The 131,675-nt window shown below is 39.5% G+C and overlaps 5 protein-coding genes across 8 annotated transcripts; 4 read left to right on the forward strand and 1 right to left on the reverse strand.

The window, feature by feature from the left end:
- The first annotated feature begins 5,271 nt into the window (after positions 1-5,271).
- On the forward strand, positions 5,272-22,924 carry CCNC (cyclin C). 2 transcript variants are annotated; one of them, XM_021544920.2, is made up of 12 exons: positions 5,272-5,384; positions 6,288-6,394; positions 9,890-9,974; positions 10,220-10,289; positions 11,733-11,784; positions 14,380-14,435; positions 15,710-15,745; positions 17,166-17,257; positions 17,976-18,043; positions 18,320-18,399; positions 20,475-20,593; positions 21,245-22,924. In XM_021544920.2, exons 1-12 carry the CDS (start codon positions 5,353-5,355, stop codon positions 21,297-21,299), a joined length of 852 nt encoding a protein of 283 aa, XP_021400595.1. In that variant the 5' UTR covers positions 5,272-5,352; the 3' UTR covers positions 21,300-22,924. The 2 variants fall into 2 exon arrangements, with proteins under 2 accessions (XP_021400595.1, XP_021400602.1); XM_021544927.3 differs by lacking the exons at positions 5,272-5,384; positions 9,890-9,974 and having other exon boundaries at positions 6,307-6,394.
- A 1,550-nt stretch (positions 22,925-24,474) lies between these two features.
- Positions 24,475-26,979, reverse strand: TSTD1 (thiosulfate sulfurtransferase like domain containing 1). Its single transcript, XM_021546304.2, has 4 exons — positions 26,901-26,979; positions 26,581-26,736; positions 26,207-26,366; positions 24,475-24,879 (listed from the first exon to the last, which is right to left on the reverse strand). Exons 1-4 carry the CDS (start codon positions 26,977-26,979, stop codon positions 24,816-24,818), a joined length of 459 nt encoding a protein of 152 aa, XP_021401979.1. The 3' UTR covers positions 24,475-24,815.
- Positions 26,980-29,189: 2,210 nt separating this feature from the next.
- Positions 29,190-78,041, forward strand: USP45 (ubiquitin specific peptidase 45). Its single transcript, XM_021544938.2, has 18 exons — positions 29,190-29,260; positions 37,213-37,322; positions 39,409-39,578; positions 41,110-41,213; positions 41,603-41,703; positions 50,386-50,531; positions 51,779-51,874; positions 53,965-54,095; positions 62,672-62,759; positions 66,082-66,163; positions 67,122-67,213; positions 69,186-69,242; positions 70,621-70,764; positions 72,034-72,703; positions 74,343-74,440; positions 74,806-74,892; positions 75,338-75,491; positions 76,871-78,041. Exons 2-18 carry the CDS (start codon positions 37,223-37,225, stop codon positions 77,002-77,004), a joined length of 2,454 nt encoding a protein of 817 aa, XP_021400613.2. The 5' UTR covers positions 29,190-29,260; positions 37,213-37,222; the 3' UTR covers positions 77,005-78,041.
- A 5,880-nt stretch (positions 78,042-83,921) lies between these two features.
- Positions 83,922-112,511, forward strand: PNISR (PNN interacting serine and arginine rich protein). 2 transcript variants are annotated; one of them, XM_021544946.2, is made up of 12 exons: positions 83,922-84,046; positions 96,380-96,498; positions 97,726-97,911; positions 99,690-99,913; positions 101,578-101,764; positions 102,026-102,216; positions 102,834-102,971; positions 103,964-104,063; positions 104,768-104,821; positions 106,096-106,266; positions 107,786-108,887; positions 109,130-112,511. In XM_021544946.2, exons 2-12 carry the CDS (start codon positions 96,411-96,413, stop codon positions 109,158-109,160), a joined length of 2,472 nt encoding a protein of 823 aa, XP_021400621.1. In that variant the 5' UTR covers positions 83,922-84,046; positions 96,380-96,410; the 3' UTR covers positions 109,161-112,511. The 2 variants fall into 2 exon arrangements, with proteins under 2 accessions (XP_021400621.1, XP_077638411.1); XM_077782285.1 differs by lacking the exon at positions 96,380-96,498 and having other exon boundaries at positions 83,964-84,046.
- Positions 112,512-113,119: 608 nt separating this feature from the next.
- COQ3 (coenzyme Q3, methyltransferase) lies at positions 113,120-121,959 on the forward strand. 2 transcript variants are annotated; one of them, XM_021544973.3, is made up of 7 exons: positions 113,120-113,204; positions 114,045-114,168; positions 114,542-114,694; positions 114,859-114,958; positions 116,503-116,745; positions 117,979-118,138; positions 119,549-121,959. In XM_021544973.3, exons 1-7 carry the CDS (start codon positions 113,120-113,122, stop codon positions 119,773-119,775), a joined length of 1,092 nt encoding a protein of 363 aa, XP_021400648.2. In that variant the 3' UTR covers positions 119,776-121,959. The 2 variants fall into 2 exon arrangements, with proteins under 2 accessions (XP_021400648.2, XP_021400657.2); XM_021544982.3 differs by lacking the exon at positions 113,120-113,204 and adding an exon at positions 113,301-113,406.
- Positions 121,960-131,675: the final 9,716 nt, after the last annotated feature.

Genomic DNA, 131,675 nt, shown 5'->3' on the forward strand with positions numbered 1-131,675 from the left:
CATTGGAACAGTCTGCCGAGGGAAGTGGTGGAGTCATATTCTCTGTAACTGTTCAAAAAACAACTGGATGTGGCAGTTTGCGCTACAGTTTTGTTGACATGGTGGTGCTCAGTCAAAGGTTGGACTCAATGATCTTGGAGGTCTTTTCCAATCTTAATGATTCTATGATTCTGTGAAAAGTTGTTTAGGGTGCAGAGAGGCACCCAGGGATGTGAGTAGGATAGAGAGGTCTCCTGTCCTGGCTGGGCAGCAGCTGTGGTCAGCTTCCTGACTTCTCAGGAACCCTTTCATTATCCATACCTGCTTAATGCTTGTTTAACTGAACATTTAGGAAGAGGTGAGAGAGAGGCAAACTCTCCCTGTGAGGTGCAGGCTACCTAAGAGACCCTTAGTCCACTGTTCATGTCCCAGCACAGGTCCCCGGTGGAGTGACCCTGGCAACTTGGTCTTTGCTGGAGGCAAAACCCTTCCTGATGGGACACATGCCCCATGTGAATGGGTAGCTGACCTGCAGTTTGATCCATGTGACTCACAGGGTTTGAAGGACAGCCTGAATAACCATCTCAGCCTGGGCAGGGTGAGCTGCTCAGGATCCAAACCCACAGGCTACTCCCTGCATGGAAAGCCCAAACCATTGAAGCGGAGACTAGAGGAGGAAAAAAATCAAAACAACAAAACATTGATATGATACTCCATCCTGCGTATGCTCCTGCTGCATGTTTTACTGAGAGGAGGTGGGGTTAAATGCCAGAGTGTCTGTGACCCAAGAAGGAAAACCCTTTGAAATAACAGGCTACTATGTGGGAATGCTGATTTTAAAAAAATATTTTAAGCAAAGGTCAGCAGGAGGTGGCTGAACCATCTATCCTCATCAAGAGGTTCTCACAACAGAGCTGATGGTTTTAATAACACCTCTGTCCCTTGTTATTTATTTTCATGTTGTAAAACAAACCCTCATTATTCTAAGGTCTTTCCCTCATCTAATGAAATGATCCTGAATGTCTCTGATATAAAATATTAAATGGTTGCTTTTGCAGGAGTCTGCTTTTGGTGTGGAAGTGTCTTTGATGGTGCTTCAAATAAAAACTTCACTCACATAAATCCTTTTCCCTGACATTGTCATTCAAAATAACAGGATCCTTATGTTCAGATACCTGCATTACTGAGCAGCTGAACTTTTGTTTCATATGTATAAATATTATTTGTGGCTACTTGCTGCTGGTTTGACACATGGAGTCAAATCCAGGATTACCACTCCTCCAATCCACCTCGCTTGTTGCAAAATATAGCCTAAAAGATCACTATTATTGGGAAAAATATCGGACAACTGTCACATTACCTAACTTAGTGAAATCATAACAAAGGCTTTCATTAGAAGTGACATAACATAAGCTGGAAGGGGTTTTCAATTCCACTTACACTTCTTTTCCCTGTTCCTTCCCTGAAATGTCTCACATTCTCAGCATGTTTTGTGGAAGCTTGATTAAAGTCAGTAAATCTGGTTTTGTACCACTCATTCATTTCCTGAGGGGATATTAAACAGCGGAGGGCAAACAAGAATGCTTATTGTCAGATCTGTGAAAAGATATGTACTGTTTTCAGTTATTAGATGAATATGTAAACATGTGAAAAACCTGAGACTATCTGCAAATACTGTTTTTGTGTGCATTCAAGGGAAAGAGATAAAGAAAATATTGTATTTCCAATTGTGGGGGAGAACCCATGAACAAAAAACTGATCATGTATCATCCTATTTATAAGATGTGGATTGGAAGAAGCATTTTTATGGGGAAAAAAATTTATCCAACTATCCTGCATATATTTATATCTAGCAATGGACTACTAAGTATATTCAATATGTTTGTGATGGTTTTTATTAGGGGGGCAGAGGGGGAAGAGATCAGCAAGAGCTGACAGATAATTTCATCTCACAAATATGACAAAGTATAATTTTACCTGCAGGTTCTTGGCTGCGATTTTTTCATCCTATATCTGGATGTCCCTCAGAGCAGCAGCCAGGTCTGAGGCTGAGCAAGGAGACATCTGCACACACAGCAGCACAGAACATCTGTTTCATGAGATCTTTGTTTGCTTGTTTTGACACACAGACACAGAGGACATGGTAAATAAAGCGATCCTCCACACAGCTCCTGGAAAGGAAAGGTTCAAAAGCAATGTCAAGGGGAAAAAGCTCTGTCCTGTCTTCCCCCTGACATGCCCCTGCCCAAGGAAGCATCTCCCAGCTGGGCCTCCAGGGAGATGGAGTCATAGGGGCATCCACACATGGCCATCAGCACCCCTGCAATTTGGGCCCACACCAGCTGCAGGCCTTGTGGCCTGGCAATTGGCATTCCCAGCATGGCTCAGTCTAGAGGACCCTTTGCCTTTTTGCTCAAGGGATGCTGCAGGGCTGACAATGACCCCCCGCCCCAAGCACTGGGAGCCCCCTGGGCGCCATTCTGCAGGGAGGATCTCCAGCATAGCAGGGTGTCCCCTTGTAGGGCACTGGAGGAACTCCAGCATGGCAGAGTGTCCCACTGCAGAGCAATGTGTACCCCAAGGAGTCTTTGTTTCTCTCTGGTTTTGGGTCTGTGGAGCAGGGAGAGTTTCCCTCTCCATAGCTCTGGTACTGGTGTGGTCTGCTGCAGTGCTGTGAAATGGGGTCATGCAATGTGAGGTCTGTCCTGCTGGGAAAGAGGCAGTCTGGGAGTGGATCTGGCATGAATCTGTGGTGCCAAGTACTCCCATTCCAGCAGTATTAGACAGCCCCTGTGGTGCCAGATGCAGGGCAAGCAGAGCTGTTTCCCACACCTAGTGTGCAGTGCAGCAATGGCATTTATCATAGCTATGGTAAATATCCTGCCCAGTCCCTACTAATATTCTGCCATACTGAAGTGTAAAATCATAGAATTGTTGAAATTGGAAAAGACCTTTCAGATCATCAAGTTAACCCAGCACTGCCAAGTCCACTATTAAACCATGTCCCCAAGTGCCACATCCCCATATCTTTTAAGCACCTTGATGGGTAGTAAGTCCACCACTTCCCTGAGAAGCCTGTTCCAACAATTGACAACCCTTTTGGTAAAGAAAGTTTATCTACAACTTCCCCAGTGCAACTTGAGACCATTTCTTCTTGTTCTATCTCTTGTTGCTGGGAGAAGAAACTGACATCACCTTTCTACAACCTCCTTTCAGGGAAGTTGTAGAGTGATAAGGTCTTCCCTAAGCCTCCTTTTGTCCTGGCTAAACAACCCCAGTTCCCTCAGCTGTTCCTCATAAGATCTGTGCTCTAGACCCTTCACCAGCTCTGTTGCTCTTCTTTGGATAAATTGCAGCACCTCAGGGTCCCAGAACTTGGCACAGTACTTGGGGCACACCCTCTCCAGTGCTGAGTACAAGGGGATCATCACTGCCCTGGTCCTGCTGGTCACGCTGTTTCTGATGTAGGCCAGGATGCCATTGGCCTTCTTGGCCACCTGGGCACACAGCTGTCTCATATTCATCCAGCTGTTGACTGTGCAGAAGCCCAGATCACCACCCAGGGAACAAAACACAGGTACTAAATCAGAGCAAGAAAAAGGCCAGGGTCAGGTAGAGAAAGATGGTGAAAAAAAAAAGAGATGCTCACTTGATGTGATAACCAGAAGCATGAGGTTTGCTGTTATTTTAGTTGCTCTTGTATGTTCAGCGAGGCAATGACAAGCTCCTGTGTTATACAGCAGCCTCTGTCTCTCTCTCTGCTAATTCCTTGGTGCTTGTGCTGTGGGTGGCTGTAATCCAGGGCATTTGCTGGCAATTTGGTTCACCTCTTTGTGACATTGACACAGCAGAGTAAGTTCCTTTTCCCATACCTTGCAAAGTCCGGATATTTTTTGGAGAAAGGTGTCAGGTCAGAGAGCCCCCACAGAATCCCCACAAACCCAGCCTGTGTTTTCAGTCACGTCTCCTTGCACTGAGAAAGGAAAGCTAAAGGGTATGCAAAATGTTTTTTCTCTACCTCCCTCCTCCACATTCCTATGTATAAACAGGGTCTCAAACCTAGAGTCTGTCTGGTGGGTCAGAACAGTGTCTCATTCTGCCAGCAAAGGCATTTAGAAACACCACTGGCTCCATCTGTCCTGCTTCCAGGCAGGACAGGTTTAATTTCTGCTGCAGCCACGAGGGCCAGGGCCAGTACCTAGAGGTTATTCTATTCCACCTCGTGTCATTTTCCAAGGACAGAGCGGGAAAAAGACTCACTTGCAGGCTGGGATAGCACTGCAGAGGGAGCAGCTGGGCATTGATGGGGGTTTCCATAGGGTGAGCGACAACTTTTTGTTTTCTTGTAATTAGTGTTGTTGCTGTTACTGTTAATTTATCTCATTGCTGTTTCCAGTAAGTTGTTCTTCTTTCAGTCCATGATTTTTACCTTTTATGCCTCCAGCTCTGCTCTCCAGCCACCCACAGCTGGGGGGGGGCAAGAGGACAGGGAAGTCATGGCAGGTCTGGAGTAGCTTCAGTGTGAACTCAACATTTGAGAATATAATTTCTAAACCATGACACCAATTTACTCTGTGCATCTTCCCTCTCTGCTTCATAGTTCCTGAATAGAACCTAAATTTCCCTTTAACTTATCCGTTCCCAAGTTTTCAAGTGCATGGCATTGATACATCTCAGATCCCACTAAGAAGCTGAGAGCCACGACAGGAAAGAGCATGGAAGGAAAGCAGGCCCATGCACTTCCTGTTTGCAGTTTAAATTTAGAATTATTAAGTAAATACCTCTAGAGGCTCTCTCCGATGAGGAAAATTCCAGCATGGAGCAAGCTGAGCCGTGAAGGTAAGTAGAAGGGAAATTTAGGTGAGGTGGAGATAGCACAAGACAAGTAAGCTTTGGATCTTCCTGGCTGCTTACAGCAGAGAGAGAGAAGCAGCCAGCTTTGCACGGACAGAGGTTTGAAATGGATATAGGGATACAATTCTTTCCATGGGAAGGTGGTGAGGCACTGAACAGGTTGCCCAGAGCAGCTGCGGCTGCCCCATCCCTGGCAGTGCTGAAGGCCGTGTCGGACGGTGCGCCAAGCAACCTGTCCCAGCGGAAGGCGTCCGTGCACACGGCGGGGGCTGGCCCGGGTTTGGATGGGCCCCCTTCCCGGCCCATCCCGCTCCGTGTCCCGGTGCCAGGAGCGGGGCGGCGGGGCCGGCGGGGCGGGCGGAACCCGCGCGCGGGGGAACGGTTCCCGGAGCCGCGCGTTGCCGGCCGGCGGCGGCGCCGCCTCCTCCTTCCTGCTGCCGGCGCGGGGGCGGCGGCGCTGTGGCGGCGGGGCCGGGGCATCGCGGGCCCGGGCGCCTCCTCCCCGCTCCGCTCCTTCCCATGGCCGGCAACTTCTGGCAGAGCTCTCACTAGTGGGTGCCGCGGCCGCGGGGCGCGGGACACGGGTGCTGCGAGCCGCCGCCGCGCTCTGTCCATTCATTGCCGGGCCGGGCGGCGGGCACGGCGCCGAGGGGAGGCCCGGGAGCGCCGGGCGGGCGGCGGGGCCTGCTCGCCGCGGGACTCGGGCGGGAGCCGGGCTGGGGGCGGGAGCGGCCCCGCTCCGCCGCCGCTCGGGCAGCGCTGGGGCACTCCGGGACAGGGGCCGCGTCCCGGGGTGAGTGCCCGCGCCGCCCCGGGCTCCAGCGGCGGATCGCGGGAGATTGGGTTCCCGGCGCTGGGCAGCCGGGCCTCGGCTGGGGCTGGGCGTTAGGAAGCGTGATTGATAGTGGAACGGGCTGCCCGGGGAGACGGTGGAGTCACCGTCCCTGGAGGTGTTTAAGGAAAGACTGGACGTGGCACTCTATCCCGTGGTGTAGTTGACAGGGTGGTGTTCTGTCATGGGTTGGACTCGATCTCGGAGGTCTTTTCCAACCTGATTGATTCTGTGATTCTGCCCTAAAACACCTCGTGCTGAGCGCGTCAAGGTTTGAATGGTGCCCATAATGAAATGGCTGCAGCATAAACCTTGTTAATGACTGTCAGAGTCTAAAGTCTGTACAGCCAGCTCAGTTTGCTACTGGTAGAGGCTAATTACTCAGCCCCTGGTATTTCATGTTTTGTTGTTTGGGGTTTTTTTTGTTTGTTTGTTTGTTTGTTGTTGGGGTTTTTTTTTCAGTTGTCTTTCGAAAACCCTGACTAGCAGTTGCTTGGGAAGATTGTTTGTGGCTTTGTTAAAGGCCACAAGCCCTTTATCCCTGAGCCTTGATCTGTTTGTATAGGAGACACTTGGTATGATGTTGATAAAGAATTGCTGAAATTATTTTCCATCCCTCTAGCTTACAATGGATTTTGGATAAACAAGATTTATTGAAAGAACGCCAGAAAGACTTGAAATTTCTGACTGAAGAAGAATATTGGAAGCTACAGATATTTTTTACTAATGGTAAAGCTTTTTTTATTTCTGCCATAAAATCTGTGCAATGTGTGCCATGTCTAAATGGAGGTTTGAATTGCTTAGAGAATGTAATGTTTTCATTGTTGTATTGCATATACTTCCACAGCCTATTTTAACAGAGACGTGGAATATAAATAATATCTTAGTTATACTTACATAATTCGAGGAGACCTTGCAGGCTAATTAGCTGCATATATAACATTTTAACCTGTGATAGGACGAAATGGTAAAATTTCTTATTTTCAAGAGGTTCTTATCAAAATATAAAATGAGGAGAGGCAAGCAGAAACTGCTAAGCTAGTGTATTAAAGGCTCAATGTCAAGCATTAGGACTCACTCGGGGCTTTTGGTGGGTTCTTAGGGTAGGGTAAGTATTTTAGGTGATCTGTGCTGTCCTGTTAAACAGCAGAGTTTGGAAACTTGTTAGTTGTGTTCACTTAGATTCTCTGGAACCTGCAACACAGCTTGTATTTTGTCTTCTGACTGATTTCCCAGTACCAGGTGGCTCTCAAATTGTCAGCAAGTTTCTGAGAGCTGTTGCCAGGCAGCCTGTTCTCCCAAAGAATTTGGGACTTGTGTGTGAAGTTGTCTAAGATTTACTTGATCTTGCAAAGCATTTAGCTATCCATATGAATGGCCACACCTGAGTATGTCAGATTACAAAGGCACTTAAAATTTTCTCTGTGGAATTGTTCGATATTTTAAAAAATCTCCTTATGCAAAGGATATTGCTAACTAGTAATTTGTTTGCAAACAGCTCTTCATTGATTTTTGTAGGAGTCCTTTAAAGTACAGAATGCTTATTTTTTTCAGTTGTCTGGCCAGACTTGAGACAGAGAAGTGAAGTGACTTTCCCAGAGCCACTGGAAGATCTTATGTCAGTGGTGGAATGGTATCTGTGAAAGATACCATTGCTTCCCTCTTAGCTTAGTTATTTTTGTAACAATTGCATATGCTATAAACATGATCACTATGGATACCTCTGTGTTACTGCTTACAGGGCATCAGGAAATCAAGCTAGCAATGATTTACCCATTTGATCCATTCCTGAAATATCTTGAGGTTAAAACTAAGTGTCATAATAACTTCATAATGGAGGGTTATGGATATTTCTAAAACTGTATTTCTATGCTGATTTTCGCTAGTATTAATTTGAACTGTGAAATATGCTTTTTAAATGTTTCACTTCATTGTTTTTATTGAATGAACAAAGCTTTACAAAGTAAACAAGTTAGTTTGTTAGTTTTGTTTTGTGGTTCCCAGGGTCTTTTTCCTTGGCACTCCGTGCCTCCCCTGAAGGTAGGTGAGTGACTGGGGGTAGCTGGAGAGCAGCTTTGCCAGCATCTCCCCTGTGCCTGTACAGACACAGCCTACTCTGCAGGAGTGAGTGGTGCTGGGCTTTCTCCCATTCTCTAGCAAAGAAGGCAGGACAGTGCAGGACAGAGGGCAGGGGTGCTCTGTGCTTGGCCAGAGCTCGAAGTGTTCAAGCCCTCAGCATGCTGTATCCTCGACTGCCTCTGAATAGAGACCCTGCTTTGGGTCCCCCCTTGTCTCCCATCTGCACTACCTGAGAGCAGATGAGGCTCAGCCCCAGCATGTCACATTTAGTGTATGTCAGCCCAAGAGATGGTTGTGCCCTAAAGCAATTTAAAATCTGCATGGAGAGGGGCAATTTCCTGCTGCTTCCTCATTGGAAAACAAGTGCAGTAGATCACTGACTGATTATATGGCTCCCTGCAGCTATGAAGAGAAGGAAAAATATCATCTTCTAAAGTAGTTTGAAAAAAAACCCTGATGTTGATTTCTGTGTTTGGATCACCAAGCCTTAACTGATTTTGGTTGAGAAGTGTATTAGTTGTTTTCCCTTTTTGGTTTTGGGCAGAAGCAGTAATGTTTGTGTTAAAGGCTACTGAAAATACTCAGATTTAAAACAAGCTTTATTAAAAAACCCCAGACTACTGAAACTGCTTACTTTCTAAATGTACAGGAATAAATTATCTTATAGTTTCTTTTCAAATATTAAAATAATTACAAGCATTGGACTTTTCTCAGCATATACAAGCTTCCATTTCATTAAGTCTCTCTAGGCTCTTGTCCATTTTTTTTCTTCTAAACCACACTTGATTTTTCTCTGACAGCAGATGGCCTAACCATTCCTAAAATCCCATGGGAGTATGAGACATATTTGGAGAATTCTGTTTAGCCTAATACTTGAATTTTTCTGATGCCCTAGTAGTAGGACAGCTTTTTAGCCCCATGGTTAAATTAAAGACAAAAATACTTTCCAGCCTCCCAAGATGTGCTGATCAAATGTTTAATATTTGTACAGACATTACATACTGTGTTTAACACCCTTGTCAGAAGTATTGCTTTTCCTGCTGTCACTGTCAAAACTAGTCCAAATTTGGTATTCTTCTCTAGAAAAAGAATGATATGAGACAGACAGGAATTTAGTGTTGCTTTGACTTTGCCAGTAGATGACAGATGTGTACCCTGGCTGTCTCAGGGGATACGTGATAAGAGCATGGGCAAAAAACTCTCTACTTCAGGTGTTTAAATAGAGACTAAGAATTTATTGATGACTGGCAACAGAATTGTTTGCTTTTCCCACCAATGGTCACTGTCTTGGTCCTGCTGTACATATTTTAAATATCTTCTTAAGTGTATTTTAAAATATTGTTTTTGACATTTCTCATGAGGGAGGAAAAAAAGAAGAGGGAGTCTGCACAGAGCCGAGCAGTGCTCAGAATAATGGCGGCGCAGAATTATGGGAAAAATAACAAGTAACAACCTTATGTTTCACTGTGCCATTCTTTACATCCAACCCCTGCTCTTAATCCCAGCTTGATGCATCTAATTTGCTTGGCACCTTTCCTTTGCCTGGGAGGCCAAACAAGAGCTACCTGCACAGATGACACCAGGGTTGTGTCTTGGCCAACTGGCAGAGGACCACCGTGATGGAGCAGCTGACTACATCCTCTGGTCTCCCACCCCCTCTCCCTAGACTAAATATGTCATTTTTTTAACACCTGCTGCCTCTGCCAAATTTAATGACCGTGTTTGTGTTGGCAGCTTTACTTGTTTGAAAAAACCCATCCATTTTGTGTGGCACTGAAGAGCTGAGGTTTTATATTTCCTGTGTCTGAATTGGTTGTACTCTAAAATGGAGTACCTGAGCTTTACTCTTCTGAGATTTGTGTTGTCATCTTCTTAAAGGTCATACTCGCTTTGTACACAATGGACTCAAAGTTCCTTTTCCTTTTTGAAGGTGTCCCCAAGCTTCAGGAGGCAGTGGTTCTTCACCTGCAGGTCCGTAGGTTTTCAGCAGCGTGTTGTCTCTCTAGAGCAGCAGAGGGAGAAGGCTGTGGTGCTGCTCCTTAGAATCCCCAGCACTAGCGCTAGCGGTGTTTTGAGACCCTTTGCTATTTGGTGTCAAATTGTTTCAAAAAACTCAACTCAAGCTTTTGTTCATTTTTTTTTAAGTTATCCAGGCTTTAGGTGAACATCTTAAATTAAGACAACAAGTTATTGCAACTGCTACAGTCTACTTCAAGAGATTCTATGCCAGGTAGGACTGTTTACTATGATGGTACAAGAATAAAGCATTTGCTAGGCACATTTTGGTAGCCCTTTAAAAATGCAGTTCTGTATTAAAAACAGTGCCACTTTTGTTTTTTGGATGGTGTAAAGCTTTTATGCTTTAATAAAGTTAACTTAAGCTTTGCTTTTTCAAAAGGAAGTGTGGTGCTCTTAATAGATTAATCGTTCTACATGTATGAAACAACATATTATAATTTTGTTGTAACATTTCAGATATTCCCTAAAAAGTATAGATCCAGTATTAATGGCTCCTACGTGTGTGTTTTTGGCATCCAAAGTAGAGGTATGAAGTATTACAATTTTTTAATGTAACATTATGTGATGTATGAGAGAAAGAAAACGTTTAGGACTCTCAATTTTTTTGTCTTTCTTCATGCTTTGGGGGTTGAAACCTTCTCTTTTTTGCATAGATTTCTACAGCATTTAAGAAAAGGAGACAGAGAAGGCCTTCAAAACTTGTTTGAATTACTAACCCTGAAGTGTCTCTGAAAATTGAAAAAAATATTTTAAATGGCTGTTTCACTGTCACACAGTGTTTAAATACACTGTATCTTAAATTGTGTATATCTTAAGCAGTGTCTCCTTTCTGGTGTGTTTCTCCTTATTTATGTTTACTCAAACTTTAAAACATAATTGGAATTTTTTTTCCTAATTTTCTTGTTCTATTTCATATAGCAAGGGATCCTCAGAGTTTACCACACTTTCATTACTTGGATTAAAAGCATGTTGTAGCTCATGCTCTGTCCTTTAGAAATTATCATAAGGAATTGACCCATTAGGGATCATGGTGAGAGGGCTCCATGCCTCCACCATCAGTGCTCCCCTTTGAATGTGGCCAAGAGTGAGCATAAGCTGAGTGCTGCTGTTAGTCCTTGCAATGCAGCAAGTTTGCAGCTGTTTGAGAAGTGTCTGTGTAATGGAAAAAAGTCAAATTGGCCACTTTATGATATGTCAGCACTAAGGAGTTTTACAGACGGAGCTCAAATACTTAGTGGATGGTAGAAACAGTCCTACTGAACTAGTGGTGACATGTGATACTGTTGTCTGTACAAGTACTGTGACACTCATCAGTGTTTGGAAGACATTAAGGAAAATAGCAAGAGTGTTGGAGAGAGTGGTTTTTTATCAACCTGTTAAATGAACCTTTAAGCAGGCACAGACATAGAGTGTGTATATACATAGATGTACCTTAAATTAGAAGTCTGTGTAGCCTTCCTTCCTGTGTAGCCTTCCTAAAGCTTCTGCAGCTTTAGAGGACAGCACTGTTGATTCAGCTATGGACTTCTCTGAAAGAACACTGTATACAGAAAATTTTCAGAGAGCTGTCTCAGCACAGGAGCTAAGACTTAACGAAAACATAATCAAAAAAGTTAGTTAATGGCAGGTTTCTAAAGACAGTTTTCTTTCCAAATGCAATAAGGAAAAAATAACCTCCTTGAAGCCCTCTTCTCTATTTTATAAAAAGAATGTTAGCCAGCTGAGCTTTTGGTGTTTTTAGTACCTTTCATGAATCTTTACTGTTCCTCACAAACAATCAAGAAACAAATCAATGAAATAACTTAGGTTTACCTTAAGGAAAAAAAAAAAGGGGTGGGGGAAAAAAACAAATACCACAATACTGCAAAAAGAAGCCCAGTTTAGTAAGAAGCCATTATTTTAATTTGATAACAGTGTGAGTGTATGGTGTTTCAGGTGGTTCACCTCATTTACCATTCTTTTTCTTCAGGAATTTGGTGTTGTTTCAAATACAAGGTTGATTTCTGCTGCTACTTCTGTATGTAAGTATCAGTCATTTTCATTATGCTCTAATTAGGTATCTCTGTAGGGAAATCAGTTGGTTTCTTTGCTTTTTTTTAAAGGTAGCTTTTTATCAAATCATGGAGGACTATAAGAGCCATTTAGAATAAAGAGCTTCTTTTGCCAAAAACAGACAGAATGATCCTTTCTGTATTAGTTTTGGTTGATTATGGTTGGAACTTATGCCAGGAATAAGTGAAAACAAAGTCATAAAACTATTGAAATTTATAAACAAGCTTGAGTAGTAAATTGAATTCTGAACTACTTGAAGATAGAATTGGAGATTTATGGCTTTGTCTGTTTACTAAAAGGTATGGCTCTGTGGAAGTACCTGTTTTAAGAATTTTTGGTAGGCTGCATACCTTCAAATTTGCTTTAATCCTTTTTCCCCCGTGATAAAATTAGTCTCTGTACATGATATTTATGTCTAAAAACACATTTTATAACCAATTGTTCACAATAAATTCAATAAAAATACACTGTAGTTACTTAATTCTCTATCTTTCCCACTTGCCTTTGTATTTCCCAGTTCATGTAACTTACATATCATCCATCAAACTTTTGAAGTGATGTCTTCCTTAGCTGAATGCTGTTGTCTGACCCACAAGGTCCAGCTGCTCTCAACGGGCAATTCCTGGCTGTGCTCTTCCAAATGTAGGTCAGCGCTTTCAGAATCCCATGTAGCCGTTGAGGGGACAGGTGACTGGCTGCATCTGCAGCCTCCCGATGCAGGGTGTGTATCAGTCCATGGGGCTGGCCGTGTGACAGTTCCGCCACCAGGAACTGAAACACATCTTCGGTGCCAGCATGGCCAAGACCAGTACTGGATTTAGCACTGAGAGTTGCTATTTTTACATCAGAAGCACCATTTTGTGGAAGTTTTGATGCATAAATGAGAAGGTTAGATAGATTTCAGTAAATACACTGATTATTTGGACATCTATTTCTTAGCTGTGCTGTTTCTCAAAATTCCAGTCTCATGACCTTATAGAAGATTTTCCCCACAGTTCTTCCTTCAGACCTAGAAGTCCTGTCAGGCTTTCTCCAGCATTTCTTCTTTTATTCTACCTGGTCTTCCTTTACCGGAGTTTCTTCAGTAGCACACAGCAGTTTTTGTGAGGTCTTAATACCAAAGGCAAAAAAAGATGAGGCAAGACAAGTAAAAGCAAAAAGAAGCTAACAAAAGGGGTGGCTAATGTAATAGTGGCTGGTTTAAGAGGTTTGATTGCTTTTAGCTCAGTAGCAACATGAAGTTAATAACACTTGCTTCCTTTGTAAGGAAAGATGATCTTAACCTGATTTTCAACAACCTCTTCAAAAGGTTTTTCTTCTGTTAACACATCTCACTAAAACAACAGCTCCATGTTATGGTTGTGTTTGCAGTTTGCTTTTGGGAAAAATGCTTTTTCTCCCTATCTTCTTTCTCAAATTGGTATTTTTTTTACCATGTACACCTTCAGTTTGCATACATCTTGAGAAAATATTTTATTAATTTCTCTCTTTCTTGAAATAATTAAAATTTCCAACAAGTAGGCCAGTCTTGGTGTCCTACAACAAATTTTCTAGCGAAGTTCACCGTAGGTCTAAATGGTGAATTCTTTGGTCCAGAGGACTGATGCTTTTTTTTCTTTGAAGTGAATGTCATACTGATTTTCCGGAAGTAATATTGATAATATCATTTAATAATATACTGTCTGTCATTAATATATGGAATATTGTCCACTTCCAGGGTGTTAATGTTACTTGTTTTCCTTGGATGACAAGGACTTAAAATAGCTTTTTAAATGTTTTATGTGTACAAAATGTTTTACGTTTAAATGTTTTATGTGTCAAATCCACATCTTCAAGTGTTCTTGTTTTTCTTTGTTCAGCATTCTAACATGAAATCACTCTGATTTTGCATATTGGCATGCTTATTACCAGTGCACTAACCGTACTCATTCTCCTTGTAAAATACACTAATATTAATTAAATATTTCAATTGGAGATAGTAATGAACCTGCAAGAAGTCTGGCTGAGCTCCCTTACCCTGTGTTTGGGCTTGCTTTTCTAAGACTTCATTAGTTCTTTTAAAATCTTGCATGTTGAAGGATCAAACCTATATAAAAAATTCCCCATGAAAATTCCATTTGGATTTAGTGCTGGATCTGAGATCCTGAACATCAGTAGCTGGAGAGCTCTGTGAGTGATAACTTGTGGGAAATAAGCTGAGCTAGTTTAGGTGGTTAACCAGAAGACTTAATAGTATCCAAAGCAGCAGTCAAATGTCTGACTGAGTATCTATGCAAATCTGGGCTTCAGGTGTATTTCTCTTTCCTTTTTAGGATCTTAAATCTTGTAGCTTATCCCTTTGATAAGTTATCAAAGTTATTTCTTTGATAAGTTATTTTTAGGATCTTAAATATTTGTAACTTATCTCTCTTTGAAATACAAGCCCTTTGAACTGAAAGCCACAAACTGAAAGTTGTGCTGCCAGGTAGATTTGAAGTGCTATATACAGATAAATGAATAGAAAGGGAAAGAAGTAAAAGTATTAATTACATTATTTTTAACATACTTTTTTCTGTTTACTGTAGTGAAAACTAGGTTTTCTTATGCCTTTCCAAAGGAGTTTCCTTATAGGATGAACCATGTAAGTATGCTATTTGAAATATAACTTGATCAAATAAATTAGTAATTGTTGGCAGTAAATTCTTTCTTTTAAATACTAAAAAATATTTTCATACTCATATGTCAGGTTTGTTCATTATTAGTTTAGTATAGAATATTCTGAAAGTTACCTTTAAAAGTAATAAAAATCTTACGTAACCTCCTTTCCTTAAATTGTTGACAGGAAAGACAAGTGATGTGATAGGGTGACTGAAAAGTTAGTTTTTCTATAGCGTGATGAGAAAAGAGATTTAGGTTTTTTTGAATATTCTTGTTTACAAATACATTGCTCCAGGGGAAGTAAATGGCCTTTGCACCTGGAATGCTTCCAAGCTTGCACACATGAGCAGTTGGCTTATAGAAAGCAGTTTTATTTTTGCCTGTAAAATTTAATGGCTCTGGAAAGATAGTTTTTAATTAATACTTAAAATTTAAATTTACTAGTGGTTTTCAAGATATTCTCAGTCACAATACTGTGAAGTTTTGTAGTTTTTCTTAAAACCAATTTTGACCTCTGCTGTAGAATTTTGAAAGCTAAACATTTAAATAGTTTTAGATTGCCTGTAACAGATACTACTTTTTTGTTGGTTTGCTTTTTACCCAAACTAAAAAGCCAAATGACACGTCAGAATATAAAATACCTAAGACCTTATAATAAAACTGCACTGCTGTTTTATAGGTAAAGGCAAATGGAAATACATTTTGGAGTACAGATTTCATATAGCCAAAGTAGTCCAGTCTTTTCCTTCATGTCACCAATACATCACCTTCTGTATTGAGGGTGAGAGCTGATATAATTGCTACAATTGGACAGAATATTTCATATGAAATTAAATCTGAAAATGTTTTGAAAGGCTATTTGACAAGTTAGTGGGCTGAAGAAGATGCTTTAACTCTACAAAAGAACTTCTCTATTGCTGTGAAGTTTTTATGCGCTGGGAACAATTTGCTGCTACCAGGTGTTGAAACAAATCAGGCAGGTGCTGCCAGTGAAGCAGTCTTTCACAGCAAACGTGATGCAAAATATTTAAATTGTTTGTTATTATGACTGCAGTTGACTTATAATAGTGATAAGGCAATAGCCAATAGTAGTTTTATTTTTGTTTGGTTTTGTAGTTTCAGATAAAATGCATTTAGGACTGTTAGAAGTAGTTGTTGAGAATTCCTATGCATTTGTGATGTTAAACTTTGTGTCAGTTAATTTTTTCTGATGCCTGAAACATACTGCTGATTAACTGTGGTTTTGCTTCTTTGCAGATACTAGAATGTGAATTCTATCTCTTAGAATTAATGGTAGGTTGGGTTTTTTGGTGGAACTGCTTCTTTTTTTGTGAGAGAGGTAACTGTACCTAAGTTCTGATGCAGAGACTGGGATGTCAGTGTCCTTTTTTCTCTAGATGGAATGGCCACTTATGACCATGGAGAGTTGTATTCTTTCCATGCCCTCTCCTTCTTGCCTGGAAGAATCTGGGGCTACATACACTTAAATGTTCTAGCAGAAGGTGTGGGTACAATCCCGTTCAAGCTAGTCTATAGCAACCTAATAATTAGAGTAATCTTCTAGGAAGTGAGATGGGGGTTTGAATCCTATGAGGAAGAAACAGAATTCAGGCCTCCCATTTTCTGAGATGGTGCTATAACTGTTAGGCTGTTGGATGAAAGGAACACAGTGGGACATTTTTTTCCAGACCCTTTGGAAGAAAGGAGCCATACCTATTTTTGTAAGAGTAACTATCCCATTGCTGTGTTTGCTCAGGTAGCTGAAAGGAGACAACCCAGGCTTTTTAGAGGGCTTGGGTAAAGTAGTACTTAATTTCTGCATATGGCTTGGACTTGGATGGGTTAGGCAGTGAATTCTAGTACTACTGTACTAGAGTAGTTCTGCTCAAGTGCAGAGAAAAGGAGTGAGAAATCAGGGAGCAGCTTAGTGAGTTAGCAGATAAGAGAATATGTTTTGGAAACTGAACACATAGGAGATCAGGTCAAAATTTTTGTTTGTACCTACAAGTTATTTTAATACAGTTTTTAGATTCCTGTTTAGATTTAGTCCTTGATACCTCTGCTATACGTGACAGTAACTCTTGAGTTTTGTATACATAAATTTTAGCATAAGCAGTTGCATTTACAAGAAGTTATATTTTGGGGATTCACTTATTTTTCCAGTATGCTATGCAATGTATAGTGTGTGTAGTGATGGTGTTTCACAAAAGTGTTCAGCACATGTAACTTAATGTGACTCTTCCCTGTAGTATCCACACATTTGGCTGCTTTTAGCAAGAGGTTTATTCTTTCTTGTTTACCTGGACCTGAAATGAGGGGATTTGAGAGCAGTGGAATTTTTCTTTTCTTTCTTTCCAAACCAGCATAAATTATTTTGGCATGCTCTCCATGTATGGTATTTAGTAGCAGACTGTTTTCTGGCAGCGTTTTGTATTTCCAAGTGGGAATTACGGGTTTGTAAGCAAATGTGGTTTCAGTGTGCTGCAGATGTGACTTTCTGTGTCTCTTAGGGGAAGGACATTGACAGACTGGCAACTGTGCTGTGTAATGGTATTCTAGAGAGAGCATTGCCCTCATTGGAGCATGGCTAGGTGTTAGAATGCTACTTAAAAAAATCATCAGTAATTTACTTGTAAACCAAATGTTTTAATATGAACTGACAACATGCTCTGCATTGAAATCTTAACTTCTGTCCCGATGACATTTTTCCTAGGACTGCTGTTTGATAGTATATCATCCTTATAGACCTTTGCTCCAATATGTGCAAGATATGGGCCAAGAAGACATGCTGCTACCTCTCGCATGGTAATAAAGACAATGGAAATAGTTCCTCTTTTCGTTAAGAATGCAAGTGTTTAACAGTTATGCTTCAAAGGTGGCTAAGCCTTTGCTGAACCAAGCAGGCTTAGCTATATTTGAATATAAAGGGTGCCCTAGTTAACCTGTGCCGGTATGTGTCCCTGACTTATTCTGTCTTTAACCCTGTAGTGATTTTACTTTGCAGTGGTCTAATTTTTATTCTTTAGACTATCTCAAATAGCACAGTTTTAACATTACTGAATGGTGACTGAGTAAAGGAAATTTCTTTTTGTCAACATTGTCTTTTTGTTGTAGCATGTCATAGGAGGTAGAAGCAATATATAGTGTTGTTTAGCAGAACTCTTATTCTTCAACTGTTTCAAGTACAGAAAGACAGTAGAAGTACTACTTTTATGTTAGCCTTTATTTATCTGTGAAATGGATAATTATTTGATGGTATACATACACATCCATTGCAGAAAGACATTTATGTACTAAAAGAATGTTTCTAAATAAACTTCTACTGTGACTACAAGGGAAAAAAAGAAAGGCTTTAAGAGACTTTTACAAGAGAAAAGATCTCTTTCCTTGATAATTTGCCCTGCAGCCTCATTGCTTCGACCATCTAGAAAACTGACAAAATATTTGTAATCCAGCAGCAGTTTTTGAAGGAATATAGTCTAAAAGTGAATAGGAAGATACTTACAAGTTCTTTTTTGCACAGGAGGATAGTGAATGACACATATAGAACTGATCTTTGTCTGCTGTACCCTCCTTTCATGATAGCTCTAGGTAAGTAACAATTACGTCTCTTGTCATGTTTACGTGGATGTATTCTGTGCACTGTGCCATCACAAGCATTCCTCAGTGCCCTTATAAGGTGCTTCAGGTTGTGTCTCATACAGCATTGACACTGTAGCCTTGCAACTTAAAAAGCCTTAAAGAAAAGTCAGATAATTAATCCTGAGTTTCCTCTGTTGAACTGTATAGGGTTTATAAAAAATTGAATGTTTCTAATGTATTGAGAGTGTATCTTTAGTCAATATCCATGTCACCTGATCTTTGCAGCTTGCCTACATGTGGCCTGTGTTGTCCAGCAGAAGGATGCAAGGCAATGGTTTGCTGAGCTGTCTGTTGATATGGAAAAGGTACTCTGTTTTTTATTCCCAGCACTTGTTATGGACTGATCAGAAAGGGTATTCATGCTTGTCTTTCACATCCACAGTACTGATTTGAACTTAAAATTCACTGCTCTTGTTAGATGCTGTTGCAGTTAGGCAGATCTCTTTGGAAAGGAGACAATGTCATGTTATTTGGTTATCACCCTGCTCTGAAAGTTAAGACAAAACCATTGCATAACAGAAGAGCATTGCTGGTATTGCCGTTTTCCAGTCAGAAATATAAACCCAATATCTTTTACATTGTTTGCCAGAAAAAGAATTCACAGCATTTTTCTGTCACACAAGATTGTCAGTAGGAGTTTTACTTTTAAGTTCAAGTGCATGTGATTTTCTGATTCACTTTTCAGCATCATGCCAGCACACCACTCTCATTTTCTCCCTGTACATGTGCAGAGTATAGCGTAGTGTAGAACATTTTTGACACTTTCAGGATGCCCAGCACTGTGACTTCAGTCAGTGCTAAGCAGGGAGACACCAAGATCATTCAGTTGAGTTCCCTGCTAATGCAAATTCTGTGTCAAATTTATTAGGTTAATAATTATTAATTAATTGTCTTTTTGTTGTAGCATGTCATAGGAGGTAGAAGCAATATATAGGGGTGTTTAGCTGTGCTAGCAGAACTCTTCAACCGTTTCAAATACAGAAAGACAGTAGAAGTACTACTTTTATGCTAGCCTTAATTTATTAGGTTAATTCCCTTCATTAATTTATTAGGTTTCAGGGTGCAGTTGTTCTTATACTAACAATGTTCTTCATCCTCACTAGTTTATTTTACTTTTTAGGTTGGCTTCTTTAACCTTTATTTAGCTCCAGTAAGCAAATTGAAGTAGTACTCGTATTCCTCATCACACTGTTTCACTTAGCACATATTTTTTTCAATCTTTTTTTGAAACTGAGTGTCTAGAATTAAGTAGCCTGTTATGACTGAGAAGTACCATTTCCCTCTGTGCCCTTGCTATTTCCCTTTATCCCACTGATGTTACAGCATTGTGCTTGTATTCCAGGATTTGTCTTGAAATGTAAACACAATGCGGATGCTATGCTGCATGGAGAGCTCTGTGAATTATGCTGTCATACATTTAAAGGCAGGGTGATAATAAACTGGCAGCAAAGGAGGACCAACATATATTTAATAGCTAAAATTACCATAAGCTTGATACTGAATATCTTTGAATGTTTACTTGTCTTGGTTCTTATGTCAGTGATAAAGCCTAAGCTTGATTTTTTCGCATGTACACCGCAGACATGGTGAAGTACCAACTATGACTTTCGTTTCAAGGATGGAATGTATTACTCTGCACTTAATCAAAAATCATGTATTAAAAAGAAGAAAGAAGTCTACTTTATTAATTTAGAGATTGATGAGTCATGTTACGAATGAAATGTTTTCTAGCTTTTATATAGAATATTGCATTAGAAATTTAAGAGGAAATTAAGGTAGATAGAAAGTCCAAACCAATATGGAATTCTTATGCTTCCAGAAGCAGAATATGAAGTCTCAACAGTTCTTATACATATATAAGAATGTAAGAAGTATTTAAGAACTCCTTGGCTCTGTTTCTTGGAAAGAAAGAGTTTAGATTAATGTTTTGTGGGTTTGGTTTTTGTTGTCCCACCCTGTTCCCCTGATACGCATAGAACATTGATAGTCATCAATTACTGTACTGATAATGCATGGTCATATAGCTGTAGTCATGTGCCCAAGTCTGTATTTTCCCAGGAGCTTAGTTATAAGCTGTGACAGTAATTGCAAATAAATAAATAAATAAATAAAAAGGTATTAAGTTTGCAGGGGAAGAGAAGCAGTAAATACAGTTGAAAGGGAACGTATTCTGTTCAGGCTTTGATTCACAATTAATCAAAAAACTAATTAAATTTTTTTTTGTGACCAGATTAAATGTGAGACACCTCTGTTGATAATACAAAAATTTTGTTGCTTAGTTTCTGTTTGGGGCCTGCTTAGTTAATTGCACCCTTAAACAGGCTATGACAAAAGAAAAATCACTATCATGTCTGACCTTAGGCTTTTATTTTTATTATAGATTTTAGAAATAATCAGGGTTATTCTGAAGCTGTATGAGCAGTGGAAGAACTTTGATGAGAGAAAAGAGATGGCTACTATTCTTAGTAAAATGCCTAAACCAAAACCACCTCCAAACAGGTACGGTACTTCCTTATTGCACCTTTCCTATGGAAAAACTAGACTCTGATCTTAAGAATGTGTAAATGTTTAATTCAAGGTGTAGGATATGTTTTTACAGTGCAGATGTTTCTGATACAAAACCAGCCTGATTGTTCAGGAGCTAGCGGGAAGCATAACATTCACTGTCTTACAGAGAGTGTTAATGTGATTAGAACGTGATCAGTACAGCTCAGCAAATGTAAGGAACCCCAGTGTGAGGCTCCATGGCTGGGCCGGATTCAATGGAACTGGGCCTGCTTAATATCGTATTTAATTACTGTAATTAAATATCACTGCTGGGATCTGCACATACAAATTCCTGTGCGCGTGCTTATGTAATGTGAACTTTACAATGTTGACTTCAGAAGTAGATTTAGCAGGCAGCTTCATGGATGTATATTGAAATTATTATTCACATAAATATGGTGAAGTTATTTATGCATGCTGAAAAAAGCCTTTGCATTTTTTAAATGAAAATGAGCAGAATATTTTGACCTATTTATGTATATGTTGAAGTATTTTCTTTCCAAAGATTTTTAATACTCTCTTGTATTTTTTAATTTAAAAAAAGGATAAAAATGTAATATGATGCTTCTTATTGAAGAGACATGTTTTTGTTTTCTTCAACAGTGAAGGAGAACAGGGTCCAAATGGTAGCCAGAACTCTAGTTATAGCCAATCTTAAGGCATTCCAAAGAATTTCTTTATGGACCACTTTGACTCAAGACATCCTGGGATATTTCCTGTGTTCATGAAATGGACAGAAGGTTTCAGTAACATCTTTGACAAAGAACTCGAAGAATAAATAGCTTGTTTGTGTCAAGCATTTTGAAAGCTTTTTCTCTAAAACAATATCATTTTTTCTGAAGCTGGAGCAAATGTGCTAAGATTTTTCAGTGTAAGGAATCAAACTTTAAACCAAGCTGCAAAAGATTGATGTTTTTCACTCAAAACAAATAGTTCCTTATTGGTTTTATTTGTGTTGAAGTGAACTATTTTTAGAGCGACAGTAACCTGAAGCCTAAGTGTACTGTATTAATGACTTGTGTTGTCTTCATTTTGTTTGTGACTGAAGGAAGATAGTGCACTCTGTGTCGAATCTATTACCTTCAGTTTTGTTGATTAAAATAAAATAAATACAGATTCTGCAACAAGTAACACACAGTCCTTCAGAAACAAATGCCTAGAAAAGCCTGTAAAGAATATTGTTACATTTTTAATGAAAACTGCAGGAAAGAAAGTCAGTTTCTATTTTTGGGTTTAAAAAAAGCTGTATTCCTCAGTAGATCTACTTGGTTGTTTTTGCCACAATACAGTAGCCCAGCTTGCCAGAGAAGTGCAATATGTATAGTGATTCTGCAGTTTTCTGAAACATTTCAAGTGTTAGAAATTAAGACAACCCAACATACTAGGATTTTTTTTTTTTTTCAAATAAATGTACTGTATGGTACAATCAGAATATTTCACAATCAAGTACAAATCTGGATATTGCTATTTTTTATGGTGGATTTTATTGTAGCAAAGATATACACTGTTAGTCTGCCTTCACTGTTAGTGTGAATTTGTGTGGTTCATTAGAGAGTTTATTTAAGAGGATCAAGTGTTTGGTGAGCTTCATACTGGCAAATTTTAATTGGGATGTTAGGAGCAACTCTAGAATAACTGAAATGGGATTCCTTGGTTACCTTTGTGCTGGAGAAAATGAGATTTCTTCAAACAGAAGGCCATATCCTGCGTTCCTTACTCAGGCAGATATCCCACTGAAGACAGGAATTGGCCTTAATTGATTACTTGATTTTTTAGATAACTTTGTTTCTAACTAAGTTCTGTACAACTTTATTTTGAATGATAATGCCAACTTGCCCAAGTATAAAAGCTGTATGATATAGTTCAGTAACATTGTTCCTTTTATTTTGTTTGGGGTTTTTTTTTGTTTTTTTTGTTTATTTTCCTGAAACAACACATTTCACTGCTCTGAAATCCTGGAGGGAGATTGAAAATATGTGCTCCGTGATGTGTCTTTGTTCAAAAAACTGAAGTGGTTTTATATGTAGCCTGTTAGGCTAGTAGCATTTATTTCTGTTCAGGTTATTTTCATAAACCATTATGTGAACCCGCCCCAGACACTTTGGTGAGGTGGAAAAAATACCCATTTTGGTCTTTGCTACTTGGTTGCCATTTGATCCATACCTTTTATAGACACTTGATTGATTAAGTGGAATTTGGCTATTTTGCTTTCATTTCTTGAAGTCTAAAATGTGCGATTTGTAATGTGGACTTGGGGAATATAAATAAATCAAAGCAACTTGGCCTCTGTTGTCTGGAGTAATTAAACAAGAACTATTATTTAGGTAAGTAGCAGTCTCCTCACATATACCACATAATCTGCCAGGAAAGTTAATGTTTTGGAATTGGGGAATTAATGAAGAATTCTGGCTAGAGTGATGAAATTTTTTCTTAAGAAAAGATTAATCACTGCTGTCTTTACAGACTTTACTTCACATGTAAAGCACAATGAGTCCTAAATCTCGGAGCTAAAATGTCAGGCACTTCTTGATGATACCCAGAAATTTCTTAAGGCATTTCTCTACTGGGAAAATGTGGTTAATTTTACTAGCTTTGATTCCAGTAAAAACAGTGAAAGGCAATAAAGTGCAGTCAAAAGAGCTGGATTCAGTGAAGACAGTTTTAAAAAGATGTAATTTTGAACAACGGGACATGGAACATAATGTCAATGCAACAGTCTTGTTACTAAGCATGCAGAAAAAAAAATCACCTTTCTTTTGCTTTATGTCAAAGGAGAGGTGCATAAAAATGTGCTATCTCAGTGAAAGACAGGCAGATGAAACTCTTCACAGATTATATTGCAACTGGTGACTCTGAAGTGTCAAAGCAAACACAAGCCATCTACGCCAAAAATACTTAAAAGAAAAATCCCAAAGGAAACAAACTGGATCCGACAAGTTATTCAACTCAAACCCCATCATTTGGAAGGCAAATTAGAAAGGTAAGTTTGGTAATCTAATTCGGTAAATTACAAATAGTTTGAGCAAAAATCTTAAAAAAACCTACCATGATAATGAAAAAAAGAAAATAAAAGAGGTATACAGTAATTTTCCCATTATAAAAATAACCAACCCACAGCTTCTCAGTTCAGAAAAGACAGTAGGTCTAGAAAAATCACAGGTGGTGTGAAGACTGATAGGTGACAACTGCTCACTTCTGACAGAAGCCAGAGCAGCTGATGAATATACGGCAAGTTGGGAAGCAACAAAAGGAAAGATTTTTCACCACTGCTGTGTCTGATAGGAGTTTCTGTTGAAAATTTACAAATACCCAAATACAGTAAGACATGCAAAGCCTGAAGCACTCTGAGTTGTAAATGAGAAGAATCTGGAGATTTTACCACTACATACTAATCTTGTTTTATGCTCTTCCTCAGATGTTTCTGCCAATCAGAAAATAATGGGCTAGATAGATCTGGTATAACATAGAATAACTTGTTCTTTTGTGGTTATGTAGTTTCAGGTGTTCCCAAGAAACGTTAATTGAGCTACAAAAGGAAGCATTGGCTGCTCATGACTAAGTACTGACTTAGTTGATGACAGTGCCTTACTTTGTTCATTTGTATGCTGATGTTTGGTGGCTTGATCAATACAGCTAAGCATGACAAATTATATGTTTAACTAAATCCTGAAATCCTCTATACAATCTGACCTTGACAATCTTCAGAAGGCATTGTTAGTCCTGGTGAGGCCTGGTACAACACAGCCAGCAGTGGGTTTCTGTTGTCCCCTCAACCCCTTGATACTAAAATATCTGCAGTTTGACTACTCTAAACAAACAACCCAACATAGGTATTTGAGAAATAATAATTTTATTTGTCCTATCATCATTAGTTTAAACAGTCATAAACTACATCATACAAAAAAGTAAACATAATCTGCACTTAGGTTCTCTTCACCATAACCATAATCCAAAGTAAAGGTTGAAAGGTTGAGCAAATTTAATGTGTTCTGTTTGTGTCATAGTCTTTGGGTATAATTTAAATCAAGCAGTTGATATGCATGGGTGTTTGAAGGTGAATGTCTGTTTACACAAGAAGCCAGTAGTGAGCTTTATTATGGAAGTGGAATGCATGCTGTTTGCTAAAACCTACAAACCATCCTGAAGCCTTGATAGGGGAAGGGAGCTGTCATCTTCATTTCTTTTCTGGAGGTTCATGTTTTACCCAGTCGTCAAAGCCACCAGCATACTGCTGAACTCTGAAAATATGCAAAAGATAGAAGAGTTCTTAATATTGTCTCAAGAGGAATCAGAAAAAAACCCAAAAAAACCCAAAAAACAAAAAACAGAAAAACCAAAAGTAAAAAATAAACACCCAAAACCCCACAAACAAAAAAAAAAAACTACAAGAAACAGATTAAAATAAAGAGAAAACAGAAGTTCTCTGCAACCATATACACTTGAACCTAGCTTCAATGAGCCAGATGGACATTCCTTTTGCTCTATTACTGCCTGCTTCCATGCAGAGTTCTGTCTTTTCTTCCAAATGATGTGTTGGAACTCCAACATCAAGCAAGAAATAGTGGCTGGGTCAATGAAACAGTTGCCAGTTCTTTTTTAAAAGAGTGAGAAGAGACTCACAGCAGTGGGAGATTTACATGTCTACTTATTATGTCTAAACTGTCACCAAATAAACCCTGCACACTGATCTTTACTTCCTTGCAAACCTGTATGCTCTATAAGTCTGGTATCAACCTGTCCAAAACTAAACTCTGTAAAACAAAAATCCACTATGCAAAACAATACTGACACTTTCAATTGGGTATCAGGTAATGGAGGATATTTTTAACTCTGAAACAAGAACATGTTTCCACACTTTTGACTAGAATTAATATGAATGTTCCAGTTTCTGAACTGCAGTTCAGTGAAAACATGAGCAAATAATCCATGTCTTAGATTTTATCTGCAGTCTTCCAGGCAGCAAGGCACCTTCCAAAGTTAAGTTTAATTCTGCAAAACAAATGCTGCATTTCAGTCTATCATCATCTCATTGCTTTGTCAGCTATTGCCTTCACTACTTTACTCCTGGCAAATAATCCAAAGCTTTACAGGAAGTGAAGGCATCCTTTGTTAACAGTGAACTGTAAAGGCAGAACTGCAATTCAACAAAGGGTGTGGTTTCTTAAACTATTTAAGACTGTACTACTACCAAAGCAAGCAGTTCTCCACCTTTACACTCTTCCTGCATCTCAGGACTAATGCTTACGGAGCTCTTTAAGGAAGAAGTATCTCAGCAAGGGAGCCCTAAGAGGCAGGAACCTTCAGTGGCAGCGTGGTCTTGCAACAGTTTGTGTCATCCACAGCACATGTGCAGAGCTGCTAAAGGGGTGGTAACACCTCACTTTGCTCCAACACCCAGTGGCATCCTTCAAGGTTCAGGGGAGACAAGAAGAGTGTCTAACTCAAACACCAATTGTTTTGTTCATGTTCCACATGTAAATTTTTACCCTTGCACACAAGGTGAATACGTGTTCTGCTTCATGGGGGGAAGCAGCATTAATCCCATCCTTACACACAAAGTCATACCTGCTGAAACCCAAGGATGTGGCAAAACCAAGTGCTTGTTTACTTCTTGTTCCTGCCAAACAGGAGAAAACCACAGGGTCTGACTTGGATGGCATTTTTTGATTATACTGCTCCTTGAACTCTGTTGGGTCCATTTGTAGAGCTTCCATTAATTCACCCACTGGGAAATACAGAAAACAAGCTATTGTATATTCTCCATCCAAAGACAGGTTCACATTTCAAGACTTCTTACTAACTCTTCTGGAGGAAACGTTCAGCCTCATTACATGACAGAAGCATTTTAGCAGCGTTCCTCTTTGCTCAGTCACCACCACTTGACCATTCCAGCCAGGAGAAACAGCCAACGCCTGCAAATAGTGGCGTTGACAACTTACGGGGTATGTTGATGGACTCCGGGATCTTTCCAAACCTGTCGATCTCCCACCTCTCCCGCACGTCAATGTGAAGGACGTTGGCCTTCTTCAAGTCTTTGAGCTCCTGGTAGGAGAGGTCGGGCGGCGCGGCGGCGCAGAGGCTGCGGCGGGTGGGGCCTGGCGGGAGGCGCGGCCGGTCAGCGCGGCCGCGGGACCCGCTCGGGGCGCGGCAGCGCCGCCGGACGCGGCCACACCGGGCTGTCCCGAGCCGCCGAGCCGGACCAAACCATCCCCGCCCGCCCCCGCCCCGGACGGCCCCGGCCCCGCTCGGCCCCGCTCACCAGGCGCTGCCGCCCGGCTGCAGCCGCCGCCCGCCGCCCGCAGGGCCCGCGCCGCCCGCCACCAGCCCCCGAGCGCCATCCCGGCTCCCCGGCGATGGCGGCCGCCCAGCCGGGCCCGGCCCGCCCCAGCCCGGCCCCGCCGGCGGGGCGGGGACACCGCCTTCCCCGCAGCGGAGGAGGCCCGCGGCCTCGGCCGCCGCCGGCCCGCGCAGGGCAGCGGGGAGCGCCGCCGGGCTGGCCACGCTGGCACCTGCCAGCTCACACAGACACCGCCTCCGGCTGCGGTACATCCACATTTACCCTGCGCTGCCTGGGCAGGGTAAATTCTACCAGCAACCCAAACTGTGGAGACGCCTGCAGATGAAAGAGAGATGAAGATTTTTGAAGCCAAATAAAATTTTAAAAATCCCAGCCTGTGAGTATTTTGCCGAGGAGAAGAGGTGATTTTAGCACTGGCCTGCACTGCTTTCACCACTGTCACTGTCCCCTTACAGCCACAGGAGATGTGGTCCAGACACAGATTTCCTTTCTGGTGACCAATGAGCAGATGCAAGGGAATGGCATGAAGCTGCATCACAGAAGGCTTAGGTTAGATATTAGGAAAACCTTCACCCAAAAGGTAGTCAGGCACTAGAACAGCATCCTCAAGAAAGTGTTCATGGCTCCAGACCCACCAGACTTCAAGAAGTGTTTGGACAATACTCTGAGGCACCTGGTGTGTAATTCTTATGGCTGTACTGTGCACAGACAGGGGTTGGACTTGAACTTTGTATGTCCCCTCCAGCTCAGGATATTCTATGAGTTGATGATCCCTGTTTTCAGTTTTGAATATTCTGGTTTTGAACCAAAACCCTAGCTTTGGTTTTGAAAGCTGTCAGCCTTCTAGCCACAAGGACTAATGGCTAAGACGTATGTGAGTGGACAAATGAGGGTCCTTCTGTTCCACACATTTTAAATCAGTATTCTGTATTTAATGCATACCTTTGTAGATATGTTACATATCATCAATTCTAGTCTGTAAAAGCAGGCATGCTGGATCTTTTAATAAAAAGATGCACTTTGAGGAATAGGTCGTTGAATCTTTACTAATTAGAGTTTTCCTTCTTGAAACGAGAAAAAAATATTTCTTGCTACTGTAAAGTGTGACAAATTGAACTTGGCACATATAACTGGTTCACTAGCTGCCCTTCTGCCAGCCTCTCCATATGGCCTCCTTGACAGGCATTTGCAAATTGTCTGTCTGAAGCAGTATATCTATATATGAATTGAAGTTTAATGCATTTTCCATTCCCCACAAGGTAAGGACAGAATACACTACTTCTAAAAATGATCTTTTGAAGTGTATTGCATATTTTATCTGTAATATACTTATTGCATGTAATATACTCATTGCATGTATAAGGACGATAAAGCGTTCCATGAGAAGCACCTGAACACTTGTCATATGAAATGCATTTTATTCCCGGGAAGAAACATTTTCATAGTTTTGATTTGACCCTGGATAATACTATGTACAAAAAGAGAGAACTCACTAGCTTGTTTGCTGAAATAGGAAGCATTCACTAGCCATCTTGTGAAAGACCAAGAGAATTTGAGGTCAGAACAGATCAAGCTTAGCAAACTCCCGCAGCTTGGTGAAAAGGTGGGAAGCAGCACATCCAATTCCCCTTTTGTCTTCATGGCTGCACTCGGTCAACTCCTCCTCAGCAGCTTCCTTAATTTCACCTCTCGGGACTCTCTCTCCATTTCACCTCTTCTTTACTTGTCTTTCCAGTTCTGTACAACCTCCCACACTCAAACCCGGCGGCACCCAACCCAGTTTCCAGTAGCTCCTCCCTCGCGTGCTGGACATCCTTTACTCCGCCTGTCCTCGGTGGGGATAGGCACATTTGATGCTGTTCTCCTTCCAGTCCCTCCCACGGTGGCTGCCTCGAAAATCCACGCAGGGTCCGGACCCTGCTGCATAACCTCTGGGCACGACTTTCCACAGCCGTACACGCTGCCAAACCTCCTCAGCGCGCTGCTCACGGGTACAAACCCAGCGCAGCATGTCCAGCTCTTCCAGCAAAATTCAGAAGTGAAGGTCACCCTATCCTTTGCCCTGAGCTTCCAGGGTGCCCCGCAGCCAGCCCCGTCGCTGCCTGTTGCATCTCAGTGGGCCCCGGTGCGCTCCCGGGCGGCCCCGCTTCCCCAGCGCCCTTCCCACCCGGGAGACGCTTTGTGCCCCGGAACCAGCCCCGACCCCGCGGCCGCTCGGAGCCGCCCGGGCTGCGGCTGGGGCGGGGAGCGGCGCGGCCGGGGGCGGAGCGGAGCTTCCTCCGCCGCTTCCTGCCGCCGCCGCCCGCCGCCGCCGCCGCTCCGTGAGTGCGGGGCGCGGGGAGGGGGCGGGCGGCACAGCGCGGGGGCGCCGGGGCCGTGCCGCGCAGCCGGGGGGGTCGCGGAGCCTCCGCCGCGGCCCGAGGGTCGGGCCGGGCCGATCGGCCCCGCCACGGCGGCGGCCGGGCCCGCGGCCTGCGGAGCCGCGTCCGGGGGGCCGGGCGGGCGCGGGTGCGGGCCGGGGGCGGTGGAAGGGGCTCTGCCCCGCCGTGGCCCCGGCCGGGCGGGCCGCCCCTCCGCGCTGTCCGGCGCTTCTCCCGCCGGGCTGCTGGCCAAGTGCGGCTCGTGTTGGGTCGCCGGCCGCGAGCTGCTGGTGGCGGCCGCCCGCTGTCGGTGTGGAGCGGGTTAACCCTGCCGAGGCATGAGAAGGGCAGCGCCGGGCCGCCTCCGTGAGCCGCAGCGCGTCTCTCGGTGTGTTAGGTTGGGAGCAGTGGGTGGCAGCGCCCGTGGCCGGGCTGGGCGTGCGGCCCGGTGACCGGGCGCGGGGCTGCGGGGGCGCCGGCTCCGCGCTGCGTGTGCCGGCCCGCAGCCGCCGCCGCGGCCTCCAGTGCCGTGTTCGGCGGGACGGAGCGCTCCGCGCCCGCGGAGTAAATGACAGCCCGGCGCCGGTCCTCGCGGTTGGCCCGAGACGTGGTATTCTAGACCCAAAGCTGCGACTTTCCACGTTTTATTTATTATTGGGATTATCTAATTTGATTCCTAGATTTTTTTTTTTCTTTCTTTCTCTGCTGTCATGTCCTTACTTTAGGACTTTGTCCTGCCCTTGCTATAGCTGTGTTGCTACTGGCACTATTAAAAAGGATATGCACAACAGTGTATTAAACATAGGTGCAGTAGAATGAAGACATCAAGAACACAGGAGCAGATGGCAATAGCTGCAGGTGTAGCACTGTATTCTAGTTGCATGTAATCTTTAACTACAAGTATTTCCCAATTCCATTAAATAATCCTCTCCTACAAGAACATACTTGTATTTAAAGGGTTCTTTCTGCTCTTGTTTTCTAGCTTTTAAAACAGAAATAGGAATGGCACAAGCATGTGCAACCTTGAAGCAGATTATACCTTTGTGAAATTGTTCTCATGATTACTACATTTGTAAATATTTTGCCTGTATTCTTCATGAAATATTGAAGATCTGGTGCTCTGTAGCTTTATTTCTGTGAGATTCACAGAATTACAGCTGGTGTCTCAGGGGTTCTGTTTTGAGCATCAGTTGTAGATCGAGGACAAGTTGTTCCGCTTCAGACGTGCCATCAAAGCAAAGTGGGGCAGTCTGTGTGGAGGAAGAAAATGGAATTACATTTTTTGTTCTTAATGGCAAGACTTGGACTTTCAAAGAGCTCAAACTAGTAGTAACTTACTGTATTATCTGTTCTGCTGATTAACCAACTCCCACAACCCCCTTCCAGAATAGATAGGCAGCCATTTATGTTCTCCAACTCGGCTGTTTAGGCAGAGGTACAGCAGGAGCCTTAGCCTAAAGTATTGTCTTGTGTGGGTTTCAGCCTTCTGTCTCACACATGCTTCAACCACAGTTCCTTTTTTATTTCTTGGAGTTCACAGAATGAGCATTTCTCCAAAAATCCTTTGCTCATATTGCCCTTTATTTTCTGTTATGACAACTTGGACTGCTTTTTCCCCAGTTTTTGGTCACATGGTTATCCTGGCAAGGTACCGTGAGTTCAGTGTTTACTTTCCAGCTGTTTCAGTTCTTATGCTCTCAGATTTTCTATGGTGATGGTACAGTAATGTTGGTGTTTATATCATGGGAGTGCACTGTCTGTCATCTGTCTTTTCATATACAAAGTTTTACTTTGCAAGCTAACATCATTAGTTATAAGCCATGGCTCTTTTTATTGTACTTAGGTGGTTTTTTTTGAAGGATCAATTTTCTAGAAAGACCTATGTTGGAACAGTCATGCATCTTCGCAGATGTTTTTCCTTTTTGGTATGTTACAAAAAACCCCCAAACATTTAATGTGGGATAGAGAACATAAACAAAAGTTGCAGTTTGCTTTATGGGGCTGGATGTTGCCAGGTATATCTGAAATTTTCCATAAAACTTTGCTGTAAGATACTAGCAAAAATATGTTGTCAAAATGCTACTCTTTTTACCCACTTAGAGCTTTAATATACTCTAGTCATAAACTCAATTACAGAGTCTTTTCAGTTTTGTTTCTGGACATATCTGGCTTCTGTTCATTCCTTAGAGGTAATTTTTCTGTGGCAGGTGGTTTTAGAAGGATATCCGAGGGGGATTTTGGAGGATACAAACATGAAAGTTGATAGAACATGCTTAGCATGGGCAGCTGGCTGAAGTGGATTACTGAAAGTGAGAGAGGCTATGAGATTTTTACTGTCACTTGGAAAGTTGTATCTAGTGGTCCAAAGCCTCCATCTCACTCCTTGCTCCAAAACAACATCAGTGTCTCACCCTTTTTTAGGACTGCAATACAATGTTAGGATTGGCGTTTGAGCTCCAGTGACAGTGTAGGATGTGTGATGTGCCTTTGGGCTAGGAAATCTCGGAGATGACGCTTTCAGAATTTCAGATGACATTTTCCGGGGGAAGAAGCTTTGCTGCCACTACCAGTCAGCAGTTCTGGTCCTTTTACTGCTCTCGCAGGCAGCGGGGGCTTGTTTTCCGCAAAGGTTTCGGTGGCTGTCAGAGCGCTGAGCCTCCTGGCCTGCTGATGGGTGACACTGCCCAGCTGCTGACCATGATGGATGTGCTGCCTTTTTTGATTGGGTGACACTTGGTCTAGTGGTGAGCAAGGCAAAACGCCACAGGTAATGCTTGGAAGAAATTGTCTGAAATGTATCAACTTGCGGCTTACATCAAAACATGTAGCAGTTCTCTGGAGGATATGGTATTACTGATCCATACAGGGACCTTTCACAGATGTGTTTCAAAGCATCTTTGGACTTAATCTGCACATCTGTGCTGTTCCTTTGCCCTTTTGGTGCCAGGCTGCTGTTTACAGCTGGACAGTTCTGTTAAGACATATGAAAATGCTAATTTTTCCTAGTATTCAGTGTGTGCTCTGCCCTTTCAGTGTGACACAGGTTTTTCTTTGCAATGTAAAATGATACAATTTTAACTTGAAAGTTTGACAACAAGTAGTGAGACAGCTGGAATTTAGGCTACCTCAGATGAATTGAGGGGTTGAAGTAAATGTATTTGCCCCAGCTTCTTTGCATTCAGGTGCTCCTTGATGAAATAATTAACAATACTGGTTTCACAGCTAATGGACAGTCCTGTAGGGAGAGTATTGACCATATCCAAAATAATACCTGGAGATATTCTGTAGACTCACTTAGCTACATTTCACAGGGTCAATATGGTGAGTTTTGCATAATTTTTATCTTGTTTGCATTCTAGTAATGCAGCTTTAATCCTCCTAGTTAATCAAGAATCAGTAAATATTGTAATAAGTATTACACAGATAAGAACAAAAATATGGCTCTTGTCTAAAAGAGCTCAGACCCTAATTATAAGAGGAGGGGAAAAGTGGATCTAGGCAGATGGAAGAAGTGATATATTAACAGTGCAGCAGGTTATTTCTCTAACATACTGGTGGTCTGGTCAGTGTTTCTTATAAGCATCATGGTGAAGGCACAGCATGGGAAGACTCACTAAGGTGACACATTTCAACATTTTGTAAGTGAACTGTAGACATTCTAGGAGGAGGGACTCACCTTCCAGGTGAGAAGTGCTAGATGGTAAGATGGGAAAAGGGTTTGGGAAGTGCTGACAGTGAAGACAGTTTGCTTCTCCAACTCTCTTGCATAAAAATGTTGTGAGGAATAACATGGTTGGTGGGTTGGGTTGTGTTGGTTTGGTTTCCCAAGGAAAAGTGATTTTTAGTTCATACTAGCCTTGTAACTTGTATTGGTCTTGGCTCTACTGAATTACTGTAAAATGTAATTTTTTTTAAAAAATAGCAGTTACTTATTTTAGAAACAACATTCAACTCTTGTAAGTATCTAAATATATACTTGATGAAGAGGGTAAATTTCTAAATATAGGAATATTAATGCTGTTAAATATAGATTATATCAGGCATATCTTAAATTTAAAATAGTCTAGGCACACCGTAGATCTAACTTAACAAATTCAGCAAATTGATTTTTGGCACTCTGTCAAAACTGACGCTTTTAAAATTAGATAGGCAGATCGTTCTGCTGCTTATGGAGTGGTTTGCTCTTTCTAGAATGGTGGAAATGAGCAGTTGAGTGAGGAGGTTTTGATCTTAATCAGCTTTTAGGAAGATTGACATTAGGAGTCCTTTAGGAAGTAAGAAGTCAACTGAGAATAGGTAGTGATGGTGATGATTACATTTCAAACTCTCGTATGCTGAGCTCAAAGAATCTGAACAAGTTTGGCAAGGAATAGTTCTTAGTTTTGTACAAAATTATTTTTTAAGAGGAAAAGGTTTAGGGCTTTTTAATCTAACTTTTTATATTTTTTTGGTTTTTTCCCAAGGGAACTGCCTAATTTCTACTTAAGGTTTTTACTGTGTGCCAAGTAGAGATGAGGGTAGAGCTAATATACCCTCTGAACTTGGGATTTTCTACCACAAAAATCATTGTCCTTTTATTTGTCAGATTCATTAGTCAAATGTCGTGTACACCATTACTTGATTTTATGTGTACGAAATGAAAAGCTTAAATATATTTGTTTTTCATCACACAAGAAAACTTCAAGTGAAGATTTGTGGTGACCTCTTTTTGTATAGGAAAAGGAGGAGAGTCTGTCCCCTTTAGGCCACTCCATAGTTGGTGGCTGTAGACAGAAAATTCTCATTGCACATATTAAAAAAAATATGAGAATGGGTTGGAAAGAATGGGAACACTTCCATGGTTTTTCATCTTCAGTGTTCAGTCAAGTTAATTTTGTCTGAATTATTCTTTTATCTTTTGCCTGCTTGTCCTGAATGGCTTGTGCCTATGGCCAACAATAAGCTATAGAGCATCCCTTTTGATTTTTCTTAGCTATATTTGATGCTTTCTTGAGACTATTTGTTTAGGATTTTCATTCCAATAAAATCTCAATACTTTTATTTCCCATAAACTGAAATTTTTGAGAGGTTATTTCTGAGGCATCCTAACTTTCTTCCTTGTTTAACTCAAATATAATTATCAAATTTGTGGCATAAACATTGATTTTGAAATTATGTTGATTGATGTTGATCATGTTTTTATTAAATGGGGCCTTTAATTTGTAATGTTTTCAGTCCCTGAATGTACTGGAAAAGGGCAGACAGTACTCCATATACACTTGCACTGTAGATCATGTGGAGTAGCTCGTTGCTCTTACCCTTCCATCACACTTCTGTGCTTTTCAAAATCAGGCACAAACCCTGGCTGTCCAAGTCCTTGATATGCTCTGGTTTTTCCAAGAGCTCACAGGTCAGTAACCATTGTCTGATGGATGTCCATCTGTGTGTATGTCCATGAAAAGTAATTAATCTAATGGTCCGTGTTGTCTTTTCCTCTGCCTGCTCTTAGTGAAAGGAGACTGAAAAGTGTCTGGGCTGTGCAGTGTGAGTGCAGCTTCTTATGCCAGTGTGCATTTCTAATGCCGTGTTGATTAGGTTGGGCTTGAAGTGCCATGCTTTCAGTCATTGTGGGTATCAGCTGACACTGTTTTTTCCCCGTGTCCTGAGGGTCCCTAGGATATGGGTCCAGGAGTGGGCTTTGTTTTCCCTGATCCAGGTCTCATCACCTGTGCTGTGGTCTGCAGCATTTCACACGTGGGAAAGACTTGTTTGTATTTCAGCTGGTTGGGCCCACAGTTATTTGCTGGAGCTCTTTAAGTGTACTGATACAACAATGACTTTCATTGGGGTGAAGTCTGTGCTTTGGACAGTCTTATATAATCTGTCCAAAGAGATCAAAATTGTTATGCTGAAATGAACTCATAGACTGTTTATGTCAGTGTCAAATCACCTAAACCCAACATGTTCCTTTAGGGAGGACATTTTTGCTGTCTTTGCTATTGACTCTTTGCATAATTTAGTGTAAGGTCTTGTGTTTTCTCACAGCAGCTCTATAGACCCTCTGTAGATCAGTGTCTTGATGAATCCTGTGCTTAGTTAAGTGGCAGTGTGGCAAGTGGTGATGGTGATGGTAGTTTCACGTGAAACTTGGGTATGTATGAGAAGCTGCCAAGGCAGCAGAAAGACACAGTTGAAGCTGTTTGAACCTCCTCATGTTCTAGGGATGCCAGGTTGCATGGTTTTTGATGGACATTAGGTGTGCTAACATCTGTAAAAAATATATAGTTAGGAGCTTGAATATTTAGACCTTTCTTACTATATGAACAGGAATTGTGAATCCATGAAATAAACAAAGCTGAATTCAGTAGCACTGTTCACTTGCATGTCTAGGCTTTGTAACTATAAGTATAGGAAAATTTGAGATCTGTAATTTAGGAACATCATGACAATTTCTGTGTAAATGTAGCATTTTGTAAAAAAATGTAAAAACATGAAGCTGTTGATGTAAGGAAGCTCTACAAAAATTTGACTTGTCCAAAGCAAATTTCTCATGGGTAGGTTCATGCAGAAAACCTCTAGCACTGAGATTATGTAGGGATGTAGGGCAGATGCAGAGTCGTTTGTCCAAATGTGTAGGAACTTAGAACAGGAGCTGGGTGGTACAGGGAAGGCTGTTCAGGTATCAGTGGTGGTGGTGCTCTGACATCAATCTTAATGACTGTTCTGGTGATTGGCTTAGTGGATAAGTAAGGAGAGGGAATATTGAATTCAATATACCGGTTGTTTCCTGTGTCTCTCAGAGCTTCAGTAATACAAAGGTCTAAATGCATGTACAGAAAAGATTGAAAAATCTTAAGTAGACAAACTTGTTAAACTTTGGAAAACTTAACTATTTGATTCTGTCATAAGAATATACCTTTTGCTATTCCCTAATGTAGGGTATTTTAGAGGTTTCCTATTCCTAAGTGCAGTAACACAATTGAAAATCTTTGGTCCTGGTGGCTCAGGTGACATTACTAGCCTGTTTCTGGTACACAAGATGTCATTTTACTGAGCAGAATGGTTCACATGTTTGCAGTGTATGAGTATTTGACTATTTTACATTCATATGCTTTGTATGTGAAAACAAAAATCTGCTTTTATGAACCACATCATTAAAAGACAAACTGTAAACTAAGCCCCAGCAGCTGTCTATATGGTGCACAAGTACAGTCTTTCAGTGGATTCACATTTATATTTTTTAAATGACTGGTGTGCTGAAATCTCTAATGATTTTTTTTTAAAGTTTACTGGCAAATATTTATGCTTTAATTCTGGTCCTCACAGGACTCCTTGATTAATGACACAAATTTCCAATGGGAGACATCATCTTTAATGTTTAATAGAGGGATCAGTTTGCGCTCCAGTCAGTCATCCCTTGTAGGCTAGAACATTTTAATCAGATTCGGAAGACTTTTATTTTCTTACACTGTTTGAAATTACTCAAAAACCTTTAGGGAATGTACCAAGGGTAAATAATGACTGAAACCTTTCATGAGGGATGTATGTTAAGGAAGAGAAATGTTTATTTTTATGGAGTTTTTCTGGTATGTTGCAGTTGTAATAATTTCCTTTGCAATAACAAAAATAAAGAAAATCTCAATACCTCAAATATTTAACACCACTGCCTAGAAGTGAATGTGCATGTGTCCTCTTTTCCTACAGCTACAATTCATAGTGTCCTGTAGTCTACCTGGTGTTGTGAAATTTCTAAGACTTAATTCCTGACACATTCATACTGCTTGTTACACAATAGCTGACATTAGACCAAGCCTAAAACTTCGTTTGTGATGTTTGAATGTGTGATTGGATTTTGTGCTTTTAGAATTGAAACGTGCTACATTCAGTGAAACATTTCAATAAACAATAAAGTAATCTCTGTTTGTCTTTTGTAGTAAGCAACAGATGCGGGTGAAAGATCCATCAAGAACCAACCCTGAGAAGCCAAAGAGAAGCAAAAGGCCTAACAGGCCACAGGATGAGGACTCTTCAGATGATATTTCAGGTAAGTACATAGGGTGATGTTTCTCCTGACGTTGAGGGCTAGTAACGAACATGTTGCCTGATGAAAACTACAAATCATTGATACCATGAAACTTTTCTTGCTTGAATTTATAATAGAAATATCCCCAGTCAGGTGTTTATGACATGATCAGTTGTTACACTGCATGACTTCCCCAAAAGGCTGGAGAGCTGGTTGATCTTTGATGACAACCTCTCCTTGTGAGGTCAGGCACATGTGGCAGGAAGCTGTGTGGCTGAACAGGGAACTTCCAGCTGAGCTCAGAGGGAAAAAGAAATGGCAGAGAGGGTGGAGGTTTGAGCTGCCTTTGGAGGTTTGGCAGGTTTGAGCTGTCTTTGCAGAGGTCTGGAGTGTGCAGGATTGGGGATTAGGTAAAGCAACTTCAGTTAGAATTGGATCTGGTGAGGGGTGTAAAGAGTAAGGTGAGCCTGTATGAGTAACAGTGGCAGTAAAATGAAGACTCGGGTGAGTGCAAACCTGATGTGTCAGGGGGCAGGGGTTCTAGGGACACAGGACATGGGAAAAGGCTGAGGAACTCAATTCTTCCTTTGCTTCTGTCTTCACATATAAGCTCTGCACTTGATCCTTCCTGGCTCCTGACCTTAATGGCAGACTCTGGGATACAAAGATTGTCCAGAGTAGAAGTTTGAGAACTGTTAAGCAAACTGGATGCACACAAGTCTGTGGGGTCAGATGGAATGCATCTGAAAGTGCTGAGAAAACTGGTTGATGTCATTGTGAGGCTTTGCTCTACCATCTCTTTATGGCAACAAATTGAGGAGGCCAGCTGATAAGCAAGAGGATAGGTCTGCCATGCAGAGTGACTTAGACTGGCTGGAGAAATGGCCAGGCAGAAACTTCTCCATGGCAAGTGATGACTTTGGCACCTGGGCACAACCATGTGCCATTACAGGGTGGGAATTAAGGCAGCTTTGTAGAAAAGGTTCTGAGGGTCCTGATGCACACACTGAAGAAAAAAACAAGCTGTGCTGTTTGTGCCTACTGTAGGCAGGATTGTATTAATGGGAGTGTAGGGCAGGTGGGTGATTCTTTCCATCTTTTCAGAGCACTTGTGGGACTTCTTTGGGAGAACTGTGCTCAGCTGTGGGCTCTTTCTTACCAGAAAGGCTGACCTGTCAGTGAGGGCAGTGTTTCACCCCCTCCGCATTTTTAAGGAGACTGAGAACATGATGTGGGAAGAGGGGCTGAAGGGAATGTCTTTGTTTAGTCAAAGAAGTGGAAGTATAATTTCTTTCATTGACTGCCTGATGGTAGTTACAGAGAAGGCAGAACCAGATTCTTGCAGGAAGTCCACGATGAGAGGACTAAAGGCAACAGACCAAATTTAGGGCCTGGAAAATTTGACTAGGTGTGAGGAAATTTATTTTATATTCACTCTGAGGGTGGTCAGACAGAAACCTGATTTTCTAGTGAGTCGGTGAAGCCTCAGTCCTTGAAGATACTCAACATTCAGCTGAACAAAGCCATGGGCAAACAGATCTAAATTAATATTTGGCAGTGCTTTAAGTGAGGGCTTGGACAAGATGGCCTTCAGAGGTTACTTCAAACTTAGCTTATTCTGTGATACAGTGGAATTTTTGCAAAAAAATATGACAGAGAAGAATGGTTGGTATTCACATTCAGAATGAGCAGTTGAAGTAGGGGTGCATGGATATTTGAAAATCTTTCTTTATGGGTTGAAAAGAGGTTAATGGCCTGTATTGTTATATGCAAAAATAGATTTATTTATTATTTTATTGTCAAAAAATGGGGAAATTAGTTTTGTACAAAAGTAATACTTGTACTTTTTAACGAACTAATTTATCTGGATTTAAGAGGTGGCATTTATTGACTTGAAAAGAATTTCCATTACAGAAAGACTGAAATATACTCCTTCATAAAAATCAGTATTTGGGGAGCAGCTGGCTCATCTTTTCTACTTTAATTCTTTGTTGTCTTTTTTCCTGGTGCTGAATTAATTGCAGATTATGGTCTTTCAGTGTACATGTGCTCTCTTTCATAGCAATTATTTTTGATGGATAAAGGGAGTATGTGTTATTTTCTGTAGGGCTAACGTGCCAGCACGTGAGCCAGGCAGTGGACATGCACCATGTGAAGAGGGCGGTGGCTCAGAGCGTGTGGTCAATCTGTGCAGAATGCCTGAAGGAGAGGCGGGTGAGCGATGGTGAGCCCAGGGCGCCTTCAGACATCTGGCTGTGTCTCAAATGTGGCTCCCAGGTAAGCAGGTGTGCTCAGGCTGCAGAGGTGGAGTTTCTGAAGGATATGTCGTGGATCCTTGTCTGTTTGGCATCTTATTACCTCCAGAGGAGCAGTGTGGTGCAAGTGCTTAGTTGTGAGCGTCACTGCTTCAGCTTCCTCAGGAAGTGGGGTGTGACCTTATGTTCCTGTTCATTTTTGGCAGTGTTAAGGGTTAGCTTTATGTGTCACAGTGCAGTGTGGCATCACAATTAGTGACGGTCCTGCCTTTTTTTTGTTCTTATCTGCATCCTCTTGCCACTTAGAGAGAATTGGCTCTGGGAACTGTGTGGCTGCAAAATGCATCCATTCAGCTGGCTCCTCTGGCAGAAGTTCCCATAAGTAGGAATGAATGAAAAACCAAACATGTATATTACTGAATGAACTTGTGCTGTGGTCACTCAATTGCTATATTTGATTGAAACCAGGGAGAAAGGACTGCTGGAGTGAGAATGCTGCTCCAGTGGCAACTAGCCATTGGATTGGATCAGTTATAATGTCAAATCATGGCCTTGGAGTTTAAAATGGCAGGTGCTGACCCCAAGGGCTTTCACAGATTTCTGCTCTGGGAGTGAAGTAAAGAAAAAATTTTGCTTGATACAGCAAAATTCAGTTTATGGGCAGTGTCAGGCTTGGTTCAGCCAATAGTTGCCTGAACAAGGCATGTCATGATTTTCTTGGAATTTCAGTAGGTTTCACTATAGAAAACTACTTTCAGTAGGTTTTACTATGGAAGCCAGCTCCTACCAGTATAATATAAACAGATTTGATTTTGCAAAGAAACATGCTATTTACAGGGTTCAGAAGATAGTTAACTAGATCTGAGGAGGACTCATATATCTTGCTTGAAAAACTTCCATTAAGGAAGGCTTTTAAAAGGAGTTAATTTTGTGTGCTTCTTCTTGTTCATGCTGTTAACAGCTTCTAAAACTTATGGCTATTCATAGACCAGTCCTGAATCTAAGTCCCACTCTGCTCATACTTGAACCATTGCAAATGCTTTTTCTTTAAATTGCTCTACATAAATGATGTGTTCTGAGCAGCTTTGTAGTACGAGTACAAAGCACTTTATGTCCTTTTTTCATTTACTGTCTGGAATGCATTTGACATTCTTGAGCAGTGAGGGTTACCTATGCTGTCCTCTTCCTTGATAGTCTGTGGACCAAATATGCTATATAGTTATTTCATTCATAATTATTAGAGTATTTTTGCTTTTTTTGAATGGCATAATTTTTTGTCCATTGATATTTATTCAGCACTTATCCAAAAGCTAGGAATTATTTCTATTAATAATTCTCTATATTTTTAAGTGATTTTTCCAAGTAGAAAAGATGAGAATGTTAAATCCTCTCAATCCTTACAAATGCTAAATAAGTAGGGCAGAATAGCTTCTTGTCTAGTTTTGAAAAGTGGTGTTTTTGTAGTTTATTTACTAATAATATAGTCTTTTAATAATATAGTCTTTTCCTTCTCCCCTTTCCTCCCCTTACTGGGTTGGTGTGTCCATTTTTAGGGCTGTAGTAAGAACTCAGAAGGCCAGCATTCTCTGAAACACTTCCAAACCGCACGCACAGAACCTCATTGCATCGTTATCAACCTCAGCACATGGATCATATGGTAAGAGTCAGTATGCAGGTGTTTGTGTGTGCCTGTACTGAAGGACTTCACATAACTTCAGGCAGTGTTTTCTCATGATAAAGAATGATTCTGACAGATAAAATTAATGCTTTCTCTATAGGAAAGGTAGGCTTTCTGGAGAAAATGTGTTTGTCCTTTTTATTATCTGAGATTATTTAAATCTGCAAGGACAACAGTGAATTTGGACTGATCTATAAAAGAGCATATATGAGATGAAGGAATTCAATTCTATTCCACTTTTTTAGTGTGAAAAATTGAAACTGAGAGCTTAAGTAATTTGTGTAATTAATGTTGTTTGGGAGGTTTGCTAGACCTGGGATGTGCCTGCAGATAGCCCTGAATTCCAGTTTGTTTCTTCTTTTGTTTAGGTGTTATGAGTGTGATGAAGAGCTGTCAACGCATTGCAACAAGAAGGTTCTGGCACAGATAGTTGACTTCCTTCAAAAACACGGTGCCAGGGCTGAACCAAGTAAGTTTGCACAAATAGTTTTATCTGGAGGTAATAATAAGCATTTCAGATTTTGAATCATGTTAAAAATACAGCTGAAAGGTTGTGTACAATGTCACCATAATTTAATTTATAATTGCAAAACTTCTTGGGGAAGTAATGCCTATCAAAACATAATGTCACTCTTTTTTCTACAGTATGATTACATTTTAAAAATATTTTGGACACTATAGGACAGTGTTTCTGGATTTTGTCCTTAACAAAGAGAGTTTACTGTAGAGGAGTTGTTACCTTAAATAAGATAAGGCCATATAAATTAATAAATTAATGCATAAAAATATATTGAAGTGTACATTATACATTCACTATAAATGAATCTAATTTTCTCACTACGGATACATAACAGCTTGAAATTTTCTGATTTTAACTTGTTCTCCACAGTTAGCTAGATTTGTTTAAGTGGATTTTCTTGTACTCAGTTGTTGGATAGAATATCCTGTTTTACTGTTTAGTTTTAATTATTAGAATGGTAATTTCTATTAAAATAAGATAGTATTAAATAATTTTCTTATATTAGGAGCATACTGTACCTTCTCAATATATGTGCTAGTGTATAGAACTTCGTATGTGTGGCCCTCAGCTGTCTGCTCTTGATAATGTTGATGTTATTCATCCCTGCTGTAACACACTTGGCAGCATTTCTGGCTTGTGATTTAGAGAGTGCATTGAATTCCACATTTGCTTCTCAAAAACCCACCTTAAGTAAAATAAACTTCTAAAACAATTGGTTGCATCCTTTAACAGAGCTAATCAACCAGTTAGAAGTAAGAAAGGAGAACAGTTGCTTTACAGAATTACACTAAGTATTTTTCTAGCTGAATGTGCATAAATCCTACTGGTTTTGAGGGAAAAAATGAAGGGCTGCTTAAAAATACGATATTTTGATCTAGTCACAGACTGTATATTAAATTATTCAATTTTAATAAATTGATATATTGCTACCTTTTGCATCTTTTTTTTCTTAGAGCAGTGAATATACAGCATGCAGCTTCACTTCTATTCAAAGCTATAGTTTCAAATTTGTGTGTAATAAATGGGTGTTGCAGCTTTCTTGCAGATGAAGATGCTGTGGTGTTTTTCTTTGGTTAATGTAATGAAAGCAATTTTATTCCATTATTGTACTGCGGATAAGACTTTCTGAGTGATACAGCTCTGTGCCTCATGGTTTAGATTCTTAATTTGTGAAACTTCAGAACACCTGAAGCTTTCAGATTAAGAAGCTGAAACGTTTTCTGTGAAATGCCTTAAATTAATCAACTTAAATTCCAAACTAACTCAGGAAAAGCAAGCATATTTATTGCAGAGCAGGGTGGCATATGTTTCTGCTGTATATGCATTTGTTTAATTTTGGTACTCTGTTTTGAAAATGCTTATGTTTCATGTAAATGTTTGCTGATATAACTGGAAACTTTGCTGTAACTGGAACAAAAATAGTGTATATATTTTTTTTTGTTCAGGGCTTAGACATAGCCTTGCAGGGTGCCTGCCTTGGCAGCAAGAGGTCTGAGAGTGCCCGGGTCGCTCCTGCAGGGCAAGCCACATCTCCTGCTCCATTCTGGGAAAGGGTTGAGGCTCCAGTGTAGGCTTGGATTAATGCATTAAGTCTGTGTGTGTGCTTCCAGTGATATTTTTTAAAGGTGAAAGTCTGTGACTCTCTCCACTCTGTCTGTGTTGAGCAGTTTGGATTGCATTCCTGAAAGCTCTGGGAATGTTGGCCCAAAGATGATTTGTTGGGTGTTCCTGAGTGGCAAGCTCAGGAAAAGAAAAGCTCTTTGCCCAGGACTGTGTCTTTAGGCCAGGTTCTTTGCTGGAAGAGGCTGGAAAACAGCCGTGTATTTATAAATGACTGGTGTGCATGACAGGGAACTCCCAACCAGAATTGGCACTCTTGGTTCGTTCTGATAAATTACAAACTTGGTACTTCTGCAGAAATCTATGTAAGATTTTTTTCTTTTCTTTAAATTAGACTACCTTTAGGGATTCTGAAAAAATAAAATCTGAAATTAAAATGTAGTTCATGCTGTTGTCCAGAAAACAAAAGAATGTGATGTATTACTGTGAAAATTAACTCTATTTTACTTTTTTTTAGTGCAACATTTTATTTCACATTCCATTGATATTTTCAGTGTAGCTGTCATTCTTTAAAATGTTAGTTGGTGTAGATTTTAAAAAATTTATTTTGTGTATTCACTCCTTAAAAGCATAACCTAATTTAAAAAAAAAGAAAAATAACTTGTAAAAAACAAGTAGTGTAAAACTGACAGTTAGTTCATATTTCTTGCTTAAAAATCCATCTTGTGCTTTTTTCCCTATTGCTTTTCCACTTCTTTGTAAAAAAGCAGTCACAGTGAAGACAGTTCTCATAGCAGAATGTGGCACTGTAACAAGAATTCATCTTACGTCTGGATTTCTTTCTGTTGTAACAACTGGTTAGCATGGTGCATCATCAAAATTCAAATAGCATTGTGTAGAAATTTCTGTAGAAATGCAGTATGAAATGGATTAAGTAGCAAATGAGGGCTGCTAGGATTTTTTTTTTTTCAGTTCTCAAAAGTGCAGCATTCATTTAAAGATAAAATGATCAGTTGAAACATGTGAGAGAGGGTTATATAGATTTCCTAATTAATGCATCTTGGAAAATAAACAAAAGCAAAATGCTTGTCATTTGGTACTAATGTGGTGGAATAGTGTGGCAGCAGGATCCCTGCTTTTCACTCAGCCTCTCATAAAGATTCAACTTCACTTCAGCTGTAAAAATGTGCAAATTACATTACTACTACATGACTGACTTTTGTAATTACATTAAGCGATTGAGATAAATCCCAGTTCTGGGTTCCCAAAAGAATGCTTGCAGCTGTGTGATTTTCACATCTGATCCTATGGTTTGTTGTACCCAGCAATGTCTGCTCTTTTCCTGTTTTTTTTTTTTTCCTCCCTTTTTTTTTAGAGGAGTCTGTTTGGTTAAGAGGTCATGTTGGGCACAAGCTGGAAGAAAAAAGAAAGATTGCTTTCTAGGGTGTACCACCCAGAAATTTGTTTTGTGGAGAAGGTTAGCAGGCCGTGATGATTGCCACAGAAAGGCAGGTGCAGTATTGTCCGTGTGGCACACTTGTGAGCTTCACATGGACATAATGCACATGTAGTACACAGGAACCATGCTGAGACATTGCAATCTGTGTGTCTGCTCATTTACTGGAGAAAACAAATTGTTTTGCAGTCTTAAAAGTGAATCTTACGCATATTTTCCTTTACAGAAGCCAAATTATATGTTGGTGGAAATATAAGATTGCATAATTTTTATAGAGCAGTTAATTAAATTGGTTTGTGTGGCAATAGAATGGGAAGAAAGAATATATATTCTTGAATGTTGTGGTTAAAGTTTTTATTGGGAGGGGCAAGCAGAGGAAAAAGGTTTTGCTAATAAGTTCAGCTGCCTGGATTTGCCAGTCAGTGAAAGTTAGACACTTGATTTTTGTTTTGATGGCTGTAAATAATGTATAAAAATAGATATAATTTTACAGTACATGTGAGAGTTGCAGACTTGTATAGAAAAACAGGTAGTGTGATGGCTAACTTTGCAGATTTCCATTCTGCTATGAATATTAGCAATTGACAAAGGATCATATTGAAAAAAAATGGTGTTCTTTCTTAAGTGACTTTTGCATGTAGTTTGGAGTCATAGAAGACCATTCTATCTACTTAGAATCAACTAGCAAAATAAAACAGATTATGTTGATTTTCTGAATCTGAAAATCCACTTTGGCTAAAACGCAAATTTTGGTTGTTGGCCAGAAATTTTCTTTCAAATTTGCTTACTTGCTAGTAAGCTCCTTGCAAAGGAATGAAAACTGAATCATTGACAAAAAAAATTTTTAGGCATTCTGTAATTTTTAACCATGGATTCTTTCCTTTCCTGTCCATGTACTTATTTGCTTGTGAGGTGTAACACAAGTCAGCTTTCCTGTCCATGTACGTATTTACTTCTGAGGTGTAACACAAGTAATTTGAACATACAGGATCAAAAGCAGTCCTTGAATAGGTTGCTCTTCCACACTGTGCAGATGTCTTTTCTAGTTTATAACATTGTGACAAGACTCAGAGAAATAAAATTACAGTTATAACATTGTGGCAAGACTCAGAGAAATAACATTACCGTGTATAACATTGTGGCAGGACTCAGAGAAATAAAATTACAGTTTATATTTTTTAGGGTTGTAATGCTGCTAGAGAAATTGAGCTTTTAAAATTTAAAGTTAGTGACTATTTCAGAAAAAAAAAACAGTCTGTTTTTTGAAGGTTGGATTCTCATTGTTGTACAGTGTTCAAAAAAAAGCCACCTAAATTTTTTAGATAAAAAAGGAGTGACAGACAATTTAGTAACATTTCATAATACAGCATGATGAGAACTTGGTAAAAGAAAGGCAGTCTGTTAACCTTGCTTTTACTATGAAGACCTTCAGCTGAAGTGCCAGGGTTGTATTCAATAGAAAAGGCTTGACCTTGGCATAAAAGTGCATATTCCTGGAACCCTTATTTTCAATTAAAAAAAAAAGTTGCATTGAAAAGATGAGCAAGAGTGCTTACTCTCCTGGCTGGAAAAAAACCTTGATGTCATTTATCTTCTTGCTTTCATACCATCTGCACCCCCAGACAGAGCTCAGTTTCAGCAAAGGCAGTACAGAAGTCTGTGTGTGCTGCAAATGTTTGAAATGCTGGCAAAACCAATTGATAAGGAACTCACAATAAGTTTCCCTTTGCACGGGGATGTGTTTGTACACCTGGTGCAGTAAGTGGCTCTGCTTTGTGGAGTGAATCATTGTCTGTGCTAATGTTTGGCTTAGGAGTTTCAGTCACTGCCCATGAGGCTGGTGCTGAGCAGCTGTGGGACAAAGCAGTGTTCCCTGCCTCTGGAGAGCTTATGGGACAGGACCACAGGTGAGAGGAGCAGGCACAAGAAAAGCTGAAGAAAAGAGCAGCAGGAAAAGAGTGCTTTGCAGGCAAGAGCTGTAGCAGAGGAGCAGCTTCTGCTGCCCTTCTTTCCAGGGCTCTGGAAGGGTGGGAAGGGGGCTTTCTAGTGTGGGAGAGAGCAGGGTGGTGTTAGGAAGCTTTGCTGAGCATGAGGCTGTGTCTATGTGCAGAAGCAGCTGTCTGAGAGTTGGAGGTGGATAAAATGGTGGGACCAGAGCTGGGTACTGACCTGGTGCCTGTGGAGAGGTGGTCAGTAGGGTATGATGATCTGGATGGAGAGCTGGGCAGTAGGTTTTGGCAGAGTGCTCAAGCAGAGTGTCTGTGCAGCCAGATACATTTTGTTAAAGGAAGAGAAGGTTCCAGTGATCAAGGCACAGCTTAGGTGAGAGTTTTTCTTGTATGACTGCATCAGAAAAGTCACCTCTGCAGCAAAACAGCAGGAAGAGTCTGACAGAGAGGCATGGTCTGAATGTGAGTCCCGAGCATAGTGGGATACTCTGTCCCTGCTGGGGATGGACAGGCCTGCCTAGGGCTGATGTCCACACTACCTGGGAAAGGCAGAGAGCTTAAGGGTCACAATGTCAATTCTCTAGCAGATGAGTTAACTAATGACAGAAATCTGTCTGAATTTAATTACTTCTGTGCTTTTCACCCATCCTACTGTCATTAATATGAACAAGGTCCTTTATAACAAATATTACTGCATGTGGACAAATGACTCGGACTACTTCTTTTATTCTCTTAGGCCAAGAGCTGAAGGTCCTTGTGGGCAGCTGCAGATGACAGCTGTTTTGATGGAATCCTTCAGCTGGGATCCTTGTGCATATACTGGCTTAAAAGTCACTTTTCATACCCAAAAGCTCACCCTTAAATTACAGAATTGCAAGATTGAGTCAGCAAGGGCCCATGAAACAGTTGTTCAGTGCGAATTCACTTTAAAAAATTACATATTAGCTTTTTGATTAATAACATGTTTGTAGCCTTGGGTTAATCTTGAAGAAGGACCCTCTAGCCCCAGTCTGTAGAAGTATTAGCTATCACAGTCATTACCAGCATGTTCTATTAAGACTGACCAACTCTTCACATGTCAAGTAAACATTCAGCTTCAGGCCTGTCTGTCATTTATCACTGAGCCGGGGACATTGAGCAGAGCTAAATTAAAAACTGCTGTCCCTCCTCTGGCTCTGTATATGTGCTCAAAAATATCTGTGTGTTATAAGCAAGGCAGCAGGCAATGTTTGTAATGGCAAAACAGCACATTTCTGTCAGGATTTTTTCACAGATACAAAAAACCTAGTAAAATATCATGTGGATTGTGTTTTAAAAATTATTAAGAAATAAAAATGCAGTAATTAAAACCTTCTGAATGAAAGGAGGTTCCTAACTGATACCACCATCCAGGCATTTTTCCAATTTGCTACTACTTCTCCTTATCCTTATACATATATCCTTCTCCCTATATATATATATCCTCCTAATTATCCGGCTTTGTGGCAATCGGATGTCAGGTTCTCATTTCTTGTGTTTTGTAATTGCATATTCATCCAGCTCTTATCACAAAGCTGGATGCTTCAGCTTTGTTTTCCCTCCCTTAAATAATTTGTATGTGAGGTTCAGCAAATGGAACCTTGCTACTTGTGTGAAGCTGCCATTTAACCATGAAGTGAAATGCTTTTATCGAGTTTGCCCTGCAGATATGGTCCGCTGTGGCAATGCTGTCCATATTTGGTGGCTGTGCAAGGAGAGCCAGGTGGTGCTGCAAAGCATAGCACAGTGAAGCGTGGACAGATCTAGGTTTGACATTTGTCATCCTGTACTGCTAAAGGGAAGAGAAAAATCTGCTTTTCCATATGCTTATGCTTTAATTTTTGCCTGCAGTTTTGTCCAGATGGCCCTGTGAACATTGTTTACTTTAAGATGCTGTCCCAGATGTTTTTGAATGCCGATGGATAAATGCAACAACTGTGGTATACTAATACACAAATTATTTCCACAATTTTGACTCTTTTTTCAATTTTTTTTTCCTCTTTTTAACCATCTCTTTTCCCCAGCACTATTCTGGATGGCCCACTTCTCTGAGGGGAAAACATCTCCAGTTATATTATTAAACTTCGGAGAGAGAACAGTGCCTTTGAGTTGCAGATAACTTGGAGCTCCCATTCCCATGCTGTGGTTGTTCTGAAGATTTTTGGGTACATGATCTGCAGACACTGTAGCATTCCCCTTCTAAGCATGATATTTAAAAGGTGTTGCTTCATGTAGCCCATAAAGCAGTGACTGTTTAAGGGTGTGAGCAGCTCGCTTGTTGTTTATTATAGTCAAAACCACTTTGTCTGCTTTTTCAAGGAGAATTTTGTCTTTTACTTTGCCCTTGTACTGTCTTAATTTTCCACCTGAGTGGAAAGGAGAGTAATTTAAAACTGTGTAAGCACTGTTAACAAGAACATCTAAAAATGGTTTTAAACAGCAAATCGCCTCTAACTCTGTTTTGCAAAACTCTTATACAGTTTGGAAGAATAGTTGCACCTCGATGGCACTGTAGGGTGCAGGCAGACTGTGTCAGAAGCTTATTGCCAGATACAATAGATATTTTAATGACTTCTTTTTTATTCTGTGATTTTTTTTTCATTTTCTAAGCAAGAAGGTATTTAGGAGTGTACATAAAGGAACCTTTTGGCATGCGAATTTCATTAACGTAAATAGGTCTGTTAGTTTTTTCTCAAGAACACTATAATGAGACTTCAATGTGAAACTCATTAGAACAAATACATGAATTCATATGTCAAGACAGAGATTGTAGCATCACAGTTCTTGGCATCTATTAAGTCCATAACTCGTTTACATTGACGTGCATTGTTAATCAATATTTAAGACACTGCAGATGTCAGTAATGTTCACATTTAGTCCTGCAACCATGGCAGTATGAAAGTTGCTAGTAGAATTCAAGGCTAAATATTGTTATTGCAAGTCTTTCCATTACCTCTAGGCTACAAGTTAATGACTGTCTAACTTTTCTGCCCCTCATCTATTTAAATAATAAGGGAAACAAGGAATTACATGGTTGTTATAGCATAGTTTTATCAATTTTTTGTTACTTGAAATTAAAACACTAGCGTTGTATGTATGTAGATTGCATTAGTAATTCCTCAGGCTGTGACAAAGGGAGGTGAGTTAAGGAGCAAATGTAGGGATAATGAGTCCAGTTGGGCTGTTGACAAGGCAGTTGGAATGGAACACTGTAGTTGATAAAGACTTGCAGCATTCAGCGGTAACTTTGGGCTACCTCCTTTCAAATGCACCAAAAAGCAGCCTTTGAATGGTGTTTCTGATGTGTATAACGAACATATATCTCAGCTGCCTATTGTTAATAAATAACTCATTTTACTTTATTTATTACTTGTTTAATTGTGGAAGTTACAGTCTTATAGGACAGTATGATTATTATGGAAGGTTTTGTTGGATATGGAAGGTTTTGTTGGATATAAAGCCCCAGGGCTTTATCTATTGATGTCTAGTTTTTTGGTTTTTTTGGTGTTTTTAAGACTGGATATAGCAGCTTAGAGTGTTATCAAGGTATCTTCCACATAGTTAAAAATAATAAAAATAATAATGCAAGGACTTAATTGATTAAGCTATGCAGTTATGTGGTCATATTAATCTGTAATTTAATTATAGGTTCATCAAAAATCATACGTCTTCGTGAAGAAAACAGTGAAACAAGTGAAATACTGAAAGGGAAAACCTCTGGTAATGGTGCATCAGTTCCAGTTAAAGGAATAAATAATTTAGGAAATACCTGCTTTTTTAATGCTGTCATGCAGGTAAGATGGAAAGATCATGCCACTTTCTCTTAACAGATTTCCGAAATACTAAGTCTGTATAATCTATGGGTTTCTGAAAAGGTTTTGAGTATTACAAATCTTCATTCTGCTTTCCGAGAGTCCTTTTCAAATTCTTTTTACTCTTTACTATCGAAGGAGTGTTTCCAGGTATAATAAAAAAGAATTCCTGCATCACTGGTGTTTTGCACAGTAATGAAACAAGTGAAAATGCCAAGTGTTTTAAACACTGCGTATGTGTGTGGGTTGTACTGTAGCATATGGTTTTATTTGAAGTTCAGCATTATTAGTCATGGCTAATGCAGGGTATCATCATACTGGTGATGTGAATAGTGGCACTGTGTGCATAATGTAAATGTCTGCACTATTCATTGGGTGATTTTAAACCCCTACAATGGATGCAGTTATAAAATTACTTTTATCTATTATGTATTTTTTCTGACTACAGTAAGAGGAATGAGCTATACTAATAAACATCTATTGATGTTTAGTATACAAGCAATCCAACATCCTCAAAAAAAGCATTAGCCTTAGTGGGTTTTATATTGCACCATCCTGTTGCTTGTCAGCTAAGCAGAGACATCTCTATGTCTGCAGATAAGTGAGCAAGTGAAAGAAAACTGCTATAAAGGTTTTCTGCACTGACACACCTCATGTTTATGATGTTGAATGGAAAATTCATTAAACAGATAGTAAATTCAAACAGGCTGCAAATTGTTATCTGTCCATACTTAGCACATTGTAGAAGCCTAAGTGATCTGCTGTCAGGGTTGAACAAATATAAAGAAACAAAGATGAGATATCTTGAGTTGATTTCTTTCCTCAATTCAGAAGGGTAATACCTTTCATTGTGCCAAAGTCTTTGTGCTTCATGGGGTATGGTGAGAGGGACTGCAGATTTTAAAAGAGGCAAATGATTTCTGATAATAATGTGCTCATCCTAAAAAAAAAAAAAAAAAGTATCTTGTTGCTCAATATAAAAAAAAAGTTATTACTAGTGGACTATTTTGAAATTACAGAAAAATAAATAAATACAATTTTAGTAACAGTCAGATCAGTGATTTTTTTATTGTTCTTTCTAATGGTTGGATCTAAACCTTAGTTACACGTTATGAAGTATATCTGGTTTGGTGTACCCCTGAATCTAGAATATATAACTAAAGAAACTCTGTAATTGAACTCTCAACATGTTTCTTATAGTATTTTGTTTTTTTTTTTTTTTCTTTAAGAACTTGGCACAGACTCACGTTCTAAATGAACTGATGTATGAGATAAAGGAGAAAGGAACAAAGTTAAAAATCTGTCATACTTCAGATTCTCAACTGGTAAGTATGCACTGAGAAATACAAATTTGGGAAAATGTGGGAAGAAGCTGGAGGAAATCACATCTTTGTTAAAGGTGTTACTCTCCCATTTCTTCCACATTTTAATTGTTCAGTGGGTTTACATTACCTGTGAACTTATTTCTTTTACAGAAATTATTACTCAGCCCTGGAGAAAGAGGAAGAATTACTTGCTTTCACATTTTGTGATGTTGAAGTATCAAATAATGCCTTAAGAAAGAGCATATGGCTTATTTTTACATTTAATTTCTTCAGTACAAATGTATGATACAGGAAATAGTGTTTGGCTCTAGAAAGTATCTGTGAAATATTTTATTCCTGTCCATCCCTGCCATTCATTGATAAGGCCTGTAAAGTTTTTTACATGCTTCACAGGCCAGGGGATTTAAAACAAGAGAAGCAACATTTTAGTGAGGAACAAATTTGTCCTCAAGCTTACTGCAGGCATATGGGAAAGTTTCAGCTATGGCTATTATCCAAAGAATATTCTGCTGTTCCAGTCATGTCTTAGAGACTTGGGGTTTCATTATATGTTGTTGGCAATAAAGATAATACCCCTTTTCCTCTGCTAGCTGAAGCAAACAGTTTAGAGAGGAGTTTTTCTTTGTTTTTTCTTTTTTTCCTGCTGTTTGCTGTGAGCTTTCTGGTGGCAGTGTGGCTAGAGGAGTGGTATTCTGTTTCAGATACCTCTGAATTGATGATGATTTCACTGTGTTGCTGTAGGTGGTGTTCATAGCTTCTCCAGGCAAGAACAGTGTGAAATTCAGTGCATTGCTGTCTTTATTTCCTCCAGTAGCAGTTCAGAGCAGCAAGATGTTTCATGAAGTTATCCTGAGCCACAACAGAGGTCTGGAGCTTGTTTTTGCCTGAAGGCTTAGCAAGCCACTGGGGTGTTGGCTTATGCTTGATGTGTAACTTGCACAGCCATAAGGTTGAAAGATTTATTTTTCATTTCATGACAATGCTTACAATGAAAATAGTCTTTGGTGCAAAGATTGTGTTTTCTGGTCTTTGTATGCCAATGCAGAATTTGACATAGAATAAGAGGGCTGCAGTAGTCTAATAGCAATGTAGAAACCTGCAGCTTCTTGCTTAGTAAGGGGTCATTTCCCACCTTCTGATAGTGCACATAAAACAAATACTTTATATTTGTGTGTATCCATGTTGCTTATGTTTTGTGTGGATCTGCTTTCTGGATGAGGTGCCCTCTCCAAGTGTTTATCTGGCACTTGTAATCTGTTTCTCTGAGAGTCAGGCCAGCTAGAAGAGAGCACTGGGGGCACATAGGAACCTTGGAGCATGTTAGGGAGAACTGGTGGTCTGTGGTCATTGTGACATGTGGTGTATAAGCAGTGCAGGACTTTAAAATTCTGCTTTAAAATTGGCTTGGTTGGCTGCTGGCTGGATCCTTCCAGACCCAGAATCTGCTGGCTGGTCTGAACATCATACCAAGAGGTGCTCTGCCGGATGCACCCTGTGCCTGTCTCACAGTGCCACAGGGGACATGTGGGATCTGCCATCAGCCCTTGCTGTGAGCCACTGCTGGGACCTTCACAGCACCTGGTGTGTGGAGGAACAGGTTGTGTTTCTGTGGCTGCCAGATGTGTGGAATTTTCAGTTTGTGGCTCACAGATCAGAGAAGCTGGATGCCCCATTCCTAAGGCTGGGTAGCAGAGAGCCACTGAGCACAATCTTAGGCTGGCCCACGGAGGTGGTCACCTGGGTTGCCTGTCCAGATGAATTTCAGTGCATGTGAGGGTAGGAGTAAAGCAGGTAATACAAAGGTTGCCTGTTTTTGGGAGAACCAGACTGGCTCATTGACATGCCTGTTTCCAAAGCTATTGGTTACGACCAAAAATTGTTTGGTTTTGCAATTAATACTCCTTAAATAATAAGCCTGCTCTTAAATTATTTCAATCAAATGGGTGACATGAACATTTAAAAAAAAAACATCCTGAAACACTCTTAAGACTGAATGTTACATTGCTCTTTATCATGTATCTAGTAACTTGAAAGAAGTCTTGTGTCATTACTTTTGAAATCTGATGTGTGATTTACCTTTGTTTTTGAAGGATCCTTTGGTGGTAAACCTGTCCAGCCCAGGACCTTTGACTTCAGCAATGTTCTTGTTCCTTCACAGCATGAGGGAGGCTGGAAAAGGTCCTCTGTCTCCTAAAGTGCTGTTCAGCCAGCTTTGTCAAAAGTACGTATCATGTCCTCAAGCTCATCTTTCACTTATTTTTTTAATTTTAGTTTCCAGTGATGTGTTTCTAAGTGTGTAATGTCTGTTGTCCTTTCTAAAGAAACTGTTAGGTTTTTACCAGGCAGTCCAGAAAACAGCTCCTTCATATTTTAAAGTTGAAGGACTCCTTGTTGCATGCCAGGGTTATACCTGCTCTCTGTGTAATGTGTGGCCCAGTTCATAACCATGGATATTCAATGGGCTTTGAACTGAGTGTGAGGGGGCCAGAAGAGGGCATGGTAAAACTGAAGAAAATAGGACGGCAGATTTTGTTGTTTGTTAGCATAAAGTTGTGCTAACACTACAAAGTGTACATAGGTATTTTGTAAAAAAGAATAAGATTTTAAATGGGGAAGTTCTGCTATGATGTCTAACCTTGGCATCAATTCAAAATTAAAAAGGGTCTAACAAATAAGGACTTGAAGCAGTACTGAAATGGCATATGGCTGCAGATTGCAAAGAGCTTACAAGCCCTAAAGAAACTCCTGTTTCTTGGTGTGGAAAATGTTTACAGTGGTGCTTTGTAGGTACTTTAAATTATGATGCAAACAATCTTGCTTTTAAAAACACCTGTAGAAAACCTACTTAAAAGTTGATACAAATATTTAAATATTGAATTACTAGTAACAGAATCTCTAGAAGCAGAGTAACTGGAGGATGGTATATCTGAATCTCATATTTAGAAAAGAATAATGTTGCATGTTAGTTTATTTGCTACAGTATTACTGCACAGAAATTTAAACATTCTGCAGCAGCAGAGTTAAGAGGAAAGTTGCAGCTTCCTACCACGGAGTTCCAGGACAACCTTACTGAGCAGGAATGGATTTAAAATATGGTAGAAAGAAACAAAAGCTTTTCGAATAGAACAGGGACAATTTAATTCTATAAAGAAGCAAGTAATTGCCTTTTCTTTATCCTCAAAATTCAGCTTCAGAAATTTAATATTATATTTTTTCTATTGTGCTTGTCTTCCTTTTGATTCTTTTGAGTTGTAAAAGGAAATGTGTGTAAAGTTACTTTACAGCATTTTTGAGCAGTGTTCTTCGTTTAGCATTATCTACCTGGAAGAAAAATATATAGGGAAGAAAACAATATTGTTTTCTCACTCCTTGTGTTTCAAGGTTCTCTCAAAAAATGTGAGTGTAAGAATTTAATTTGGCTGGGAAATAGAAGGAAAATTATTGAATAATACTAGTAGTTTTTTCCCAGTTAGTATTAAGGATTGAAGGGAAAAAAATATGTAAAATGTGTTTTGAAGCCGACCTTAAGAAATTGATTGTGAAAGAATCACAATGCAGTGCATTTCAGATGGCATGGTATTTCTAGAAGTGACAGGTATTTTATATCTGCTCTGTGTGTCTATAGTCATTGAGTGATGTCAATATTAAATCTCAGCTATCTAGTTGTTCAGTTGTTGTTGTCTTTTAATCATTAAGATGTACATACATTTTAATTAGCAGCTAAAATTGGAGCGTTTTAATGTGTTTGGTAGAGTTTTGCTGTTCAGACATATATCTACCAGCTCCTACCATCACTCGCCTTCATCCCTACTTTTTACTTTCATTATCTTTGCATAACACCACTTAGATACAAATCCTTTACTAGCTCTACTATCAACAACAGAAGTGTCAGCCACATCCTATTAGTGAGAAGTTAGATGTTCAAGGACAGTAAGGGGCTGGACAGGTATGACAGAAGGTTTTGGTCTTTGGATTGTTTTCTCATTGTTGGTGAAACAAGCAAGAAACAGAGGGTTTCAGAAAATTTGGCAGTGTGCAATGGTAATAGTAGCAGAATGGGAAATCTTTATCTTTGCAAGCTGAATACATTTACTATTTATTAGCTTTAACAGTATGAATGCAGTGTTCTGTCATGCCATTTTTACAAGCCTTTTTCTTTCTTTTGTTTTCAAGTTGGCTTTCTATTTTTCATCAAAGTTGAAATGCAAGAGAGAGCAGGGCAAGACTGCAGGAGTTTCATTTAGGAAGAAATCTGTGCTACTGCAGTGTTCTCTGTAAAACTGCTTCTTGAGTGCTGCCAAGAGGTTGTGTTGCTGAAGTAATCCTAGAGGCAGGCACTACCTGTGGTCTTTGTGCATTAGCACAAAGTCTTTTTATACATTAAACAAGGCTCAAACAACAAGTTTCCTAAAGAGATGACAGGATGAACATGTCAAAGGAAGAACTACACTGACACAGCTACCAGGGAGAAAGACATGGGGAAGGACATTACTATTCTGATAGTAATGTTTTGGGTTTATATATTACAGCCTCTTTTTCTTTTTTTCTTTTTAGTTCATTCTTTCCCCATCACAGATCTTGCTGTCTCAGTGCAAGTATACAGTATATCACCATACTTTTATTCAGTAAAGAATTTATGAAGGAGATTGTACAGATAGTATAGGATAGAAAAGAGTGCAGACACTGCCTCATTCAGCTGCAGCTCTGGCTTGTACCTGAGTGGGATCCCAAAACCTGCAAGTGGATTCATGTTCACTGCTCAAAAGCAGTAAGAGAACTGGAACATTGTCATTTTGCAGTCATTTGCAACTGCAAACTGCTTCTTTAAGAGTCTGAGGAGATCATAATCTTGTGTATGAAAGGTGCTCTCTTTTTTTTTTTTTATGAAATAACAAAAGAAAAAAATGATACCAAGTGTTAATTTTATCAAGTGGTGGAGTAGCCAGGTTGAAGAAGGGGAGAAGAAGAAAAGAAGTGGATGAGTCTTTCTATAGCAACTGTTTAGCGTCTGGTACTAATTCATCCACTGTTAATTTTGTTAGTGTTGCAGCTGTCAGATGTTTCATGAGGACAGATTGTGAGCATAGCTACGGGGCCCTTCTGTTGGTTTTCCACTATGCTGAATATCAGGACTGCAGACTTCTGACTTATCTGGAGACTTAGTGACTAATGCAACACTGATGTATCAAGAGGACATACATTTTATTTCCTTTATTTGTTATGATTGAGTAATTTTATTGGTGGAAGAAAGCTTAGTTTTGTGTATCAAGTGCAGTATGTAAGTGATAAGTCTAGAAAGGAGTTACAGAATTTAGCTGCTTCAAACCTCCATTAAATAATTATTAATAGTGGTATATTATTGCTACATTACCATGAAGGAACAGATACTTCCCTAACAAAGATTTTGTTGGTGTTCACAAAATCTATATAGGTCTTTATTCTTCAAAGACCATTATTCATCCTTCCTTTTAATGTGTAGAAAGTAGAACTGAAGGCAGAGGTGGGGCTGGCAGAATGGAGGTCATGTGTGGTTAGGACTGTTGATATTAACAGAATGATAATTTTGGAGGGGAAACCTAAACAATTCCACATTTATCACTTCTGAGAGGAAATGCTAAGGAAAACTAAGGTAATGTTATACAAGATATAAGAGATAAAGGAAACAGGATTTTTTTCATTAAGGAGTCTTTTTGAGCTTTTTCTTTTTAAATAATACTGCTGTATCTAAGAAGATATTAAAAAAAAATCTTCTTAGAAAAGATTGTATTGCTTGTTTATTTTTCCCATCTGACTTTTACTATGTAAGTATAATAGCAGCAGAACACATAGTTTGTTTCCTTGACCAGTAGTTAGGAATTATTTTGTGGCCTTGTCGTGCCTCCATGTGCCTTGCTGGTGGTGCTGTGTCATGTTGAGGAGATCTGACAGAAGAGATTACACTTCTGGGCAGCGGCAGTTGAGAGATTGCATGTCTTTTTTTTTTTTTCAGCAAACTTTTTCAGAGTTTTCATAATTTTAGGAATAAGTTTCTGAGTGCAAAGTAAGCAAATTGCATGTAAAAGTGTGTGCTGGCAGCAATCATCTGTATGTGGTCCTGAGCTTTATGTTCACTTCTGCCCAGAAGGAACATCTGTGTAGCATTTTGGAGAACACAGGTATTTTCAGTGTGTGGTATTGGTGAGCTGTATAAGCAGACTTTATAGACAAAATGAAGAAGAAAACCAGTAATTTTATTAGGTACATTGGCAGTGTATTCTCCATTTTGGTTAACCAGAATTTAGGGAGTGGTAACAAAAACAGGAAGACTTTATGTCAACAGAGACTTGAATATTGGGATTTCAGGCAGGAGAGAACATGAAAAGAAGACATGACAGCAAGAGAAGACAACGAATAATAAATTAGCTGTGCTTCTTTAATTGCCCTCATAAGAGTTCAAGGAGCTGTCTGTGAAACTGAAAAGCAACAGATTTAGAGCCAGGGGAAAAAAAAAAGAGGTTTTTTTAGCATTTTATAGGGCTAACCTGTGGAACTTGTCAGAGCAGAGTACTGTTGGAAATCTTAGCAGGACTTAAAGGAAGAAACAATAGATCTGGTGCATTGCAAGAAAGCAGAAGTATCTCATTTTCCCTTTTGGGGGAAGGTGAGACAAAACAGGTGAAATAAATCAGCCAGTACATCCAAAGGCGAGTTAAGTGCTGTCTATCCATGCCCTTGAGATAGTACAGTTGTGCCTGGTGTTATCTGTTACTTGCATGTGGAGGCAAGCCCATGTTTGGCTGGGCTCCTCCTAAGCACCTCCTACCAAGCAGAATTCTGTAGTGTAATGTACTACATTAAAGGATTCTTGTGCATGTTGCTTTACTGAAAAAATCCAATAGTATCTTCTGTTTTCTGTTTCCAAGTGCTTATTGTTGTTTCTAATATCTTCTAAGGTATTAGGCTATCTTCTGTACAAAAATAGTAATTCTTGAAAGGATGACTTGGGAGAAGATTTTTATTAAAGACAGTAAAAGTATGACAGCTCTGTGCAGTATGATTAAATGACTTTAATTGTATCCCAGTTCTGCTTTTAAAGCATAGCTTAATTTCCATCAAATGAATATAATATAGGAGTTAAAACTATTATTTTTTTAATACTATGTTACCATGTAGTTTTTGTTATTACAGCATTCTAGGAAGTAGATCATCCTGAAAAGTATTTTTTAAACTGACAGTCAAGCAATTATAACTGCTCTCCAGATGAGCAACAAGAGGCTAGTAGATGTCACAGTTGTCCTTCACCACTTCTGGCCATTAGCAGGAGTTCAACCTGTTCTGTCATTATCCTGCTGACACTGTACAACAGGTTGTATCGCATTGGCACTGGCTTCCATATGTCAGCACATCTGTGAGCGGTCAACTCAAACAACCATCTCCAAGTCCCCCACTTTTGCCAAGGATATTGCTTGAAGCATATTTTCAAGGAGACGAGAGCACACATCTTTTAGTTGTCAGATTTCTGTGTATCAGCATGGATTAATTCCTTTTTCGTCTCTCATACTGGTTTATAAGTGTAGGAAGTTTCCAGTAAATGCATTGTGAAGTGTAAAATTCCTTCCTTTCTTTTTGTTATTTTTTGGTTTCCTCTTGTGGTTCCCCACCCAAAACAAATGCGCTAATTTCAAGTATTTTTTCACAAAACATGAGATATTTAGAATTATATGCAACATTACATAGCAAGCCTTTTACATGAATGACAGATTAAATATATTTTAAGGAGTGTTAACAATGATGTAAATTATCAGTCCAAGTAAATGACTCAGCCTTACAGGGAAGCTTTACAAGTCACTTTCCCTACCAATTCACCTTTAAAGTGGTAGCTGTTACATTCCCATCATCCTTGTTTCCATTGAAATCAGGCATATAAAGTTAGTACAGTCCCTGAGAAGCCTAAATAATCTTGTAAATTACTTGTACTTGTAAATGCACTGTGTTCTAATAAAATGAAAAAAACACACAAAAACAAACCAAAACAAACCAAAATGAAAAACTTCCATGGCTGAACTAATTTCCTCTTCTCTAATTTAAGCGAATAAAGCTGTGTGGAACATGCAAGTAAATTATTTTACTTTGAATTACAAATTAGGAAATTAATTTGCACCTGAAGTTATTTTTGTATATTCATCATTGGGAGGTTATACTGCAGTAACAAAAAGTTTGTGTGGGGCTTTTTCCTGATTTTCATTGAAGATTTTGTTCAGTGTGGTGTCTCTGCAGTGAAAAAAAAACCCTCCTGTAACAGTGTTGGAATTTTTGCTTGCTCCTTTGTCAAGTAATTATTAATTTTTCATCCCTTTTATTATAGTGCCTCTTGAAGAGTTCCTGTTTTGTTGCTAAAAAATAGTAAAATCCCTATTAGTACCAGGATCCAGAACATGTATATGTGGAGGATTTTCTTGCTATACTGGAGCTATTAGTGTGCTTGTATTGTAGGAGATGGGCTGAATATTCTCATTGATTCTCACTGTATTAGGAAAACAAGAAATTTCTCATAAATTAATGATAATACTGTGGCTAACTAACCAGATTTCTCAGAATTAAACTGATTTTGGCATTCTGGATTTTTTTCAGATTCCTGGATATTCAGTGAGAGAAAACTGTTTTGGCGAATTGAAAAGTGAAAGTGTACATGCATGTAAACGTGCATGCAGCTACAGATGTTATTTATTTTTTAATGTATATTGGGTGTTTTATTGGAACCAAAATAAAGGTTCAGTGCTTTTCAGAAAGTATTTGCAGTTTATAATCAAATTTATTAGAAATAAAGCATGTGATTTTAGTAGAAGAAAAGGTGGTATTTTAGGAATATTAACCAAAATATTTAATTTTTAAGATTATTTCAGTTTTTAAAATTTGAAATTAATTTTTGAGGTTGACTTGCTCATGAAAAAAAAATCACTTTCAAAAGAAGGCTTAATAAAGTTACCCTCTCTACTGATTCCAGATTTTATAGTAAGCCTCACAGTAGAGTAGCATCATTACATCATTTTTAACTAGGGATATTGTCAACTTTGTTTCAAAAACTAGATATGACGTGCAAATGTGAAAGTATCTTATTTGTAAATGTGAATATGTTGTTTTGCATATGCAGGTCCAGATTTGTTCCACTTAATTTTAGGCATTGACCTTAGACATTTGAGCTGTCACCTTCAGTCTTTCTCCAGTTACACCCCAAAGTGCCTGCGGGGATCAGTTCAAAGCTGAAACCCCTGTGTCACTATCCTGCCTGTAGCCCATGTCCTTCTGCGCCCTAACTTGGTATCTTGACACCTTGCCCGGCTTTACATTTTACTGTTGTAGGCACATTGCACATCTGGGGTGTTTTCTGATCACCTTTAATTTCTCCTGTCCATGAGCACAAACTTTTAAGGCAGATCTGAGCAGCTTTAGTGTATGAGTGGGATGGAAGCCTCACTAACCCTCTAAGAACCCTGAACAGATGAAGAGCTCTACTGGGCAAGTGAGATCATTGTGCCTGAGGAAATACCAATATGTATTTGCAGCTCTGTGTACTGACTAGCCACAGCATGCAATCCACAGCTCAGAGTGAAAACTGGTTAAAATGTGTGTTAAATAGAATTGAGGAGCTGAGTGAGTGGTTGGTTTTTCTGGCTGCTCTGCCAGTTTGATAAAATTCCTGTTTGAGCTATGCTACTCCATTTGTCCCCTGTGCTAGATTTTGGAAGGGATGTGCATGGTTAGGTCTGTGTGTGCTCGCCTCAGTCTGCAGCAAGAGTCACAGCTGCCATTTGGTGGCATTACTGGAAATTCAGAAACCTACCTGTTGCAATCCTGAGTGACTTACTCTAGGAGACCCTGCATGGTCAGGGAGGTTGGGTTAGGTGACCTCCAATGGTCTCTCCCAACCCCTTGTGATTCTGTGGAATCTCAGATTAAGTAGTTCAAGAACGTAATTAAAGATCTAAAGGGTAACCTGCCTGGAAAGACAGGTATGGTTTGGCCAGTCAGTTACACTTAATGTGAACAGAGATGTGTTAGTAGTGAATACTTTTCATTCATTTGGGGTTGCAAGATCCTGAAGATTCAAACTGTTTATTAGGAGCCTTCTGGCTGTGGTAAGGAGAAGGATCTATCTAATTCTATGTAATCTATGCCTGAAAAATGTGGTATTTAGAGTACATTTAGATGCTGTGAATACTAAAAAAAGAATTCAACATTTCCTGAATAGTAGTAATTGATTCTACTGAATGGCTGTCTCAGAACTGATGCAACATTACCCCTGTGCAGTTGCCTAAAAGATCACCAGTGTTAATGGGAGCATAGTCACAAAGAGACATTTTTCCTCTTCTGGCTTGTGGGGGTAATACAGATGTTGCTGGTGATCTAAAAGGACTGTTTATGCACATTTGAGATTTCTCCTCGATTGAGAAAAGGGTGAGATAACAAAGGAGGTTAAGCACTTGGAAAATCTTCCTTCTCTCTCTTCTATGACACTGGGAATGTCTGGTGGCACGGAAATACTGGTGTAGCCTGTCAGGAAAGGGCTGCTAGCATGGATGAGGCTCTACTGGCAAATCTGTATTTTAGTTAAGCCATACTCCATAGAGTCAAACTGCAACTCTGGTTAAAGTGCAGCCTTGTTGGCAAAATTGCCTGCTGCACCAGGAGCTTCCTAAAGCCCCATGAGGCTCTGCAGGAATTGTACCTATTTGTACCCCAGTGAAGTGTCTGATGTTGATGTTGTCTTGTTAAGACTCTCCCAAGATAATTTAAAATTCTTTCCTGTTTCTTTCATAGGGCTCCTCGATTTAAGGGGTTCCAGCAGCAGGACAGCCAGGAGCTTCTGCACTATCTGTTGGATGCAATCAGGATTGAGGAGACAAAAGTAATATCTTTTGTGTGTCTTTTAAAAATGAACTACTAGTCATTGCTTCAATGTTCTTCATGTTCCCAGTGTTTTAAAGATGTATGTAGTGAAGCAGGAATGTCTATTTTCACTGTCTTGAGAAAATTATTTTTTTGACAGATACTTATGTTCATGTTGATTTGTTAAAATAGTTGATTGAAATCAAAGTTTCAGTTAGTAGGAGGAATATAATAAGCAGAACATGATAACTTTAGGAGTCCAAGTTGTTTGCCTTTAAAGAAAGGAAAAGGAGGAAAAAAGGTCATCTGAGATATCAAGAAAGTAAAGGTAGGACCTCTGTGTTAGCTGGCAAAGTGAATTTTTAAAGCTTTGGATCAAAAATTAGCAGTTCTTAGCTATGGGTTTGCCCACAATTTTAACAAAAAATTTTCACTGAAAACTGTTGGGCGAGGGGGGAAAATCTTGCAAAGTTTCTTGTGTCTCTTGAAAGTGTGAAGAACTCCTTGCTTTATCAATAAGGTGCTGCTTTTCATTGCTTAAAATCTACAAGTATGTGAAGTATAGGAGTTTGTTATATGGAAAACATCCCTGTGTGAGTTTTTTTTTGTTTCTTTTCCTTCATTATTTGTGCTTTCTACATTGTTCATGCAAGAAAGGGAGTGTTTGGTTGCTATTTTGACTGTATCAGATTTAATCTGTCTGACTTAGTCTTGGACCCTTCTTTTCAGATGATACTTTGTGGTAAACAGCCTTTTCTAGGCTTCTTTTAAAGGAAGGCCTTAAACATTGTACTGACCAGAGTACTTCCTCTTCCCTTTCATTTAGTAACCCAATGAATGTTGTGATTCTGAGCTGAATTATCTCACAAATAAGATGTAAAGCTGTGTCTGAGCCTGGTTCCTGGCACTACAGTAGAGCTGAACAAATCTCCATCCTGGCAGAATATTAATATTTATTGGTCTTGTCGGCATTCTTGATTATAAACAGAACTGAACTGCAAGAAGAAACAGTCAAACCTTGACACACACGCTTAGAAAATGATGTCTTGAACACGGCACACAACAGAAGCAGCTGACTTCAATTAGAAAACAGTTGTTACATTTTTGCAGCAGAGGGAAACTTTATTATTTTTTGATTTTCATGTAATAAAAGGTGAAAACTATGTTTTCTTGACAAAGGAGGAATCACAGAAAGCAGGATTATTGCAACAACTAAGCTGCTTCTCCAGGAGGTGCTGGTACTTTCCCCTCAAGTCAGTCTGCTGTCAGCTTCACCAATGGATGTGCCTTCATTGCAATAACCTGCATTAGCATTTGCCTTTTGAATCATTTATTATTAGAGAGCAGTGACAGCTACAGTACCTACCTCAAAAGAGTGATGGAAGATGGTAAGAATTTACAGTGATTTTTGGGTAGTATTTCTGCCACTCCAGCAACAGGCAGAGAGACGTGGGTGCCACCCTGCCCTGCAATTACATCCCACTGCTGCCCTAATGGTGCATGACTGCAAACACATCTTTATCACCTCGGGGTGCTCTGCCACCGACAGTACTAGTAAAAGCTCTCTCCCCTCCATCTCTCTGTTTTTTTTTTTTTTTTAATTATCCCATATTTTAGGTCTGTAGATGGCAGACAACCAGCAGGCAGGAGCCCAGCCATCCCTGCTTTCCTATCCCTGTCAGGATTAGTTGTTTTCAAACACTTAGCTTTGATGAGAAATACATATAATACATAACATAACCCTAGTTATAGGAGATAACCAAAAATCCTGTTATACTTTTTCCTCTTCTGTGTGGCTTTGTGTTTGAATCTGACACCAGTGCTAAACTTTCTCATATTCCTGAGGAAAAAAGTTAGAAAGTGAACACAAGTGGACTTTTCAATAAAAGCTTGGCCATATAACAATAAAGATGACATAGCGTCTGCCGTCTCCAGCAATGTGGGCTGGAGATGGTTTCACACCGGGGCCTGAAGTGGCTGAACCCTGCTGCTAATTGATTAATGTCTGCTGCCATTGTCCACAGCACCCTGCCCATTCAAAGACTATGTCTTTCTTTGACCTAAATAAATGGTTCAACGAGCTAATCCCAACAAAAGGGTTGCTTATGGCCCTAAACCCATTTATGGTGCTCAACTTCATGAATTACCTATTGATTAATCCTTTTAGTATATTGTTGGCTTTAAGATGAACAAAGCTGAGCTCAGGGCAGCGGGAGTTAATTCACAGGCCAGGTCACATACTCATAAGGTCGGAGTATGACTTGGTCTGATGGGTGCCTGAACTGGAAACCAAACCTCTGACACTGTCTGTCATCCTCACACTACAGTGATATGTGGCTTGGAAGTGTGCTTTGCTGCCTGGAAACTAGAGCCAGCTATTAATCTTTTCCTGTTACGACAGAGGGTTTGAGTTGCTTGCAGAAGGTTTGGTATTTGTCTCTTAGAATGGTACTTTGCTCTAAATGTGACTTTGGTATTTAATTATAAATATCATTAGCACACCAACAAGGGAGACTCGTACATGTTACTAGGGTGTGTGGATCAGAAAGACAGGACATTTGCCAGGAAAAGGGAAAGCACAGGTCATGCATGGGTAGTTAGAGTCAGGGGACCTGATTAATCCTCCTGCTTCCCTCTCTGCAGCATGTCAGAGGTTGGGCTTTTCTACCAGCCCATGCAGTTCTGCTGCCAGAATACAATGCCTCTTCACCTCCAGGCAGTTGAGAAATAACTGCATGGGGAAGCACCCCGTCTGGAGGAGCAGTTACAGCTCATTAATGAATTTGCTTCTTTCTGATCCTTCTTTCAAAACTGTAGTTTTTTTTTGGTTTTTTTTTTTTTTTTTTTTAGTAAATATTGGTAACATTTACATGAATTTGTAAGAAGTTTTCTTTCTCTTCTAAGGTTTTGTAACATACCTCTGGAATTGACAGTGTTAGAAAATAAACAGCAGTGATAAAAATACTGCCCAAATGCAGTCACTGAAGCCTGGCTAGTGGAAGACTCTTAGCTGCCTCCCAAGTATTTTGTATCCTAGTCAACCAGTGTAAGTCCATTTGCAGTGGGAGAAATGGATAGCATTAGTTCACTGAAACTTTCATCGTTTCTGGGTAACCTGTGAAGTGCCCTATGATGGTTCTCTTTTAATGGAAGGACATTTTTGGATGATTATCTACTAAAGTTAAGCTTATGTAGTTTTGACATTGTTAGTGAATAACAACAATAGTTGTACAATATTAGAGTACATTTATTTTATGGAAATAGGACAAAATAAAATCTAATATATGACTTGTTTTTAGAATGTTTACACTTAAAATATTTGGTTTTGTTTTTATTTCTAGCGTATACAAACTGGTATCTTAAAAGCATTCAATAACCCAACTACTAAGACAGCAGATGAAGAAACTAGAAGAAAGGTCAAAGGTATGCAACTCTTTATTGAAAACTTCTAAAACTGCACTAGTCTTTACCATTTTCTTCAGAGCTGCCTATTGGGAACAGGAGATCTGAAGTGCTCTAATGGCCAGACTTTATTCTGTGTTACTCTAGTGCCGCCTAGTGCATACCTAAAGTGTAGAGAGCTTCGTGTGTGCTGACTTGCATCTGTGTATCCAGGAGAAAGGGTTCCCAGTGTTAATCCATCTCTTAATATAGGTAGAATTTAATTTTGTTTTTTAAAATAGCCTACTCTATATTTGTTACATAGTCAGTATTACTTTATACTCAGAGGGGCCACTCTCCACAAATAAAACTGATTTCTGTCAGTTGACTGTTACTGTGAGCACTGTAAATACAATTACAAAGTCAAGAGAGGCAGCTGCTTCTAAAGAAGGTGGGTTTTTTTCAAAATAAAAAGTTTTTGTGGGTTTTTTCATGTGTTTGTTTATTCAGTAACTCTAATTTGTTTTAATTAAAGTCCTAATGATTAAGATATTTTGTAAGTCATTCTTCCCAAATCTGGAAAAGCTGAAGCATAAAGATGTATTATAAAAGGATTTTGTTACATTTTAGAGCTTTATAGTTGCAAAAAACATTTCAAAAGGGTGAGAATCTCTCTGCTTACCCCAGTGTCTATATCAAGGCAATGCAATATTATTTATTCAAAAAAAACCTGAGATTTAAAAAGCTTCTTAAGAGATACAATATTATTACTCTGTTATAGAAGATGGGGAAGGATAAAAGGGTACCTTCTCAATAAAATATTTTTAAATGTTGGGATAACACAGTATATGGTGTATTAGTTACTGTATTGTGTTTAAAACATTTTGACTATGTTTAAAACTGTGCTTTTGTAATATATCTTGGAAATAATTTTGTTGTACTTATAGTGTGGCATTGGATGTGTTATTTTTCACATTTAAAAAAGGCAATGTTTTTTCAGCATATGGAAGAGAGGGTGTGAAGATGAACTTCATAGATAGGATCTTTGTTGGTGAATTGACTAGCACTGTCATGTGTGAGGAATGTGAAAATGTAGGTATTCTGGAATTTGGTTTGATGTGGAATAGATCACATACTGGTTTGATTACATTGTCTTGAAAGTATAAAATTGTGTTGCCAATTTTATACTTGTTTGTTTGTAAAAAGAAGACTTTATTGAAAGTTTCTAATTTGAAATTATTTATTCCCTCTTTAAAGCATTATCCTCCCAAACCTAAGAAGAGAGATCCTTTGAATTGAAAAAGGATTCAAGTACTGGGCTTGATTTTACATCTGACTTAAGGCTGGAGGTTCCAAATTCTATAATCATATGTGTTACATGCCAGATTTATTTGATATTTTTGAAACACATATTTAAAACATAAATCCTCCTGCCTGCTCTTCTGGGATACACCTGAAAATTGGAAATTACTTACTTTTAATTAGAATGAGTGGGAAAATGCTAAAATTACTTCTTTTTATTTCAAGTATTTTTTTATAATTAATATAATAACAGTATAATTAACATTATAACAGTATAATCCTTTCATAATTAATATTACTGACATTCCATCATAAATGCTTTCCATGATCTTTATAATTTTTTTTTCATTTGCCAGAGAAAAATCTTAATTGCATGCCTTTTTAAATCAAATGTTATATTTGTGTTTGGTTTAAACATTCTATTTCATATTATAGAGATTAAGTAAATTAATCAATTTGAAAAATTAAGCACAGTCCTGCAGTGCCAGGTAAACCTCCCTGTGTGTGATGTGCAGATTACTCTTCAATGTGCTACTAGTACCAATGAAGAACTCTGACCCTATAAAAAATAGAGGTTGTATGTATTTTGCATGTCTCATGTATTTTTGCTAGCTTCTTATATTCTGCCTGCATAGGACTTGGGAAAATGCTAGCTGCAGCCCTTTGAGGAAGAGTTTAGGCTTCATTTTCCTTTGCTTTACTGGCAAGATATTTTTGATACATATTTGTTCATGCAAACTGACACTTTAGAGGAACCTCTGTTTGAACATTGCTCACCAGGCAGTCAGTCAGTAACCACAGCTGCCTGCTTTTGATCTCATTTATTGCTTTACTGGAACCTAAACATTCCTGAGTCCCTCGCACAACAGGTAAAAATAAGCTTGCAGTCCATACCAAATGTTACAGGTGGAAGATAGGGTCACAAATAGGGGACATGGTGACAGTAATTGATGGCATGGCTGTGACTTAAATATACAATATTATTTTTACTTCCTTTTTTAAGGTTTTGTTTTTCACAGTCTTTTCAGAGGTAAGATAAGTCAGTTTTGGAAGGAATTTGAGAACAGCAAAGGAGAGAGCCTAAGGAATTTAGTGATAAAGGCAGATGGAAAGTGCTGAGAGAGATTGTTTTTAGGTATGCTTTGCAAGAATTTTCCAGTTTATACATGGCAAAATGAAAACTCAATGCAAAAATTAGGTTGTTTTTTTTTTTCAAGTCCCTTTTCCCCTGTAATTGTATTTATTTTCACAATTAGTACATGGTGTCAAAAAATCTAACAAAGCTTTTTACTGTAACCAATAAGACTGACTTAATCTTAACTGAGAGCATGAGGTTAGAACCTCTCACATAATTGTCATTAACCAGTCCTTGCTGCATAACAGCTCAAACACCTGTGTAGAAGTGTCCAGAATCAGGAAACTGAAAGTTTAGCATTCTGCAAAATGGTCCCACAGAGAAAAATCCATCTGGAGTGCAGAGAAAGTGAACACCACACTGCTTCAAGTCAGTTCATGCCCAGATGAATGGCCTTGCCCTTTACATGCTGAAGTTTTGTGTGGTGTTAGAAAGAAAATTAGAGCTATCTTAATACATTTTTTAAAAAGTTAATGGGAAGTTCTTCATTGTAGTTTCATACATCTTGTAAGTAATTAGGTTGTTGTATAGCTTTTGATAATAAATTGATTAAATAAAGGGAGCTATGTGCTAAACCCATATACTGTTATACTTTGTGTTTAAGTGCATTTTCTTTTTTTCTTCAAGATTTCAACAGTAAAAGAACCTTTCATTGATCTTTCACTTCCTATAATAGAGGAGAGGGTAAGAAACAGAATATGTAATAAGTAACTATTACTTCCAGTAGATTGTTTTTAATAGCCTTATGAAAATATTTATCCATATACACATAGTTTTGATTTAAGCCTAAAAATGTAACCTTGTCCATAAATACATGTACTGTTACCATCTATTAATTATATAATTTTATTTATATATATATATATATATATATATATATATATATATATATATATATATATATGGGCATACAATGTCATAAGTGAATATATCTTTAAATTATTCACAGTTTGCATCAAATGCCTATAGTAACCCACAGATTAATATAGGTCTCAGATTAACTTCATTAATAGTATGTACTTACATAAATAGAATAATTATAAGCATTTTTGTTTTTGGAGGTCCAGCGAGTCAGATTCTAACTTATTGGTTTGTATCTAGAGACCCTGAGTCCCTTGGGCTGATGTTTACCTATAGGATGAGACACTTTAGAAATGGATATTTGAATTTATTTATTCTGGTGTTCTCAGCATTTTATGGATTGCCTCTATTAGCTGCAGAGGAACTGTGTTCCTTTGAAGGCATAAGCTATTTTTTTAAGGACTTGGGCTTTTCATTTGACAGTAGTGACTGTGGGCTGGGAGTGGTTCTTCCTCCATCCTGCATATATTCATCTACATTTAAGGGAGAGTAAATAATGTTATATTTATTTCTGTATAAAATGTATTTTTCTCCAAGAACCAGTTTTTTTCATAACCAATTCTTCATCTTTGTTGGTGTACTGAGTGCAGATGCCTGTGCGAGTTAAGTCTTTAAAATAATTTTGAATATCTGGACCCTTGTGCTTCCTGGCTCCCATGTGTTGGTGGGTTCTGTTTGAGAGCGATTTCTGTGGCTGTTCAGAAGTCACTGCACTTACCTGAGCATAGGTATTACTTTATAGTCAGCACTTTCCTTTACAGGTGACATGTGCTGCTGCCAGTAATGTGATTGGGGTGGGGGTGTGGCAGCTCTGTTGTCACAGGCTGCACCAGGGACTGACTTAGGGGGACCTGTGTCCCTTTTGGTAAAGTCACGTCTCCTACAGCTACACATGTGCTTATACAATAGTAGAATAGATTATTTTGTATTGTATTACATACAGAAATTTTGTATAATTCCTATTCCTTGTGGCCTTCAGTTGAACCTTCAGAGATACTGACAGTGAGTTTATGATTAAAAAAAAAAAAACCTAGAAAGTAGCCTTATATCACAATTCAGGGGGCCATATAATTGGTTTTATGTAGGTTGCTGTTTTCTAAAATAAAGGAAAAAAATCCACCTACATTCATCTTTTCTGTAGGTTGCAAAGGAATACAAAATTGACATGTTGCTTTTCCTAATTTCCTGTCTAATTTCTTAGGTTGCAAAACCTGTGCCCTTGGGAAGAACAGGTAAAAGTAAAAGTGTACAGGAGGCAGATCTTGGTCAGTATAATTGTTCTTCTATTGGTACTCTGAATAATCAACCCAAAATTGTCAAGAAACACACTTTAACAAAAGATAAGGTAAGAACTTAAATACTCATACTAACCAGTCATCCTGAGTTAACTCAAGTTTCTAGGGTGCCTGAGAACTTCTATGGAATTTTGACATGTATCAGTGGGGTTTTTTAGTATACATATAGCTGACATAGACTAGTTCTAAAATATTTAGGTCATCATTAGAAGCATGAGACATGTCAGTCATTGGTAACCATCTAGCTTTCAGTTACAGGGTTTCATTTATAAGGAAAAAAATCTGCAGGCTAATTCAATTCATGTTACTTTTGGGACTATTGCAAGGGTATGTGCTCTCTTGAGTACCAGAAAACCCCTCCTGAATCAAGTCCTAACACATTAAACATGTGAAGAAAAAATACAGTGTATAAAATAAAACATATAAAATACAAAATAGAATGAGAGGAGAAGAGAATGAGACAGAAGTAGAAAAAGGACAGGAGGTATAAACAAAGGAAAAGATGGAAAGAAGTAGTGCAGAAACTGATTGTTATAGAAGAAAAGGCCTAGAGACTCAAACAATTGAGATGAATGGAAGGATTCCCATTGGTACCACTGGAATTTTGATCCAATTCAAATAAAGGACAAAAAAAAAGGGAAATGAGACTTGTGCCTTCTTGTTTCTTTTGGAAAGTAGCCAAACAAAAGAAGGCAAAAGAGTAATGAACATTTACAACTCACCTAAAATTATGGCAGCTTTGTGGGTTTGGTTTCCTAAATCTATAGGAGCAGTTATCTGTGGAAGCAATCTTTTTTTTTTTCTTCTTGCAATCTTGATTTAAAAAAAAAGTCAACTTCAGGTAATACTCAAATCAGCAAACATCCTCCTAGGGATGCCTTAGTTAATTCTATGACAAATGCCCGTGAGTTTAATTTTTTCTGGAGCTGCTCATCAACTAAGGCCTATCATGGGAGGTCAAAGGAGTAGCTTAAACTACTGAGGACCTTTTAGAAGCTTGAATTAGATTAAGTGAATGCTACCTCAAATGTGCCATCTACAGCTGTCACAAAGTGAAAGTAATTAGTTGTGGGAAGTATTGATCTCACAGTAAGTATAAGCTGACTTAGCTGACTGGGATGTACGTTTCTAATCCTAAGCTAGTTTAAAAACATCTTCAGGACATCAGCTATCTTAAACATGAGAGATGGAGAATATAGAACAATATAACCCACCGATAATTTGCTTTGCATTTGTCATGTTCCAAAGATTTGTTCACTTACGAATCTGCTTTCTGTTCCTCCCCTCTATTACTGAATTAATAATGCCATAATTTACAGAATCAATTGAACCATGAGAGACGGCTTGCTAGAAAAGCTTCCTCAAAGGAAGAAGAAAGAAGTCCTGTTATCATGCAGGAAAAAGCCAAAAAGCTTGAGCTGGAAGGTAGCTCTGGCATTGTGTACTCCAAAGACCCCTGTGCAGAGGCAGCTGTCAATGGAAGCCAGACAGAGGGCAGTGAGAAGGAAGCCAGCCGCTCTGAAAGCAGCTTCGATGCAGACAGTGAAGCCTCAGAAAGCGAAAGTGCTTCAAAGCAAACAACCTTGAGCCCACCCAGCAGCGTGTCTGGTGTGCACATCAACCACTTAAACCCTAAAACGCCGCACAGCAAGCCAAGCGACAGCAACGAAGAGATGATTTCCAGTGCCGTATCCAAGCTTAGCTTCTGTGATCCTGTAAATGAAGATAAAAAATCAAGTTGTGGAGATCCAGCATTAGGTTTATCAAATAATTCCATGTTCTCAGTAGGCAAATCCTCACTATCCCAAAACCCTCAAAATGCTTTCCAGACACTTTCCCAAAGCTACATAACTAGCTCAAAGGAATGTTCTGTTCAGTCCTGCCTTTACCAGTTCACCTCTGTAGAGCTCTTAATGGGGAACAACAAGCTTTTATGTGAGAGCTGCACAGAAAGGAAGCAGAAGTATCAGAAGAAAACCAACTCCACAGGTAACGAGCTTGTACCTCTGGATAATTTCCAGCATTGCCTCCCAAAGCCTGTGTGCTGGCTGCTCTTCCATTGCTCCAGTATGGGCCCCCTTACTGTAGTTAAATAGAAAATGTCTCCCCAAACAACACTTGCTTGTAACAACTTAAAACTTCATCAGAAGCTGGCAATAAGACTAATTTTTATATTAGAACATAATTGGAGATATAACGTAGACTTCATTCTATCCAAAATAAAGAATTTAAAGGTGACTGTGAACCGAGTTTGTGCATTGCTTGATACTAATCTTTGCTGCTGTTTCTGTTCCTTACAATTCTCAAAGCTTTGAAATACATGCTGCAATATTCAGCCCCAGTATCCTACATACTCAGGAAAGTAATGTAATTACATTTGGAAAAGAGGCAAAAAGAGAGTTGTAATGAAGACAGGAAAAAAAATTCAAAAAATTTGTTAGAATGGAGATGAGAGAGAAGTACCTTCTTGTGACAATGTCTTCCTTGATGCTTGTATAGCCCAAGCAGACCATTAGAATTCACTGAATAAGAAAACCAACTTAAATTTTGTGAAAAAATAATATTTTAGAAGGACTGGAGGGTTGGGTTTTTTTTATATATGGAATTTCAGAAGACTAAAAAGTAAGCTCTTCTGATAATTTGTAAACACAATAAAGGGAGCTAGTATAATAACAAAAAATTGCCTGTTTGCTGTGCATTTATAGATTTCTGAAGAGATACAAGTTAAGCATGAGTAAATTCAGAAAAATTATTTGTATTTTATAGTCATTCTTTTAATCATCATTGGCTTGTGCTATTTAATAACACCTCGGTTCCATAGGCACCATGGAAATGGAAAATAAATTCACGACTAATTATTTATTTTTCCTTCTAAACCAAAAGATGTAAGAGGTCACCCAATTAAACATTAAATGCTCCATTATATCTCAAATTAACTATTGTATTTTGAGCATACAAAAAAACAGTAAATTAATTTTTTCAGCAAAACCAAATGCTAGTGGCATGTTCCCTTTTACTCTGGAGCTTTTCTGTGGAGCTTTCACTGTACTACTTTTGGTAAGCACCCTGTGTTCCATGCCTTCTGCACCATAGGGGGTCTGGAGGCCACATATCCAAATCCTGAATGCTTTAGCCAGCAGGTTAGGAAGCTTCCTGAAGTAGACAACCCTCCTCAGACCTTTTTTGTAGTCATGCAGAAAGAACTGAAGAATGGGAAACTAAACTCTTAGTGATTAGGACATTAGCGTAGATAAATAGACTTGTACTTTGCAGTTTTTATCCAGGGATCATCCATTTATTTTAGGTTTTAATAGGAAAGCTGGGTGCTATAGTAACATATAATATAGGTATCTCAGTGTGCAGGCTGACCTAGATAGTGGACAGGATTCCAGCTTCTGATCTGATTTGCACAAGACTGGCTAAAATAATGCTCAGATTTCACAGATTATATTTATTAACTAGAAGAATGAGAAAATATTTTTGTTACTCTACAAAATTTCCCCTATGTTTTATATATGTACAAAAACATCACGGCATAGATCTGTTCCATCAGATGTTTAGAAAGTACTTTAAAAATTCCATATGACTGCCTTCACTTTACATATTATTTTGATATTCATAAATACAGAAAAGAAAATGGAAGGTGTCTACACAAATGCTCGGAAACAGCTGCTGATTTCTTCAGTTCCTGCGATTCTTATTCTCCACCTGAAAAGATTTCACCAGGTAAAAAGCCAAACCCCTCTTGTATATTCCTCCCCACCGGTGGACAAGCAGTTCTTCAAGTGTCATTGTGGATCCCATTACTGCCTTTTTAGAAGGTAGAAGCACCATGTGAAACATTCTGATGTTTGTTGTGGTTATTCTAACATCTTCAGAATACATTTAACCATCCTGATGTATCCAGGGAAACCCCTTGTGTGTCGGTCAAGTTGCATGTAGCACTGCACTGGAAACATAACAAAGAAGGTTTAAATCAGTTGAAATCTTACTCTTGGATTTGGTTAATTTTAATAGTATAATGATACACCTTAGAGCTTCCTCATGAAAATACTTATTTTACAGTTTTTCTTTTTTTTTTTCTTTTGAAGGCTGGTTTGAGTCTACGGAAAGTAAACAGGCATGTGGATTTCCCATTGATTTTAGACTTGGCACCATTTTGTGCTGCATCTTGCAAGGTAACATTTAAAATCTTTATTTTTGTTGTACTTCAGCAGTTGGTGTCTTGATGACAAGTTAAATTGGATTGATGATGATGATAATGATTTTTAATTAAGTTGTAGAGTGAATTTTTTAGATAGTGTCTTGAGATCAGAACTGTAACTGTGTGCAATCCCATTCATATCAAGAATATCATAGATGTTAGCTAATATTTGTTAAGTGTGGTGCCCTGGTGATGTTGGTGTATATAACAGCATTAAGGACAAGTAGTACTGCCTCTATGGTGACTAAATTAGTAAGACTACTGAGTACTTGTAATAGAGGTATTTTGCTGTTGGAAATGCAACATTATAGATGGCTGTTTGCCTCTTTTGGAATAATACTGCTGGTAGCTACTTAAGATGCCTGTAAAATTTATCGTGAAATAATTCACTTTTGTTTTTTATGTTTTTGGGAATGCAGAACGTTATGGATGGTGCAAGAGTGCTGTATAGTCTTTATGGAATAGTGGAGCACAGTGGCTCAATGAGGGGTGGTCATTATGCGGCGTATGTGAAAGTCAGGACGTCCTCCAAGAAACTGCTAGAGCATATTTCTACCACTAAAACTGTTCTGGGTATGTACAAACAGAGCTTCCTTTCCTTTACTGTAAACCAAAAGTAACTGTCTACAGGGATTTATAGCAAATAATTTTTTAGCTGAGAATAATTGTGGTTTTTAGACAAGTTGTAGAAACCCCATCCCAGGATGTGCTCTACTGGATGGTGCTCTGAGCACCAGTGGAAGTGTCCCTGCCCATGGCAGAGCTGCTAGAACTAGATGATCTTTGAAGTTTCTTTCAACCCAAACCAACTTATGATTCTATTAATTATTCTTTTTTGTTGTTGTTGCACACAATGCATATCCTACTTCTGCTATTAATCCCATATAGAACTGAGTGAATAATGGAATTTTGATTCAGCTATTAAAGAGATAGTTGAGGCAAAACTTTTCTCTCTTTCCTAATCAAAATAATACATCCTGATGAGTAGTTTTGTCTGATAAAATTTAATTATTTGGTATCTGAAAATGGTTTAGTACACCAGTCAAATCCATTATATTAAATTAAATAACATTTTCTGAATATTTGAGCATTTTATATATCTTATGTATTTGAGGATGGGAATTTTTTAATACTTAAAAATCTGGAATACTCTGATTTAATGTGAACAGCAATAATCTTTTTTATGGAAGATACAAGGTGTGGTGTAGGGTTTCTCTAGGCATTTTGAGAACAGCACACTAGTTCTTTCTTATTAATACTTGATGGGTATGCAGAACAGATGACTGGGGATAAAATCATCATAAAGTCACCCTAGGACAAGAATGAAATAAGTTTCCAGGACAGAATCTGTTAGTGAAAAATTTGCAGCAGCAATAATATGTTAAGTTGTCAAAGTTAGGTAAATATATTTACTGTTTACCTTCCTGGGGAAGGTATGAACCAAGCATTATCCTTTTTATCTTGTGTGCTATCACTTTGCATTTGAAGCTCATTTCCCAGAAAAACAATCTTTTACCTTATTAATGAAATCAAAGTTTCCTTCACTTTTATGCTTATCCTGCAATGATTATTAGAACAGATTAGATCTTTTCATGTTCTTAATTTCACAATGGTCAGCTTTTAAAGTAGGACCGTTTTTCTATGTCTGAACTGGTTGAATTCTAGTATAACTTCCTGTTGAAACTCCGCAAGCTGTACTTGAAATGTCTTAGGCTTTCTAAAAAAATATGAAGAAAAGCCGTGGCAACACCCATTCCTAGGCTTTGTCTTCCACCACTTTCTCTTACAGTGCTCTTTAGCACCTGAGTTTCAAACTGAATAGCAGACTGTATCTAAGTAATTAATTATTCTTGTATGTTAGAAGCTTCTCTTGCTTTTTGAAATAGCCGCTGTATTTTCTTTATGATGTTATGAAAGACAAGAAAAAAATTTCTTTTGCTTCTGTATTTCAGGTTTAAAAGAAGCCATGGGAACATCAGGAGGGCAGTGGGTGTATGTTAGTGATACCCATGTTCAGATGGTTCCAGAATCAAGAGTACTAAATGCACAAGCATATCTACTTTTTTATGAAAGATTATTACTATAATTCTTAACAGTTTAATTTCAAAGAAGGTATTGTTATTTAGTTTATCTTATTTAAAGCTGCAGTGGTAAGAGTACCTGTAAATATTGTGCCTTTATATTGTAGAGAATTTATCATATTTTGACTCTGAAGTTCAGTTAAACTATTATAAATATCTGAATGATTCTCTTAAAGTATGCACTTTGCCAAACATGTAAAATTCCTGGGTTCATTAAGATGCAGTACTGTTAGAATGTAAGATGATGTCCTATCCTACTGAGGTCTAGGGAAAGTTTGTTTTTGATTATAATAAAGATAAGCTTTTGCCCATAGTTCTAGAACAACTGAGAATAGAAATACTGATAGCGCTAAGTGCCTGGATTTTCTGGTGTACAGTAACAATATAAAGTGTTCATCTTCTTTTGATCCAGTCCAGACCCTTCCCATCACTAGGTTGGATGTCAGCTGTTAAGATTTCTGCAAACAAGAGCCTGTCAAATAGTGTCGCTTCCATGTGTAGTAATTGGAAAGCAGAGTCCTTCCAGCATGGAGTGACAACAGCTGTCTCTCTCTGGGTAGTGCTTCATGCACTTTCCTGATAAGAACTGGGAATAGACTGGGGAAACATGGCTTCTAAATAGTGACAGTGAATCCTCATATACCCAGTACCCTCTCAGTTGTCTCCAACTGGCACTGGTATAGCAATGTACTCCTGTTTCAATATAAATATGTACTTGGTGTGCATAAGTATATCCTCTGAGATATATACACACACCACAAATCCATCAATAGATATTGTTATTTTACCTTCTAGGAAAGAGAATTGCAAATAATTTCTGTATTTAGTAATTTTTCAACTTCACAATTATGACAATGTACAGCATATAAGCTTGTGTATGTACAGAGTTTAAGCGTAATTCAGTAAATTCTGTTACTTTTGGTTCCAAATATGGACTTGTTTATCTGTTCCTGAATACTTTTCTCACAGGAGTAATAAATTATATCTTATTTTTGCACTGTGTGTGTGAGTTGGACAGTAAATGATGACCTTTGCCCTCTGATACATGTCTGGACTTCCTTTTGTCAGCAGTGGGGAACAGCAGGAGTCCTAGTGGCAGAACTGGTTTCTGTAGACTGTGTGACTGCTCTGTTTTGAGGTGGTGCTTCCTTTGGTAATTTCTCATTTCCATCCCAGAGAGTAACAGATACATTATAAGGTCAAGGTCTGATGACTACTTGAAGTTTTGTGGTAATTCATTTATTTAATAAGCAGTTACTTAAATACAAATTACTTCTGTAACAGTTCCATCCTGTATGACTTGCTCTTTGGTAGAGAAAAATATGTTAATATATGCTTACTGTTTTCATTTATGGTAATGTTTTTTTTAATGAAAAAACATGCTGTCCCTATTACTGTCTGTACCACATGTTGTCATACCTACCTGGCTGACTCTCCTATTCTCTACTTCTATTTCAGAGCTTCACCCCACTTGCATTCCCTCTTTGGCATAAGAAAATGGCACAACCTCCTAGAATTGCATTTGCTCAAACTGCTGAGGTGTAAGAGCCACATGACTTGCACATTTTTATTCAGGCACTTGGGATTTTTAGGCCATACAACTGATAGTCATAATGGAGTGAGCCTTTGGTTGCACAGCATTTTATTTTCAAAAGGAAAACTCCTCTGTTTAGATCAAAATTAGGCTCTGTGTTTTGGCCAAAACCATGTTTTTTTCCTTGTATAAATTAAAATTGTCTCGGTCTACCCAAAAGTAGTAAAATACAGAGAAACCAAGCAGCCAGCTTTAGCTATCTGTGTTCCAGCTAAAAGATTTTAACCTAAGTCTACACTAAGTAACAAAGAAAGATAATGATTAGATAAGAGATGGTTAAAATACCATAATTCTCTTTCAGCTCCTTATCTTCCCATACCATTTATCCACCTACACCTTTATCCTCTTTGTGTGTAACTGATCAAAACTCAGAATTAGTTCCAGGCAACAAGCGTAGCAAATAGCGACCAAGTATCACTATGTGACACAATCTTGCTAGGAGGACACATGGAGTGAATCCTCCGCCCTAAAGCACACAGAGCAAGTAGCTGACACCTGAAGTTCCTCTCTTTGCTGACTTCTGGAAAACTACTGAATTTAAGCACCTGTATTAATCTACTTTTTAGCCTAGACCTCCCTAGACTGCCCAACTAGGACAGAAACAGAATGAGGTTCTTAACCTCTTACTTCCTACTTTTAATGCTATTTTCAGGAAATTCCTGAGGTGGTCTTGCTTCTTTTTAACTGGAGTTTGCAAGCTGGTTGCTGAAATTTTCCCAAGTGGACTTTACTGCCTAGAATGTCATAAAAGATGCTGGCAGGATTATTTTCTATTTAACAGTCAGGGAACATTTACTTGTATTTACAGGTATTTTATAGAACATAGAAAGTGCCATGAAAAAGAGCCAATGCCTTTATTCAGGATAGCCATCACTGTTGTTCCTGGATGAGGTGTTCTGAGTGGAAATAAAAAGCTATGTTGGCAGGAACTCTGTAAGCCTCAAGTCAGGAATAGGTATGAAAATATGATAGAAGGAAGCATTCTCTAAAAATGAAGGCAATAGGTGAAGTTATGCCTTCAAAATGAAAAAAAAACTGGTGACCAGTGCAAGATGTCACACACAATTTTAGATGAAAGTCACAGTGTCCTTTACACAGATCTAAGTTATTTTGTGTAAAGTTTGGCTCTAAAGAAACTACATAAATGTGTATACTGAAGTCTTCTTATAATTCTTTATCAGGAATTGGAAAAGAAGCTCAGGGCATTCTGGGAAAACAAGAGTATACATCCTGTATGTGCTAGAATGTTAAATATGATTCTAGAGTCAAGGAACTGGCAGTTTCCTGCAACTACCAGATGTGGGCACATTACTGAAAAGCTCTGTTTTCAGAATATAGGTGAAGGGCTTGAAAGTTTAAGACTCTCCTTAAAATGTCTTATGTTACCAACCAAAAATCACTTCAGGCCTACAACATGTACTCCTTACAGAGCTTCACCATACTTTTGTGGTCCCCCACCCTGAGAAAGTGCAGTAGCCTGGGTCTTCACGTGGCATACCTTCAAAATGGCTTTCTCTTCATCCCACCCTTCTCTTCTCACAAGGGCACCCCTGCTTTCTTCATTAGCCCCATTTGTTCTTTATGTTTTTGGGGTCTCCATTAGCCAGCCTCTATGTCAATGTCTTTGCTTTCATTGCTATTCCTTAGGCAGGATATAGTGGTTCCCAATCTCATCACTTACTCCATGAGCTAGCAAAGCTCTTGCAGGAAGAGCTCCTGTAGCTGTAGTTGGTCTGTCCCCACCACCACACTGGCTCTGCCTACAGGCTGCAGTACTGACTCCTGAGAAAAGCTGTGACTGCTGAGCAGCTCTCTGCTGACCAGTCACAAGACAGTGCCTGTAAAACAATTACAACGGATTGAAATTAAATTTACTCATCAGTAAGTAAACATCACCTATGGGAAGTACCTGATTTACATATGTGGACAACTGGAACCCCCTACAAGTTTTCCCCAGAACAGAGGCATCAACAAAGATCACTGCATCAGCTAAGGAGTTAGTACAGATTATAGGAAAAAGCTTTGCTATCTTTGGATTTATCTATCATTTACACTAAAAGAGATTTATTATACTAACCTGTCTACAGTATGTGTACAGACATCATGTTTGCATTAGTCTGTTCTCTTAAGAGATGGCTACAAATAGAGGTGAAGGAAAAACAAACCCTGAACTTTGCCTCCAAAAATGCACATGCTGTAATCGCCTTTGTTTAGAAAATGAAATCCATGTAGTCTGCCAACCTTCCTCCCCTTTCCCATCTGCACCCTCTGTGTGCATCAGTGAAGTGCTCTTGCCTATGGATTTCAAGTGGTAGCAGGTGAGAGTGGTTTATAAATTCATTAAAAGGCTGAAATATCTTAACTTCACCATTTGCTTCTCTGTATGCTTCTTTTTTATACTAACACAAACTAATCATAAAGGGACATGAAATTAATGCATCTACATTCTCAACCCATTATAAAAATCTTATTTGAACATAGTGGTAGCAAACTAAGAAAGGAATAATTTCTTTAGTAGAAAATCTAAGATGTATTAAAAAGAAAACAAATTAGATAGGAACAAAGAAAGCATTTAAATACAACTCTTCTGTTAGCAATAATTAACAAATTCAATTTTCATTAAAAAGTGGTAGCACACCTCAGCTTTAGCTATCTGTTTTCAAGCTAACAACATCATAACCTAAGTCTACACTAAGTAAGAAAGAAAGATAATGTTTAGATGAGAGTTGTTACAACAACCCTGATTAAACAAAGATTCGATACTCCTTTGTTTTCAATATCTGGACTCTATTTTGCTGTACCCTTGTACATTTATACATTTGTACAAAGATTTGTGTATCTACATGATAGAAATGCCACTATTCTTTGGTAGAACCATTTCAGTCTAATTATTTTAGAACAGATTATTGTTGCTTCTGTGTCTATTTACCATGTCTTAGGCTGTCATTTTGCCAGATGTTCCAGCTGTTGTACCTCTCCTGTTGGTGTATAAACAAATTGCAGAAATTGTGGAAAAGTGATTATTCAAAATTATTCATAATCTATTTTTTTGTAAATGAGATTATAAAATATATTTTCAGATGGATGTCTGTGCAAGTCAAAACACTTTCTTTGCACATTACTTAAGAAGTCTAAGTGAATTTTTACATTATAATAAAACAATACCTGTGCATTTTAGCCACTTTAAAACTACTTTGTGTACATTCCACTTATATAGAGTTATAAATACTTCCATCATCATTGATAGCAATAGAAAAAACTAACTTTTAAGTGTTGAGAATGTTTCTTACATCTATTGCAGCTTCCAGTATTTTTCTAGCACAAAATGAAAAGTTGCAGAACTGCTTTTAAAAGAAAGCAAGAACTTTTATTTTGAGTAAGTTTATGACTTCTTCGCACTTACTCAATTGCTTTGCTGGTTTAGGTTTTTTCTTGCTTTTGAGCTGTGTAACATGGGAATCATTTTAGCGTATTCTGTAGTGAAACCACCATGTCAATGGCACCATTCCCTGTTTAGCTATTCCACAAAGTTGAGTTCTGATTCTGCTGTCGTTTATACATGGAGATAATCCCTGATATGTTTATGTGTGCTTGCACTTGCACAAAAGACAATCCAATAATCAAAAATCTTGTTGCTAAGTTCAAAATACTTGTGAGCAATAAATCAAGCATATTAAAATTTTCATCTAGTTTTCATTCATTTCCTTTTTTCATCTATTTGAACTAATAGTCTTGACTCTACTCTGCAGGTATTTAAATAACAAATAGTATTTTTAGAATTTGACTACAGTGCTGATACATTTCATTTGTAGATTTCTAATTCCAAATATTTCTAACTAAACAGACTGTATTTGAAAAACCAACGCAAGTCTGATCAGTTTTCCAGTCTACCCAAGGTGCTTTAGCAAGTTTCTGAGAGAATAGCTGCATTTGTCATCTATTCATTCTGCCTTTTCATCTGTTATATATTGTTAGAAAAATGTGTAAATAAAACATCCAGCCGTTTGGAAAACTGTGTTATTTAAACATAAGCTGAATGTTGTACATCTGAGTTCATGTATTTTTGCTTTTGTCTTGTCTCACATTATCACTGCCTGTGGAAGAGCTCCCCAGAGATGAATCCATATCCTTGAACAATTAAGGTGCACTGCTTGTTTCCCCTGCCTTACCCTCTGTGACAAAGGGCACAGATAAGTTTTGTTCCATTTACAAGAACTGAGTTCTGTAATTTTGTGACAAAACCAGGACCAAGAGTGGGACTCCCTCGCATGCCCTATTTCAGTAGCAGCTGGAAGTTTGTCCATCCACAAGCAGCACTCCAGAGTTCCAGCTGTGAGTTGACACTGGACAGACGTAAAACTTCCACAGCATTTCTGTCCATGGAAAGCATTCTCAATCCTGCCATTCCACGTGACACAAAAAGGAGAAAATCCAGAATGCTTCAGCCAACACTAATATGTAGTCTAAGTGGCACTGACAATCATAACAAAAGTTTCTTGAATCCTTGACTTTTCTATAGATTGGGTATTAATATAACTTTATGCAATGATCAGAGAGACTGTGGATGTTTTAGGCATTTACATCCATGACGCTGAAGGAAGGGAAGGCAGTGATCCCAGCAGTAAGTAATGTGCCAGCTAATGGAAACCTCTGCACCACACAAAGGAATGGAATTACTCAGCCCCTGCCTATAGTCATCCCCAGTGTCGATACAAGAGCTGTTTTTCTCTTCATGCCTTAAAATAAAATGAAAAATTCCAGGTAGAACTCAGAGAAGTTAATTTGGATATTCTGGATAAGCTACTTGGTAAACGCTCCTTATAGCCATACTCTGGCCTGACTTTGAACGCTCACACCCTGTAGCTGTGCAACACAGCAGTTATTATATATTTCAGTGTAGGGCCATTTCCCAGAGCCTGTCCACTTACGCACTTACAGGCGTAACTACCAGCTTTATACACTTATTCATGCAGCTCTACATACTTCTTCATGTCGACCCCGTACTGGAAACACGGTTCACACTCTGACAAGTTATCCGTGGAGCCACGGAGCTAATGAGCGTCCCGTGGGCCTCCTGACAGTCCCGCGGGCGGGAAGGTGAATCCCGCTGGGCTCTCCCCGCTCCCGGCAGGAGCGCGCCCCCGCCTCCCCCTCCCGCCGCGGCAACCGGGCAGCGCCCGCAGCAGCGCCGGCGGGGCTGCCCGCAGTAAAGATGGCGGCAGCGGGCGTTGGCGCTCCGGCCGCGGCGAGGGAAACGCGGAGCGCCGCCCGGCCGCCCTCAGCAAAGATGGCGGAGGAAGGCGCCCGTGTGTGCCAGGCGAGGGTCAGCTCCGTGACGCCTTTCACTTCCGGGTGAGCGCCAGCGGGCGCCATATTGTCTTGTCCGTGAAGACGAGGAGTGATAGCGGGGGCAGAGCGGCCGCGGAGCGGCGGCACCGGCGGCGGCGGAGCGCGTAAGTAGCGGGGCGGGCTGCGCTCGCCAGCGCTCCCGGGGGGCCGGCGGGTGTCGCCGACCCGGTCTTCCCCTTCGCTCCGAGCCGAATCGTGAGGGCGCCGCGCGCCGCGGTGGCGGCGGCAGTAGCAGCTGCTCGCCGGGCGTGAGGAACCGGCGGCCCCGACAGCGGAAACCGGCGGCCAGGACGAGAAGGGACGAGCCGAGAGCCGCTCGCCCTCCCCCGCCGCCCGTCCGGGGTGGGGGGGGGGCGCCGCGCCGCGCATGCGCGGCGAGGGCGCGGGGGGCCGGCGGGGACCCCCGGGACCCCCCCGTCCTGCGCCGACCCCCCCGGCGGGGGTCCCGGCGGGACGGGCCCGGCGGCGGCACTGCGCATGTTCCGGGCCGCCCCGCGCCGCTGCCGCTGCCCCGGCGGGGCCGGGAAAGGCCGGCGCCGAGCGCGCGACCTGGCGGGGCTGCGATCCCGGGATGCTGGGCGCGCGCAGCCGGCCCGGCCGCGCCGGGAGCCGCCGGCTGCCGCGGGAGCAGCGGCCGGGGTTCCGCGGGGCAGAGCGGCTGCCTGGCTTAGCCGGGAGCCGAGTTAGGGGAGCAGCGTGTGCGCTGGGATTGGGTAGTGGCTGTGTCAGCAGCCCGGCTCCTGCGGGTGAAATGCTGTATGTGTGGGGTATTTGTGCTGTTTCATGGAGTTCGTTCCACTGGAGGGCTCCAGAGAACTGAAATTCACACAGCGGCATTTGTAAGATACCTGGACCAGTAGCTTGGCAAACGCAGGGTATTTTTAAATGGATTCTCAAACAAGTGATGGGTTTGAAAGCCTTTTTGTTTTCAGCACTTATCCCTGCAGTTTCTCTGTACTTCATTAGACAATCCCACGTTGTTGAAATGAATTTTAATGGGATGTGCTAGGCTTTACAGTTAAGGATGGAGACAAAAAGGTGGTCCGAGGGCTGGAACCCCTCTTCTGTGAGAGAGCTGGGATTGTTCAGCCTGGAAAAGAGAAGGCTCCAGGAAAACCTTATTGCCACCTTTCAGTATCTAAAGGGTATGAAAGGTACTTTTGAGTATGAAAAAGAAGGTAAAAGACTTGTTACCAGGGCTCTGGATGAGGGACAACAGTTTTAAACTGAAATAAAAATTTAGATTGAACATAAGGAAGAATTTTTTTATGATAAGAGTGGAGAAACTGTAGAACAGGTTTCCCAGAGAAGTTGCATGATTGGAAAGGTCCAAGATAAGGTTGGACAGAACTTTCAGCAACATCATTTCATGCTAGATGGTCTTCAAAGGTCCCTTCCAACCCAAACCACTGGATTTCTGATGTGCTATCCCAGCTGAAATTTCCCAAGTTTCTGTAACAAGTGGTTATGCAGAGTATTCAGCCACCTTGGTTGTTGTTAATTTCTTCTCTTATAGTTAGCACCTGTAAATGTTTTCAAGCCAACAGTCTATTGGAAGGTGTGGGATACAGGAAACAAGGGTTGCCCTAAAGGCTTTATTCTAAAGCAGAGTCAGCCACCTTTCAAACAGGGGGAATGGTGGTCTTCAAAGCACAAAGCATGTCTACCAGCAGACACTGTTATAACATAATTTTCTGAAGACAGGGTTACGAATACCAGTGCAGCTGAATACCTGTACTGTTGGTAGGAGTAAGAAACCTCTTTTTGGAGTGCAGCTGCCCTAAAGATGGCTCTTACGGGAGTGACAGATGCTGCAGCTCCCCTGACTGTAGAACAGAGGGGAACTGAAAGTCTCAGCTTTGTCCAGGCACAAGATGCTCGGATTGCTGACAGACAAGCTCCTGGTTTTTAATTTGTTTGGTGCAGCAGCAAACCTTGTGTCATCTCTGCTATTATGCCATTGCAAGACTTCCTTTGTCCCACATGACATACAAACTCCTGCTCTGATAAGAATGCTTTCTATACTTTGGTCTCAGAGGTCTTGTAGGGCTTAAGTGTCCACAAATTTAGTACAGTTCCACAATTTTTTAGGGATTAACTCACGTTATAAGCTGTAGTGGTAGAGTGGAGTTATAACCATGCTTGATTTTTAGTTAAGTGCATGATTATGTAAAGATTCAATGGGAACAGAAGTGTCCAGCCTCACGTCTTTTCATGACTGAGGCTGAGGTATGTGGTGTTTCTGGTTTTTGGTGACAAATAATATTTTGGATAGGTGTTATTAAACTGTTGTTACTTTCATCACTAGCTGATCCCTTATTAAGTGATAACTGTATTTTTAATTGAGGTTAATATCTGCTCATGACTAGTGAAGGGTAGTTGTTTATTTAGTTATTTGCACTATTAGTTTTGTGCAGAGCAGGTTCATTGCAGAGGTAGTTGCGGATGGACCATTTGCTTCAGAAAAAAAATAATGCTGAAATAATGCTGTGTTACAGGGCTAATTGAAAATCCTGCATCAGGACTTCCAGCAGAATTATACATGAAAAAATTAATCAGACTGGACTTTTTTTCCCCCCTCAAACCCAGTAGAGTTTTGACTTACACCACCTAAGTTATGATAATGTTTCTGTGCTAGTAAATCTTCTAGCAGTGATTTTGGTACTTTATGATAATCAAATAATTTGTTTGTCTTTATGTCTTAGAAATACAAAAAATAAGTAAACGGTACCTGAATGCCAGTATCTGGTCCTTTTGCTCTTTTAAAAAAGTGTTGTATTCAGCTCAGTGGATATGTGGATTTAAGTTTGAAATGACAGACCTTGGAAGCTGTGCTCCCTGAAGTGAGTGACTCCCTGACGAAGATTTCACAGTACTTTTTTTTTTTTTTTTTTTTTTTTTAATTTGACCTTTGTTCATGCTGCTTCATCTTATTAGCATTGTAAATATTAATCACATGTACTTATTTGTGAACCAGGTTCTGGAAAACTTCATGGATACTGAGCAAGCTGTTTATATCAGTTCTTTTTGTGGATCTTTTTGTGGATCTTGGTTACACATTTGAAAAGCCTGTATTCTTCAGTCTGAGAAAGAGCAGTTCTAACGTTAAAAAATGCAGTGGAGCAAATCTTAGTGATACACAGCTATTAGTGAGCTGGAAGATTTTACATGTTTTTTGAGTTGTCATCTTGCTGAAAGATCCCAGCAGGCGCATAGGTATAGCTTCTGAAAGATGCATACTACCTGGGCATGAAATACCAGGAACAACTTAGGGTGGTGCCCTACATGATACATAGAAGTCTTTGGCCAAGTGAAAGTGTAACGAATGAAACAGAGTAGTAGACAAGACAGTTACTGTAACTTTTTCTGATTTGGGGCAGACTTAAATAATGTGATAAATATTTGATTTTCTAATCAACAGCTAAGTATAATATAGTAGTAAATATTAATTTTCCCAAGTAAAATTGAAGCTGGTATGTTTTTGTCTGAGTGACGGTATGCATTTGTTCTGACTCTGAGTGAATGTGTCTGCAGCCACTCTGTAGTAACTTGCAGGTGTCATTCCTCTGTGGGTGCATAGGATACAGCGCTTTTCCAGACTCACACATCTTTTTAACTGCAGAAGTGTTCTGACTTACCTGGGTCTCCTATGCAAAGACCGCCAGCTAATGATAATTCTTGTGACACTTTCTGCATTAAATTTTTATTCTTGGTAAGGGGGCTTCTTTGGGTATGCAAAGCTATTTTTCATTTGCAGTTCTTTTCAGTTGGACCCCTTATATACAAATTCTTACAGAAAAGTAACTTTTATTCCAGTGACAGCCATGGAAGAAGCACTCAGTTTGTTTCCTTCCAGTTGGGAGTACTTTGAAATAGACATCTTTGGAGTTTGTACCATGTATGTCCATTATTGACTTTGGATTCCAGCTTGGTTGGATATTGATAATACCATGTATGAGCTGCTCTTTCTAATTCCTTGGGAGAACTATGTGAACTGTTGGTGTTGTATTCCTACAACATATAGAGTATTTATCCACTAGTCCTTCCAACTTCATTGATGATGTCTTTGCAACCATGGCCCTGTTGAAGCAATAGCACAGTGGAAGGAAAGTGAGGGGGAAACAGCTCTGCAGCAACACTTGTTCATCTTCAACTCTTGGAGGTATCGGCCTTATTCCTGTCCTTCTACTAACTGCTTTGATCCTGGTGTGGTGAATGTAGGATTAGATTTATCCTGCTTGCAACTGAACAGTTCCACAAAATTAATCATGGAAATTCATCATGAGCTTTCACTCAAAGGTGCTGAAACTTCACAGAGTCAATACCAGCTACCTTGAATGAAAGATGATGTGAAAGATCAAGAAATTAGGCTATTGATTTCAAGGAGCTCTGCTTCTGAAACATCCCAGTTTTCCTTTAGGTTCACCTTCAGAGCCTAAATCTATATGAGATAAAGAAAGTCTGCCCACAGAGTATGTGATGCTTTTGAGATCCCTCTCAAGATGTGATGTGGATGACTTCTGTAGGCCAGGTTCTACAAAGAGCATCAGAGACTAATGTGCCTTTGCTGCTTGTATTGTCTTAAACTCACACCAAAAGATTACCTAGCTAATGACGCTGACTATTAGATAATGATTTGTTTCAAAACCAGTAATTGCAGTTTGTTACAAAGCAGGACTCCTACCTCTTGGGGTCTTTTCCTTTAACTATGTAGACCTAAATATAGTCAAAAAGTCATGGCTGCACTGTCAGGTTACCTTAGAAGATGTGGAACATCCTTCTAGCTGTTTTTGGCTGGGTTTTTTTAATGTTTGTTTTTCTTGTTTTTGTTTGGTTTTGTTTTTTGCCAAAATATCTGACCTGAGAATGAAGTGCAAAAGAGTTTGTTGTCTTCAAACCCTGGGGTACAAAGACTAGCTGTGTAGGAATTCTCTGAGTATGCATGATGGCCTGCTCTTTCAGCTTCCTTGTTTATTTAGATGATGGCTATTTCTTTGCCAAATGCAATGCCTTTTTGGAATGCCTGCAAGACAAACCTTTAGTCACCAGAAAAACTTCTGCAGCTGTGTTTTAAGAGTTCAGTTTGCAAGTAAAACTTGTCAGGCCAGCTTGTGTCATATGTTGATCTGCTTTTCAGGAATACGTAACATTATCAGAAAGGTGATGCAACAGCCTCCCCTCAACATTAGGAAGCTTTTGATTATTTGCTGTGCACTCTGTAGGTTCCAGAATCATTAGTCTGCCTGTCTATAGGGTTGAATAAACCACGCCACCAGATTGTGTTCTGAAGATCAGGTCCAGACTGATGTCTGAGGCAGGAGTTCCTAACCTTGAGCTTTTCAGCTCATGATAGAGCAGAAGGTGTGTGCCACTCTCCTTCTAGTGACAGCTTGATTCCTAGTCTGTATCCTGATTTCTTGGAGTTGAGATGGTCTAGCTTCTAACAAATACTTGGTTTCATATTCCAAAGATTACTTTTTTTCTCATTTCTAAGATATTTTACTTTCACGAATTTCTGGGCAAGCCATTGAGAATCTCTGTATGTGCTGCAGAAGCTGTTGAGCTGTAAGGTATTCTGCATGGTTGGGATGGTGTGTAACATTGATATGGGAAGAAGCAGATTGTCAGAGTGATGGGAGTTACTTAGAAGGAGCAAGAAAGAGTGTGCAAGATGCAGTTATCAGGGCAGCTTGTTATGGTTAGTTGTCATTCTGATGTTTTTCTGGAGCTGAGCTAACTTCTTCCTAGGTCTCTGTGCTTCTTGTCTTGGACTAGCTGCATTAATTGGAGCAATTCAGTTTATCCATTAGCAGTATTAAATTTTGTTTAGGAACAGATCTTGCTTATTTTTCCAGGGAACATTTCTTGATATTTTTCAGTTCTGCTGCAGCCAATGTCATAAGACATTTAAGGAGGATAGTATCTCTAGGTGACAAGCAGGCTTTGTCTTTTGACATTTCCAGGACTGAGCCTTGCTCCATAGGACTGCTCTTCTCTGGTTTTGAGAGGTCACAGAATTCACAGAATGACTAGGTTGGAAGAGACCTGAAAGACCTTAAAGGGCAGAACACAGTTAGCTCTGCACAAGTGCTGTTGAACTGGGAATGGATTTTATGAGTTTACATTATAAAACTGCCTAGGTAGGGTTGTCCAAGGTGCCTGAGTGAGCCTGTTTGCGCTCACGTTCTGTTGGTGGCCTTGTCTAAAAGATGCCCCCATCTTTGTCATCAAGGGCCTTCACTAAGCACTGTGCTATTGGTGAATTCTCAGGAAACCATGCCCTCCTTGACAGGGTACATTCCTGTTGGTGTGGAAATAGTATTTTCATTCAAGATAGCTGTGTTTTTTGGGAAGAGTCTCACAGAGTTAAAGATGAGCTTGTGAGTTATCACTCAAGACTCTGTTCAGTGGTAAGTACCTTCTAAATGTGTGCCTTTCAGTGTGTGGTGTGTCTGGACACATCATACAGCTGTGTTGAAAAATACCTTATTAATCTAACAAATATGTTGAAGGAGGTGCCTTTTTTCCCTAAAAGAACAGGTTAACATTGAGGTGTAATTTGTAGTTGACATGCTTGGAGGGGAGGGGAGTGGAAAGGTACCTTTAAAAATCTTTACACAAAGAAAAATTAGTTTAAATACAGTGGTAGAGAGTTTGACACCACATTTAAATGTTTTTGAGTGCTGTTGGCTCTCAGAGGTTGACGGTGATCGAGGTAAGTCCTGTCTATGTTGCTGTCTCAGCTTTTATCATCACCAGCAGTCCTATCAAGGGTGGCACATTTTCGTACCAGTAATTTGCTTTAATAAAACTTCAGCAGATTCTGGTCCAGCCTTTGAATAGAAATTTATAAAGGAAAAAACCCAACATGTGAAAGAACATATTTCAGAACATGTTTGCTCTTAAGAACTCCAGTAGGATTTTCAGGTATCGTGTCAACTTTCCATAATCTCTTAAATGCATGTAACTGAAATTAAATGTGAGTGTTTTGCTCATGTGATTGTGCTTTTGTATAAAACAAAAAGAATCCTGAATTAACTTCTGTTTCTTTATTGGTAAACAGATTTTTAATAGATTCAGGTTCCTGTTCTGTGATCTGACATCAGGGAACAGCTCTTGAAGCACCAATAAATGTTCTTTTGTTTATTTGTGTGTGTGTGCTAGAGAGAGAGAGAGGGAAAGAAAAAAAGGCTATGCCAAATTGAATTGGAGGGTAGAACAGCTAAGTAAAAGAGCCTTAACCCATCATTGTAAAACAGGGGTAGTATCTGCATTTTCCTTTGTAAGTAGGTGCCTATAAAATTGATCCATTCTTTGAACCTGTTGTATGCAGTAGTGATGTCAGAACCAGTATGTCTTAATGACTGCTCAGTTGAAGTACCCCTCTGTTACTGTCTTGCTAATGTTTGAACTGAGATAATTTTAGCCAGTGTTCATCTGCTTCCCCTCCAACTTCTGTAGAAAATAAAGTTTGTTGCACTGTCATTTGGATGCTCAGCTGTGTATTTGGGCTTAGTAGTTAACTGGTGGGAAATAGAGCTATCCATTGTATTAGGTGAAACCTCTTTCTTTCAGGTAATGCATATTTGGGAACTTGTGAGAAATAAAAACTTGTTCATTATTTGTGTGGCAGCATCCTAAGTTAATTTTGTCAGTGCAGATTTTAGTTAGTGGGAGAGGACTTTGAGTATCTTTGCTCCATTATTAATTACTACTTGTATCTCAGGTTGTTTCTTGTCACATACGTTACTACAAGAGGTTCCAGTTCTTTCAAGCCTTTAAGTTACTGGTTTGGTGGGTGAGAGGCATTGTTTGTTGATTTTGGGTTTGTTTCCTCCTCCCCTGCCTTGGTATTGGAGGTGGATCCCTTGCAGTAATTTTAAAATTGCTGCAAACAGGTTACATTTTTTCCATTGTGTTTTGTGCCTTCTTTGTAGTTTGTGCCCTCTTCTGTTTATGGACTCAGGTTCAAAAGTGTTGTTTTGGAAGCTCTCACATCTGGTTTGTTCACTACTGTATGACTTGAGTTGATCTGTTTTTATTTTTGACGCCTTTAAAATATCACTAGGAAGGAAACTGTCAGTGATGTCTGACAGGACAATCCTGAGATTCTGTTTAAAAGTCCTTGCATACTCAATAAAGTTTCACAAGCAGAATACAAAGTTACATTGCCTTTATTTAAAATAAAGTAACATCAAACAGCATAACTGCTTGTTTTAGTTTCCTTTTAGAACTTGACAACTGCAAATGAAGAGCTAAAACTAGGTTGGGGTTTGCCTCTGAAACTTAAAAGCAGATGGAATTATTAGACACTGCAGTGCTTAGCAAAACAGTTTTTAAAGACAATGAACCATATTTAAATGCCTGTAGCCTCCCTGCAGTAGATTAAAAAAAAAAAATATCAAGTACCTTTTTCATGTTTACCTTGTACCAGCTGGTGAAAAGTTGGAGAAAATGCAGAACTAAATGGAGAACTAAAAAGCAGGGGAGTCTGTTTCCCAGAAAATTATGATGTCCTGCTGTTCCAGGTCACCATAAAGAGAGAGGTGCTAGAACTAACATCTTCCGTTCAATGGCTCTGAGCCAACACTTTTAGTCTTCAATATTAAAAATTTGGATACATGACTTCCTCTTTTAGCCTGTATATGTTAAGATTACTTCTATAAACGTTTTCAGGTGTGAATTTTATTCCTTCCATATCCAATTCCTGTTTCTGTAAAGCAAACATTGCTCAATAAGGAAGATATGTTGAAATAAACAAAAAATAGTTTGAGACAGTTTTCACATCATATTTGGAAGAGGGATTCTGCATGTAAGATTGCATAAAAAAAGTTATGTCATTGTTTAAGTGTTTCTGTAGTACATATTTCTGATTTGTAAAGAATGTTTTTACACTGATTTTGGTAATAAATTTGTGTACTTGAAAGCCAGCATGTTTTATAGTTACCAACCTATGAAAATCAACATTTCTTCAGGAAAACTGTAGAAGTACAAATGCAGTGCAGTTCACAAACTAAAATTAGCTGTTTCAAATAGCAGTGATTTTAAATTAGCTTGCTCTGAGTGGCATAAATTGAATTAGCCAAATGTTGGCATTCTTCAGAGTTTTACACTGTTGTTGCTGTCTTGTCATAATGTTGCGCATCAAAATAGAACCCAGCTCTGTGCCTTGACCTATTGCTTTGCACTTCCCCACCTGATTTCTCTCCCCAGAATAGAAGTAGTAAGGTGAAATAATCTCTCTAGGGCAAGTTGAAGACTGGGCCATATTATGTTGCAGAGCAGTGGATCAGCAGCTATCTATGCTAACAACTAAAACCCAACTGTGCTTTTTATTCTGGCTTTGCAGCCAGCTGGCACTGAGGGAAAGCCTGTGACCTTCCAAATTAGACTGGACACATGTTAACTGCCTGTGGGGTCCCAGGTCCATGCACACACCCAGAGAGTGCGAGGTGGCCTGGGTCAGTGCTGTTCTCTAATGGGGAGGCAGTGCGTTCCTTCAGCACCCCTTCCTGTAGGAGTGTGGACTTGGCCCCAGTGTCCTAGGGCATAATAACTTGCTGATGGAGCAGCCAGGAGGTGAATGAATGCTGCTGCTGTCTGAGGTCGCTGCCTGTCTGCTTTATCCCTTGGTCACCGTTTCAGATGCCACTTGGTACAGGGCTGCAAGGCAATATATCTTTCCCACAAGATTTATTTGAATACCCTGTAAAATAATAAGGCAGTTACTGTCTTGAGTGCAGGTTTTACTGAGATGTGGAGACATTTGTTGTCTTAGACTTTATTAATGATCTAAACAAGTGCTTCAGTTTGTCCATAGTGAGGATCAAGGCCTGAGAGTAAAGAAAAAAAAAATGGCCAGAATACTGTGTCCATTTCAATTGAAAAGTAAATATGCAATTGTGTTAGTTGGAACATGTTTAAAAAAATCTGTAATACTGAAGATTTTAGGACAGAGATAGAACAAGTCCGGTAAAAATAAATCTCATCTAATCCTACCACATAAAGGCTCTGTGTAGGAGGTTCAAATTTAGTTGCATTTTTACAAGTGGTCTTAATATTGTTACACTTTGATGAGAGAAGTTGGTATTTGACTGTGTAATTTTTTTTTTGTTGTTGTTCAGTTATATGCAAAATGGTCTTATAAGTTATTAGTTAAAAAATATAAACCTTTTGCTGAGTTTGAATGTAATTCCACAAACTTGTTGCAACATACTATATATATTGAGGTAAAGAAATGCTACCGGAATTAATGAAATCCATGTTTATTATTGGTAGTGGGACTTAACAGCTGGAAACAAAAGGAGCAGCACCATGAAGCTGTGCACTGCAGTGGCAGTCTGAAACCTCAATTCTTATAACTTTTAATATGTAAACAAATTTATTTTGACATTTGAAAGAATCTGTATTCTGGATGGAAAGATGAACTGAGGGAATAAGAAGCATTTACTTACCTTTTTCTTTAGGGTGAAAATAGTATTTGCAGTTACTTCCTCATGTCTAGTGTATAAAACATGTCTATGAATACCTGGAGAGCTAGTTTAAGGGGTCAGCTAAAATGTTGCATTAAGTGCATTAGTAGCCATCCATACACTCAGCTGGTATAAAAAAGTTAATTTCCTAGGTACAGATAAAAATGTGAAAAGAAAGGGACAAGATAAAGGGCAGTGTCTTCACTTATTAAAGGTCTGAATAGCATAAAAGTGTTAATGAAATGGGAAAAAGCCTCCATACTTAGTTTGGCAAGAAAAGATAGTGAAAATAATAATGTATTAGATAGGTTTTGCCCCTGTTGCCAATGTTGATCTGGTCTTGTTTAAAGCCCTCTCAAAATGAGACTGAGTGTTTCAGAGCCACAGGTGTAATTTTTGTACAGTGTTGACAGTAAGTAGTCTCAAAACAAGGCGATCTACAGTTTTTCAGATAAAGGATTTCATTTGACAGAAGTATGGAAAATACAAGTTTGTGTTCATCTCTGCATGGCCCAGTGCCCCTGATATTTAGTGCAGCTCTTTGTGTGGTGCACTTTTGTAGAGTGATGCTCTTTGCCTATGCAGTCATGCAATCCCTTGTGTGAGCGGGTGAGTACAAGGTGCCTTTGCCAGCAGGTTCCACTCCAGTAGCTCGGTCCGTGTGCCGAGAGCGGGCTTGAGGGGTGGGGTGTGTGTGTCCCACTCCCTCAGAGCCACTGAGGCTGCTCCTGGCAGGCCACCCAAGTGGCACTGGCTGCTTTGAACTGGTTTGCTCTGAAGCAGGGAGACTCTATTCATCTATTCTGTGTTGCACTTGGCTGTGAGCCACTACTGGGTCCTGTATGCTGCTCCTGTGACCTCAGGGAATGAATTTTTCTCTTTTAGGTTTGGAGTATTTGAAACAGTTACTTAATGTTTTAATAGTGCCAACTCAGGGATTGCATGTTAAATTCCATAGGATACATTCATTGAGTGGAAAGCCTGTTGAGTTCTTAACAGATTGGGTAGAGCAAAGGGGGTTGCACTCAGTGCATTCCTACCATACTGTTTTTTGGGAACTGCTTCTGGAGTGAAGCGTTCCCAGAACTGTGCCTAGACTTTGTCTTTGGAGAAGCTGTTTGGAGCAGTGCAGGTGGCTGCTCTCAGGTCTTCCATGTGTAGCAGGTTAGGTGTGTGCTGAGGTACAAATAACTGGAAGGAACTAGTGTGCCATTGTGGGCACACCTGCCTGGACTGCTGTGCCTCATCGAATTCACACAGAGCTGGCCCTGGAGCTTCACTGTAAGCAGGCTGTGGAGCTCTGCTGCCTGACATCTGGAGCTAGGGCTGCTGCTGCCTGCTCAGTGAGGGTCTATATGGCACAGCAAAAATTGTTTCTCATGATTTTAAGGGACTGTGGTAATTGTATGGTCATATTTATTTTTCTTTCTCAGATTTGAAGGTATATATATTGAAATTAAAAAGAATCTGTACAATGCATAACATGCATGTGGGCACTGTCTTGTACCTGTGCAGTTTTCTGTGCAATCATTAACAATGTGTTTTACCATTTGGTGACTTTGTCTTGCTTAACAGCCTTGCATGACACTTGTTTGGAGAAATACACATCTTTTCCCTAAGAAGCAGGCAAAGATACCAATCATGCCTCTTATATTTTGACTTGCTTTAAATTGTGTTTATTGCCAGATGAGATCTTGTTGTACAAACTTGTCATATCTCTCCTTGAACATCATTTGGTAGTTAATTTCTTTGTGAAAATACAGAGAAAGCATACTAGACTCCTGAAATCTTACAGTAATATTTCAGATATTACTCCAAAGGATGAACCATTTCCTCCAGCTTAAAATATTAAGCCAGCATTGCTTCAGCTTGCGTTGCAAGGCTTAACTATATCTGCAGTTATGTAAGTTTCAGTTATGTGATATTTCATGGGCATCTATTTAAACATACAACTATTATTTTTAGTTGAAATATAGACTGTATAAAGACTTAAAAGATGTGGGATCAAGGTGGACAACCTTGGCAGCAATGGCCTTTGAACCAACAGCAGTGGATGCAGTCATTTCAGCACCAGCAAGATCCAAGTAAGTATATAGAAAGCTTTGTGGATTAATTCTTTTAATGTGTTGTCATTTGAATTTTTGAATCTTTGTAGCACAGTATGACTCACAGTTGCCTTTGTAGCTGTTCTCAAGATAATACATTTATGATGCTTTTCTGAAGTAGAAAACATAGAAAACATACAAAGGTTCCAAATGTTTTCACATAGTTAAAATATAATATGCAAATACAGGCAAGAAACCTGAGTTATCCTACACAATTTAGCAACATTTTACCAGTCATACAGATCAACATTTAGACCTCTGTTAACAGATATGTATCCCTGTCAGTTCTTTAGCCAAGCTAAATCCATTGTTTGACAGAATCTGTTTTTTTATTCAGTACCTGTGTGGCAGAAGTATTAATGCAGATTATATATACAGTAAAAAAACCTCACTGGAAAACTAAAATGGTTCTTGATTTAGGTTATAGCAGTGATAATCATGATCTCTAGTTTGAAATTTTTTTCTCCACCAAAACCACCAAGTGCTTTAAAGAGTAGAACATAATATACCTTAAGTTGAGAATGAGATAGCAACAATTCAAAACATCAAGAGAAATAGATAAATGGATGAAAGTGCAGGTGTGTATTTAATACTAAGGCAAAGTGATCAGGCACAGAGGTTTTACTGTTACTTTATTTTCTGTTAAATTCACTGGAGAGTTTTCTTAATTTGATAATAAGCAGAAGACATACTAGTGTTCTTATCTGAGACTGCAATTTATTTATTTACTGATAGAAAGGGCAGTAAAGAAAAAAAATGGGAGAGAGAACTGTAACATAATATATGGCAAGGGATATACAAAGAGGGTACATTGAAGAGTCATTTTCTAACTATGTATCTTTTTTACTCTCAAATCTTCATGAATTTAGAATATAAGGATATATATATTAATTTCTGATGTTAAAAATAGCTTGCATATGAAAAAAGTGCGTTACTACCATCCATTAAATGCTAATGTGAATGTAAAATAATCTGCCTCGTGACATTTTGAACATATGCAGAGAAACTACTTCAGCAAGTCTGTACACTGACATTTGCTTTGTTTCTTTTACTATACACTGTGAATAAGTTTAAATGGTGCTCACAGTACTTGCTGAAGGTAAATGTTGCCCATTTATCTTGAGCAATAAGACATGTAATTGAGAAACAGTGCTGAACTTCAGACGTGTGAGTTCTAACCTTTTTAACTTCCTCTGTTTATTTTAGGCCAGATTGACTGGGCTGCATTAGCTCAAGCATGGATTGCTCAGCGAGAAGCCTCAGGGCAACAGAATGTAGTGGAACAACAAGGAATGATGCCAAACGGACAGGACATTTCAGGAATAGAATCTGGTCCAAACAACCATAATAATTTTCAGGGGGATCCCAATTTCAACAGAATGTGGCAGCCAGGTTTGTTTCCCTTCCAGTTCATTCCTTTTTTTCATGTTTCTTCATTTTATTCTTTTTAGATATTTTTTGGTGTGAACATGCCCTGTCCCTCAGGCTTCAAAATGCAAAACTACCAGTTAACTTACTAATCACAGCTCCTACTTAGAGGGCTACTGTTGCCTCCTGTAGTGTAATGCCTGCTTCTGGCATGATCTTGACATATAGAATGAGTTCACAGTAAAATTGATGCTGGCTTTAGATGTCATAAAATCTTTAAAAAGGAAGATCAGCGAAATTCTGTGTGACAAATATGGTATAAGTGCATTTCATATACTTAGGATTTACCCTTTTTAACTTAGGTATCTGATTGTCAGCATTTTTCAGTCATTGTAAGCTCAAGTTGATTGGGCGCTTCTGTTAGTATAGATTATTTTCAGTATTTTTTAACTTCCTCCAAACTTTATTTTTTTCCCAAAAGTTAGTTTTCTTTTTAAAACTTCACAAGATACCACTGGTAATAAGAATGGGATAGAAAAGGGTTATTTTATGCTAAGAATTTTTATGAAATTGTTTTTTGAAAGCCAGGTTATACTGTAATGCAATTTGAAGTGTATAAGCAAGATAGTAAGCCTATGTGCTTGTTTTCAGTTGTTTTGGGGAAAACTGCACTTCATGCTTGATTCTATTAATGGTTGAAAGAATAACACTCCCAGTTTTCACTGTCACTATCCAAATTTATTGAAATGCAACATTTAATATAAGTAGGCTTAATATGTTATTGGTAGTTCTTACATGTGTATAATAAAAGCGAGGTAGCCATCAGGTTTCACCTACCTGCACTAGCCTACAAGTTATTGTAGGCACATGTAAGTATTTTAAAGTTTTCTATGTGGCAGAGTGTATTCTAGCTGTATTTCTGTACAATAAGTAGAAATTTTCACAGAAATAAAAAAACTATAATAACACTTTTTAGTTGCTGCAGTAATAGATCCAATTATGATGCCGATGGGAAGGACAGTAAAAATTAGTAAAATGTACTAAAGGACTGGATGGAAGATAGGAATTAACCTGAGAGGCTAGATACTAATTCTGTTACTGGTGAGAGTTATAAGGCAGCTCTTTCACGGTCTATGAGTATCTGTATAGTGCACATAATTTTTGTCTTTTTAAGGAGTCAAAAATTATGGCCACATGAGCTGTTAATTCATTCCTGAGACCCTTTTCACTCTGTTAGCAAATTGTAACGTATGTTTGAGGGCTTGTGACTACAGCTTATTCTAGGACCTGTGTTAGATATTGGGCAATCCAAGAAATCATCCATTATCAGGACTCAAGACTTTGGAGTACAGGTTTCAGTGACTGTGCTGCTTACAACACCATTTTCTTTCCATAGTAGGTATTTCAAGTCTATTATGTGACACAGTAAAATAGCTCCTTGCTTTCAAAACTGATGTAGAGAAATAGGAGCAGTTTTTTAACAGTCTAAGCAATTTGTAAGTCTTCTGGTGAACTCACTATCACTAGAAATATATAAAAACAAATTTACAGGATGTCTGTGCCTGTCCAGATCTATCCCCCTACTGCATGTGTCAGTTCAGCTATAGCTATTTGTATTCCTTTTGTTTAGTTGAAGAAATTATTGAGACAGTATAATACAGTCTGCAGATTGATGATTCTTCCTTGCTTTATCATCTGTAATGCTTTGGGGAACCTTGTGATAAAGACAAGAACACTGAGTGATTGGTGACTCATATAAATTATACTAACTTGTTATCGAATTGTATTGTATTCCTAAACAGAATGGGGAATGCCTCACCAACCCCCTCACCCACCTCCAGATCAGCAGTGGATGACTCCAACCCCAGGTCAAATGGAAATTGTTCCTCCGTCAGAAGACAGCAACAGTCAGGACAGTGGGGAATTTACTCCTGACAACAGGCATATGTTTAACCAGAACAATCACAACTTTGGGGGACCTCCTGATAACTTTGCAATGGGGCCAGTGAACCAGTTTGACTATCAGGTGAAACATATTTGTTGCTTTAATATTATAGGCGCGCAGAGTCCCTTCCATGGATGTGTTCCTCTAATATCATCTAGCGGCGACTTTCATTCTTCAGTTCTACAAACATCTACAGAATCTTTATCTGCTAAGATACATTTTAACCAAACACTTGACAGAAGATACTTTAAAGTTCTCAGTTCTGTTCAAAGGCCAAAGGGTTTTATTTTTCTGCAGTATTAATGAGAAATGGCTGTTGTCTGCAATATTAAAATGAATCACTGTGTTCCAGTATATAAATTAACATTATGTAGCTTTGTGTTAAAAAAAAAAAAAAGAAGGAAAAAAAAAATTCAGAAAGATATGCTTAACTACACTAGATAATGTACCACAGGAAACAGTCCTGTAGTTGCAGGGAGATAGACTGGATGATCCAGTGATCTTTTCCATATCTATCTACTGTGATTCTTTGAATAAACAATGGTGTTTCTAAAAAAATAAATCCATATCCACTTTTTTCTTCATTCTGGCATATAAGTTGTATAGTATAATAAACATGTAGGTGGTTTATCACTAATAATAGCAGGGTCCATTGCACAGACCTTTAAACACAAAGAAGTTTTGTATCTTTACTCTATTTTCAGTATTTTTCTTTCAGAACTCCTGCTATAAATGACAAACTAGCTGTCTAAGAACCTACCTCCTGTTCATAAACAAATACAAGGGAAGATGGGCAAAAAATTTTTGTTACCTTCTCGGCTATTCTTTATCTTCTTGATTGTTTTTCCTCTTACAATTCTCTTGTTCAATAGTATTGTTAAATAGAGATCCAAATCCAATAATTTTCCAATACATGAGTTTATTATAATTTTTGTTTATTGTCACGGAACAAACTCTTTAAATTAGCTTCTCTAAATATTACAGAAAACTTATTTTGCATTAAATGAAAGAAAGATGCTTAACCTGAAATTGTAGTGGAGAGTGCTTTAGTGCTAGCCACTTAAATATTCAGTAGAATATTTGATACTATACCCTTTTTCCTGAACACTCTTCTTAAATAGTTTTATTTAGCATTTCTGGATGGTAAATATTAAAATAAAAAACTCCTCATATATGCCTCAAGACTTACAACTTTTGGATTGTATATAGATTGTCCAAAACCTTGTATCTGTACTAAAATTGCATATTTATGCATTTAATATTTTAATCAGCCATATTAATAAGATCTATTAAAAATTACTGGAAAGTGCACAGTGCAAAATTCTTATGTAATAAAGGGCTGAACTTTAAATTTTTGTTCTCAAGCTGTAGTTAAAAGACTGCTAACATAGCTAGACATTTAAATCTTAGTTTTGTACACTCTTTATTTAGCTGCACGCTCTGATGCTAAGTTGGCATGGAATTGTTTGAAATAGTGATTATAGAGCTTAATGTTTAGCATAAAATGAAAGGAGATTGGTTGAAGACCTTTCAGGTTTATTAAGTATCTCTGCTTAAGTCTAAGTTTAGTCATTAAATATTTAAAGGAAACTTGTTTTTTGGGGACCACAGTAAAAGAGAGTGAGAGATTTCAGTAGCATAGAAATAATGGATTCCTACTTGCATGGATTTTTGTAGACCAACTTGTTCACATGCTGCATTTAGTGTTACCACGTGAAGAAAAATAAACTGCATTACTCTTTCAGCATGGGGCTGCTTTTGGTCCACCTCAAGGTGGATTTCACCCACCTTATTGGCAGCCAGGACCACCAGGGCCACCAGGTCCTCCAGCACCTCCCGCACCTACTCAGAATCGAAGGGAAAGACCCTCATTCAGAGATCGACAGCGTTCACCTATTGCGATGCCTGTGAAGCAGGAGCCTCCCCAGATTGGTACATGTTAACCACTCTTTAATGAAAAAATGTAAAAGCTGTATTTTATAAAGAATTGCACAATTTGAAGACCTTTTTCATAGAAATAAAAGAGCAGGGAAAGTAAAAGCCCTTATAAATGCTTTTTCCCCACAATTAGATGTAGGACTTGTTTTGATGGGGGTGGGGGATCTACTTCTTTGTTTTGGGGGATATTTTTATTCTTTTTTTGTGGGGGGGAAGGCTTTTCATCTTGCAAAACTGTAAACCTTGATTATGTAGATGCTGTGAAGCGTAGAACTCTGCCTGCCTGGATTCGTGAGGGCCTGGAAAAGATGGAAAGAGAAAAACAGAAAAAATTGGAGAAAGAGAGAATGGAGCAGCAGCGTTCACAGATGTCTAAAAAAGAGAAAAAGGAAAGTGAGGAGGCAGAAGAAGGGGATGGCCCACGGTTACCTCAGAGAAGTAAATTTGTAAGTAGAAGAGCTTGTTTTTTGCTCAGGTTTGTATTTCCTGAAAGGTATCAACTTTTTAGTCTGTTCAAAGGAGAGAGTCTGTGTTCCTGGTTCCCTCATTGGTTTTGTTGTTTAAAATAAGGTTAAGCTGCTGCTCTTTTGATAATTACTTGATATTTTCAAGTTTTTGATGGCTAAGATGTAGAAGTATATAATTTAATCTGTAGTAGCAAAGAAACAAGGATGAAATTGGACTTGTTTTTTTCTTTTTTTTTTCCTTTTGGAACGTACAGAGCCTTTCAAAGTCAGAATTCCAAGTCAGCAGCTGAAAAAAATTAATATGCCTGTATTTACTAAACTGAGCCAGTTTAGGAAACCTTGCATTGCCTTCATTTTAGCAGTTATCTTTTGTAGTCCAAAGTATGTGTCTGGCCGGGAACTGACAACTGAGTATTTTCTTAGCTTTTGTGGGTACATGTATTTACATATTTTTTAGGAAGGGAGAAAATAAATTAGTTTATGATAACTTGTAATACAGATTTCAGTACAAAGTAAATGAAGCAGACTATTAAAAATAGAAACTAAGGAGCTTTATATTTAAGTTTTTCCTGAAGTGTATGATGCTGTTCTTGTAGGACAGTGATGAGGAAGATGAAGATGCTGAAAACACAGAAGCTGTAAGTGTTGGGAAAATCAGCAGGAGTCCATCCCCAGCTCCTCAAGAGGAGCAAAGTGAACCAGAAATGACAGAAGAAGAAAAGGAGTATCAAATGGTATTAATAATGTGGTTCTTACTAAGTATTTCTGTTTAATTGCCCATACTCTTCAGGCATATCAAAGTAAATCACTTTTTCTATGCCTGATACTGTCAACAGAGGCAGAATATGCATTGTACAGTAAATCAGGGTTATATTTGCATCTGTTTATAATGCTATCTTTCTCATAGAAACAAGGATATCAGTTATATAACTCGTATTTAGCACAATAGTGAAAGAGTAATGACTGTAATCCTTGCATTGATCTTTATTAATTCTGTGGTTTTGCTTCACTTATCAAATTTCTGAAAACTTCTAGTGATTACATTTCACCCATTTCAAATCTGTGCTTCAGCCTCACTTCCTGTGAAAGGGAATTTAAGAAATGTATTCTTGCAACAAAGTGCTACAACCCTAAATCCTATATCACCAAGAGTTTCACTGTGTCTGCACAATCTTCATACTTGTGAATCCTTGTTAATTAAGGCCCTGAATTCTACTAGATTTGATGAGTATATTTTTGTAGAGCATTTGGTCAGACATAAGCAACTTGGAGAACTAGCTACTGCCATTTCAATTTTTGTAGAAAATATGTGATAATAAAATGCTATATAAGTAACCTCTGATGATCTTTACAGAGAGTGTACCTGTCAGAAAAGTGCTCTTTTTTTTTTGAAAGAATAATTGGAATCAGTCTAAGTACATTTCTGATTTACATATTCAGTTGTTATCTAGGGCACTGATCTTAATGTCTAAGATGATAGAGCTGTGTGCAATACATGCAGACATAATTCACAGTCATAATACTAACTTTAAAGTTGTGAAATCAGGTCACATTTAAACAGCTTCAATATTTTTTGGTTTTTTAGTCATGTCTTCTGAAAGAAGTTATTAAATAAAATGTGCAGGAGATGACTTTCATAGTCATCAAAAGAAGTGAAGCTCTATGTATATAATTTGAATTTATTCAAGATGTTTTGGACTTTAATTTTATATGCAATTTTCTTCAGATGATGCTGACAAAAATGCTGCTGACAGAGATTCTCTTAGATGTCACAAATGAAGAAATCTATTATGTGGCCAAAGATGTTCACCGTAAAGCAACTAAAGGTATGCCGGGTTTGGGAGGTTTTTATTCTTTTTAGTTTCTTCTGCGAAAATTCTGTATTTGCATGTCTTTAGAACATTTAACCTCCATAGTTCTCACTCAAGAACAATTCCAATATAATGCATCCAACTTGGTAGAGTTCAAATCCAGTAACCATGTACTGTCGTCCTGTGCAGTGTATTGTGAGTTACTTGAGTTATTCCATTTTTTCATGTAATTCATTTCAGTTAAAATGGTGCCTGTGTCAATGGCTCTTGAGTTGTAGCTGTTCCTTACTACTATCATCTTTATCTCAAAGCTGTTCAGAAGTGAAAAGAGATGAACTTTGAGTCCTCAATTAGTAATTAATTTGCTTTTGCTATTAACATGTATTGTACTTACAGAACAAATTATTTTAACATAACAGAGTTAACTAAGTATGTAACTACTGAAGTTGAAAATTATGTGCAGGTGCTGTAACTTGGAAAGTGATTTATGAGTATATATTTGGGTTTTTTCTGTTCACTGTTATTTTGAAGTTAAATTCTAAATCTTCATGGTCAGAAAATCTAGAAGTGGTTTTAAATGGATGATGCGTTTTTAATGTTTCTTCTCTCCCTCCAAAGAACAGCAATAGTAGTAGATTTAACAATACCATAGACTCATGACTATGAAATCGTGGCTATTTGTGTTAACATGTTGTTCCTGTTGTTGATGTGATACAAAGCTCCTGCAAAACAGCTGGCACAGTCCAGTGCACTGGCTTCCCTCACTGGACTCGGTAAGTATGTTCCTTATTTTTGAGAGGGCTTAAAGGGGGAGTTTCACTTTTGCCTTGCATTTCTAGAAATTGCATTTTGAAGCTAGATTTTAATTGCCTGGGAGTATGGGTCACTTTCTGATAACTTTATCATTATCAGCACCTTTGTTTGTTCCACAGGTGGTCCTACTGATATATAAGTGGGATAGTTGCTGGAGTAAAGGACTAGGCAGTGTGATTTAGTGTATGAGAATCTTACCCTAATTTTGAAAATACATAAAAATTTTAGACAGATTTACATGTCAAAGTATGATAGTTTCAGAAGCACACTGCAGCCTTCAAAGAAAGGAATACTGTTTCATACTTTTCTTCTGTTTTGATCCGTATGAACCAGAGGGGAAAGTTGATAGAAGAGTAATATGAAAAAATATTATAATCTTTGTAATTATTATTTTATTGAAAAGCTACATAAACACAAAAGCTCCCATATCATATACTGCCAGAAACAACACAGGAAAGAGAGATTGAAATTCCAGCCTTGGGACACAACTGCAAGAGGTTTCTCCCAACATGACTTTTATCATCTAAAATGTACTACAGCAGTGTCAGTGATCAGTTATGTGTTCATTACATGGAATATTGACGAATTAGATTGAATGTTATCATCACAAGTATTCATGTTTCAAAACTAACTCAGTAAAGATCCTAAGGACCTGAGACTGAAAGAAATCCATGTAAGATGTTTAAACTGACTTTGTCCTTATCAGTCCAGTACTTAAAAATATCTCAGAGGGAGAAGAAAGTCTGTTTTTATTCCATCTCCATACCTGTCAAAGTGCAAAGTTTTCTAAATCATATGGAAAAATTGATATGGCATTCAGAATTTCTGTAGCCTTGGACTATGGAGGCAGCTGAAGTCATTTCAGAGATGTCTTCTGGGAAAGATCCCAGGCATTTTCTGTCCCGTTGCTGATACAGAGGCAGGCACTGTTACAGTCTCCACAGGGAGCTTTCTTGCCTTTCCATACAATGGAAAAATGTACCATGGTCACAGTGATTGCTTGCTGAGAATAAACAAGCTGTTCCAGAAGGAGTAGAAGCAGACAGTGACTATCAAAGCAGATACGGGGGCCTTGAACACACTGGCAAACAACACTGGCACTTACCAGAATAAAGTGACTTCTTCAGAGACGAGGAAGTGAAGGAAGGGCAAAGTTACTTCCTCTTTGCCTCACAGAAGTATTAAGAACAAAGCTTAATCTTTCCTCGTGATAGACTGGACTTTATGCACGCAGGTGGACTGGGTGGTTATGGATCAGGAGACAGTGAAGATGAGAGGAGTGACAGAGGCTCTGAATCATCTGATACTGATGATGAGGAATTACGACACAGAATAAGGCAAAAACAGGAAGCGTTTTGGAGAAAAGAGAGAGAACAACAACTACTACTAGAAAAACAGCTAGAAGGTAAATCCTGTGAAGTCTTCTTACTGTGCCACTGTAAATGGAGTTTGACTACTTAGTGTATGTAAATTGATGGCAAAGAAACACATTTTAAGCAAAAAATATGAATCTAAATTTATAAATAATGTTTTTTTAATTCACATTTAAAAAACCCAAAACCCTGTGATTTACTTCTGCTTCTCCATACAAGGTAAGGTTTGTCCTTTTGTACAAATAATGTAGGCCAAAATAGTAGCACAGATACCTCCTAGTGCTGAAGAGCTGTCTAGAGATGGATGCAATGTTAAGAAATCATGAACCAGGTTCACAGGCTGGAGGAGAAAGTGCTATTATGATAGAAATCGATGGTTTCCTCCTTTAACTTTTTATTTAAAGTCCTGAAAATAAGACATATGGAGCCCTTAATGAAATGCTGGACTAGCTAAACTTCTGGTTTTCTAAATAGTCCTCTCTCTTTGAGTGTTTCAAGATGTATGCATAAAAGCATAGCTATATGGAGAGTGTCTGAGTGTGGCCTGTGACCTCTCTTCCTAGTGCAGGAAGCCAGATGTCAGTGTGGAGACATCTCCATGGGACCGTTTGCAGAAATACAAAACTAGGGTGTAAAGCAGCTGATTCTGTACGTCCAAAATATTGAAGAATGAATGCTAGGGCAGAGTCTCATTTGTAGCAGTGTTTTGGAAAGGCAGAAGATTTCTAATGGACAATGCAGCATCTTCTAACATTTCTTCCTGTATTGCCTAATAACTCGGGGACCAGCTGGAATTGTTTTCTGGGTTAAATTTATTAGCTGCCATTTGGACCACGCTGGGTTTCTAGATGCAGTTTTATTCCCTAAATTAATTCAGGAAATGATGGCCCACATCAAAAGGCCATTTTTAGGCAAAAAATGTATGTCAGTTATTTTTTCTGGATTAAATTTAAAATGGGGAGATAAAGTTGGCAGTGATGCAAAGAATCCTAGGTTGAATAAAAATAATTTTTATTTTGGAAACTTCTGGGAAATGCTCTGAAGGTCTCACTATGTGAGAAATACAGTTTCTTCAGACCTGATGGTAATCCTCAAACCCAGATGAATGGGACTCAGAGAAAGGCAGGAAGCATTAGTACTTCCTGCTATACTGATGAGGAGTCTTGTAGGAAAGAGAAAGGGAGAATCAGGTGTGCAGAAAGGTTGCAAAAGGAAAAAAATCTTGAGTGTAGATCAGTTTGGGAGTTCTAGTGTTCCAGGATATTTGTTTTAGAACTTCATCTTAAGCCACTAAAACATAAAATAATAACCTCAAGACTTCTAAAATGACTGGGCTCTACACTTTTTCTAAACTAAGAGGACAACTTTTCTAGAATTATAAGAAAAAAAAAACGTAGTTTGTTAAGTAGTTGGTATAGTGGCAACGTTTTAATTTTAAGTATTATGAGAGGTGCTTGGAAACTTGGTTTTGTCATTGTAATGGTGTGGAAATTACTGACATATTGCTCCAAATTAATTGCATTTTTTTTTCTGTGTACTTCTTTTTTTCAGAAGAAAAGCTACAAAATGAAAAAGTTTCAAAAGAGATGAATGAATTTATTAACAAAGAACAGAATAGTAACTTAGCATCACAGGAGGCAAAAGAAATTGAAGCAGATATGGTTCATGAAAAGAAGAGATCTCCAAATGCAATCACACCTGATGTAGAACTCAAGAAAGAGGGTAAAGAGAGGACAGGAAGGAGTGGGTCAAGAAGCTCTAGCAGTGGTAGCAGCAGCAGCAATAGCAGGAGCAGCAGCAGCAGCAGCACAGTATCCAGTTCATCATATAGCACTAGCTCAGGTAGTAGTCGTAGCACTTCACGTTCTTCCTCTCCCAAAAGGAAGAAGAGACACAGCCGCAGTAGGACACCATCACATAAAGTTAGGCGCAGTAGAAGCAGGAGTTACTCCCACAGAAATAGGAGAGAGAGGAGTAGGAGCAGGGAGAAAATAAGGGAAAGGAGAAGATCTAGTAGAAATCACAGTGCTGAAAGGGGGGAGAGGCGGAGAAATCGGAGTCCTTCGAGAGAGAGAAGCTGGGATAGACGTAGAAGTGGCAGCCGCTCAAGAGACCGGCGAGCCAACCGTGCGAGCCGCAGCAGGAGCAGAGACAGACGTAAAGCTGAAGACCAGCGTAGAAGCCCTACTGGAAATAGGCACAAACGTAAAAGTGAGGGTAAAGATCAAGAAAGGAAAAAGGAGCAGGGTGGAGGTGTAGATAAAGACAAAAAAAAGAACAGAGAAAGGGAGAGAGATCAGGAAAAAAGAAAAGATAAGCCCAAAAAAGAGGAAAAAGAAAGTAAGACTGGCAATCATGATGACAGTAGATTAAAAAGAAAAAGAGACAGTGAAAGAACTTTCTCTCGCAGTGATTCAATATGTGTGAAAATAATAAGACAGGATTCCAAACAAGAAAGTAAAAAAATTACTACCAAAGATAGCAAAAAACGATCAGGCTCTGAATCTAGTGCAAGGAGTAGTTCTGAATCGCCAGGAAGCAGTAAAGAAAAGAAGGCTAAGAAATCGAAGCATATTCGGTCATGCTCCATGGAGAAATCTCAAAGGTCTGGTAAGAAGGCAAGCCGCAAACACAAGTCTAAGTCACGATCAAGGTAGTATACTTTTTAAGTATTTTGTTTGACTTTTAAAAAGTTTTTTATATTCGTCTTCATGTGTACGGCATATGAACCTTTTTAATAAAGTATGGTATTTATTAAACTTTTTGTCTTAGGCAAAAGTAACTTTGGAAAATCTTTTAAAACTATTAATTACTAAGCCTAAAGTGTGTGTGGGTTTGGGGGTCTTTTATTTTTTCCAATTAACTTTCCCCCCCCCCTTTTCCTTTATTTTTCAGATCAACAACTCCTCTTCGTCGTAAACGCTGAGGAATTTATGGCACCAGTGCTATGATGTTTAAAAATTCCATGAGTTATAAAAGGCTTGTCTCATTATAGAGGCACATTGTGGCTATGTAGGTGAAACCAGAATCCTTTTTTTTATTTGTAAATAGGTGTATTTTTTCCAAATGCTGCTCAGAATAATAGGATTTCTTTGTATTACATTTTTTCAAGAACGGTAGTGCTTATTAAGACTATAAAACAGGCCATTCTCTTTCAGCTGTAATGTTCTTAAAATTACTATTGAATGTACTGTGATGTCAATAAAGCTCTTTAGTTCATTTTTTGTTTAAAATTCTTGCACCTGAATTTTGTGGTAAATGGTAGAAAGTACTTAAAAAAAAAGAAAAAGGCAGCTTTTTTGGTATAACAGATTTTTAAAGTACTTGAAAAAGATTTAACGTGAAACACTTGTAATCCGTGGACATGATAAGATTACTTTATTGGGGTGTGGAAGAACAGAGAAAAGACATCTTATTTTTCTTTAGATATGTGTAATAGATTTTTTAATAACCCTTTTTTTGGTCTAGCTGGTACTATATGCTGTGTGTGTAAAATATGGGTCACTGTAATACAAGCTATACTTAAAACAGACTGAACCCCATTAGGAATATGTGCAATTAACTGATCTCTTGTGGCAGTGTTAAGCTCTGGAACTATATTCCTCACCCAGTTTTCAGAGAGATCTTTGGATGTTCAGGGATATTACACACATCTCAGAATTTTCTATGTTTTTATGGAGCATGTTTATAAACGTCATTCAGTACACACTGAAAAACTGACAACAGGTTAACTTTACGTTTTGGCACATGCATTAAATGCGTACTGAATGTTAAAGGTAGGTCCTTAGTGTCTCAAGAATTATGACTCATGTAAAGCTGAAACACTGATGTATCAGCAATACCACTAAATTTTTGATTTTAATATTACCATAAAGTGAAAGAGGTCACTGACTACCTCCTTAAGGAAATTGACTATTGCTGTTAGAAACAAGAGTGTGAAATAATATAAGCTAAAAAACAAACCAACAATACCCAACTCTAGGCCAATGACTTACAGAAGAACATAAATTCATTGAGAGATCTGTGAAAAAGGTAAAAGTCTTAACATCGAAGTAAGTTCTCTTTGATTGGCTGTATCTTCTAAGAAAAAATGGTACTAGTACAGGCAACTTGGAAAGCATGTCTTCATGAACAGATAAATCCACTTAGCAAAGTCAAAATTCAGCTACTGTATTTTCATAAATAATACGCAGAAATAAACTGCTTCAGGGCAAAGAAATACATTTTATGTGTTTAATAAGCAAGCTAATTGCTAGTGAATATGTGCATGTTTATCAAAACACTGTTACAGATAAATAATCAGTTGTAAATCATAACACCGCCCCCCCCAATTATATCTTTAATATAGAGTAAGCAGTCATATTTATTAGCAAAATAAGGCATAATTTACATCACACAACTTTACTTGCATTGGTAGGAATATAAATAATGATGTGTTGATCCAATCTCACTACACTCTTTGCTCTGGGTAAGAGTGAGGAATATTTTGAAAATAGGTTGCATAACAGTTCAGATGTCCTAGAAGGATGTCTTGTGAGAGACAGAAAGAAACTAGAAATAAGCTTAAGAAAAGCTGTTGAGGAATACAGTTTCCAGGATGCATTGAATTTGATTTTCAGTTCAGATTTTATATTCTCTGTCTAATAATAAAAAAAAGATTGTGTATGAAAAGCTTTATATACTTTGCCAACAACTGGAATTCTGTCACTTCCTGTAAATATGAAAATTATTTTTTGACACATATGCACTTCTATGGGTAGTGACTGTATGCCAATAAAAAGAGCATACGATCTCTGTATTTAACTGTTTCAGAAATCTTACTATAACTGCCTACTCATCACTCAGTTATTAAATACACATCGGTATTATTGTCAGCATCACATACATTAAACTTCTTTGGGCTTTAGAAACTCTCCTTTAGGAATGTCTTTCACCAGAAGAGGCTAGAATAACAACCACTCTCTTAATTCCATACATCTGAAGTTATCCTAAAATGTGCGAATACCAACAAAAATGGGAATGTATTGTTTTAAAATGAATGCTGCAAAAACATTTCAATGCACTACAGGAAAGCAATACACAGGATTTTGAATGTCATGCAGCAACGTGACATTTGGAGACATTTCCCTTGAAAACTTTTTTTAATAAATGAGGGTGGTGTGAAATCAAATGAATAATGATTTCCATGCGAATTGTTTTTAAGGTGAATACAACCAAGCCAATGTCTGTATGTGCCCCAAGGTGCTCGCTACACTGTGTAAGAACAAGAATTAGCTGTGGCCATGGATAGGCCAAAAAAGAGTAGTTGAGTAAATATTCTGACTTGAAAGATTGAGCAACTACATGTGTTTTGAAATATGGCACAATAACAAAAACTGTTCTGTATTTGAGGCTCTGTCTCATAGAATAGCTACTTCTAGTTTCAAACAAGCTTGTTCTGTTAAGTAGAATACATGGCCAAGTGTACACGTGTTTGCTTGCTTGTAAGCAATTCTAAAATCACAAATATAAAGGTAATGGTAACATAAGGTTTGGCTCTCTTGCTCAGATTTTGCATTTGTTTTGCTAAATTAATGACAAGTAAAAAAATTGAATAGTATGTGGATGCATGCTTTGAAGGAAGGCTTAGTTTTGTCTCTTAAGGAGACTAACCATAAAGGATGTGTTGGAGCTCTGGTTTTTTTCAGTAGCTCTGAGGTGTTATTAATGACTCATAACTCCAGTGCACTGTGAGCTTTGTTGGATAGAAAGCAGGTGAGTAGAAAAGTGAGGCAAGTACATACTAAGCAGGTTTGCCATATGTTTAATTGCTGTCCAGACAAGCTTTTTTGAGCCCTTTCATCAGTCCTTATTTAGCTATGAAAAGAAAATAATCCAGACTTTAACTGCTACATGAATTATACTGTATTTACAGGAGACCTGTAAACAGGCAGATTTCAAGCAGTGAGGCTTGTAGTACCAAGCAAGGTCAGTAGAGAAAGCAGGCTGGCACTAGAGGAAAGTCAAGCCAGGACTGGTTATACTACTCAAAATGTCCTGCAGCCTGGAGGATGCTGCTGCCCTTGGCGTTGTGCAGGCGGATGCCAGCCTCTGCACAGTCAGGGAACCCGGCCTCTGATCATCTGCCTGGCGGGCACGGGAGCGCTGCCAGCTCTGCTTTCATGGCTTACCTTTGCCTTGCTCTGCGCTGCTGCCTTCCAGACAGCTTTGGTTTTCACTGCGCGTTCTTGTTGGACCTGCAGCTCAATAAAGCGTCAGAAAACGAATCTTTACAAAACCTGGCTCAATTATTTTCTATTTGTGTGTATCAGCCCTGAACTGCCAGGGCTGCTGACCTCAGTTCGGGGCCCTGGGCAGCAGTGTCTGCTAGAGAGCAGGGAAGGCAGAAGCCCTTCTCGTTCCCGGCCACAGCCTGGCCTTCACCCGCAAACCGTGGCACGGCAGCCGCTCCGAGAGGCAGCAGCGTGGTGCCCGAGGAGCTGCCCCGGGCCCGGCCGTGCTGGGCCCAGAGGTTCTGGCCAGGCCGCAGTGCCGGCTGCTGGGACCGCTTCCCTCTGAGCCTGCCCCGGCGCGAGAACTCTTCTTGCCGTGCCCTGCAAGCCCGGTGTGCTTCTAGGTAATGAACGGAACGGAAAGCCCTGGGCTCCTCGCTGTGCCGTCCGAACGAGCCTCTGCTTGCGGCTCTTTCCGTGTTCCAAGACAAGGGAATGACGGGGCACACATTTATGCAGAGTTGCTCCAGATGCAGCCCTGGCGACAAGTGCCACCGTAGGGACTGGCATTCGCACCGGCCCCAGCGCCGAGCGGAACCTTCCCGGCGCCCGCCCGGCGAGGCAGCCGGCAGCGCCGGCCGCGGACCGGGGCGGGGCGAGCGCGGCGGCGGCCATGCGGGGCGGCGGGGCGGCCCGAGCGCTCGGCCGCGCCCTGCGGCGCCGGCGGGCGGCGGCCGCGCTGCCGGGGGCGGCGGGCGGTGAGCGGGGAGCGGGCGGCAGGGCCCGGGCGGCGGGAGGGCCCGGGCGGCGGGCGGGGCTGCGCTTCGCCGGCTCCCTCAGCCGGGACCCGCACACCTCCGGCCGGCGGCGGCCCCGGGCACGTCCGCGGCATTCCCGGCCCGCTCAGCGCCGGCCCGTCGGAAGGTGTTGTGCCCCTGCCGCCTCCTTTGCAGTCCGGAGGTGTCTGGATCGCTCCATCACTCACTGCGGCCTAAAATCGTCTTCAGGGGGTGGTTTGCGCTGCGTACACTGAGGCATTGCTGAGATTCGGGGGCTGTCGGTGACCAGGCAGCAGCGGGGTGTGAGCGAGTGTTCGCCGTGCTAGGGAGAGCCCTGCCTCGGCTGAGCAGGAGAGGGGAGCAATTGCAGGGTATTGTCCCTGGCCTGTCTGTGCACCGTCCCTAAGGGTTTTTGCTTAGGTTTCCTTACTGGTTTGTACCATGCAAAATGAGTGTGCAGCTGTGTATGTCTCATCCCAACACATAATAAACCCAGCACTGCTGAGTGTGTGTGTGTGTGTGTGTAGACATGTTGGGGAAATTCACACTAACTGGAACATTTCAGTTGCATAAAAAGCTCTTTTCCATTCAGTCTCTGAACATGAAAATTATATACAAATTATTGTACATAATTTGAGGAGTACAGGGGTGGTGAACTAGCATACTTTCTTTTATTTAATACCCAATTCTGTAACTACAAATGTGCAAAGATTTGCTTGGTTAGTATTCTGCTAGAGCAGCACCCTTACAACTAGGTGTTTTGTCTCTGACTTCTTGTAAAGCTGATGTTTTCCATTTGGATGTCTTTTATTTATGCAGATGGCCAAGCTGATCTGTCTTTTCAGACAGGTCTGAGACATATCCTTCAGGACTGCAACAGGAAAAGACAAATGAAATCCAGTAGTACCTTGCCTGCTTCTCTGACTGAAATGAAAAGCAACATGTAAGTATTGTATCTAAAATAACACTGCATGATGAGGGCTACCCTTTTTTGTAACAATTTGACTTCATGACTTTGTGACAGTGTCACCTGGAGTAATTTTTATATCTCACAGGTTTGAATATTTGATGTGGCCTGTTCTTAACTTACTGATTGCCAGCTTAAAAATTACAGGCATGCAGCCATCTGTTTGGGAAGATATGTTACCCATACAGTGTACAATATCTGTATGCTACTAAACGAGTGTAACTCAAATCTCTAAAGAAGGATGAGTTTTACCTCTGCACATTTTCCCATGCAATATTTGTTTTTCCTATCTTTCAGCTGACATGAAATATTAGTATTGGTTTAATGATGTTCAGCTTTCATTATTTAGGTTCACTGTGAAGAGACCTTTCAGCACTTCGCACTCATCAGTAGATTCAAAGGAAATGAAAAAATTCCAGCTCCTTGCACATAAGTGGTGGGATGAAGAAGGAGAATATGCAGCCCTTCATTCTATGAATGATATTAGAGTTCCATTTATTAGGTATGGTTTCTGAAGACCGATTTTTTTTTTTTTTTAGATATACTATTTCTGTATGACCTCAGAAAATACTGTAAAAAAGCACCAATTACTGGTACTTAAGATAACTACAGGATCTATTGAAGCACCTTGTGGGTTTGACCTTAATCACATCCCTTTTCTTTTAGAGATACTCTGTTGAGCATGAGTAGTAATTATCATCTGGGAAATCCACTTTCTGGAATCAAAATTCTTGACGTGGGCTGTGGCGGAGGGCTGCTGAGTGAGGTAAGAAACAGTGAGCTCTGTGTTTTCTTGTTAAGAACCATGCAAGGTATTTGAATAGTACAAATTACACTGCTTAATTTCAAATCCTCCAAGGAGGACTTTTTCTCTTCTATGATATGTTAGTTACTGAGTAGAATGCAGTCCACTCATACCAAAAAACCCAGAGTATTTGGTTAGCATAGTGTGGTGGTTTTACAGAGAATGAGGCAGTTGGTAAAGAGAAATTCTAAAATTCTGAGATTCTAAATCATGAAAATAAGATTTCAAGCACTGTAAAGTAGAGGAGAGGGGAAGAATGATGAAAAGGTCCATGGATATTTCTTCCTTTATTTTTTTTTTTTTACTTTACAAGTCTAGGCAGGAATACTTGAAATCATTACATCCTCATTACCATAGAAGCATTTTTTGTTATATACTTGTTCTTACACATTCATTTATTTGAACAGCTTATCTTCAGTGTTTTACATGGGGATGGGGATTCTCACCTTTGATTTACTCTCATGGGGAATGCATGGAATAACATCAAGCACCCAAATCATACCTCTCCTGTGTCAGTCGAGATTGCTGTGGTAAAGGGGCTGATGTTACAGTGGCTTCCAGAGAAGTCTGCACAAACCTGGGACTCAGAAGTTACTGTTTGTGATGGAATGCTGTCCACACAGGCTCTGACAGTGCTGTGTCCCATCAATAGACTAGGGATGGTTTGTGAACTTAGAGTTACAGATCTGGCTGACTTACTCTGGGAACATCATCAGCATCTGAAGTGAGGTGTTACAAAGGGACCTCAATCTCTCCCATGTTTTTTTTCTTGGTTTTTTATCCTCTTTTGAGCAAAATCTTGTAGTCTTGTGAGAGGGGTCTATCCAACAATGCTGGCAAAACTGGTGTGCTGCATCACCTTCTCAGGCTGAACAACTGGTGAATTTCAGGTTGGAATATCATACATGTGGTCATGTTCTACAGACTGTTTCAGTTTCAGAAGAGGTGATGACTAAGGTGCTAACCTTGGAGTAAGAAGACACTGGAGAAACCTGAGTGACAGCCAAGGCTGATGCTATCCTAGTAAACATCAGTGTTTAGTTCTCAGCAGTGAGAAAGTCCCAGAGATAATCATATATTAAGTAACCATTAAAAAGATATGAGGATTTACCATTACAGGTGGATGTTGAAGAAAGTAATGACAGTAATTAAATATGGCATTGTTTCCCCCCCTTTAATTACTGTGTTGATTTTCCCCCTTTTTTTGTTCTGTATCAGAGAGAAGTAGTGGAAGAAATCTTTATTTGGTGTAACAAAATGAATTGAGAACAAATTATTATAAAAGACAATTTAGATGTGTGTGTATAGACCACTATATAATTTCCTAAGAAAATTAACACCGCTTTTCCCAAATCTAAGGGTGTTTTTGCTTTAATAAACATTTAAAATAAAACTGCCGGATCATCATTTACTGTTGTTTGTCTTGTGGTGATGCTTTAAAAGTTTCAGAAACCTTTAAGTAAATTGTTTTTGTGCAGAGAATAAATTACACTCTTTTTTATTAGCCTTTAGGTAGACTGGGAGCTTCAGTTACTGGAATTGATCCTGTGGAGGACAACATTAGAACAGCAGATCAGCACAAGTCATTTGATCCGGTCCTGGCCAAGAGAATACAGTACAAGTCCAGTTCACTGGAGGAGATTGTGGAAGAGTCTATGGAAACCTTTGATGTAATTGTAGCTTCTGAAGTAGTGGAGCATGTGGCTGACCTTGAAACGTTTATCAAGTGTTGCTCTCAGGTGTTAAAGGTAAGAGAGTTTTTGCTTTCATTATTGGGAATATTTATTCTCTTTTATTATCGTGGCTTTTTAAAAGGAATGTGAAAACGTATCTGCACACATCTCTCCACTAAGTCAGAAACATGTTCTAGAAGTGCCTTCCATCTTTCTCCATGATGCAAATATATCTTCCCAAATTCAGTAACCACAGTTAGGGGAAATTTATTTCCCCAACTCAGCCTCAGAAAAGTGTTACAGCATTACCCAGCATTGCAGGTTTGGGTTACATCAGGGCCATAAGAAATCTGGGTGCATCTGATTTCACACAGGTGAGAGGAAATGTGGCATTGCTGCTATTGATTGACAGCTGTGGCTCAGACTGCATGGGAACTCTGTAATGATGTTTCTGACACAAGATTTTATTCCAGCACGAGCATCACATCAGATGAGATCCTGGATTGCTTTTAAAGGCTCCTAGTTAAGCTTTGGAGATAATCAGGCAGTTATTTATCTTGATAGTAGTTCATTTGCAAAGAAGGATGGTAAGCTCAGCACGCAAATGGGAACTTTTCTCTGATCTCTTTATTTTTCTGGTCATCAGAAGAAATGTAAATTACTTCAATTGAATGCAATTATTTCACACAGGTGAAATTTTTTAGCCTGCTAGGGACAAAGAAATTATCCCTTATTTCTAACAAACAGTTCTTTAAGGACTTAGAATTTGCTTCTAGCTTTGTTTCTTTGCCCATGTAATTATTAAAACAAGCATGGCATGGCATTAGCAGTCTCAGAAATTAAGAAAGTATTTCACATTTTACTTTGGTTTTAATTAAAAAAGCATTTTTGTGTTTTTTTCTTCATTGGGTTTTTGGTTTCTTGGGTGTTTTTTTGTTGTGTTTTTTGTTTTTTTTTTTAACAATAGATATTGTATAAGCTTTAATACCTTTTATTTATCCAATTTCTGGGCAGAAAATATTATAAGTGACTTTTCTAGGTGTTCTTTGGGCTAGGGAATAGTTTTTAGTCCACCCAAGACCTGATTATGTTGATTCTTTGAAGATTCCTGAGACATACTGTTAGAACATTATATTCTTTCTTGTATTAAAATGTTATAAATATCTATCCTGGGATGAAATTACTTCTTACTTTTGCATTGTGTAGACTTTGACATAGACAAATTATTTGTCTTAATGTGATTAAATTTACAATTTAAAAAAAAACCCAAAAAATTATTCTAATTGAACATTTTAATATTTTAATTAGCCTGAAGGTTCTTTATTCATTACGACAATCAATAAAACACAATTGTCCTATGTCCTGGGAATTGTGGTTGCAGAAAAAATAATGGGGATTGTACCAGAAGGAACACATGAATGGGAGAAATTTGTTCCCCCTGAAGAGCTGGAGCGCCTTCTGGAATCAAGTAAGTTTCAGGCCAGATGGTGGGAATGGAGAGAGATCTCTAAATGATAGAAATGGCAAAGGGATAAGTTAGGTGGGGTGAGTACTAGCAACAATACACAGCTTTTTCTGCTTGAGTTAACAGTCATATATTAAGAGTATAATTCCTGGTTTAAAGAAACTGCTGCTTACTGGGTTTTGCGTAAAATAAATTAAATGGAATCCTAAGAGTGCAGTAATTACTTGAACAAAATCACTGTTGCAGCTGCCCTCTGTTTAAAGCCTAAATAAAAAAATTCCAGTGTTGTCCATTGTGTTCTGGTGACAGAATGTATGCTCTGAAGTGGCTCATAAGCTCTAAGCCAGGTTTGAGGAAATAACTGTGTTGGCACTCTGGGGCTGCACTGCTGCCACTGCATTGTTTGTCACATTTCCTTTGGGAAGAGGCGTTTTTATTTTTGGTTTGCTGCTCCATGTTCTCTATTTATATTGTGCTAAAAGATTTCTTCCAAAACGTGAAGATGAAACCTACCACAAATTCATTAGTCAGTTCTTGAGAAATTCTGTGACACTGATTTTAATTATTTCTAATTAAATTACCTTGGTCTGATTACTTTTAAAATAGACAAAGCACTGAGCTGGGAAGACTTCTGCCCATTGCCCTCCTTCACCACAGATGTTTTAAAACCTCTCAGCAAATATTTAACTTTGCTCTAGTTCACTACAAGGAAGCTGAAGTATGGGTGGAGCTATTCTCTTGGCAAGGTCTTTTCCTGACACTTTGCAGTTATAACATAAGGAGTATGACCCAATACTGGTTCACATACTGGTGGTTCTTTCAGTTCTTCCTTTGGAAGGAGAAGCAGGTGCAGTGGAGTGATTCATTTTGATAGGGTGTTTATTTTTGGCCTTCTATCCTGTATCCTGCTGGGATACAGCAGATCCATGCAGTGAACTGAGTGCTGCTCAGCCAGGAGTGATAAATCACTTTTTCTTTGCACCGAGTCCTTGATGACATTCACATGCCTTTTTCTACATTCTTCAATTCCTAAAAGGAATCTGAAGAATCCTTGCAAAGATGTGCTCAGATTTTGTTTTTGGAGCATGTGATGTCAACCTGAAGCATGTCTCCACCTCCAGAAAATGTTACCAGTCAGCCAGATGAGATGTGAGGCTGAGATTTTCAGCAGAACCCTGTAGCTGCTGGTGGTGCGTGGCCTGGCACAGAGCTGTTGCAGCCACTGCCAGGAGCAGGACCTGCTGTCACCAGTGATGCCAGTGGCACCACATGTAGGGGTGTCTGACAAAGGCCAGCTTCCTCCCCAGCCCAGAGGAAGAAGCATGTTTCAGACTTGCTGTTCTAAAGAGCTTGATGTTGCAGTGACTTACAATATTTAAGAACATGGCTTTATATGGCTTCTTTCTTTCCTAGATGGCTTTTCAGTCAAGAGTGTGAATGGGATGTTGTATAATCCGCTCTCGGGCTCCTGGAGCTGGATGGAGAGCACGAGCCTGAACTATGCAGTGCACGCAGTCAAGTCTGGGGCTCCGGCGCAGTCCCACGCCACAGACACCCTGCCAGAGACAGACGTTCAACAGCGCTCGGCCACGGCTGGCACAGCTGGCACAGCTGGCACTGTCCCAGACAGCACTGTCTGATGTGTGTGGTGATAGACTGTCACCAGAACAGAAAATGAGTTTTTACTCAGATGGACACAATAAAACCTTTGCCAACAACAAGCTTCCTGTTTGCATCAATAATACATGTGCTGTTTTTGGCCAGATACTTAGGGCGGTCTCAAAAAAACCAAGTGCCCACTGTCTCAGGAATTTTTTAAGATTTAAATGAGCAAAGCTTTTAAAGAATAAGTATTTTCATGAGAAAGTAGTTTCAAATTGTTGGACAGGGAAATGCAAATTAGTCTGTTGGTAGCTTGGAGGGAACTATCATCTGGTAGTGTTTGCAGTCCTGGTGGGACTCAGATCTCCATAGAATAATGGCTTAGATGTAGAGTGAGTTAAAAACCACAGTGCTGTACAATAAATTAAATGTCTTAAGTATTTAAGATACTCAACTCTGTAAAAATATATGAAACACTTAAGATCTACAAAGACTTCTTTCTGTAATACATCTTTCTCCCTGAGCAGGGGAAACAAAATAGCAAACCTTTACTGTTGAATCCTGCTGTTTCTTCTGTTTCTGTAACTGTGAAATGGAAGAGTCTCTGAGACCAGATACTCTTTGACTCAGCTGTCAAAGCCCTTTCACCATAAAGATACTTGTATCTGTGCCTATTTTTCAACTTTCTCCCTCTGCCCAAATAAAGAGAAACTAGGTAAAATTTTACTAAGCAACCAGAGCTCCATGGTAGAAGAATGACAGATTAGCAGTCTGTCCTAAAACTGAGGTGCCATACCTATTTATTAGTAATGTTCTAGAGTCCAGGTAAGGAAAAGTCGTTTACAATGAAATAGAACTTTCTAAATAAAGTATCGTGTGTGTCTATGACTGCATCTCCTTCCTTTCTTCTTTTTCTTTCAGCTTGTACACAGCTGGAAAGGTGTCTTGGTTTTGTTTGCAGGGATGAAAATGAAACTTTTTCTTCCCTTCTTATCTTTCTCCCTGTTTTAGTTGCTTGTGCATTTCTCCTGCTGTAGAGGTGTGGTGAGCTAAATTAGTTTTTTACACATTTGCACTCTTGCTGCTTTGCTGTGTATACATTTTGCCTTCAGATCCAAGTTTCCTGATGGATTTGATGATGCCTCGAAAAATACAGTTAGTTTATAATGGAAATAATAGTTATCTATAGCTAATAAATATTAAGAAGTATCTGGTGTAATTGCTTCCATGATAATAAGTTCTGCTTCATAATATTTCTGTGGAATGTAGCTTGGCTTTGAGAAGAAGATTAATGATCATGTTAAGAGTTTAGTGATGGAGAAGTCACTACACCAGTAAAAAAGTTATTCCAAAGGTTCATCAGTTGAGGTGGTTTTACCTTGGAACCTCACCAGTGATGTCCTAACATCCTCATTTTTACACTTAAGTACCTCTATCAGCTGCAGTTTTGAGTTGTTACCCCTTAATTTTCTTTTAGATTAAGTAGTCTGAGATTATCTCTACAGCTACATGTGAGTTTCTGAGTTCACATAAAGTTCTGTGGTAAACATTTCTGGAGCATGGCAGTGGAACTGCCTGCAACAATTCATTAATGGTTTTGCTAATGCTGTCTGCAGGAGGAATGCATCATTCCCTGTCTGCCTTTCTTCTGCAAAGGAGTCTCTGCTCCGTTGGTCATGCATGCAGTGTGGTGCACAGCATTCAGGAGAGGAGTAATGCTGGAAGAAAATGTGGAGTTGAAAGAGATAACCAGCAGTCTTTGCTCCTGTGTTCTGGTGTGTGTGGAGCCATGTGGCTCCAGTGAATTTCCCTAACCAAATTACCAACATCAATCTTAAGTTACTACAGCTGTTTCAAATTTTGCCAGCAGCTCTGAAAAGCACTGAGACCTGCACAGATTCCTGAGGTAGCTGACAAGAAACATCCCCCAGGAGGTGGGCCCCCCTCCACTGATTTGTTTTGAGACTTGTCAAGTGAAATAAAAAATAATGTTATAAAACTGACATAGAAAGAACTGATTATTTTATTTAGGAGCCCAAAGTCCAGATGTTTGTGTGACTAGCTTTTCATGTGACTGGCTTTCTCATCCTTTCCATTTTTCCTTACTTCATAGATTCACAGAATGTTCTGAGCTGAGCGGGACACACATGGATTAAGTCAACTCTAAAGTGAATTACTTGTTACAAAACCTTGTAGTTTTTCATTAAACTGTGAACTACCAAGGATCTCTTGTTTTGCTTTTTTCACTGTTATTTCTATTGCATGTAGGACAAAAAACCTTTGATGCTGCCTGGGTTCTCTGTCCAAGCTCACAAGAGGGATCCTATACCTAATGAACAATGGCTGGCATTTAAACCACAAGCACATGGACCTGGTTATCCATGGATACCTCTGGTTTTGACAAAAACCTTACCACAAGCATCTAATCTTCTGCTCCTACATGTGTGTTGGAGCCCTCTCAGTCCAGGAGGGTTTTGAGAGCAGTGTAGACAAATGAGTTGGGACTGCTTGAACAACAACTTGTACCTTTTACTATGTCTCCAGCTGTCCTGATATGCTCCATCACCTGTCCTTACCCCTCACTTTTCTTCTCTTGGGGATTATCCAAACTACTCTGGCTATATTTCGTCCCTCTGTTTAAAACAACCTTGTTTTAATGCAGGAATGATAGAATGCAGTAGAAATAATTTTAATGAGATAACAAATAGGACAAAAATATCCTACACTTGTGAACTGGTTTTGGTGTTTTATATCCATACCTTTTTCTGTGCAACTGGCACAGAGTAATCTAATTCAGTACCGTGCCGTGAATATGTACAATGCACTTGTGCTCCAGAAAGCTTTTTCTTAAAATCTGTGCCTAGAAAACCAGTGACGTTTTCACACTTCTCTTAGCCCAGCTCCTGCAGAAATTTCATAGATGTTATTGAAATGGACAGAATTTAAATAAAATAAGTTTGCAAATATTTTGTCTTTCATTTTGCAACTTGTTCATGTTTATGGAGCCATGGCTTCAATGCTACAGTGGTGGTAGGAGGTGAAAAAAGCAATGTTATTGCAGCAGGCATGTGCCCAAGACTAGGGTTGAGGCACGAGGTGATTCTTTCCTTGGGATAGGGAAAATACTGTATTTGGCGCCTGGTCTTTTTCAGTCTCTCTATTTCTAGTTGTATACCCTTGACTCTCCCATTACCAGCCATTTATTCCTGCAACAAAACAAATCAGAGTAAGAAGCTGATTAAAAAAAAAAAAAAAATCCAGCAGAGCAAACAATGGTGTGTTGGGTGGTCTCGGCTATTCAGCTGTGGTCTGCTTTGTTGTGTTGTTTCATCTCTCCCACAGTGCTCCACATGATACCAGTCCCAGCTCTTTGCTCAGGCTGATTCTTGTCTGAGGTGTAAATATGCGGATTTTTTTTCTTTCTTTCCTATTTTTACTATGTTGCCCTGGGATGCTGCTGGTGGTTGTGCTGTTGAGGGAGCTGAATTTTCCCACTGTGGAGGACTAGAGCCATTTGGGAAGTAAGCACTGGGAGTAAATGGACAGGGAGAAGATGGGACAGAACAGCCCCTTGAGGAGCAGTAGGCTTTTAGGTTGGCTCAGCCTGTCTTGTGGAACAGCACATTCAGATAATAATTGAAACATTAATTGTACTCAAGCCCAACTGGAGTAGTATGAGAGCCTCAGAGGAGATCTGCATTTAATCTCCTTTTTAATACAAATACAACTTGAAGTTTCCATAGTTCCCATTATGCTATCTTATTGCCTATTGTTCCTTTGTGGTCCAGTGACATTTTATGGCCATTTTTGCAGGGCTTTACAATTTCTTTCCTCTACATTTCTACTAACACCCTGTGTCAGGCTTCTTGGGGATGGAAAAGAAGAGAGAGAAAGGAGTGGGAAGGGAATTGTGCAGTAGCTGTGATAAGAGTAAGAATAATGAATATCTTGTTGGAAGTTTTTCTGTAAATGGCTTCTGAAGTTTTTCACTATGTTGAAATCTCAGCTTTAATTAAAAAGAGAGGCAACAAACAATTAAACTTATTTTCCATACTCTTTTAATAAATGCTTGAAAGGAATAATCCCATGCAGTCTAGAAGTTCAGGAATCAGAAGATTCAGCGTCTTAATTAGCCTGATGAAGCAGACTGGAGGAGAAAAACTGAGAACACGAATTACTCCGTGAATGCTGATACTGTATTTGCTGATAGGGGTTTGAGAGGGGCCCAGGAGTACCTGGAATGGGGGAGAGCATTGAAAAGCCAGAAATAGAAGCAGTATGAGCAATGCCTGGAAGAGAAGTATTATTCTGATGGAGAGGAGAAATGTGAAGTAGAGGTATAGAGCTCAGTCTGGTTCTAGGGTACCTTTGAAGAGGAACTACTGATGGTTGGGAGAGTGGCTTTGTGTCACACTGAAGCATAAAAGTTCAGGAGTTCACAGCCTTCCGCTTGCTTTTGCACATTAACCTTCAGTGCCTCATTCCAAATGCCTACACCCGTGCTGAGCTCCTAGAAGGAGAGGTGGTGACTTACTAATCATGAGTTGTGGACAGATCTCTCATTCATTATGTTCTCTAGGTTATAGGACAAAATTCTAATCGCTTAAAGTTTGTGCTGACAGTAAAGCTTATTTTTATTGACATACGTTCCACTGTAGCAATACAAAATGTCATGCTATATGTCATAGCTAGAAAGCTAGAAGGGCTGGGATTTCACCCAAACTGTAAAATCACCTGACCTGTCTTGACTCAAACAAGCATAAATTGCACAGCCACCTCTCAGTGCATTAGGAATCCAGGATATATGTTGCTGCAGGCCCCCAGCTGGGTAGTAATTAGCATTGACTCCATGATTGCAGAAGGCTGATCAATTGTTTTATTATATCATCTTATACTATATTATACTATACTTATTAAGAAACTCGGTGACCTTTACAGCCAGTCTGAAACAGCTTTGACCTAATTGGTCAATCAATCCAAACACCATCCAGTGTCCAATTAAGAAATCACCCTTTGGTAAACAAATTTCCATGACACATTCCACATGTGCACAACAGCAGGTGCAACAAGTGGGGACAAGAATTGTTTCTCATTCTTTTCTCTCATCTTCTCACAGCGTTCCCTGGGAAAGTCTGTGCCTGCTCTCTGTGGCCAGAGAGCTGCTGCCACAGTTATATACTTTGATCTCTATTTTATTGCGCTTGTACTCCCCCATAGAGTCACTCCAGCAATATGATCAATAGTCACTTGTTCTAAGAAGATATAATATTTTTTTCTTCCTAAAAGGATTGTGAAGACCATTAATATTCCATTAATAAATCTGAAATCTCTGTTGCATTCTCGTGAGGTATGTTAAACTCCACCAAAAAAAAACAAACAAAAAACCACAAACAAACCAACCAAAAAACCAAAACAAAAAAAAACCCATACAAAACCCCAAAAAATTATCCCAAAATAACTTGAAAATTGAATTGCTAACATTGCCTTGTATTGTAGTTGTATTATAAAAACTTAAAATAGTAGATAGAGAAAATAATATGGTGTTTATTTTCCTGAGTTAGAATATGCACATATAACCTGCAGACATAAAATAATTAAAGTAAACAAAACATACAATAAAGGATACCTCAGCAGGATGTATCCCACTCAAATGTAAATTAGAAGATCTACCTTAAATGCCCTGTGATGAAGCATAGCCCCAGCACTGACACACAGGTCTTTGCCTTCCAGCTGTTGCAGAAGTGGCAGCTCAGCACCTTGCCTTCCTTGATCCACCTCCAAGTTATGCTTTACAGAACTGATGGGACCTGGATACCCCTGGGGACCCCATTGGGGTGCTTCCTGCCTTGGTAGCCAGCTGTTACTGAGGAGGTCCTGACTGAATGGGCATGTCCTCAGCCACCCAGTGTTTGCCACTGCTGCAGGAGCACTGAGCACTGTGTCTCTCCCACACTCAGAGATGTTAAAAACCAGTAAACATCTATGTTGTTCTTGCTAAACAAAGCACTACCAGATTGCCTTTTGATGTCAAAGAGAGGTATGTGCTCATTATCCTCCTCTCAGCTTTCCCAATCCCAATAGCAAGACCATCTAACCTCTCAAGAGCACAAAGCTTTGGAATACTGATGTGGTTCTCTGACCATGGACTTGTCCAAAGGTCTCTGTTCTGCAGCCAGAAAAACGACTCCTTGATTTTAGAATCACCAGAAGAGCATTTCTCTGTACACCATAGTAAGAAAAGTCCTGCCAAAGCTGCCAACCAAAGGTGTCTGCTAAAAAGAAATATGTATGTGGAGGATGGGGTTTGGGTCACATTGCTATGGCTGAAGATGAGGTGCTCTGGAGAAACCTTATTTTTGCCTTCTCCAGAAGAAGCGTAAGGCCCCAGATGAAGACGTGGAAGTTTCTGAAGGTGTTGTCAGATAGGATGATGTTCCTTGAAAGGATAACTAAGGGAGGAAGCTACACAGGCTGAAAAACTTAATGGCAGGTAATGAAAGAAACTTTACCTGGCCAGTCTAGGCAGCACAGAATTCCCATGTGGGTTGTGCAGCATCTCTCCCTTATTGAATCTTGCCTGTGGGTAAGGAAAAAGCTTCTGTCTAAAGGATTACTTGACAAGCATTTTTGTCCAGAACCAAATTTATAATAAACCAAAATCCTCCTGCCTTCTACAGTGATCAACATTTCACCTTCTTGGAGGATGCAGACTGCAGGCCATTGGCTCTGCCACTGTCTCTCCCATCTGTCTTTATTTCCAGAGCTCTTGGGAAATGAAAGCACAGCCTTGGTCTCAAGAATATAGCCTCTGGATGGGTCTCTCTTTCTCCCTGTTCCTATCCCTTCTCATTCCCCTCCCACTGCTTTCAGCTGACAGTTTATTTGCAGACAAATGTGTCATGCTGGAATGATCTCCTCTTCCCATTTTGTGGCCCTATTGCTCTGGATTGGCAGGGATTTTTTTCCTAATGGTACACTGCTTCATTTTGCAGTGTCTGTAGCAGCCAGTGCTTTTTCCTCTCTTACCAACTTAGGCTACTTAGGAACAAATTTAAGGCAGATTAATAGAAGCAACTAATTTTCCCTGAAAACCTGAAGACCATATAGATCTCTTGGAAAAAGTAAATATGATAATGAAAGGAAATCTGTGTAAGAAAATCTGCAAAAACTTCATATATCTCTATTATTAGTCAAATATGAACTGAGATGCCAACCAGGTCATGGCAGTAGGTACTGCAAATCTTACTTCTTCTGAGCATGCTGTAGATCAGAGAGCACTTATAAATGATCCACTGCACCAGGCTATGGCAAGCAGTCAGTAGCAGGTTCCCAAAACTATTCTTCTATTGAGAAAGTTTTATATGAAAGACAGGACTATAAATCATGTAACTGCCCCCATGATGTTGTCCAAAAAGCTTGTAAAATGGAGTAATAAAACTAAAAACAACTAAAGAATGGTGAGACTGTAGGTCTGCCAGCTGAGTAGCAGTCAGCTATACTCAGCTACCAGCCTGAGTACTTCCACCTACAGAAAGCAGGTTTCATGCAGTTTTTTTGTTTTTTTTTCCCTGTGAAAGAAAGGAACTTGAGTTACATCATTCAGGGCAGTCTCAGGGTATGTGTTGTCTTAGAAAGTGGCTTTGTTTATCAGCAAGTGCAAAGTAAACTCTGAAGAACTGCTGGAATTGCACTTAATGTGGAATTATAGCACTGAAGTAGTTAAGATGTTCTGCATTTTCTATGCATTTGTACCTTTATATGTCATTAAAGTATAATTAATTCCTTTTCTAAATCCAAACTGAAACACAGCATTACTGTTTTGCATCTATACCTTGGCTATTCTTATCTGAATAATTAAAAAGACATGTTTATGAAACCCAAGCTGCCCCGAGAAATCATTAATATTACAACAAAACCAATCCTGACAGCAGTCAGGGATTGTTTTAGAAGGATCCTGGAAGCCTGCTGGTGATGAAAAACCTTTTTTTCACCCTCTCATAAACTCAAACCTCACCGCAAAACCCATTAAATGATGTCATCTGCAGTGAAGGGCTCAGTAAGTCTGGGCTACTTCAAAGAGAAAGCAAGCACTTCCACACCACCGGATGATGACCCCAGCAGCACTCAAAGTGAGAGCCCAGCCTGAGCTGGGGACAGCCAGTCCCTGAGCAAGGGCACAGCAAGGTGCTTTTGCTTCAGGCAGAACAACCTGTAAAACCAACCCACACTGATTCATGGAGCTGTTCAAAGCTCCATGCTGCCCAACCCTTGAGCACTTGGAAAAGAGAGAGGCAGCAAGTAGGACCCACCGACGACCCCAGTGGGGGAAGTAAGTGAAAAATAGGTGGTCCTATTTCTTAAAGCCCCAGGGGGGATCTGGGGAATGAAACTTTGCTGTTCAAACCCAGCTGGCAGCAGTACATGTAAGTAAAACCTGTGGTAAGCATGAGCTCAGAGCATGAGTTCTGATTTTTAAGAAGCTGACTTAGTTCTGAGCTAAACCACAGATGGGACAGCTTGTGCACTGGCACTCCACAGTCTCATCACAACCACTGAGTTCAGACTGTGGTTTCCACCCGATGCCACCTTCGTGGGCAGCCTGCCATGGTAACCTCAGGCTTTTTTAAAGATGTACAACAACTCAAGGACATTACAGGAAAAAAAAAAAGGTAATGAAGATCAAGAGTCTTTATGCCAATGTAAAGAATCTAGTAACATTCTAAGTGTTTTCCTGCTCCCAAATCAAATTGCAGGCTTCAGAAGAAAAATCTGGCTTGCTATATAACAAGCTCAGATTTACGTTAACTAGAAAAATTGCCTTATTTTATTCTGTTACTCATTCTTCCTTTAGGCAGCTGCACTAGAACACTTTACAGGGAGAAGTGTATTTTAATGTATTAGGTATTTTGCTCTGTGTGATGTATCTGAGGGATAACTGTACTCGGTGTGTGTTTGCAGCCAGACAGACTCTGAGTGCATCCCTCTTAGCTCCCATTTTCCCTACTCAAAAAAGTGAACAGTGGTAATTAAGCTTACATGCTAGATTAGCTGGATTTCCACCCTCCAAAAGCGAGACAGCGAGGCAGCTGCCAGTGCAGTGGGCATCAGTTGTGAGCTTCTTTGAGGCAAATTTGAGAAAACCAGACCATATCTCAGGAACCACCCAGACTGTGGCACCTACAGTGCACAGGAGCAGAAAAACAATACTCGGGTTTGTGGGTATTGCTACCAGCTAATTATCCTCTCTAATATGAGTAATTTGCAACTGGCAACAGTGCCTGAAGGAATGGACATGGCATTCTTCCACAGCCAGGGAAAAGGCAGGCTAAGAACATACTTTTTGCTGTTTTGCCTGCCAATAAGCTTGACTACCAGACTGCCAGGCCAAATGGATTCAATATCTGCTGGCAGAAATCGTTGAAACCTGAAGGAAGAAAGGCTGGCAGAGCACCACTAGTGAGACAACCAAGTCTGGGAAAGGTATGAGGGTACTTGTGTTCTACCCAAGCTCTTTATTTGCTGTTAAACTCTGGCAAACAAGATGTGACACTGGGACCTGCACCTTTTAAATGGCCAGGTCTGGTCAGCACCATGCAGGTCATAATCAACCTCTAAAAATCCTGTTTGTGAGCAGGACAGCCAGGCTGCTGGGGTTTCCATGCAGGTCTGTATCTGACATACCATGAGGCACATGTGCTCTGCTGCTGAGGCTTCCACACTGTTCTAGGAGGCATCGTTGTGCTCTGGACCCTTACAGCTTCCAGGCAACACTGCAGCCAAAAGGGGATTAACACAGCATAAATCCTTCTCCAAAAGAAGGGTAGTAGTGCCCTTACTGAGAAAGTGCTAAACACCTGACTGAAATTCTGCCCTAAGAATCCTGGGCCAACTAGGCATAAGCTGGACTACCAAAACACAGCATCGATCTTCAGAGCATAAACTGTAGTAATGCATCCAGGTTTGCATGACTTTTCTGGGTCTGCACCAGGATCTTCCCTCTCTACTGTCCCCCACAGGTCTCATTTGTCTGGTCATTGATAAAAACACAGATTTTAGGATAACTCATTTGCCTCTGAAAGTCAAGCAGTGGCAGCAGCTGGGATGTGGATGCCCAGGACCTCTCCCTGCCCTCACAGAAACTTATATCCCAGCTGTAACTGGATCCCTCTTATCAGTAACACAGCAAGCAATTCTCATGCAGGAACAAAAGCTGAGACCAGCTACCAGGCTGTGATAGTCCAGATTTATTAGGCTGTCTGCCACTTGAAACAAATCTTTGGTCTGAGATTTGCAGGTGCTGTAGCAAAGAAAAAGCACTTTTCTTCTTTGTCTCTTCATTGACCTGTCGTAAGAATTTAACAAAGCCGTACGCTGCAAATGATCAGATGTGGCATGAAAAGGCTGCTGCTCTCACTTCCCACTCTTGTTTCATTACCTGTGCATCACCTGTCATGTGGGATGGCTCAAAAGCTGTGCAGAAGCTGCTCATCTGGCACCTTGCTAAGAATGAGTGCAAAGATGTGCAACACATTTTGGAGGGCACAACCTGTATGTGGAATGAGATTTACTGGGACCTCTCTGATCCCATTGACTCCTGAGAGTGGAGTATCAGCACAGTATTGAACACGTACTTGCACAGCACCCTGTGGCTACTGAATATGTGTAAGCAACAAGCTCAAAGTGAGGAGCAAAACAAAATGCTGCAAGGAGTTACTGCAGGAAAGTTGCAGAGCACAGCAGCCTTTCCTGGTGAGTGCAGGCAGCAGGCAGAGACAGTTCATAGAATCACAGAATCATAGATTGTCCTGAGATAGAAAGGACCACAAGGGTCACAGAAGAACAGCTCCTTGCTGAAGTTGTCCTGAGGACAACTTCAAGAATCACGCTTGAGAACTTCTTGGACTCTGCTAGGCTTGGTGCTGTGACCACTTCCCTGGGGAGCCTATTCCAGCGTCCAAACACCCTCTGGGTGAAGAACATCCATCCTAAACCTCTCCTGAGAACTTCAAGTTGCTCTCATTGACATTGCACAGAAAAATTAAACACACAACTGGCCACTGCTGGCACTAGGAGAAGTCACTACATGGATCTGAACTTCATGAGCTTGCTCAGGGACCTCCTCTTCCTCATTCGCCTCCTTCATCCCATGTTGGAAAGGCTGGATACCCAGCGTTTCCCACAGTCCCACCTGTCCATTATCCTGACATAAAGCATCTACAAAGTCCTGGTCACAGACTTTGTCCATCCCTCCTGGACACTGAAAGTTGGCCCATTTGTGTTGAGGATAAGCTAATTTCTCTTGCCCGATGGCATAATAAAATATCCAAAATTTTGGAACAGCTATGTGCACATCACAGCATTTGATAAAGGGCTATTTAGGCAGTGGTACTACCTAAAAAACAAAGGGTGCTGTTTTGGGTTTGGTGTGATATACAGAGCTGAGGATATTTGGCAGTGAGCAGGTGAAGAGCTGCTCATGCCATCACAGGATACCCAAAGATCCTACTACAGCAGGGAGGCTGGAGGACAGAAAATGCTGGGACCCTCAGTGCCAGTAAAATCTCATGACATTGTGAGACAAGGGATTTGCTTTGAAGCCATTTTGCTTGCCTTTCTGTTTTTCTGAGGTGACTGAGCTTTTCCTCAGTCACCTCACCGAGCACCAGAGTAATAAGAAAAGAATCGCAACGGTGTTTGCGGACACAGTGTGCCGATGCTCAGCTGCGGCCAGGCACCCGGGGCGGATGCGTTGCGGTGGGGAGGTGGAGTGGCTTTTTTTGTCCCAAATACCGGGTGAATGCGAGGCTTCTGTTCCTCCAGGAGCAGCGCGGCGATGCTCGGACCGCGGGCATTCTAACGGGGCAGGCTCACACGCAACCCCCCGAGCGTGGAACCAAGGCTGCCCGCCCTCAATTCCCAACAGCGGCTGGCGGGCCCG

Source organism: Lonchura striata, chromosome 3, assembly GCF_046129695.1.
Source record: "Lonchura striata isolate bLonStr1 chromosome 3, bLonStr1.mat, whole genome shotgun sequence".
NCBI classification, from domain to species: domain Eukaryota; kingdom Metazoa; phylum Chordata; class Aves; order Passeriformes; family Estrildidae; genus Lonchura; species Lonchura striata.

What these genes read in the sequence shown, in the direction of transcription:
- COQ3 (XM_021544973.3), top strand. Translation starts at nt 113,120, where the DNA reads ATGCGGGGCGGCGGGGCGGCCCGAGCGCTCGGCCGCGCCCTGCGGCGC. An exon ending in GCTGCCGGGGGCGGCGGGCG is followed by an intron (nt 113,205 to 114,044) that starts GTGAGCGGGGAG and finishes TTATTTATGCAG; the next exon opens with ATGGCCAAGCTGATCTGTCT. An exon ending in GTTGCTCTCAGGTGTTAAAG is followed by an intron (nt 116,746 to 117,978) that starts GTAAGAGAGTTT and finishes TATTTTAATTAG; the next exon opens with CCTGAAGGTTCTTTATTCAT.
- PNISR (XM_021544946.2), top strand. Translation starts at nt 96,411, where the DNA reads ATGTGGGATCAAGGTGGACAACCTTGGCAGCAATGGCCTTTGAACCAA. An exon ending in TCACCGTAAAGCAACTAAAG is followed by an intron (nt 104,064 to 104,767) that starts GTATGCCGGGTT and finishes TGTGATACAAAG; the next exon opens with CTCCTGCAAAACAGCTGGCA. An exon ending in GGCTTCCCTCACTGGACTCG is followed by an intron (nt 104,822 to 106,095) that starts GTAAGTATGTTC and finishes TTATGCACGCAG; the next exon opens with GTGGACTGGGTGGTTATGGA.
- TSTD1 (XM_021546304.2), bottom strand. Translation starts at nt 26,979, where the DNA reads ATGGCGCTCGGGGGCTGGTGGCGGGCGGCGCGGGCCCTGCGGGCGGCG. An exon ending in GGAGTCCATCAACATACCCC is followed by an intron (nt 26,367 to 26,580) that starts GTAAGTTGTCAA and finishes TGTATTTCCCAG; the next exon opens with TGGGTGAATTAATGGAAGCT. An exon ending in ACATCCTTGGGTTTCAGCAG is followed by an intron (nt 24,880 to 26,206) that starts GTATGACTTTGT and finishes GCATATTTTCAG; the next exon opens with AGTTCAGCAGTATGCTGGTG.
- USP45 (XM_021544938.2), top strand. Translation starts at nt 37,223, where the DNA reads ATGCGGGTGAAAGATCCATCAAGAACCAACCCTGAGAAGCCAAAGAGA. An exon ending in TTCAGCCAGCTTTGTCAAAA is followed by an intron (nt 54,096 to 62,671) that starts GTACGTATCATG and finishes TTTCTTTCATAG; the next exon opens with GGCTCCTCGATTTAAGGGGT. An exon ending in TCAGGATTGAGGAGACAAAA is followed by an intron (nt 62,760 to 66,081) that starts GTAATATCTTTT and finishes TTTTATTTCTAG; the next exon opens with CGTATACAAACTGGTATCTT.
- CCNC (XM_021544920.2), top strand. Translation starts at nt 5,353, where the DNA reads ATGGCCGGCAACTTCTGGCAGAGCTCTCACTA. An exon ending in TCTATCTCTTAGAATTAATG is followed by an intron (nt 15,746 to 17,165) that starts GTAGGTTGGGTT and finishes CATTTTTCCTAG; the next exon opens with GACTGCTGTTTGATAGTATA. An exon ending in ATGCTGCTACCTCTCGCATG is followed by an intron (nt 17,258 to 17,975) that starts GTAATAAAGACA and finishes TTTTTTGCACAG; the next exon opens with GAGGATAGTGAATGACACAT.